This window comes from Carettochelys insculpta, chromosome 15 (genome assembly GCF_033958435.1).
Source record: "Carettochelys insculpta isolate YL-2023 chromosome 15, ASM3395843v1, whole genome shotgun sequence".
NCBI classification, from domain to species: Eukaryota; Metazoa; Chordata; order Testudines; family Carettochelyidae; genus Carettochelys; species Carettochelys insculpta.
In genome coordinates, this window is record NC_134151.1 from 20,246,430 (window position 1) to 20,390,608 (window position 144,179).

Here is a 144,179-nt window from a genome sequence, read left to right on the forward strand (position 1 = left end):
GTGGAGACTTCCCCCCAGCAAGAGCAAGAACCCAGAAACCTTTCCTGCCTTTGGAGCCCTCACTGCACGCAAGCCAGGACATGGGGCAGTCTGGCAGCATGGGCCACACTGCACAGTAGGCATGTCCTTTTATTGGGTCGAGGGCTAGCCATGTGGTGTGACTGAGCATGGGAAGGACCCTGACTGCATGGTGCCTGTGCTGGAGTTTGGTTGGGAAGATGGGAGGTGACAGCCCCTGTGCAAATGAAAACCCCAGAAAAGAAGTTTCTTGGTCTCTCATACAAGCACAACCTCACAGGCTAGTCACCATGGGCTTCCTGGTGCCAAATTGAAATTCACAGGCTTGCTGTTACTTAGTTCCTCCTCAGAGCACCAGAGAAGGAAGTGGCCAGAGCGAACAACTGTGGGGCATTGTGGGATACATACAGGACACCTCTGGAGGCCAGTAACATCAATTTAAAGACATGGCATTTCTGCACTAGCCTTAATTTGAATTTTTAAATTGAAACTTAATGCTACACTCAGTTGCTTTCAACAACATTATAATATCGACCTTAGCACTCCTTAAAATTGACCTAATGGTATTTACAGTGAAGACAATGACATTGTAAAATCGAGCTAACTGCCTTAAATTTGACTTGATCATGTAGTGTAGACATAGCCTTAGAGTTGGGCTGCTGCACCCCCTGTTGCCCTTTAGAGCTAGGACCTGGAGCTGGGTCACTGCTCCAGGAAAGGGGAGATGGGCTCCAACATGGGTAAGAGGGCTGCTAGGATCCTGGGTGCAGAGCCCTGAGCACAGGGCCGGTGCCCTTGGCCAGCATCAAGGCCTGGGGCCAAAAGTAGAATAGCCAGGTGTGGAGCTGACAGCTTGGACCCTGTAAAAAATCTGGCACTTCTAGTTCCTGCACTTATGGGTCTTGGACTTGGAAGATGAGAGTTCTGTTTCAGGCTCAGCCACTGGTTTACTGGATAACCTTCAGAAAATCATTTCACATCTGTACCCCCTTAGTAACATAGGGGTAATGCTACTGCTTTCCTTTGTGAAGCACTTTGAGATCCATTGATGAAGAGAACTACATAAGATTTAAATATATAGTTATTACAAGGAGGATCTTGTTCTTTTTTCAATAGTATTTTTATTGTTTGCAGAAGAAAACAGCTGCTAAGAAAATCACTGTGGATGTATTCTACAATCTCTTCATGCACAAAAGAAAGTCCCATCAACAGGCATGACTACTACTAAAACAAAACAACAAACAAAAATCTTACATCAACCACTCTACAGTACGTAAGTATTCCTAAGGTATTTTTGAGGGGCAATCATTGAGCAGGGAACACTGAAGAGTATTGCAGCATAGTTTTGTAAAGGTGGTCAAGAGAGCACAATGAGAGGGAGAAAGTGTAGCATCCCTAAAATGCAGCCTAGAAATTGCCAGGGGATAAAAGTAATTTAATATTCTGTCTCACATGAACCATTAAAGGGCTGAAATGCTCCTTTCATCATTTTACTGCACAGGTCTAATTTTTTTTCCACTGTGTTTCCCTAAGGAAGCAACATGTTGCTAGTTTCCTCTTCTTTAGCTTCCTGTTCTTCCAGTTACTCCCAACCTACAGTTCTGTGCAGTAATGAGGCAGAAAGAAGTCAGTATGTTGACCATGGTCACGTGTAGCGTTTAATACAGAAAGACTCAGCTGTAATTCCTGAGTAAGTGCAAGTCACTATATGAAAATGACAATGTGACAGCTAATAATTTTACATACTTGCAGGATTTGCAAATTGCTTAGTGCCATTCATTGTAAAGCATTACTTAAAGTTACGGCAGAAATACTTAGCCACAGGGAATTTGCTTTTTGCTTTGAAAAGAATGACATGCATTCAGTACCCATAGCAATGCTGTCTGTTTCCTTAGCTTAAATATCACCATTCAGCGTTCTTTCATTCAGCATAACTTTTTTATGTATGAGATGTTAAATTCCTACGCAAAATAATTACATGTAAATGGTGCTAGGTTATTACATTCAAGGGGACAATTTTGTAGCCATTTGTTGGCATCTGAAATGTCAAATTTATTTCATTCACTGTATAGTAATAAAGACTATATATACTTCAAAATAGGATATGAAAGGCTGTAATCAAGTCTGCAGAGGTAAATTGTGAAGATAGCTGGGCATCACAGTAGGAAATAAGCTTATATAAGTTAAGCCAAATGATTGTTTTATTTAAAATAGACTGTGGATGAGCTTTGATGCTGAGACATTGTCAGCCTCTTCAAGTCCTTGGAGGCAAGGTTATCATGCTTAGATATAGGAAAGTATCATAGAAGAGAAAAATGATTTTAGGAAGGGAAGGAATATTACAGACACAACATTTGCAATGAGACAGAATTTGAATGAATGATAAGCAGAGGGGATAACTGCTATGTAGTATTTCCTAATCTTGATACAGCCTATGTCTTGATTCCACAGCAGTTGGTGTTTGGCTTATTGAGGTGGATGGGAGGGGGATTTCATGAAGTGAAGGTGATAGAGCAGCTCTATTGAAGATCCAGAGCTACAGTAGCAACATGTGGAATGTCAGAGTGTTTTGAAGTGACTTTGGGACTGAGACAAGTCTGTCTTGAATCCACTTCTCTTCATCCTAGAAATGGAGTTCATTGATAGGAGACGCAAGCCCGTGGTGACCCAGAAAGAAATAATGTATGATGATTATCTAGCCCTTTTGGCAAAGGAGAGGTCTGGTAAATAAGACATCAGAGAGATACCTGGGTGAAAACCATGGTTTGAGGTAAGCACAAATAAAACAGAAGTTATGTGAGTACAGTGGGCTGAGAGCCTTGCCAGGTCCCTGAGTCAGGTGGGAGGGGAGCCCAGCTCCGTGCCCACTGAAGAGGCTGGGCCTAAAGAGGAAGGGGCAGGGCTGGGCGGTCAGCCCTCAGTGCAGCCTCAAAAGTGTGCTGGCAGCTATCTAAAGGGGCAGAGTTCCTGCTGTTGGTCGCAGTTGCAGTGGTGGTAGCCAGGAGTTCCAGGCTCTTTTGTATCACCAGGCTCTAGGGTAATTGCCCCCTATCCACACTACCTCCCCATTGGTGAACCTGTGTAAGAAAAGACAGTGGAAGAAGAGCTGTTGATTGAATTTTCGGCAGAGAAGCTGGAGTGAGAGAGAGAGAGTGTTCGTGTGCTTGGGAAGTACCCATTTTTTCACTGTCAGAAAAAGTTCTGGGAAATGTACGACAGGACCCCAGTGTGCAAGAGCAGCGGTGACAATGGAGGCAGGAGTAGGGTGGAACTGGCAATTAAATAACAAACTAAAAGGTGTTTGTTTTTGCTGGGCATGTTCTTTTGCTGTGTGCGTTTGTGGCCTTGCTTGTTCTATGGCTTTAAAACTGTGGGCCTTATGCAGTTGTGTGCAAATGCTTTTAATAGTTGGGGTGATGAAAATGAGACCCCTTACCCGTGTTTGGGACAGTTGTGGGGGCAGGAGTGGAGCACTGAAGCTGGCACCAAAACCTTGAGGCCGGCGGCAAGGACAGCAGTTGGGGACACGTGGCAGCTGGGACCCTGCACATAGAGCTAACAGCTGTGGGAAGAGGGAAGAGGAGCAGCCAGCATACTGTGTTTGGGGACTGAAGCCAGGACATAGGGGGAGAAGCAGCTGCATTGGGAAGCTGACTGACAGCTGGGACCCTGGATGCAGGGCTGGCAGCTGGCAGGACTAGCATATGGCTAGCACCCAGGAACCTAGGGAGGAGTGGCAGACAAACCCCAGCTAAAACACGGGGCTGATGCAGCTCCCCCATGCCTCTCGTTTCTGTGCCTATGTTATCACAACAATGGAATAAAAGAACAAACAGGTAGGAGAAGGCAGCCTTCTGAGGAAAATATTGGGCAAGGAGAGGCTAGAAAGCATCTGCCTAGGAAACCTGAGGGGAGAAGATAAACTGAAACGCTGGGATAGGGTAGAAAGTGCACATTTGAGGTGGGCTGGCCATAGGACAAGAACAGGAGAACAACAACTAGCAAAGAGAGCAAAGGAAGATGAGGACAGTAATAAAGGGTGTGGAAAGGAGATGATGGTGGCTCTTTGAAGCTTGAAGAGAAAAGGACTGGAACTCTGAGACCTGTGCCATAGACTGGAAGGAATGTTGAAGAATGATGGGCACTTCTGATCTGAAGGAAGTGGAAAAAGGAGCTGAGAAATGAAGTGTATATGAGGGTACATATTTTCTCAATTAATAGGAGTAAGTGCTTCCATTTTTATAAGATCTCTTGCAACCAGCTAAATGCAGCCATCACATCAATTTCCTGACATCTCCTCCTTCCAGTTGAGCCAAAGATAGCAAAAGACCTTCTTTTTTTATGGTATTATAACAAATTGGGTTGTGTGCATATTTGTGTTTGCCGTCTAATGTGCTGTCTGCTGGGTGTATCTGTTTCACATTGCTGATAGAGGAGACATTCCTTTAGCACTTGGAGTAGGGGCTTTTTTATGTGGAACAGGAACACTGGAGTTCTGCACCCTTGTTTGCTGTGATGTTTTAGTGGTGTGTGGGACAATAACCATTAGGTTCGTGGGTATCCATACATTTGCAGTGTTTTGAAATTTCTGCTTCTTTTTGATTTAGTTAGGAAATACAAATATAAATCTCACTCAGTACTCCTAATCTTCATTTTCCCCAGTTAGACTCTCTCTCCCTCTCACAGCCCAGCAGTTCTAAACCATGTCAGTCAGCTTTCCTACCTTACTAGGGCTACGTCTACACTAGCCCCAAACTTCGAAATGGCCACGCAAATGGCCATTTCGAAGTTTACTAAAGAAGCACTGAAATGCATATTCAGCACTTCATTAGCATGCGGGCGGCCGCGGCACTTCGAAATTGACGCGGCTCGCCGCCCCGCGTCTCATCCCAATGGGGCTCCTTTTCGAAAGGACCCTGCCTACTTCGAAGTCCCCTTATTCCCATGAGCTGATGGGAATAAGGGGACTTCGAAGTAGGCGGGGTCCTTTCGAAAAGGAGCCCCGTCGGGAAAAGCCACGTGGCCATTTCGAAGTTTGGGGCTAGTGTAGACACGGCCTAGATGACCTTGGCTATATTAGCCAGTTAATGATCCCTTCTCCTTCTTCTACGTGCTCCAATCTACAGTCAATCTTGGGCTGAGGCTTAGAGTAGCCCCTTTGACTGCTAGAGCATCACAATGGAATGGTGAAGGACTGGGTCACAGCATAGAGGTTAATGAATAATGTCCCAGTTCTGCAACTTTTTTTTGTGAGTACTGAACTGATCTCTTGAACTAGAAATGCTCAGTGAGCTTGTCTAAACTAGCTCCCTACTTTGAAGGGAGCATGGTAAGTAGGGTGTTGGGAGTTTCTTAATGAAGTGCTGTGGTGCATATTCAGCACTTAATTAAGCAAATTCCCCACCCCTGCCTCTGTGACAACTTTGAAGTGTTAAGTTTTGAAGTGCCGTCTCGTGTCTAGCCATGGCTAACCTGGGGTACTTCGAAGTCCCTTTGCTCTTCAAAATTCCCATTAAATAAAGGCAAGAAGGATTCTTTCGAAGATGGGGTTTATTTTCGAAAAAGCAGTGTCTACACTGGTTTTCTTCTTTCGGAAGAAGCTACTTCGAAATAACAATATGTAAGTGAGGTGTTGGATGTGCAAATTTGTACCTTATTTGTATTTTCTTTCCCTCATTTGCATACCTCTTTCAAAAGAGGAATGCAAGTATAGACACAGCCCCTGGGTGTCAAGGGACTATGGTGGGAAAATTTTTGTTTCCAGCAGTCATTACTGCAGGCTATTGGGATTCAGTAGCTTCCACAGCTGCTACACTTCCCCACATGGAAGAAGTTTTGGTTTGTGGATCCAATTTGTTCTAGATCTGTTTGCCACACCTCTGCCCCATCATGGTGTTATGCAGATGCTGAAGATCCCTTGTGTCAGCTCTCCATATACTGACACCCTCTGTACAACATATCACACCATTTCAATAGTCCTTTAAGGTCCTTTCTCAGGCTACAGGATTTTCCCTTTGCAAATTAAGCCTAATGAGCTCTCTGCAGCATTTCAGTGGATGGTAACTTCTTTTAAAGTTTCTGTATATAAAAAGAGAGGCAATCAATATAAACTTCTGTCTCCTTTGTAAGATCACTAATGAGTTGCAATTGCTTCCCTACCCTACAGGAAACTAACTTCTTGAAGAGTTAAGGATTATCCTAGTGCATGTCCCTGGGAGGTTATTATTTTGGCAAATTAATTTAATTTACTCATTAAAAACAGAGAGCTGAAAAAATGGTAGCACAGAGGAAAACCAGTGTTTTCTGGAAAAAGCAAAGACTGAGAGTAAAAAGTTGTATTAGTAAAATTATTTTCCTTTGGGGGTGTGCAGTTGTTGGAGGAGGGGGTAATAAAATTTGGTGCTCAGCTTCTACGTATGCTTTAAAGGCAAGGGCTTTGATCATTTCTTTGAAGAAGAGGAGACTATATCATTAATACTTTGCCTTGTCATATTCAGCTGTGGATAGTGTAAAGCTGGAGGTGCCATATATTACTTGCCTTATCTGAAGAACAGTAAAAAACAGAACTATTCATGACAGTCACATGAACAGAATTGTGTTCGAGTACATCTAATACTTAGAGACTCAGTATGAGGCAACTAAACCTGAACATGGTGTTTCCTGAGATCTGCATCAGAAAGTTGGAAAGGAGGGGTAGGAGTGCTAATGTGGAGCACAGAAAGAGATGGGCAAGTGGAGTAACATTACAGATTATTAATAATACGTTAGTTTTATTACAATTATCTAGACTTTATGGTGATTTTAGCATCATGCAGTTTGAACCTCTCTAATCTGGAATTCTCTCATCTGGCAACATCTTTAATCCATCATGATTTTATTTAGCTGTGTGACCATTTATCATGGCTGTGGCCATGTTTCCTGTGGTCTCTTAATATTTGTTTCCAGCCACCAGTCCTGTCTTTCAGTGTTCTGTGCTGTTATTTAGCTGTAATTTACCCCTAAATGTCTTCTAAGAGAAAAGTAAGCAAAGGACGTGTTGGCAGTGCTGCTAGACAATACTGTCCTCCCATGCTCTGGGAAATCCTCTTGTCTGGCACTGGTCAGGTCCCACGGGTGCCAGTGTAGAGAAGTTCAACCTGTATATCTGAGTGCCATAAGACATGAAGTCAAGAATTGGTTCATTGTGACCCAGCTGACTGGATCACATTTTTAGATTCAGGAAAAAAAAATATTAGCTGTGAGGATCTCTAGGACAAAGGCCAGGAAAATTCCTTAGTGGCAAATGCAGGATGGATAGTGATGTGCTAGCAATATTTTTACAAAGAGCTTTGCCAGATATTTTCTTCTTTACTTCTCATGAGCTTCATATGTCATGGGACATGATGGGTTTGCAGAAAGAAGAGGATAGGAAGTCTGTTCATTTTACTTGCCTCCACTTGAGGAAAAAGGTTTTCTCATAACTAAGGTAGGCGTCTGCATCTGACCTGAGGCTATGCGATGTTTTGATTAGAAAATGATAACTGTATAATAGTCAGTGTGTGCCACATTTATATGTCTATACTAGCCCTCACCTTTTGCAAGGGGCATGCTAATGAGATACTTCATCAGATGCTAATAAGACCCTCCCATGAATAGGCAGTGCCTCATTAGCATAATACCTGTCACAGTGATTTAAAAGACTTTAGGAATAAGGGGCTTTCAAAGACTGGGGGTCCTTTCAAAAGGCCCCCATCTACATGGGTGGCATGTGATTCGAAAGCAGCACTTTCGAATTGCTGTGGCTGGTATTATGCTAATGAGGCGCTGCATATTAATAGCAGCCCCTCATTAGCATCTGCCAAAGCGTCTCATTAGCATCTCCTTTCCAAAAGGAGGGGGCTAATGTAGACATAGCCATTAAGTGGATTAAGAACACTCATAGTGGGTCAGACCAATGGTCAATCTAGCCTAATATCCTATCTTTCAACAGTGGCCAATGCCACCTGCTTCAAAAGGAATGAATGGAATAGGCAATCAGGTGATCCATTTTCTTTTGTCCACTTCAATTTTTTGGCAACCAGAGGCTAGGGAAAGTCTGTTGTTTCCCTGCCCATCCAGAATAATAGCCATTGTTGGAACTATTCGTCAAGAGCTTCTGTGGTTCTCTTTTTAACCCTTTTATAGTTTTGTCTTTCACAACATCCCCTGGCAAAGAGGTCCACAAGTTGGGTGATGTGTGAAGAAGTACTTCCTTTTGTTTATTATAAACCCTGATGCCTATTAATTTAGTTGGGTGACTTCTACTACTTTTGTTACGTGAAGGAGTAAATAATATTTTCTTGTTCACTTCATCCACACCAGACAAGATTTCATAGGCCACTATCATATAGTCATAGCCAATGGACTGTGGGGCATAGGCTGATTTGGATGGGACTGTGGAAGAAATAAGGGGCAGAGTCCAGAGATGGTGTGGAATAGGGTGTGACCATGGGTGTGGCCACAGGTAGGAGCAGAACAAACATGGAAATGCAGGTGGAAGGGTCACCAACTTGCTGTATCTTTATGGCCTCTGGAGACCTTCATCTGTCTCTGATTAGGACTCCCCATCTGAGGGTTAAGACTCTTAAGGGGATGTCTCTCTGCCCAACCCTAGAGTTAGGGTTTACATGGACAGTACACTTGGAAACAGGGTTAGAATTCCTATAGCTAGAACACTTGTAGTTAGGGTTCATGTTTCTATGGGAAGGGCTCCCCGCCCTCGAGGTGAGGGTCTTTTGGGTAGGGAACGCGAATTTACAGTTAGGATTCTTACGGGTTGGGGAATTTGGAATTAGTAGGTTCTGATGATTAGGGCTGTCTGCACTAGGGTTAGCATTATTATAAGTAGGGCTTACCATGTAGGTGGGTAGGGGAATTCTCAGTGTCCTTATCCCCATTCTCAGAAGAAGTGATGGGTGTGGGCACTAACCTTCAGCACCCTGATGCTAGCTCACCACAGAAGTGTGGGGTGACGGGGAAGGCCCTACACCTGGAGCCTGCTTCAGCTTTGGGACTGGAGGTGCTCATTCTCCTTGATGTGGACTTAGTTCCAGAGCAGTTCTTACTCTTCACAGCAGTGCTCGGACCATTGCAGGGGATATTGATGCTCCAGGCTTGGGGTTTTGGGAGTGGGTGGGACTGGGGAGGCAGAAAGAAGCAAACAGGCGGGGAAGGACAGCACTGCTGGAGAGGGAGCAGAATGGGGTGGGACTGTGGGTAAAATGGGGACAGGGCTGCAGGGGAAGATGCAGAATGGGGTGAAGCTGTATGTGGGGCCCCAGGCTAAAGGGCTAGGGAAGGATTCCAAATTTGCTGTAACCCAGGGTCCTGGAAATCTTAATCCACCGGTGTTCATGGGGAACGCTTATTTGATAATGGGTCCTTCAGTCTAGCAGAGGAATTTGTAACGATGGGATGGCTGGCACCTGAAGCTATACAAAGTTAGAGTGGAAACAGGCATACTTTTTAACCATAAAAGTCATTAATCGTTAGAAGAGTTTACCAAAAATTGCAGTGGATTCTCCATTACTGACAATGTTTAAGGGAAGATTTTCTTTTTTCAAAAATATATGTGCTAAGAATTATTTTGGAGAAGTTCCTGGATCTGTGTTAGATAGGAGGTCAGACTAAATGATCCCAGTGACCTTCTGGCATTTGAGCACAGGCCTCAGAACTGGGATGAGGGGGTGGGGATCTGGGGCCATGCCTATCCAATTTGCAATATAAGCATCGTGGCTTAGGGCAGGCCTAGGGCAGTGGTAAGGTGATCAGCTCTTCTGCTGCAATGTGCAGCCACTGCTAGTGGCTCCAGCCCTTGGTGGGATTAGCAGGGCTGAGGTGGGCCTTACCCCCCCTCCACACACACACACACACACACACACACACACATACCACAGGGCCCCTCTTCACCTTTACTCCCAACGCTCTGCCCCCTGACCAGGCTGGAAGTCAGAGCCAGACCCAAACCATTGTAAAAGCTGCTCGGTGAGCCTAGGCTGCTGTTGGGAGATCTGAAATCTCCACTTGAGCCCTGAGAAATCTGAGTTCAAATCCCTAACCTGCCTCAGGTTTCCTATGTGGTGTTAAGCAAGGTATTTAATGTCTCTCTCTTGACTTCTCCATCTTTAAAGGTGACAAGTATCAGAGGGGTAGCCAAGTTAGTCTGTATCTTCAAAAAACTACAAGAAGTCCTGTGACATCTTTTTGGCTAACAGGTATTTTGGAGCATAAGCTTTTGTGGGCACATCTTTGCCCACGAAAGCTTGTGCTCCAAAATATCTGTTAGTCAATAAGGTGCCACAGGACTTCTTGTGATCTTTACAGGTGGTGATTTTTTGAAAAAAGATAACCTTATTACAGTACCTCCGAGGAGTGCAGTGTGGAAAAATGAATTAAATATTGCAACCTATTCAGGTACTACAGTAATGAAAGCCATGGAATTATCTAAGATTTAATCTGTAGAGCAGAGAGAATAATTTTCAGATAACTTCAATTAAATATGCCTTTTGATATCCATTTCCAAGATTAAACATAACTACATTTTTGTGTATCCAAATGAGAATTAGACAATTAATTTGGTGTATATGACAGTTTTAATTTGTAGAACACTTTTGCTTTCACAAGCAGCTAGCACTATGTTATATTCTCAGTGTGATTAGCTAATAAGCCATCTCTGCACTAGGGAGACTTTCAAGCTGTTAACACTGGTTCAGCTCCACTGTTAATAGCTGAATGTATAAAGGTCTCTGGCATTTTGAATAAAGTGTGTATTTAGATGGTAAGATATTTTCAGAATCTTTGTCTCGTCTATACTATGGGTGTCTGTGCAAGTCACATAGGCAGAGCTGACCCAGTATTATCAATGATGGATTTTTTTTTTTCAAAATTCCATAGTGTAGCCAAGGTTATATGTAGATATATGAAAGAATAGGAGTGGGAAGGTGAAAATCTCTTATTGTATCACCCAGTCTCCCTTTTGACCGAGGTGAGATGATATGACATGGCTGCTGATGCCTTGTGGTAGATATTGTTCAGCCAGAAAGACTGACCAATAGATGAGAAGTGGGGAGAAAATCATTCATCTACACTACAATTCCTCTGAGGCACTCTTCTACCATAGGGAAAAGCGGTTTAATACTGAACTAATTTCAACAAAAGTTTCAATTTAAGAATATCATAGTATTTCATTTTTGAATGAACAAGGCTGAAATGAAACTTTTTGACATTTCCAAATCAAAGTTTTTGTAACTTATTAATTCCCTCTCTCCCCAAAAAATCAGTATTTCAGCTTTTCTTGTTTCATATTTAAGATAAAAGTAAATGTTGAAATGTTTCCTACTCTCAAATCTTTTATTTTCATTCTAGTGTTGTGTAAACATTGTGTCTCATTTTCCCAATCTGTAAAATGGGAATAGTACTCAGTGCTTTCCTTAATGTACTAAATGAAGAGTGTTTGTACTCCTGACTCAGCACGGCATTCAGCCACTTAACTTTTAGCACATGTAGGGTGGACTTAAATACATACTTAAAGTTAAGCTCAAGTTTTGTGCTTAATTGCTTTGCTGAACCAGGATCTGTAAGGTCGTGTACTCCTGTTGGCCAGATTAATAGTAGCATTGATAAGGCATTAAGACAACTCCATCCAGAGCCTGTTTGAGTAAAATGTCAATGGCTTTGTTAGGGGATGTGTGCATACGGTAATGAAAAATGACAACTGCGTGAGAGTGTATGCAATTTCATGTAAAAGGGACTGCATTGCTCAGATTACTGGTAGTAAGCTTGTTTACCAGACAGCACTATTCAGGCCTCATGGACATGAATAGCAGTGTGCACCAAAAGGCTGTACTGTAACTTCTCCATGTGGTTACTGTGGACACAAGCTAACAAGTTTCTAATTTGCGTTAAGATAGTTTCCTCCCCCTCCTCCCAAACAGGACTACTGTAATGAAAACTAGGAAGTTTTTAGTTTGTATCTGCAGGGGAGAGTTACAGCCCTGCACTTAGGTGCACGCTGCTATTCAGACCCTTACTCGTATTTGTACTGTAGGGCAGTATAAACATAACACGATGCCAATTAAAATCCGTCCTGACCAGAAATAATCAGATATTATTTGCAGTTGGTAGCTCTTTGGAGACTCGTAAAATAACTACAGTTCACTGTGTAATTGTCTGCCACAGAAAACAGACCATCCTACAGTAATTGACATCAATTGGCATGTTTATTGGCATGCTTAGCAAAGAAGTCAAAAAGCAAATGGGTCATGGTTGATAACTCTTAGCAATCACTAACAGTGGGCCCAGCAATCCAAGGCTGAGGTCTACTAGATGGCGCCGTTGTGGGCCATACTGTACTGCTCTTCTTGCTGTCTTAGCTAGTTTCTGTGAAAAGAGCCTGGTTCTCCAGAGTGCTCTTGCCAGTAGCTTTTGTGGGTCCAACGTTCAGATAAATTAATATAAAAGGGATGAAAGAGGGTATACCAACTTCCAATTTGGCAAGAAGTGTGAGTTGATGGTGTTACAAGTGGTTAAGCTGACTTAGCAGGCCTTTATGTGAAAAGCTTTTTTTCTCTTTTGTGGCAGGTGTTTTCCCATGAAGTTGACGCAACCATCTTCTACAAAAGTGTGTTTCACAGCTGTCCCAGTCTCCTGGTATCTGTCATAGCAATCTTGTTTGCCTCTTCTTAAAATGGAATGAGTAGTACATTAAGGTAATTAATTAAACCAATAAAAAGCTTGAAAATGGGAAGTCTAGTCAGAAAGACAATGCATTCAGAAGCTACAGGAGGAAATTGTTAATAGCTGTGAAGTTTTTTGTTTTTTCATTTATTTCTCTGAACAGAGCATGTTTTAAATCAACACATTATCAAATTGTTTTCTGGGTAGAACTTCCTCTGTAGTTTCAAAGGTAATATCTGCAGAATGTTCCACCTGGAACTATGTAAGTGTAGGTCTGGGGTGACTGATGCCTGTCAGGGAAGAGGATGGAGGGAGGGCGACTCAGAGGGCTGGGGGAGGAGGTAGGTGGGGACCTCACATTTAGCAATTAAAAGTTTGGTGGGCCCATAGAGAGATGGTGCACCTCACAAGTATTTTTGGGTAGCACCTATGCATGTAACTTTGGCAGCTCTGTGCAGATGTGTGGGGGTAGAAAAGGTGAAAGAAGAAGTCACAACACTGATTTCGCTTGCTGAATGTCATGAGGGGCATGTCTGGATATGCAGGGGGGACAATGCCTCTTTCCCTCTCATAACCTGAGCACTATGTAGTATCAGCTGGCAATGGCTCTGGAGAACACAGACTGGATTTTGGAAGCCATGTGTCTGTGTGGCATTTTTCCCCCAGATGTTAAACTTTGCAAAATCATCATGTTTCCCTTCATAGCACTCAATGGCGGAAGGCCCTCTCTTCCTCCCACATCTCTTGCTTTGCCCCAGGGGGAAATATCACACTTGTTTAACAGCACTTCCTGGAGACTGCAAAGCTTTCTCAAAAGAGGTAACAAGCTGCTTAGGATCCCAATATGGTTGGTAAGTATATAGTTTATGTAGACTTAAAAATTAGCAGCCTGTGACACTAGCAGTCCTTCTCATCTGCATTTGCCTGCCAAGACACAATTTCATCCTTAAATAATGTAACTGATAAAGGAGTTTGGCTTACTTTTATTTTAATAGTGAAATGTAGCAAGTGAATATCATTCCGTTTAAAATAAGACAGTAGTGCTAGGACTATGTCAGGTATTATATATATAATTGGAGATACACATCTCCAAGAGCTGGAAGGGACCTCAGGAGGTCATCTAGTCCAGTCCCCTGCCCTCTTGGCAGGACCAAGCACCATTCCAGGCATCTATATGCCCCAATCCCTCAATGATTGAGCTCACAACGCTGGGTGTAGCAGGCCAATGCTCAAACCACTGAGCTACCCCTCCCACCAGCTTGAGTTGCTGTCCTCTGTTATTGGGAGTTGACAAGAGATGGCACCATGGTTTATGTTCAGTGAGAAAAGTCAGAACCTAAGAAAGGAAATTGCTGAGGACAGAGATACTACAAGATTGCTTTTATTTGGTACCTAATGACCCATTACATCGGTCCAGTGTAAAGCTTCCATTCTATTCCTGTTACTATGCCTATTGCCGTGATATATGAGTTCTGACCAGTTGTACATTGAGTTGTATGAGAAGCATCTGTTTTAAAACTTGATTATTTTTAACACTGTTTCCAACCCAACTTCAAACACCTTTGGTTGCAAAGGGCTGTTTCAGATTTAAAGTTGGGCTCCACCTGGGATCAGCACTTAATCCTTTACTATTCTTAATTGTGATGGCATTCATGAGTTCACAAATCCAAATGGTAAGTGTATGAAGTTGATCTATGTGGATGTGTGATGGAGTTCACTCGTCACAGTGGTGCCTCCTACAGGTCATCTCAGGGATTAGCGCTCCCAACCAATGCACTCCTTCCGGTGGTACCTTTCTCATCCTTGTCTCCATTTTCAGAACTGTAGCATCTTTTGCACGATCAGCCCTATAATCATGCCACTATTCATGTTTTCCTCTTCTAAGGGGAGACATTAGGAGAAGTATCTCCTAGTTCTGTAGTCCAGCCACTTCTTCTGTGGCCTTTGGGGGGAAAACTCAGGTCTGCCCACTACTCTGGGTCTTGACCCCGGGGGCCCTGCTATATCTCTTTAACAACAATCTCTGTTGGGATACTTTCCCTACCATTTCAGCAGCTTCTTTGCCCTCTTTTCAGGACCTTAAACCAGCTAGTGCAGTAGCCAGCTAGGATTTCCATCTTGCTCCCTGGATCCCAGCTAGCTCCTGCTCTGTCCAAGGGACTTTCTATTCTGTTGACCTCTGAGAGACACTGTCCTCACTCACTGAGTGCCCAGCTGCCACTTATCTCACTCTGTTTATGTGAGCCAGCTGGGTTCTGATTGGCTGTTCCATGCAGCCTACCTCCTATTGGCTGCTTTAACTCCTTATACAACAGTATGTAGCAGATGCCTCACTGAAAGAAAGATCTGTCACTCATCAAAAGAGATATTGCACTAATGGTCATTGGTCAGGAAATTTTGGTCCAGGTTATGGATGCCTGCAACAGGAGCTAACAAAGTATGTCCTTAAAATGAATAACTGAAATGCTGTGATCCCAAGATCCCTGAACTTTGTCCAAGATTAGTACTAGATCCAATCTTTAACTTGTCCTTATTTGTGTAAAGACTCAAATGAAAACTGAGAATCCAAGCAGCCCCAAACCTTCTGGAAATTTGATATAATTGAAGTTCAAAGTGTGGAGCAGAAAACACTTGTCTTTAATAATTCAGAGCCAAAATATGTCCATTTTTCAGTAGCAGATTATATTCTAGATATATCCTGATCCAGAACTTATTGGACTCATTGGACTGGGATTTGGATCAAGTCTAGAGAGAAGAAGGTTGTGTCTACACTTGCATTCCTCTTTTGAAAGACGTATGCAAATGAGGGAAACTGAAAATGCAAATGAAGTGCAGATTTACCAATCCGGTGGCTCATTTGCATATTCTTTTTAAAGAAGGTGGCTCCTTCAAAAGTAAACCCCATCTTCGAAAGAACCCTTCTTCCCTTTTTTTATGGGAAGAAGGATTCTTTTGAAGATGGGGTTTACTTTTGAAAGAGTCGCATCTACACTGCTTTTCTTCTTTCAAAAGATGCTTTTTTGACATAAGAATATACAAATGAAGTGCCAGATATGCAAATTTGCACCTCATTTGCATTTTCAATTTCCCTAATTTGCATTCCCCTTTCAAAAGAGGAATGCAAGTATAGAGACAGCCTAAGAGTTGACATGTTGTTGCTCTTGAAAGAGGGGACCTAGGGAGACCAACAGAATTGCCAGGCCCCTGGACAAGAGTGCGTGGGGACAACCTGGCTCTGCACACTCAGAAGGCTGACAGCCACTGTGGGCCCTGGAGCAAGGTGTGTGGCCCTAGGAAGGGGCAGGGCCTTGGGCAGAAGGGGCAGAGCCAAAGTCAGTTAGCCCTTAGAGTTGCCCAGACTACAGCATGCTCCCCTCTCCTCCACTCAGCCTTCACAGCCCTAGGGAGTAATGCTCTGGCAGCAATTGAGAGAGGCCTGGGACTCCAGCCACTGCCACAGTAGTAGCGATGGTGCTCAGGAGCTCTGGGCCCCTTTTGAACCTTCAGATCCCAGTGCAATTGACAGTGGGCCTTTCTGACATGATTTAAAGGGTCTGGGGCTCTGGGCAGCCCTTCTGCCACAGCAGCTGGAGTCCTGGGCCCATTTGAATGGCTGGGCCCTGTGGCAGTGGACCTGAGCTGATATATTGGTGTCTGTGGTACAAGTACACAGTGCTGCTGTTCCAATCGGCAGGATATGCTGGATAATCACAGGATATCAATTAACCATTTAAAGCACCTAATGTCTGTCATCTTAAAAACTGGAATATTTGCTGTGTTATTATCAAATAAGCAGCTCTTCCTAGAAGGTTTAATTCTGCACCATTTAAACAAGTGGGAAATTTTGCTATTGATTTCTGTTTGGCAGGATCAAGCCAGTTTTCCTTACAGCCTCTGTAGCTGTTTCCAGCTGCTTAAGTTAATTAAAAACTTTGAAAAAACAAAACTTGGTTTACTATTACTTTTCAGTGTAGGCGATTGCCCTTTGGCTTTCTGTGGAGACTTCCAGCAAAGGCAGCAGTTACTGCCAGACACTTGCCCTCTAAGAGCTGTCCGGAAAGAATGCTAACTCATTTCACACAGGATGACAAACAGCCACAGGAGAACAACTTTCACTCACTTAACAGCCTGAGCAAGCAGCCTAGAGGTGAAGGGTTCCATTGCTGCTCGCTTGAGCCACAGAGTTTAAAGAGCTCTTTTTCAGTGCACAAAAAATGCTTGTGTTAGGCAGCTCTCCGATGTCTGGTCATCGTCTTTGCAGGCATGTAATTTTTTATTCACCAGAGCTATGCCAGATAACATTATCTGTAGAAAGGGGATGTCAGGAACATGAAACAGAAAATCGCTTCAGAAAGGGGCAGCGGGGGGCAAGGGCAGAATTCCAGATGAGGGGATCATTTTTCATATCTATCTCCCTAGTGCTTTTGTTGTTGTCATGGTACAGAGCTCAGCACTGATCAGAGCTGCTTCCGCATTACTTCTAGTTGCTAGCTGTGCTGTCATTCTGCCTCTATTTCCATTCCTCTTGCTGTTGCCACGGGATAAGATAGAAACGCGATGTCTGAAGATCAAAGTGGAAGTAATGGAGCTTTTTTGCAATAAAAGGGCATGTACAATAAGGACTACAAAAAGCAAAGAATTGAGTATTTGGGACCACCAGACATGCCAGAAGGAAAGCAGGGGAGTTTGGGGATAGACACAGCCCAGCATTTCAGTGTCAAATGACTGAGTGAGAAGCCCACATTTCAAAAAAATGAGGCTTGTAAGGGGTCACTTGATGGAATTAATAATATTTCAGATGGAAGATGATAAAAGCAAATGCTTCTTTATGCAGCCTGTACGGTTCCACAGTTCATTGCAGGGGATTTTGGAGTCAAACTTAGCAGTTGGATGTGGGCTAGTTAATTTTTATGCGTGTTTCTCAGGTGTGTTGCATACTAGGTGAGGAGTGGTGACCCGTTTTGGTTTATGCTATAAATTGATTACCCATCAAATGAGTCAGGGAGAATTCCCCCACCCCTGGCCAGATCCTGTGAGGTGAGACATGCCCTCAGCAGAAGCCAGTGGGAGATGAGTGTACCTAGAATTTTGCAGAAGGCAACTAGCACCTTTGTAGGATGAAGCTGATAAATCAGGTCTATTATTTATCTCACAACAAATAAACCTTCCTCTAAAGTATCAAGTGTCAATGGTTGCTGAAGTCCAGATAGCTTGATGGACTAATGATTACTAGAGGTGATTGATCTGATCTTAGGTCAGTCCTGTTGTTTTTTTCCCTTCTTTTAAGGCTTAAAAAGTGTTTTCTTTTTGCCTTACTTGGTTATTCGTAAGTAGTCTCAGTGAAGTCAACATAGCGTGTGTGCAGGTAAGAGTGGAATTTGGACAGGTATTACTATGAAAATATTGCACTTACGGACCCTGAAGCAACAGAAGGAACCTGGTGGTTGTGGTAGACAGCTTAGTGAAAAACCTTTGCCCAACGTGTTTAAAAAAAGAAAAAACAGACAATATTCAGGTTGTACAGGAAATGGGTTGGTGAATAATGAGACTATTCTAACATCTTTATATTAATCAACTGGTGGCCCCATCTAGAATATTAGTCTGCAGTGCGGGTATTCCCATGTTAAATAGAACATTGCACAAGTAGAGGGGCTCAGAAAGAGGCAATGGGAGGTTAAAGTGACTGCCTGCCCTGGAAAGAAGACAACAAGCTGGGGTGGGGGGTGGGATTGTGGGGGCATGATAAAGGTCTACAAAATAACGAATGGTCCAGAGAAGGTAGATTGGGAATGTCTGTTCTCCCTATGTCAGAACACATGAACAAGAGAATACTCCAGGGAATGAAAAGGTAGGAAATGTGAAACCAGTAGAAGGAAATACTTTTTCACACATCAGGCGATTAAATGATGGGACTCGCTGCCATAGGAAAGTGTTTAGACTGTCATGGGGCACTGAGCTGCTAGGGGTGGACTAATCATTGAGCCCAGGAGGCCATGCTCCACTTCCCATCGCTGTGCATGCTACAGGTGGAAAACCAGATCAAAGGAGACAGTCCAGCCCAGCTGGGGCAGGCAACAGAGGAGGAAGGAAGAACATGGCTCGTTTCTGCAGGGGAACCTGCAATGCGTCCGACAGAAGAGCCTAAAGAGACATCCTATGTGCCAGGTGACTCTCTGGTTGTGGAGACCACCAGTGGAGCCAACCCATGACTTGCTGAGGAGGCTGCTGCCAGCTCTGTGCTCTGACCCAGAGGGAAGTAAGGCCACTAGACTGTTTGCTTTCCTGGCCCTCTCCTAGGGTTTGAAGCCTGTTTGCAGCTTTGCCCTGCCCAGGGGCTAATTCCCCAAGTACCTCTGCCACCCCAGCCATAAGGCTGAAGTGCTCCAGACTGTTTTGCCTCTAATGCCTGCAGACTATTTGAGCAACCGTGTCAGGGGCTGGGACCCACTTGATAAAATCACCCACTTAACAGGGAACCCAGAAAACTGGTGGCAGGGTGCACCAACCCCATAATGGGCTGACAGGGTGTGCCCGCATGCACACACAGCCCCTTTCACAGAGACAAAGAATTGCACAAAATTTGAAGATATTGACTCATTAGGTGGAAATCAAGAATATCCACAGGTGTTAAAAATGATAAATGTTTTTGGAAGGCATATTAAATTTCATGTTTCAGGTCTTAAGGAGTGTGTGTGTGGGGGGGAGGGGGGACAGATTATCCCATAACTAAAGGGTTCTTACATCTGCCCCTGAAGCATTTATCCTGAGCCTTGTCAGGACGGGACACTGGACGAGTTGGATCTTGAATCTCATCCATTCCAGTAGTTCCTGTTTCTAAGTCTAGATAGAATATGGCCTTTTTTGAGCCCCTGGAACAGGGGTGGCCAACCTGTGGTTCTGGAGCCACATGTGTCTCTTCAGAAGTTAATATGTGGTTCCTTGCATAGGTGCCAACTCTGGGGCTGGAGTTATAGGTATCACCTTCCCAATGTGATAGGGGTGCTTGCTGCTCAACCCCCCAGCTCTGCCCCAGTGCCTACCTCCACTGTACCCCTTATGATCTAGATCCATGGTGTCCAACACATTAACCACTAGACACATGTGGCTGTTTGGCTGGTTGACTATAGGTAGTTGGCTTGGACAATAAATATATTTTTAGAATAATGTACCTAGTCCTCTATAGCAGTAGCCACTGTAGTGGCTACCATTTCAGAACTAGTTGGACACCCCAGGTCTAGGTGGAGGTTGGTCTTGTAATGAGTTCAGGGGACTGGACTTGATGACATCTCAAGGTTCCTTTCAGTTCCATGATTCTGTAATTCCCAAAGTCCTGCCCCTTCCTGCCCCCATCTCTGCGCCTGCCACATCCTCTCTCCTCCTGCTGTCTCTTGAACCTCCTGCAAGCTGTGAAACAGTGGATCACAGTGAGGAGAAGGCACGGGGAGGGAGAGAGAAGCGCTGATTGGCAGGAGGTGGGAGGTGCTGACATATTACTTTGACTTTTTGGCAATGTACACTGTTAAATTCTGTCTCCTTCTCATTCTCAGATTTGCCACCCCTACCCTAAAAAGTGAAGAAAATTAACCTTCTCTTTTTACAACAGTGTGGACAGGAATTTGTGTCAGTGAAAACTGCAGATGGCTACTGTATGTGGGCTGTCCAAATCCCATACTTGAACTTTAATTGTTGCCAAATAAATAACATGTTTGGGGTTGCTTCCGTTCCTGCTGTTGGAGTTAGACACCACACTTAGATTGTGTTTATCTTGGTGAGTAGGAAGATATGCCCTTGAATGGATTTTCATGCTTAAGGCTTTTGAATGTAAACATTGTGCAGCTCCGCGTTTGTTTTGCAAATCCTTATCATATTGCAGTTATTGCTTGTGAAGCGGAGCAAAAAATAAAACCCAAGGAGGACTTGGATGAACCCTTTCTTCACTGTTTTTTTAGCCATTCTACTCCTTTGCAAGGACAAACACAAACGTAATTGAAAGCTACCAAAATGCACATCTAACTATGATAAGTACTCAGCATGGGATTGTGGATTTCTAGGAATTATGTACATTGAATTTCTTCTTAGATGTGGGTCTGCAAGCAACTGTTTATTATCTGGGTTCTCCTTAATTTACTTCATGCCTCTTTCTTTATTTCATTTTTAGTACCTGTTGTGTGCTTTAACTTATTCTATTTTAGCCAGAATGTATAGAGAAAGACCAGCCTTCAACATTTTAGATTGTCGTAAAAATCTAATTGTTGATGCTGAAACAGAAAAAAATGGGTAGTTAAATGCGTGAATTGAATGTGCCCTGTCTAAGGTTTGATGTAGGTGGCCAGTTGCCATAGGCTGAATTTTTCAAATTTAAGCTCAGAAGTAAGCCCTTAAATATGTATTTAGGACCCCAAATAAAAATCAGGGTAAAGTTGAGAGATGCTGAGCCCTCTCAGCCTTGAGGAAGGTAACGAGAATTGGAGATGTCCAGCCGCATCCCCTCCTTTTTTTTTAAAGCCTCATTTTTATACAGACACCTGAATATGGATAAGGGCTGTGTGTTTGGAAATTTTGGCCAGAACTCAAATGGGGAAAAAAAACCCCTATTGAATTATCCAGGAAACTAAAAAACCCTCTGGGTTTGGAATTGTGCTAGTGTCTATTTCAGGGGTGGGCAACATAAAGCCTGTGGGCTGGATCCAACCTAGTAGATATTGTTCTGTCCCACCATAACCCTCTGGACTACTAATGTCCTGCAGGGCACTCAGGCAGGCTGTCCCCCTTTCACCAAGAGGCTCACAGAGACAGACAAAAGAATCCCAAGCATTGTTATAGTCTGGGGACTGACTGGCTAAGCAGCAGTACAGTAGAAAGGGACCTAAGAATTATGGTGGATGAAGGGCTGGATATGAGTAAACAATGTACTATTGTAGCCAAGAAGGCTAATGGCATATTAGGGTGCATTAGGAGGAGCAGGGAGCAGTTCTAGAGAAGTGGTTGTTTCCCTCTATTTGGCCCTGGTGAGGCCACATCTGGAATATTGTGTCCAGTTTTTGGGCCCCCTGGTATAAAAAGGATATGGATGTGCTGGAGCGGGTTCAGCGGAGAGCAACAAAAATGATTAAGGGGCTGGAGCACATGACCTATGGGGATAGGCTGAGGGATGTGGACTTATTAGTTGACAGAAAAGAAGACTGAGGGGTGATTTAAGAGCAGCCCTCAACTTCCTGAAGGGGGGCTGTAAAGAGGATGGAGAGAAACTGTTCTCAGTGGTGAGAGATGGCAGAAAAAGGAGCAATGGTCTGAAGTTACAGAAGGAGTGGAGTAGTATAGATATTAGGAAAAGCTACTTCACCAGGAGTGTGGTGAAGCACTGGAATGGAGGGCTTTTAAGTCCTGGCTTGACAAGGTCCTGGCTGGGATGACTTAGTGGGGGTTGAGCCTGCTTGAAGCAGGGGGCTAGACTAGATGACCTCCTGAGGTTCCTTACAGCCCTACGATTCTATGACCTCTTCCCCAAGGAATTTATGATCTATGAGATAGTAACAACAGCCTGTTAGAGTTTGCTTGAAATACCAGACCATATTTCCAGATTTTGAGCCTGCTGGAAAAGAAATTAATGTTGTTTTGCTGATTTATTGCCCTGCTTGGGTGCAAAGAAAAAGAAGATCTATGATTTTGGGCTGAGCAAACTTGAGGCCGGAAGATGGCTTGAGCTGATCTTCGATACCTTATTGTTTTTAAGTCCCAGCAAGGGGGAGAGTCTGGATTTGTTTTACTATTTGGGAAGGTCTCCTGCTCAGATGTTCAGTCCTGCAAACGCTTACTTTATGCATGTAAGAAACTTGATTCACTCAAGTAGTCTCACTGATTTCAGACATAACAGTTGACACATTAGAATCTAGTTCAAAGTCCAAACTTTCAGCAACGCAGCTTTCTTCTATGCAATGTTCTGAACTTGGTGGCTGATTATTGAAAGCTTTTGAGGAAGCTGAGTGTTTTAAAAAGGGATATGAACGAAGGGGATGTAAATATTTAATAAACAAAGAAAGGCATCTGAAGAGGACATGTCGGGCATGGCAGACAATGGAAGTCTTCATTCAGAGTGGTGGTTTGAAAAGGCTAGAGGGTATGTATGATTGTATGAGATCTGGAGAAAGATGAACCCTCTCAAGCAACCACAGAAATATTTTAAACATGAACGGAGAATCATTCTTTCTCTGATTGTCACCCCTTGGTAGTAAGTGGTTCTGTTCTTTTCTATTCTGGTTATCTTGTTTCATCATTGATATTAGGGGGTCAGGCAACAGGCATGTTTGGAAGACAAGAAAGATAAATTGGAAGCTGGAGCCTGAGAGATCCTTATTTATGGCTTTTATAGTTTTTGACATGTCTTTTAAAAATACACAGATAAATAGCACTGATATAGGAGAGTGTAGTTCTTCTTTGAGAAACTTGATACAAGCAGTAAATATGGAAATATGTGCTGGTAAGAACAAAAAATAAAAATGCAAATGCTTTATTTTAATAGTTAAGTCTGAAAACTAGTAAAGGCAGCTTGCTATACACTCTTGATCTGTGTTCATACTTGAAGCTGTGCATTTTGCAGATGTAAATTGCACTTATTTAGATGAACTTAAATCATATGTGGACACAAGGTGTGGGAGGGAGGAGAGAGGGAACAAAATCAAAACTTTTCAGCACAAAGTGAAATATTTTTTTTAAAAGCCCAAGTTAAAATGTACATCTCTCAAGTACGCGATGTTTTTTGGTTCTGAGTTGCCAATTGTCACTTACATTTGTTTATTGAGCTGAGATTTACCTTTATGTCAGATTTTGATGGTTGTTTCCGGATATGAATAAATTTGCAATAGCATCTTTATTGAAGCAGCAGTTAGATGGCTAACCACTGAGGTTAGCAAGGTTTTGCAGTTCATCCTTCAATATTCTAACTTTGCTGTCCCACCCCCATGTTTGACCATTTGCTTCACTGCCCTGCAGTCACATTGTACAAAGTTCTGCATTATGGCAGTAACTTTGGCTCTTCAGCCTAGTCCAGAATCTGTGTCCCAGGTTGCAAACAAATTCGTGTCAATTAGGGCTCCTGATGTGTGTCAGTGTGCCTGTTTCTCGTCCCAGAGTTGTTGCCTTTTTGCAGGGACATAGCTGTTGTTCCTGATACACTTGTGCTCAGCAGTAACTGGCACTGGACTGGCAGAACTGGACACAAATTCATGACTGACCACCACAAAACATGTTGCTAAATCAGTCATGACAAATCCACAGGAACTGAAAGTGTGTCTTTCTAAATATCAACTTGTGTCACACACAAAAGGCAAAACTTGTACCCTAAAACTGTTTTTAAATTGAGGGATTATGAGGGTCAGTAAATGTCAGTGAACTAATAAATATGCTTGTGTTAGGGAAAAAACATACAGTACTAACCTAACTTAAGGATTCAGACTATTCTGTGTGCTAGTCATTGTCATTAGAGAAGTAGTGCTCCCTGCTACTGACTGCAGCCTGGGCTATGCTAGACATTGAAATTGACTGTAAATATGCAATTCTGGCAATGGAAATTGCATTGCTAGAATCAATTTATCTACAATCAATTTACCTGGCTGTCCTCACAAAAGGAGGTTGGCAGGAGAGTTTCTCTGCTATAGAGGAGTACAGAGGTTGACTGTCTACCCCAAATAGTTTGATCTTGTGTGTCCCTACTAGGCACATGAATCAAGCCCCTGAAGATTGAGCATGACTGGGTTGATCTTCCACATGGTGAAGACATACTTTGAGTCTCGTTTGTTAGGCTAATCCTGCTGCTGTTTGAAGTTAAAGGCAAAACTCACTCTGACTTCAGTGGCGCAATATCAGACCCTTTGACAGGGCTGACAATAACTTGTTTACAGCGGATGGCATTGCTGTGGTCCAAGAAGTCAAGAGAGGTCAAGCCCTGCAATTTAGAACCCTGCATGCATATTCCATCTTCATACTGGGATGATGTATCAGCTTTTTAAATCTCCATCTGCATATTAAAAGTTTCTGAATGAATGAGGCTGATTTCTTTTTGGGACACAGTGTTAATCTGTCAGTGTTGTTTACATTCCTATATGATGTGACACGGCTTTCAGTCAAGTATGACTCCTTTCATTAAAACCGACGATTTCCTCCAGAGAACTCTCTTTTTTCTCCCTCTCATTTTATTCATGGCTTTGACATTTCTGGTTGATGTGCTTCAAGCTGCAGTTGGGCTTTGAGGAAGCAAAGCTTTTGTGCCTCTATATAATACTTGCATCATATTTAGCATGCAGAATACATGCCCTGAATTACAGCTAGAGAGTAAAGGTAACATCACAATAGGTTTGCTTATTGCATTGCCAGTCTGGCAGGCAGTTTGCTCCTTCTGTGTGTATCCCTGGTCTTTAAAAGCATCATTTCAGGAAAGCTTTCTTTTGGAATCTGTGATTTATCCACTTGCAAATTCAAAACTATATAATTAGGCCTCAACACGGATCTTAACTAGTTAATACTCGACAGAGGCAACTTCCCTTTGATGGACATTCACATCTCCCCATCAGCTACATTGAATGGCCCCAGCCACCCTGACTGATCAGCCTAATTTACAATGGATAGTCATTTCCAGTCCAGTCCATCTGATGAAATGGGTTCTACCTATGAAAGTTGTGACCTAATAAATGCATTAGTGTCTACAGTCCTGCAGGGCTCCTCATACTTTTTACAATTACGGATTAGTATTATTGTCCCTATGAGACTTAACTATTAGGTCTGCTAGGAATTCTTTGAACCCTGGAGATGCTAGGAGTCAAGTGATTCCCTGATCTGTTTATCTTCCCTGTCCTGTGTATCTCTATTTCACCCTCTCCTTGTGTCTTTGTCTGTCTCCTTCATGACACATGGCTGGATCCCGCAAAAAGGTCTGAGCATCCCTGTGAGATGCTGAGTGCCCTCAGTACCTAGCAAATTCTCTCTGTATTCAATATTCACTACCCCTGAATAGGAACATGTTTAACATCCTGTGACTTCCGTACAGAGGACGCATCTAAGTGAAATCACAATCCACAATTGTACTTGACTGAGTCTTTGTCTACACCAGCAAATTTTGTAGAGGAAAAGGGGCCTCTCCTTGATAAAACTGACAGAGTGTTCACACTGCAAGGTGAATTTTGTAGTGAAAAACTGCCATTATCATTGACAAAAATCTTCCAGCTCCACAAGGGTTTTTTCTTCTTTTTCCCTTCCTGTGGTGTCAACAAACTTGTAGGGTAGACAGTTAGGCTGTGCCTACACGAGCCAAAAACTTTGAAATGGCCATGCAAATGGCCATTTCGAAGTTTACTAATGAAGCGCTGAAATGCATATTCAGTGCTTCATTAGCATGCAGGCGGCCGCGGCACTTCGAAATTGAGGCGGCTCGCCACCGCGTGGCTCATCCAGACAGGGCTCCTTTTCGAAAGGACCCTGCCTTCTTCGAAGCCCCCTTATTCCCATCTGCTCATAGGAATAAGGGGACTTCGAAGTAGGCAGGGTCCTTTTGAAAAGGAGCCCGGTCTGGACGAGCCATGTGGCGGTGAGCTGCATCAATTTCAAATGATGTGTCCGCCTGCATGCTAATGAGGCGCTGAATATGTATTTCAGCGATTCATTAGTAAACTTTGAAATGGCCATTTGCATGGCAATTTCGAAGTTTTTGGCTAGTGTAGACGTAGCCTTAAGGTGTTTTTTTGCCTGAATCTGTACTCCAGAAAGTGGTCCACATATCCCAATCAGCCTCTCTGGTCAGCAGGTTGAACTCCACTGCCCTGCATTGAGTTGACCTACTACCTTTCCCACTTCCTTTGCAAGTTCCACAAAATTTAGAAGCCAGAGAGAGGCCATCAGAAGTTTTGGAGAAGGATTTTTGTGCATTTGCTGTCAGTGATTCCACTGCAGTGCTGCTTTGTCTCCTCCTCCATACCCACAGTGCATTGCTACCACTGTCAACGGGAGAGCTAAAGATGTAGACACAATCTATTGACAGAAAGAGCACATGTAAATACACAATCATGATTTTTTGACAACTTTTGCTTGTTGACATTCGTTTTCTTGACAAAATTTGGTAGTGCAGGTATACACTTAAAGACTAGATTCTTCAGAACATTCTAGCCGTGTCTACACGTGCATGCTACTTCGAAGTAGCAGCACTAACTTCGAAATAGCGCCCGTCACGGCTACACGTGTTGGGCGCTATTTCGATGTTAACATCGACGTTAGGCGGCAAGACATCGAAGCCGCTAACCCCATGAGGGGATGGGAATAGCGCCCTACTTCGAAGTTGAATGTCGAAGTAGGGCACGTATAGACGATCCGCGTCCCGCAACATTGAAATAGCGGGGTCCGCCATGGTGGCCATCAGCTGAGGGGTTGAGAGACGCTCTCTCTCCAGCCCCTGCGGGGCTCTATGGTCACCGTGTGCAGCAGCCCTTAGCCCAGGGCTTCTGGCTGCTGCTGCTGCAGCTGGGGATCCATGCTGCATGCACAGGGTCTGCAACCAGTTGTCGGCTCTGTGGATCTTGTGTTGTTTAGTGCAACTGTGTCTGGGAGGGGCCCTTTAAGGGAGCGGCTTGCTGTTGAGTCCGCCCTGTGACCCTGTCTGCAGCTGTTCCTGGCACCCGTATTTTGATGTGTGCTACTTTGGCATGTAGACGTTCCCTCGCAGCGCCTATTTTGATGTGGTGCTGCGCAACGTCGATGTTGAACGTCGACGTTGCCAGCCCTGGAGGACGTGTAGACGTTATATTTTGATGTCGCTACATCGAAATAAGCTACTTCGATGTAGGCTTCACGTGTTGACGTAGCTTCTGTGTGCAAATCAGCAGCCATTTACACACCTAATTTAAGAACATATGTGCAGATATTGTGCATGCAGTCAGTCATCCAACTGGCTATTTGTATGCACAAATGGTTGTGCATGGTTATGCTCCGTGAGTAGCCTGATGAAAGTTGAGATATTAGTGGCTCAGTAACAGGAAAACAGGAAATATGAAAAACAGTGGAGGAAATATACAAACATCAATTTACAATGACACTAATAGGTTAAAATGATATATTTTACAAACAAATTAATTTACCTGTGTTAATAACATTCTAGATTGGCAAAACAAAAATAAAATTAGATGGCTAATGCTCACCATTAAAGATATTGATTACATTTGTTTTATGTTTTTGAGTCAGAAATATCAAACACCATAAAGCAGAATTTTAAAATGCTGTGTTTTAAATATTGATTTTGAAGTTTACTTGTTAGTTTACAACCAATCTTGGAATTCTATACACACACAGTATCTGTTGCCTTTCTATGAAAATGTCAAAATTATTTTCACTTGTGATTTAAAACAAGGTTCATGTGAAACTAGAGGAATGACAGCAAAGTGAACCCATGGACACACATATATTGGCCACCTACTCAGATCCAGGACAACTGTCAGATATTTTAATCTTGGTACCCCTTTCAATTCTTACACCAACAACTAGGGTATTTTGAAGAATGTAGATTTCCCACTGAGCTAGTGAGAACATGGATTGGCTGCCACTGTGCAAAGGTAGTGTAAAGTGAGAATATGCCACAGTACATTATTTAATCAGATGTTGCTATAATTTTAATGAGCACATTCTGGAGAATGCTATTAATTAAGTGACAATGTGGTATAATTTGAGAGCCCTGGGAAGATGCTAACATGATATGAAAACTCCATCTGCATGACTTTCAGAAGCATAACCCAATCATCACTGTACACTGGAGGATGGTGCTGGCAGCATTTTTGTGCCAAAAAGGTACCTTTGGAGGAGAGAAATAAATTGGAAGCATGGGGATTTATTGTGATATCTTTGCTACAGGTAGATGGCATGAGGACGAGAAGCAGTCCAGTGTATTGCACAGGTTTGTGGATGAGTGGGTGGAAAAAATCCCCAGCATCTGTTAAACTATTCACCATTTGAATAACAGTTCCTAATTTGCTTGACACATCTCTAATAATCATAGCAGTGTCTCCTGCACTAATTAACATCTTCATTTTCTTGCTCTCTGCAGATGTAATGTGTATTCTTGCTTAAAGGAATTCAGTTTCTTAATCCCAGCTGTGGGAAGTGAAGACTATATGGGAAGACTACTCTAAAAACATGAATAGAACAGTCCAACCCTCTGGGTTAATGAAACTGAAGTACCAGGTTAGCTCATTTCACTCAGTTCTTAGCTTCAGAGGCTCCTCTGTGTAGATCAGTTTGATGTGAAACCTGCAATATGGATGTTGGGGAGGAGTAGGTGGTTAGTGATAGATGGGTATGTTATATAATGGTAATTAATAGAAAAAATAATGGTTTGCTTAGGAAATTTGGTGTGATATGTTCAGACCATCAAATGACAATGTTCAGGGGATCTCTGTCATTGAATCCGTCATGCTTGTCTTAAAAAATTCCAGTGATGGAGTTTCTACAATCTTCTTAGACAGTTTATTCCAGTGCTTAACCATCCTGACAGTTATGAAGTTTTTCCTAATGTCCCACCTAAACCTCTCTTGCTGCAATTTAAACCCATTGCTTCTTGTCCTGTCATTAGACGTTAAGATTATTTTTCCTCCCTCCTCGTTGAAACAACCTTTTATGTGCCTGAAAACTTTTAATATGTCCCCTCTCAATCTTCTCTTTTCCAGACTAAACAAACTCAGTTTTTAAAATCTTACTTTTTAGGTTGGAAGTTCTAGACCTTTAACCATTTTTGGTTGGTTGGTTGGTGTTTTTTGTCTTCTCTGGACCTCTTTTTCCTTTGTCCACATGTTTCTGGAAATGTGGTGTATAGAACTGGATACAGTACTCCAGATGAGGTCTAATCAGCATGAAGTAGAGAGGAACAATTATTTGTTGTGTTCTGCTTAGAACACTTCTGCTAATACATCCCAGGAAGATGCTTGCTTTTTTTGTAACGGTGTCACACTGACTCATAGTTAACTTTTGGTTCACTGTGATCACCAGATCCCTTTCTGCAGTACTTCTTCCAAGACAGGTATTTCCCTTCTTGACCCTGTCTTCCTCTTGTTTCCAATGTATTTTGTAGAATGTTTTCCTGTTACACTTTGTCTTTAGTTAATTTAATCTTGTTTTGTGCCTTGGGTTGATTTTGTCCCTATACACTTTTGTTGTTTGTCTACATTGATCCTTTATAATTTGACCTGGTTTTCACATTTCATAGAACTCTTTTTATTTTTTATGTTTTTATTTGTACATCATGGAAGATCTCCTGGTTAAGTCACAGTAGTCTCTTGTTATCTTTCCTGTGCAAGGGGATAATTTTGCTCTTGTGACCTTAATACTGTTCCTTTGAATGCCAACTATCTTCGGTTATTTTTCCTCTTACACTTGCTTCCCACCGGATCTTACCTGCCAACTCCTCAAGTCTGCTAACATCTGCCTTCTAGAAATCCTTTGGCTTTTTGTCTACATTCTCCTACCATGACTTAGAATCCTGAAGTCTACCATTTCATGATCACTTTCACCCAAGCTGCTTTCCACTTGCAAATTCTCAACAGATCCATCTTCTCTGTGAAAATTAAATCTAGAACAATCTATTCCATAGTAACTTTCTCCACCTTCTGAAATTAAAAACAAAAAAAGTCTCCAATATGTTCCAAGAGCTTGATGGCAAATCTGTGACCTGCTGTGTTATTTTCACTACAAATGTCTGGGTAGTTGAAGTTCCTCATAACCACTAAGTCCTGTGCTTTGTATACTTTTATTAGATTATTTTTAAAGTCTCATCCATCTCTTCTTCATGGTTAGGTCATCTGTAGTAGATCCCTACTCTGACTTTTACCATTTTTATCCTTATTGAGAGACTCTCGATAAGTCTGTCTCCATTTTAATACACAAGGCAACGCTTCCTCCCTTTTTCCCCTACCTGTCATACACATTATCCCACCAAGTCTCTGGAATATCGCTATAAAATCATAGGGTTGGAAGAGGCCCCAGAAGGTCACCAAGTTCAAAGCTGTGCTGAAAGCACATCCAGTCCCAACTAAATCTTCCCAACCAGGGCTTTGTCAAGCGAGGACTTAGACCTCTTGGGAATGAAATTCTACCACCACGCTAGGTAACCCATTCCAGAGCTTCACTGAAAATTCTCTTAGTGAACTGTGTCATAGTTGTGTTTATTTACTAGCATTTCAAATTCTTGCTGCTTGTGTCCCATATTTCTCACATTCAGTATACAGAAATCTGTTACTGATTATATTCCTCAGAACCTCTCAGATCTGTCTTGTCTCCCCTTTATGCCTTATGTAACAGTCCACGTTCCCCACATATTATGACCCTTCTTTCAGGTCTCCATGTTTTTGACTTACCAGTGGGCTTTGGTCACCTGTCCACTTTGAATCAAGTTTAAAGCCCTTATGGATAAGTTAGCCAGTCTGTATCCAAATATGCCCTTTATTGCTTGATTTAGGAAGGTTAATATTAATTTGGATAGTTGGGGTTGTAGGCTTGTCTACCCAAGTAATCCGAAGATAATAAGGTCCCAGAATCAGACAGCACAGAATATACAAAGGACCCCTGGAGGTATGACAGGATGTTCACACTGAGATAAAATAGTTTAAAACTTTATTAAAATATAGGGAATAGGAATTAGATGCAGGGTGGCCATCTGTCCCATATTAGGTGGGACAGTCCTGTATTTGGGATGCCAAAAAAGGCGTCTCTATATATTTTTTAAAAGGGCCTAATCTTCCCATATTTGGGCTGCCCTCCTGCTGACCTTTTCTGCCAGCAGCTGTGTTGGTGCAGCTACTGGCAGGAGTCACTTCCCCAAGCTTCAGGGAAGAAGGGGCAGCATGGGCAGTTGTTGTGTCCCTGCCACTTCCCCAGGGCTCTAGGGGAGGGCTGGTGGCTGCCACTTCCCTGGGGCTCCCAGGGAGAACTGGCAGCTGCTGCTTTCCTGGGGCTCCTGGTGAGCGTCAGTGGCTGCCACTTCCCTGGGACTCCTGGGGAGGGTCAGAAGCTGCTGCTTTCCACCTCCTTCCAGGCTCTCTGGGGCTTGGTGGTGCCAGTCCTCCTCCCATATCTCCCTGTCCCATACTTGGGACAGGGAGATATGGTCGCCCTAATCACAAAGGCCATTTCTACACAGGCTACTTCCTTCGGAAGTGGCATGCTAATACAGAGAGCGACAGATGCTAATGAGGCGTGGATGCAAATTCCCCACACCTCATTAGCATAACATCATGTGATTTGGAGTCCGGAAGACCGTTCTTCCGGACTCCAAAAGGCCATGTAGAAGCACGGCCCCATGGGGGCTTCTGGAAGGAAGTCCTCCTTCCAGAGGCCCTTTCTTCCCAAAAATTTTTGGGAAGAAGCAACCTCTGGAAGAAGGATTTCCTTCCAGAAGCCCACCCCCTGCCCCCCACCCCCCCCCCGGCGGCCACGATTCTACGCTGCATTTTGGAGTCTGGAAGAATGGTCTTCTGGACTCCAAATCATGTGATGTTATGCTAATGAGGCACGAGGAATTTGCATCCACGCCTCATTAGCATCTTTTGCTCCCTGTATTAGCATGCCACTTCCAAAGGAAGTGGCCTGTGCAGAAACGGCCAAATGCAGTATTATTAGTCTAAGAACACATATAGTATTTCTATAATACTGTGTTTAATATACTCACATCTCTTTTTGATAACCTGGTGATAAGAGATGAAGGAACAGCCTTGCCTTTGGTATATCAAGACAATTCAGGTCTAGGTTTCTCAGCTCTTGAGAGGGAGGTGCAGAAGCTAATGTCAAGCACTGTTAAAGCTAATGTAGTTTACTTAACTGACTGACTTAAACCTATATTAAACTAAGAGACTAATAGAAAGACAAAGTTTAAAAACAAAGTTAAGAGACTAATCTTAAGTCCTCCTGCTTCTTCTTCTTCCTCACATTTTCTTTTCCTTCTCTAACAAACAAGCTGTGGGTACCCTGTTTCATATGCTGAGGTGCTTGGGCTCTCCTCCTATGCACAAAATTAGCTTCCTCATGCACAAACTATTAGGATTCACTTACTCCATTGGCTAGATGCATTTGGCACATTCATACATATACACATATATTAATGGTATTAGATAATTTCCACCTATGTTATTTCTGTTCTTCTTGTGGTGCACTTGCTAAGTTTGAGGGTATTCTTGGAAGCCCCCTATGGCATTAAAGTCACTTTATATTATTGCCATCTGCCTGGGGAAAGATCCTGAATATACACAATTTGTGTTTGCTCTCTTGATGGAAGGTCCCAGACAAAATGTTGACTTTGCCTCAGCTCAGCATACAGGATCTGTCCTATAAGTCCCCTTTGTTACAGTCAAATTACTATGAAATAAATCTACTGTAGCTTGTTAGAATAATCATATAATCAAACCATAAGGAAATAATTAATCTATAAGAATTACATATGTTCAAGCAAGCAGGTTAGTCTGATAGGCCAAATCTTCCCCTTCCTCCCTAGGTGGATCCCATCTCTGCTTAGCATTCCTTCTTCCTAGAGCAACATCCCATGGTCAAGGAAGGTGAAGCCTTCTTGGTGATACCATCCTCACAGCCAGAGATTTACCTCCAGGATGCATCTGTCTCTGCCTGTGCCTCCTACCCTACCCCTTCGCCCTTATGCTTAAAGCCCTGTCATCACTTCAGGTCATGCCTTGTGGTATCATTGGTAGCATGGGGAAGCAGAGGGCTGGATGATTCTCGATGGAGTCATGGACACTTCACCTGTCCTGGGAACATGCCTGGGGCATGCTCTCAGCACCCCACATGCATTGTGAGCAGGTGGATGGTCCACCCTGGCTCTCCATAGCTGCCCTCCCAGCTCTTAGAGTGGCTGGGCTGTGGTGCTGGAATCTGTGGGAAGCCATGGTGGCTCTTCCACCTGCCCTGGGCATAAAGCCTGAGTAGTCCCTGTTTCCTGTCCCTGCATCCCAGACCCCTGCCCAGGGCAAGTGGAGGCTCCACCCCATGGTTCCTCACAGCTGCCCATCTTCTCTTACTATCAGAGCTTTGTGTTGTATCTGCATCCCTGTGGCTATCTGCAGAAATGGTCCATGGCTATAAAGTGGATACCCAAAAATTAGCAGCGCTCTAGTCATAAAGAGAATCAGGACCCCTGAATCTAACTGCCCCCTTTTTTGTATTGCTGTGCTGCATCAAAAAAAGGCCCATGCATTATTCCCAGAAAGAGGACAAAAGCTATTTTTACCCCCAACCTTTCTTCTGTCTATCTAGCCTGGTTACTGATTCATTGTACATACACAAAACCACAGGAGTCAAAAACAGACCTTTTAGTTAAATAACACAAGCTGATTACTGTTTTAAGCTGCTTATCATGCAGAAGAATTTCAAGCACAGATGCACAATACATATATAACAGCGAGGTAAGTATAAAGGCTCCTTTCTGGCCCTACTGTTTGACAGTGCCTGAGTCATTTCAGATGTCTCTAGTGCACCTGTTCTAGTCTCCCTGCACTCAGGCCAACACAATTCAGACATGAAGCAGCAAATTAGCTCCTGTTTGTGGGAGGGCTGTGCTGCGCATGCTCATGTGCACACATATGGCCAGGGTTGTTTTGCATAATAGGTGCAGAGTGACCATTTCAGGTACATTAATTAAATGGTTCTTGAAGTTAATGTGCTGCTTTGGGAAAGAAAAAAAAACAAAAATGGTGCCTTGAGTTTTCTTCTTTCCTCTGTAAGGAAGTGCAGCCTTTCCCCCCAAGCTTTTCCAGGTGAGATTTAGAAAATGCTGAGGCTGCTAATCCTTAACTTCAAAGATTTAGGATGTGCAGCTTTTAAATTTGTAAAACATGTTGTACCTAGCTCCTGATGGGTGCAAAGCAGCTGGGTTGGTCCCCAAAAGCCAAAGAGACTTGCCTACTTTTCTGTTGAGAAACGTAGTATTGATCTGGGCTATTTTTATTGCCACCTGTGAGAGGCCAAGCCATGCTGTTCTAAGGAGTGAGGTGAAGTAGCTCAGAGAAGAATTAGTTTTCATAATAAAGAGACAAACTTTTTATAGATCCTGCATAGGTGCTTGATCTTTCCCTTCCACTGTTAGCCACAACTCCCATTCCATCCCTTCCTCCAATCCCCCACCTTGCCTCACCTCTTTCTGGACCCCTCCTCGAAGTGCATCCTGTCCCCACTCTTCTCCATCCTGGAGTCTCCTGAATTCTGCACAACAGCTGCTTGCAGTGATTGGGAGGCACTGGCAGTGTGGTGAAGAAGTCGATACGTGGGGCAGCTGGTGGATGAGAGGTGCTGGGGGAAGAAGGGGAGAAGAGAGAGGTTGGATACTGGTGGGTGCTGAGCATCTGTTAATTTTTCTCTGTGGGTGATCCAGGACTGGTACATGCAGAGCTGGCACCTGTAAGATCCTGATTCTGAGAACTGCTTAAGCACATGCTGATCTGGTTAACAGAGCAATGGAGCATAAGCCCATGCTTGACATGAAGCATGTATTTTAAGCGTTTGCTGAATAAAGATGGAATTCTAGGGACACTCTCTTGCTTGGGTGACACAAAAGCCCAGGAACATTGACAAAATTCCAATGAGGATTTGAATCTGAACTTTATGACTGACTAGCCCTTCTCTGTATGACGGATAAAACAAGAAGCTGGATCTGACTTTGAATTGTGCAATGGACACCCATCTCAACTCCCTCTAGACCAACTAACTACAGTGTTTGACTGGCATGTGTGCTCTCAGTATGATGGATGCAGTGTGAGAGGCAGGAAAGAAGTTAAGGTGAGTCCATCATAACATTCTATGTAAAATAGCTTAGCAACTCTGCTAGGCGTAACTCTGTCAGGAACAATATAGTTACCCTCTGATCATTTCACCCAAAGTGAATCAATCACTGTCATGCACAGATGCAAATGTGCATATGTGAAACATTTATGTTTTCCTGTAGATCTTGTTCTAACTCATCTGTGGCTTTTACTGCAACACCTTGCAAAGGGGAGTTGCGGGAAAGCAGGTGGTAAAGCAACAGAAGCATGAATTATCTATTCAGCATATTCCTCTTGAGAGAAAGATGCTGTGTTACTGCTTCCTGATGCTGCCTGGAAGATGGATCCAGTGGCAGCTTGGTTGCTAAACAGATGCCGTAAAAAAGACAGAGTGTACTCCATGATTGAAATGACAGGAAACCCAATGACAGACATGAAACAGCTTGAACAGAACCTGAAGACAAAAAAATGTCCTTTGTTAGTCACTTTCCCTATAGAAGCATAACGTCCTTACGTCCCTCCAGCACCACAGCAGTTATTTACTATTGAATTTCTGTTCTCTGTTTTGCAAACTGCATTCTTCTTCTTCTGCTCCATCCTACAAGTGTGCCTGTTTTTTAAATATTGCAGTCACTTGACTGGAATACAAAGACTGTCACAATCTGACTTCTTTGGGATCAGCTGGATGAAAGGATGGGAGGGATAAAGTCTGTATTTAAAAAGAAAGGGTGAAATTCATTCTTTATAATCCCTCTGATTCCAGATGTACAGCTAGAGTAGAGTATGCTATAATGAATTTGGTCCAGAAGTATGATGACATGTGAATGAACATCCAGCCTTCTGCATGATTTTCTTGTGCCTCAGTCAGACCATCTGGACAACTGGCTTTATAAAAACAAGAGAGTCAAACTGTACTGAGTGGTGCTTCCTGGTGCGAATAAACGACACACACAAGGATATTCACATAGCTGCTCATGATTATTTTCAGAATGTGGAGATTCTCTTCTGGAGGAAGGAGAGTTATACCATTTTGTTTGCAAAGCCTCTGATTGTCCTAGCAGATCCAGAAGAAAACCATACCCTTTTCTTGTAAATATCCTATGTCATGACTTTGTGTTTCATTCTGTTTTTCAGGCAGCTCACCTGCATGGGGCACAGCTTGGGATGCTGGCATTTGATATTTGCTTTAGCTTTGGGACAAGTGTATCAGTCCTCTTTGGTCTATTTCAACAGTGACACGAATTCATAATGCTCCGATACAGGCACATGCAAACATTTAAAAATAGCCATGCACCCACCCACCTGCTCTTACTCCTGGCCCTTAAGAACATCTGGATGGCTGGATTAATCTGAGAATTCCTGACACTGATTTTGCTAACCAACAGCAGGTAGGTTCATAATGCATTTTGTAGCTCTTAATTTGGTTTTGAAAATTCTGTCAAGAGACTCAAAACAAAAGAGGGGGCAAAAGACCCAACCACACAATATCTAATTTTGTATGGTAATCAGATTTAGATAAATTGCTCCTGTGGGTTCCTAAGAAAAAGCAAATGTTGCTTTATGTCAAAATTAGTCTATGATTCTGATAAGAGGAGCAGCTATGTTTAGTTTTGCCTTAACCCAATTCAGTCTTACGTTATGTTAAAATGAGAAGATACAAATAGGATTCGTGCTGGTTATTCATTTGCTTCAAAACATGCCAGAAACATACCACCAACTTTGCCTAGTAGGTGGGATAAATTGATAGCTGAAAGTCAAGTTATTTGTCACATTTCAAGTACCAATTAACACATGGCATACTAGTTAACTGGTGTGGTAGTATTAATTAAAGGAGATGGCTCAAAATAAATAGCTAGCATGGCGGTAGTGCAACAAGTACATGGAGCCAGGACTTGGCAGAGAAATGAGATTAGTGAATACGTTCCACAGCTGATATTGGCTAGTTTGCTGTTTATTGTACAATCCTATTATCAGCAGTTCACAGATATTCAGGCAGCCTCATGGCATTTAAGAAAATGTTTGTCAGACTAGAATTTCTAGCCTGGTGTGTTATTACCAGAAGTGAGTGGGCTATTGGCTATCCTTTAGCATCTGTTTTTAAATTTTCAGATACCTATACAGTGAGAAGAAATAACCTTTCATACCAGAAGAGACCGGTTACTTGCCACCAACAGTTAATAATCAAAGTACACTAGTTTCAGCCAACCATTGACCCTAATTAGCTTCAACTTGTTGGCCTGCCAAGTCTGCTGCAAAAGCCATGTATTTGAAAACATTTTAGGGCTATGTTAAAAGCTTGTTAGAGGCAATGATCATCCATCAGCAACTCCAGTGGACTGTCACATTGTGCAGATGCCAGACCATCGTCTCCCAAAACAGGTCCTATTCTCTCAGCTGAAAGAAGGGTACCATAATATAGGAGGACAATGGAAGCATTGTAAGGACTTCATCATCATCATCAACAACTGTGGGCTCAGCACCCGTTGGTGTCTGATGCCTCTCTCACTATTCCTTGCCATCTTTCCCTATCCAGTGCAGAGTGGCTTAGTTCCGTAGGTTAGCTCCGCACCAATCTACTATATCATCTACCCATTCTCCGTGGGGTCTGCCCCTCCTGTTCGAACTGTCCATTATGCTGAATACCAGGGTGTTGATTTTTCATTCATTGTTCATTCTGCAAATATGGCCAAACAGTTGTACCTTCCGTTTTATAACCTGCTGCAGCAGGTTCTCTTTCGGCTGTATCTTTCTATATAATTCCTCATTGGTGACCTTCTGCATCCATCCTATTCTCAGAATCTTTCTATAACAACTCCTTTCAAATGCCAATATTCTTCTTTTTGAATCTTTCGTTATCACCCATGTCTCACAGCCATACGATATGCTGCTAAATACACACGTTTTCAAGACACTCAGCTTCGTTCCTAAGCTAATCACTTTGCTTTTCCAGATCTCATCCATTGCCTTCAAACTCGCTCTTGCTTTTGCTATTCTTGTTGCTATTTCCTTCTTACAGTCTAGATTGTAGGTTATGTTGCTTCCCAGATATGTGACCTTCTCTACATTTTCTAGTTCAATACCATCTACACAGATCTTCCTTCCTATTTTCTTATCTCCAAATACCATTTGTTTTGTTTTATCGATGTTCATAATCAGTCCATACTGTTTCCCTTCTTTGTTTAGCACCTGCACCGTTTTCGCTAGCTTCTCCTCATCTTCCTCAATGATAATGATATCATCTGCAAACCTCAAGTTGTTAATTCTTTTGTCATGCACAGATACCCCTTCTACCTCTTCCTTGATCTTGGCCATTGCTCTCTCCAGTTGCATGATGAAGATATTTGGTGATACTGGATTTCCTTGTCTTGTGCCTCTACTTGTTTTAAACAAACTTCCCAACTCCCCACATGTTCTCACCCCTGCCTCCGCATTGTCATTGATATTCTTCAACAACCGTATCAGTCTGCTATTTGCTCCATATGACTCCAACACCACCCAAGTCACTTTCTGATCTATACTGTCAAATGCTTTTTGAAAATCGACAAAGCAAATGTATGTGTTCTTGTTCTTTCATCGAGTTTTCTCCGTTATCAGTCTTAGTGCCAATATCTGCTGCATGATATTTCTATCTTTTCTGAATCCCACTTGCTAGTCTACTGTATGTTCTTCTATCTGCAATCTTAGTCTCTCTGTCAGTATCATTGTCAGCACCTGGCTTAGATGACTCATTAGGGCTATCGTTCTGGAGTTCTTGCACTCCAATGTACTTCCTTTCCTGGGTATTGTCACTAGCACAGATCTTGTCCATTCCTTAGGTGCCTTCCCTTCTTTCCATGCTATATTACAGAATCAGTGTATTTCCTGAATCATACTTTCTGTGCCGTATTTGATCATCTCTCCCGTGATCTTATTATTTCCTGGGCTGCTGTTGTTCTTTAGTCGTTTCATTGCTTTTTCTATTTTCTCCTTTAAAATATTGGTCTTGCTCTTGATGCTTGATGGAGATATCTCTTTCAGTTCTTCAGTCAGTCTCTCTGAGACATTCGGGTCCAACTGTGCTTTGTAGAGATCCGTGCAATATCTCATCCATCACTGCACAATCTTCTCCCTGTTCATGAGCACGTCTTCATTCTCATCTTTGATCGCCATCTTCTTTGGTTGCCATTTCCTGTTCATATTCCTAATAGTTTTATACACCTTCCTGGTCTTACATTCACCGTAATACCTCTCTATATCTTCACATTGCACCCCTAACCATTTCCCCTTTTCCTTTCTGGCTGCTTTCCTTACCTCATTGCATTTCACCCTATATTGCTGCTCTGCCATCTTGGCATATCTCTTCTGATCTTCAATGCTCTCTTCTCTTGAACCAACTTCTGTGTCTCCTGAGTAATCCGCTTCTTATTGATTGTCTCTTCTTCTGGAACACATCCCAAGCATTATTATCTGTTCTAATATTCGCATTCTGATCTCCTTCAATGATCAACACGTCTTTCTTCGGTATCTACTTCACTGTCTTTGTCAAGTCTTTATAGAATAACCCAATCTCTGTCTCCGTACTGTCTGATGTGGGTGCATACACCCGAATGACTGAGATGTTGAATGGTTTTGCTTCAGATCTCTCTGCCGTCATTCTGGCACTCACCGGTTTGAATCCTAATAATGCTCTTCTAGCTGTTTTGCTAAGAAGGAATCCGAATCCTGCTTCATGCTTTGTTTTGTTTCCTGACTAAGTGACTTCGCAACCTCACATCTCTCCCAGTGCATCTCTGCCAGTCCAAGTATATCGCATCGGTATCTCTCCTTCCTAAGCAGCTCTAATTTCCAGTTGCCCACAGTGTTTGGACGTTCCATGTTCCAATTGATAGCATATGTGTTAGTTGTAATTTTCTTTCAGTAGCCAACTTATCGACCCAACTCCGATCACTCGATTGGTGTTGTGGACCTTGTTCATCCTGGTGACGTCCGAGCCGGCATCTTTTTTCATTTAGTCATACTGGCATCAGGTTTCATTCATATTTTTGTTTCATGGTCAGCACACCAACACTTACCTGACCAACCCTCCTCCTTCATCCAGGCTTGGGACTGGCGTAGAGCTAGTAGAGGCTTCATTGCGGAGTTATTGTAAGGACTTGCTGAAGGAAAATTCAAAGGAGTCCAATATTAACACTTGATAGACACTTGCCCACGATCACTCAAAATGGAGAGCAGTCCTACACAATGGTCTCCTGCATTTTGAACTTATCCACTGACAAGCTGAGCAGGACAAGAGGTATAGGAGAGAGACTGGTTTCCAGTCATGGTCAACAGTTTCTTGCCATAACTGGAAACATTTATTCTCACTGTACTAGAGCTTGTGGTTCAAGGACTGGCTTTATTGGTCATCTGAAGATTCACAGCTCCCATGGAAGATGATCATACTCTGGAACAAGTGATTGCCATCAAAGACTTATTCCCAGGAGCTGATTCATGATTTTGGGTTTTTTTTCCTTGACTTACTGGGTAGCCTGTTGACTCACTAGACTTACTGAGTCTATTTAGTATTGTTTAATACCAGTGGCTGCCTTAGTTAATGTTATCTCATTCACAGAATTTATAGCCAAAAATGAACATTAATAATTGTACAACATGGACAATAGACTTTCATCCAGTTGCCCCTTGTCTGAGTGTTTAATGCTTACCTGCTCACTTTACCAGTTATATGACCTCTTTGCATTAGAGAGGTGCTGTTGCATGTTCTGGCCCAGGATCTGGCTATGAATGCCTGTGAGTGTATGTGTGCCTATGCACGTTCATCATTATGGAGGAGAGAGAAACAAACACTTTATTAAAATGAATTTCAGTGTCAGCACTCGACTGTTTCATCCAGTGTTGCCTGCCAAGGGGAAACGTTTCCATTTTTTATTGGTATCTCTCATCCGTTAAGTCGTTTTTCTTCCTCTTGTTTTGAAATACAAATTATGTTCTCTTGCTGGAGGAATGCACATTTTGCCTTTGACCCTTTTGATAAACCTCCAGCTATGCTGAGAAGGGAAGAAAATAAAGCTCAGCTTTCTAACTTTTTAAGGAAACATTTCACTGACAAAAACAAAAAAAAAAACCCAATTGGTTACTTGCAAGACTTATCTATCAAAATAGACATTACTTTGCTTTCCCTTAAGGCACAACCTGCTGAGTATTGTGACAGACCTTAGCCAGAAGGCTGCTGTAGTCTGATAGAAGGCAAACATACTGGCAAGTGGATGAACTTGCCAGAATCAATCAGAGCAGTCAGGCCAATTAAGACACCCAGAGTTCATTAGGAGGTTTTCCAGAATCAAGTAAGACAGGTTAATCAGGACACCTGGGGCCATTGAAGAACCAGTTGAGATGGGTTTAAAAGGGCTCCTCTTCTGTTAACTTACTGTGTGAGGAGCTGGAAATAAGGTGCTGAGCTGAGGAAGAGCTGGGGATGGTCAGGTGCCAGGAGCAAGGCGCTGAGTGGAGGAAGGTGCTGAGATGGGCCGTTTAGGGATGTGGCCCAGGACAGGGCTAAGGCTTGAGTAGTGGAGGAAGAACTACCGGTTGCCTCTACTATTAAGAGCACTGAGCTGGAACACCGCAGTGGGTGGGCCTGGGTTCCCCTCAAACTTCCCTGTGCTGTCACAGAGACACAGACTAGGACTAATGAGGGTTCTGACACCAAACCCCGGGACTGGTGTATTAGTAGGCTGTGACCCTTGTCTTGGGGGACTGGGCTCAATGACCTCCCAAAGTCCCTTCCAGTTCTATGAGATGTGTTATATGTGTATCTCCTGAAAGGGAGAGGGGCTATGCTGAGGGTAACAGCGAGTCTCTGAGGCACCCCCTAACCATCTAGCAGTGCAGCGTCCCTGAGGCAAAGCTGGAGCTCTGCCACAGTATATAGAGAGTGAGAGCTTTGCAGAAATGTACATCACAGGTCCCCTCTTACACTGGGACAAACTCACTGGCTTCAAAAGAGCTGCACTAATTTGACAGAGGAGAATGTGAGTTATCCAGTTAAATCCTATCTCATGCTGTGCCAGGATGTGGGTACTAGAAGGGTGGGCTCAAGAAGAGCCTTTAAGACCTAGACCATGCTAGTGTACCTATCAGCCCCAGGAAACAGGATGGTCATGCCTCTAAGGGGTTGTGTGTTGCCTGCCCTTTCCCTCTAGAATACATCCTGGTATCTGTCAGCAAATACTGCTGAGAGTTCGTGCTGCTCCCTTCAGGAACAACCTTGGGGGATGTTGCTGTGGGCTCTGCTCAGGATGCACTGTGGTTTTCAACTAGTGGTCCCTGCAAGCTGAGTGCTGGAGGGAACAGGGGACTGCCCAGGAGAGATTAAGGCTTCATCTACACTACTAGATAAAATTGAATTTAAAGGAGTTAGCTTTATATTAAAACATCACTGTCTTCACTGTAAAAAGGGTGCTAGGTTCACCTCTTCAGAAACTGCTTCTATTAGTCTAAGTGTATCCAACATGCAGACACCACAGCAAAATGAGCAGCCTCCCTGCCTTATTAAGAATGTATTTTAGCATCGATAGTACAAGCATTATACTGCTAAATAACTTTTTTATTACTTGACAGACAAGGTAGATGAGGTAATATTTTTATTGATCAACTGCTTTTCGTGAGTGAGATAAGGCTCTGTTCCTGCTTTGGGCAGGCGGCCAGACTCGATGACCTCCTGAGGCCCTTCCAGCCATAGGACTCTATGATTCTATATTTCTAAGCTTTTAAACTTATACAGAACTCATCTTCATTTCACTTGTAATGCATTGTTTTGTCCCATTAGTACTGGAGTATTTGAAAGCTCAGCTATCTCAGCCAGGAACGTGTACTGATGAGCCTGCACAGAGTTGCATATTACCTCCTATCCAGAATGAGGTGGTTTGTCCCATGGTAGACAAAAGGCATGGTAGTCAGCTCAAAGTCGACCTGCTAATTAGATAAATTATTTTGTGGTAATACGGTTGTTTAGCAGAATGTGAATGTACAGGACCAAGTGTGTTGCCATTGTGTAGTGGGATGAATCTTGCCGTTGACTTGAAAGAAGATAGTTTGATTCAGGGGACTCTGATGCATCTGGAATGTATAGGTGTCACATCAGTGGAGTGAAGTTTGTGAACAAGAGCAAACTTTGTTTAAAATATCTAAAGGGAGATTTTTAAAGGCAACTGCCCCATGCTTATTGTTAATTGGGTAGGAATGGACAAAATGCTTTTGATGAAAAAATTTTAAAAATTCTTTGGCCAGAATTCTGACCAACCAAAAGCAAAACTTTCTCTGTTTATTTTCTTTTTTGTCCAGAAGCAGTTTGGGTCAGAAAAGTGCCTTTAAAAATAACTTATTTGATCTCATCACAGTGGATCTTCTGGGTTCTGTCACCTTGTTTCAGTAGTGTTATTCCTTAGCATTTGCTGTCTCTCTTTTATATTTTCAAATGTGTCATGTTTCCATGCCAGCATTCCCTTCAATGATCACACCTGGAGACTGGAAACCTTTGGAGAGAAGACAAACATTTCAATTTTAAATCAGCTGTTACAACTAGTTCTCTTCCAGAGTAATATAGTCCCTTGAAACATAGCGCTTTAACCTTCAAAATGCTCCTAAGATTTTGCTGAATTGCTAGGAAGTCTGAATGTAACAATTCTTTTTCTTATAAGGCAGCATTTCTTGTGATGGGCATTGGGTATGTTTCAGAAAACTTGTAATTCATCTATTTAAGTTCTGGACTGTCCCAGAAGAGCAATGACTTATCAGAATCTGATGTGCATGAAAATAGTATATCTGGAATTTTATTTTATCCTCTCAACTCTTAAGGAATTGTTCTCATATGAAGCTTCACTTTCTCCAAAAGCAATTTAAATAAAGGGAACTCTCTCTCTCTCTCCCATATACGACCAACCAATTGGTCTTTCTATAGGGGAATAAGATTTGTATTGCTCCTTGAGTTTTTTTATACCAGTTTAATTTAGTTTCAGTGATTCCTTTTCTTGGTTTTGAATATAAAGAGTTGATATGTTATTAAAAGATAGCTTTTACATTTTTAAATAAGGTTATCAAAACAATTAGTATGCATAATTAGATCTATACTTATATGAATATTTTCTTTTCATAGGAAAAGTTTGATTCTTTCTTATAAGCTTTGTGTTGTAGGCTTAAGTTTAACTAATGATAGTTTTAACGTATTTGGACTATGTTATTTGGTCTGGATTTAATGTATTGGTGAGCAAATAAAAATAGTTGTAATTTTTGTCATTGGATTTCAGTGGCTAGGTATCAATTATATTAATGATGTTGAAATTTTAGAAGTCTTGTTGGTGGAAGTGCCAAGTTTTGTCTACAGACTGTTGACAAAATGCGTTTTATGCGTAGACACTTCAAGAGTTTTGTTGACAAAACTCTGTAGTGTAGATATAGCTCTTGTGTTTGTATAGTGTGGCAATCAGTTGGACTAATAGATTGGAGAGACCATGTTATGAGTTGAGCATCAGGTACTCATTAAACTTGGAAAGAATTGGAGATCCAGAAGTGTGGCCTGGAACCCATTAAAGTCCAAAATGCACATGAGGCAGAGACTTTTATAATGCCTTTAATAACATGAAGATTGTGATTGCTTTGAAAGGCTCAGACAGAGTCTTGTAGTTCTGTGTATCACAGAGTAAAGCCATATAATCTTTGCAGCAAGGAAGTTTTGAATTAAATTATCAAGAGAGCAATGTCTTTATGTGCATATTTCAGGACAAATGATCCAAGATTTTTGTTTACATTTCAGATTTGTTTCAAGCTCTGATTTTTCCACTGGTAAGCCATTAATTTAATAGCATTTATTGTGAATCCACAGAAACTTTTCCTTTAATGAGAGTCTACTTCAAAGTCATTTAATCTTTCTAGCAGAACATGTATTGCGAAGTCTTATGTAGCCAGGGGTAATTTCTTTGTAAATGTACAGAAGATATGCTATATAATCTAACAAATATAAATGCTTTTCTACAAACAACATTCCCTTTTAAAGATTAAATATTTAAACTCTGTGTTGCGTGCCTATCTGCATGATTGATTTCTGTGATGGTTATTACTCAGCATGTTAGAGCAACTCATGCTGTAAAACTATTTCCCAACCTAGTTATAATATAGATAATTTCCCTGGTGGTTCATAAAGGTGAAACAGGGCCTTGATTAGGGTGACCAGAAAGCAAGTGTTTTAAAAAAAGCAGGAGAGTGTGTGTGTGTGTGTGTGTGTGTGTGTGTGTGTGTTTTACAGGTGCCTATATAAGATAAAACCCAAATATCAGGGCTGACCCTATAAAATCAGGAAATCTGATCATCCTAACCTGGATCCCTGAATTTTTGTGGTTCTCTGGATAAACAGTGCTTCTGAGATTTCTGTAAGTGGAATGAGGTTCTTGAAACTGAATATCCTTAGCTCAGGCTGGATGGTCTGGTTCACCTTATAAATATGTTGCTCCATATGAATCTCTCTGATTATGGAAAGTAGACCAAAAATGGTCCCACTGTACGATCCAAACCTGCAAGTTTTATCTCTTGTGAACAGCCTTTATTCATGTGAGTAACTATTCTGTTTGTGATAGCAAGCTATAGTTATCTGTATTAAGTGTGTCACTGTAGTAGCTAGGAGCCCTTGTTGTGACCAGGACGCCACTGTGGTAGGTGCTGTACAAACACAGAACAAAATGATGGTCTTTGTCTCAAATATAAGACAAGAGACCACAGATAGATACAGACAGGGTGATAGGGGAGTGCAAGTAACCAGTGACACAATAGTGGTCAGTATGATCAGCAGTTGTCTCAACACAACAGGTGCCTAGCTGTTAATTTTACTAGTAGGCATCACAGCAAAGAAGAATTTGGAGGAGATGGTTTTGAAGTTCAATAGTGCATTAGTTCAGCAGATGTTTATGAGGATCTCCTTCCAAGAGTGAGAAGTCCTCTGGGAAAAAACAAAAGCACTTTTAAAAAATATAACGAGTGCGTAAAAGGTCAGCATTCTGGGCTGTTTGGAGGTGGGTGACAATATCTCCGATGGGGTGATTATAGACCATAAGGGGCCTGAAAGTAAAACACAGTAATTTATGTTGAATGTGATAAAGAAGGATGTTCCAAGAGAGTGTTGCAAAGAGAATGGTGATACAGTAAACTCTTTGATATCTGGCATCCTTGGGATCTGGAGGTTGCTGGATAATCAAATATTCAGGATAATAGAGAGAAATACCTAGCAATGCATAACACTAAAGAAAAACAAGATTAGATATTCAGAAATGAACAAAAATGCATGCAGAATATTGTTCCAAGTCTTTTTTCCCATGAGCATCCACATACATTAGAAGACTGTTACCCCCAGCCAGCAAGACACAACCTCAGCTGAGTACAACTCTGGTCAACGTGGGTAGCTCATGCTGCGTAGGAGAGCAGAAGAGCCTGTTGTCTGCATTCAGACAATATCTGTGTCCCAAAAGGGGGAGATTTGATAGTTTAGAACAGTGACTGCCTGATGACTACTTGGCAGGTCCTCTGTCTAGATCTTTTTCAAGAAATATATGCATTTTAATTGACATTAATTATCTCTTAATGGGCAGTCTCCTTAGAACCTTAGTTCTCCATCCCATGTGGTGTCTGAGTGTAGCTTGCAGGCTCTTCTGCTCTCTCCGTGCTCCTGCCAGAGCTGCTCAGCTGTAAGTTATGCTGCTTATTTGAGTGTGCTGGTTGATCAAGTAGCAATTAAACAAGAGTTTACTGTATGTAGAAGTAGGCGGATAATGGGTCTTTTTTGTTTGTCACAATTCAGAAAAAATGAAAAAAAATAAATGAAATTTTACATTTTGTTCAAGTCAAAGTGAAATGTTTGTTTAGATTTTGATCATTTTCTGTCCATCCTTTATAAATTTAGAAGTAAAGTTTGAAATGGAAAAATAAATTTCACTTTGAAAATATGAAAACTTTTTATTTTGTGGGGATTTGTTTAAAGCTTCCCCCCCCCCATGACCTCTGAAACAATTTGGTGAAATTGACATGAATTTGTTAAAAGTTTTGGTGCAATTGAATCTGCACATTTTGCTCGAAAAAAAGGTTGATTTTTTCCAGCTGTATTGAAGTTGTCAAAGCAGTAGGGCAGGAATATGACCTCTGTGATAGTTGCATACAATCAAGGTAAGGGAGGTTTATGTTGGACATTAGAAAAAATTGTCAGGGTGGTTAAGTACTGGAATAAATTGCCTATGGTGGTTGTAGGATCTCCATCATTGGAAATATTTAAGAATAGGTTGGATAAATATCCAACAGGGATGAAGTAGATGGTGCTTGGTCCTGCTGAGAGGGCAGAGGACTGGATATGATGACCTCTCAAGGTCCCTTCCAGTTCTAGTTTTCTGTGAAGGCAAGTTCCCATTTCTCCAGGCCAGAGAGCAGGATTTTGCAGTAATCAAGGTGAGAGATGATGAGAAACTGGTGGAGAGTTTTGATTGTGTGGAGGTCTAGGAAAGGCTATATCTCAGAGATAATATGTAAAAATCTGCAAGATGTAAACATACTGCTCACCATAATGAGAATATTTCTTTGGAGATGTGGCTTAGATGAAATGAACTGTTCACTAACGGATTGTGACAATTCAGGACATATTTACTTTCTCATCACTAGCATATTAAACCTAAATGGTAATTCACATTCTGCTGCTGGAAGAGTGAAATTTTTGGGAATGCATCTCTATATCTTTACTGCAGCCTTTCCCATAAAGTTAGATTAGACAATTTTCAGTGGAACCACAAAAGTAGTTCCAATTAAAACTAAAAAAATATCGTGTGCTAATTTATTAATTATTGTCATTATCAGTAATTTTGATAGTTGCTTTCATTTAGTGTTACTATTTGTGTGTGCTTATGCATGAATTTATATGTAAATACGCATGTAACTGGAGGCTATATATAGAAGTAGTGTAATGGGGTTGTCCTTGCCTCTTGTGAGCGCCCCGTGGCTAAATACATGTGCTGCACTCTCTCTTTGTTTAGAGAGGCTCTTCAGTCACTCAGCCATCCAGCTAAGTCACCCATAAGTCCATGTGCAAAATGAAACAAACCCCTTCATGGGCACAAGTCTAACAGGGTGTCCCTCAGTTTTGTTGCCATTCTAGAACGGGCCCAATATTCAACATGTGGCCTCACCAGTGCCGAAGAGAGGGGAATAACTACTTCTCTAGATCTGCTCAAAATGCCCCTCCTAATGCACCCCAGTATGCCGTTAGCCTTCTTGGCTACAAGGGCACACTGTTTACTCATATCCAGATTTTCATCCACCATAACCCCTAGGTCCCTTTCCATTGTACTGCTTATGAGCCAGTTGTTCCCCAGCCTATAACAATTCTTGGGATTCTTCCACCCCAGGTGCAGGACTCTACACTTCTCTTTGTTGAACCGCATCAGATTTCTTTTGGCCCAATCCTCCAATTTATCCAGGTCCCTCTGGATTCTTTCTCTACACTCCAACGTATCTACCTCTCCCCCTAGTTTTGCGTAATCCACAAACTTGCTGAGGGTGCAATCCAGTCCCTCATCCAGGTCATTAATAAAGATATTGAATAACACCAACCCCAGAACCGAGCCTTGAGGTACTCCGCTTGAAACCGACTGCCATGCAGATATTGAGCCATTGACCACTACCCATTGGGCCCGACCATCAAGCCAGCTTTCTATCCATCTTATAGTCCAAGGATCCAATCCATATTTCCTTAACTTATGGACAAGAATGTTGTGGGAGACCGTATCAAAAGCTTTGCTGAAGTCAAGGTATATCACATCCACTGAGTTCCCCATGTCCCCAGAGCTTGTTACCTCATCATAGAAGCCAATCAGATTAGTTAGCAGGACTTGCCCCTGGTGAATCCATGTTGGCTACTTTTGATCACTTTCTCCTCTTCCAAGTGCTCCAAAATGGATTCCCTGAGGATTCCCTCCATTATTTTCCCAGAAATTGAGGTAAGGTTGACTGATCTATAGTTCCCCGAATTGTCCTCCTTTCCTTTTTTAAAGAGGGGCCCTACGTTTGCCTTTTTCCAGTCATCCAGTATCTCCCCTGATCTCCAAGAGAGTCTTCAGAGGTAATGGCCAAAGGTTCAACAATGTCTTTTGCCAATTCTCTCGGTACCCTTGGGTGCATTAAATCCAGACCCATGGATTTGTGTACATCGTTTTTCTAGAAAGCTAAGGACTTGTTCCTTCCCCACAGATGGCTGCCCCCCACCTTCCCATACTGCATTGTCTAGGACTGTCTTGTGGAAATTGACTTTGTGAAGACTGAGGCAAAAAAAGCACTGAGTACTTCAGCTTTTCCTACATCTTCTGTCGCTAGGTTGCCTCCCTCATCCAGTAACGGCCCCACACCTTCTCTGATAACCCGTTTATTGTTAACATGCCTGTAGAAACCCTTCTTGTTACTCTTCACATCCCTTGCCAGCTGCAGTTCCAATTGTGCCTTCTCTTTCCTGATTACTGCCCAACATTCTCCAGCCATGTGTTTATACTCCTCCTTAGTCAACTGTCCACGTTTCCATTTCTTGTGTGCATCCTTTTTGAGTTTAAGCTGACTAAGGATTTCCCAGTTAAGCTAAGCTGGTTGCCTACCATGTTTGCATTTCTTACTATGCAGCAGGATGGTTTATTCCTGTGCCTTCAGTAAAACTTCTTTAAAATACTACCCGTTCTCTTGAACTCTTTTCCCCTTCATCTTCATTTCCCAAGGGATCCTGCTCATCAGTTCTCTCAGGGAGTTGAAGTCTGCTCTTCTGAAATCAAGGGTCTGTACGTTACTACTCACCTTTCTTCCTTTTGTCCGAATCCTGAAATCTGTGATCTCATGGTCACTGCAGCCCAGGTTTCCTCCCACTTCTATTTCTCCTACTAGTTCTTCCTTGTTTGTGAGCAGCAGGTCAAGTTGCACATGGTCCCTGGTCAGTTCCTTTAGTACTTGTATCAAGAAATTATCCCCAACATTCTCCAAAAACTTCCTGGATTGTCTGTGTGCTGACGTATTGTTCTCCCAACAAATGTCTGGATGATTAAAGTCTCCCATGAGAACCTGGGCCTGTGATTTGGAAGCTTCACTTAGCTGCCTGAGGAAAGCCTCGTCTATCTCATCTCCCTGATCTGGTGGTCAACAGCAGATACCAGCTACATCATCACCTCTGTTACTTCTGCCTCTAAGCTTAACCCAAAGACACTCATCTGGATTTTCTCCTTTCTCATACTGGAACTCTGAGCAATCATATGTTCCCTCACATAGAGCGCAACTCCTCCTTTTCTCCCCGTCTGTCCTTCCTAAACAGTTTATAACCTTCCATGACCAAGCTCCAATTACATGAATCGTCCCACCAAGTCTCTGTTATTCCAACCACCTCATACTTGTTTGACTGTGCCAGGGCCTCTAATTCTTCCTGTTTGTTTCCTAGGCCTCTGGCATTAGTGTACAAGCATCTTAGAGAAGGGGCCAATTGGCCCACTTTCTCATCTTCACCCAGGAAACCCACTTGATTGTTCCCTCCTCCTTCCCCACTTACCTCAGGGCTTGTGTCACCTTCCCCCGATGAACCTAGTTTAAAGCCCTCCTCACTAGGTTTGCAAGCCTGCCTGCAAAGATGCTCTTTCCTCTCTTTGTGAGGTGGCTCCCATTTCTTCCCAGCAATTCCTGTTCATGAAAGAGAATCCCATGGTCAAAGAAACCAAATCCTTCCCTGCTACACCACCTATGCTACCATGCATTTACCTCTGTGATTCGACGATCCCTACGCGGACCCCTGCCTTCCACAGGGAAGATAAACGAGAAAACCACTTGTGCACTGTATTCCTTGATCTTCCTTCCTAGGGTTACATAATCTGCAATGATCTCTTCAAAGTTGCTCTTAGTTGTATCATTGGTTTCTACATGGAGAAGTAGGAAAGGGGAAAAGTCTACAGGTTTAACAATTTTTGGCAGGGACTCTGTAATATCCCAGATTCTAGCTCCAAGCAAGCAGTAAACTTGCTGGGATTCTAGGTCCAGATGGCAGATGGATGATTCCATCCCTCTTAGGAGGGATTCCCCGTCCACCACCACCTGTCATTTTCTCTTAGGGGTGGTGGTCATAGAACTCCCATCTCTTGGACTGCGCATCCCATGCCTTAGCAACCATGGGGACTCCTTCAGATCCAATCCCTGTGAGGTATCAGCCCCCATTATCTCCGCTCTATCACCTGTGGAGACAGGCTGAAAGCAGTTACTTAACTCCACTGGAATTGAAGAGACCTGAAGTGGTTTTCTCCTCTTGGAGGTAACATGCTTCCAGTTCTCCTCCTAGTTTTGGGCAGCCTGCTGTTCCTGCAGTATTATCTGTTGCGTTCTATCCAGAAAGTCTTCACCCTCTCTGATGGACCTGCACCTCAAGTCCTTTAACCTTCTTTTCTACACTACAGAGATGTTTTGAAAGAAGCCTGTCCAGAAGATCTTTTCTGAAAAAGCTTCTTTCAAAAGAGTACATCCACATGCAAAAAAGTGGATTAAAAGAGTGATCTGCTTTTTTGAAAGAGAGCGTCCACACAGCCCCCGCTCTTTCAAAAGGATGGACTAGGGATTGAAAAATCAGACCCCAGGAGGACTGCACTTTTGAAAAAGAGCCTACACACACCGAGTGTCTACACACGTTTTATTTTGAAAAAAACCTTTCAATGACACTGATGAAGTGGGTCTTTGCCCATGAAAGCTTATGCTTCAAAATATGTTAGTCTGTAAGGGGTCACAGGACTTCTTGTTGTTTTTGAAGATACAGACTAACTCAGCTACCTCTCTGATACTTCTCTTGATAGAGTGAGTGCTTCTGTCTGTCTGTGTGCTACATTAGTTCAAGACCTGCTCTTAAACCATAAGAGCTACAACCACAAAATTTGGTGTGCAGTTTCCTCTTACCCTAACTTGAATCAAAGTTTGGTTGTTCCTGGAAAATGGGAAGTGCTGTGAAAAGGGTTGTTTTCCAGAACGTGGAAAGGGAAGGGGGCAGAGTAAGGTGAAAGAGAGGGACATAGACAGGAGGGATGTGATACCGGGGACGGATGCAGCCCAAAGAGAGAGGCCACAACAGAGCTGGGGCTTTGCTATCTTGCCTGCCACAAGTAGCTCTCTTGCCCCAAACCAAGCACCTTCGTCTACCCCCGGTGGAGAGCCTACAGGGTGCAGAGGAGGCTGCTGGAAGGGGTGCAGCCCCCCGACAAACTGCAGGCCATAGGGGGCTCCTGAAGGGGTGAACAGCTGGAGGGAGGCGGGTAAACAGCTAGAGGGAGGCAGGCTCCAGAGTCTGGATCCCCCAAACAGCTGGCAGATCATGGGGCGGGGGGCATCTGGAAGGGAGGGAGTCAACAACCCACAGGCCATAGGGAGGGAGCACCCTGGAGTTTGCCCCTCCTCCAGACAGCATGCCCCCCACTCCCCCTCCTTGGTTTCTCAGTTGACTGAAATATTGCACACCCAGTACTGGATTTGGACAGGTGTCACAACTCTTATCCATCATAGGTCCCAAACAAGTCAACTTCAGCTTCAATTCTGCCATTTCAGATTAGGTCCTAGCTGGAGTTTGATTCTTCCGGATTATCACTTGTATATTGCTGAGTCAGTGTCCAAACTCCTGATGACATGCATACTCTCTATTCACAGGATTCTCCTGATAGTTGTTCTGCTGTCCCCTTCTGCATACATGTATTTTCCTGAAGACGTTGCCCAGAGAATTAGAATTCTTCTCCTTAGATAAACTCTGAGGTTCTCCAGATTAATTTCATAATGGCCATCAACATTCAAAAGACAGGGAGAGCATGAACAAGTGACTTTTCAAATTCCAGCGTAGACTGTTTTCATTTGCATTCTCCTTACAAGTATTGGGTACTATCAGACAATCTGAAATTGATATAGCCTCAAAGCATGCGCCAGCCATCATCATCAAGTTAGTAGTAATCTAATACCTTAAGAAGTAAAACTAAATTAGTCCCTGTGTCCATTTGCTAATTCTAAACCTCTTTAACATAACTGCCAACTCTACTTCACTCTTATTCCTCATTAAATCTCTATAACCTGCAAACTGTGCAGCTTAATTCTATCTGTTTTAGGGATGTGTGTTGGCGCCCATTAAGGCGAGCTGAAGGCAAGTGAGATTAATGAAGCATTTGCTCTGTGTTCCTAGCAGAACTCCTCTAATGTTACACCAGCTCTTTCAAAATAGCTTTTTCTACACGCTAGTCCCTGAGCCCCAACCGCCTGCTGTGAATTTATAGCTGCTGCTAAGACTTGTTTGGTAAGCACAGACTAAAGGAGTACATCTTAATGAATATAAACATGTCATTAGTTGGGAGAATTAATGGTTCAAGGGGGTTAATGATGGGTTACAGATCTGTTTATCTTCAGGCCACTAGAGAAACTGGTCTGGATCAGTACTCACCAAAATCGTTACCATCTGACAGCTGTTCTGCAGTCTTTCTGAAATGAGTCTGTAGCCTCAGTGAAGTTCATAGTGGGCAGGTATCTATATAACACCATCTAGCATCACAAGTGATCCTGCTCAGTACCCTTACAGACAATCTTATTAATATCTCAGCTTTCACCGATGCAATGAAACTGAAAGTAACTCTGCTGATGCCAGTGGGATTGTGTCAGTATCAAATCAGGCCAGAAGTCTTCCAGTCTTCTGCTTTACAAACTATCCACATGAGTGAGTTTCTGCTAGTATAGAGAATGAAGACATAGGCTACATCTAGGCCGTGCCTACACTAGCCCCAAACTTCGAGATGGCCACTCAAATGGCCATTTCGAAGTTTACTAATGAAGCGCTGAAATGCATATTCAGCGCTTCATTAGCATGCGGGCAGCCGTGGCACTTCGAAATTGACGCGCCTCACCACTGCGCGGCTCGTCCTGACGGGGCTCCTTTTCGAAAGGACCCCGCCTACTTCGAAGTCCTCTTATTCCCATCAGCTGAAAGAAACATGGAAAACAGAAATCATCAAAGACATTTTGCTTAGATTGCTAATTAAAAATTACGTTCCAGTTTTCAGTAGATGTAGTAATAGCACAATAGAACAATGTGACTATGGACTACAAAACAGAGATTCAATGTCAGGGAGAAGGGAGGAGATAAGTTTCTCATTCTGTTGGCCTTGTGACACCGCATCTGGAAGATGTATTTACCTCAGTTTCAGACTTGCTAAATTGCTATGCACTTAGTGTAACAATTTATGCTGGCACAAAGTGTTATAAAATCTGTATCCACCACTTATTTGCACCAGAAATAGTGTTTTGCACCTATGCTGCATAGATGTGAGGATTTGCACAAAGTGCAAGGTAAAAGAGAAGCAGCAACTCCACTCCACCCTTTTCCCAAACTGTTCAATTGAGATGATACCATCTTTGTGTATTGCACAACTTTGATTTTCGAATTAAGCGTGTTTAGTAAATTACTTTATTATTGTCTGTGGAAATTAGGTGTTTAAGACATACAGTATGGCATCTTAAAGATGAACAATACAAGATTTTATGAAAAGTAAGTTTACTTAGTAAGATACTAGCTTCAGAGACTGCACTTCTTGGTGTACCGCCAACAGACACATACTTTAATTGCATTATTAATTATTTGGTGTCTATGCTACTAGTTAAAATCCAGTTCATATTGTCTGACTGGCAGTTGATTTACTCATTTACACCTCTCATAACCAATGGTCAGTGATTTATATGGCTGGTCGCCATTGATTTCTTTGTGAGCAGCTGTCCATTTCAATATTTTTACCAACAAGCATCTTTGCTGGCAGTATCATCAGAGAGCCCAAGGACTGAATGGATACAGTGAAGTTGATCCGATGTCCACTGAAGTCAATGGAAGTCTTACCCAACCAAGTCCAGTATGAACAATCACCTTACTCTTAGAGATTATCACTTCAGGACAGGCTCTAGCCACGTTAGACACTATAGGGAAGTAGGCATGATTGTATTCTTCTTACTGGTAAATAGATGAATTAATCATTAGAGGAGCTAAGACAACAACTTTAGTAAACTAAATAAGCTTAAGTTAAAAATGGGAAAATAATAAACCAGTGCTTCCATGACAATGACAATTTTTCTTTTCAAGAATGAAACCATTGTTTCATTATTCTTCCATTTAAATATATTCGGCCATAGCTTTCTGCTCTTGGTTTGCATGCAATTTTCCTGAACTGCCTTTATGATTTCTGGACAGAGGCAATGAATCCTTACTTAGAGTCAAAGTCTTTCTTGACACAGTGTCTCTGACAGCTTCTTTATTGGCAAAGAGGCTATTTAAATGAGAAACTTGTGAATGGGATGAACTAATTGCTCCATGAGATGGCAATTGGAAACTGATGAATTTTACATGGGCAAACAGGCGACCTTCTTGCTTTCCACTCAAATTACTTTTCTGTCAGATGTTTACTTAGAGTGACAGGGACCCACATCCCCAAAGATCTCTCTTTTGTCTTAGAAGATTAAAGGGTGGCAACAACTTTCAACATAATTATCATCATCATCTCTGGGAGATTTTGAAACTTCAGAAGTCAAAGTCGTAATAGTTCAGCACATTGCAATTATTTGCAAATTGCATTAATGTATTTTCCAAAAGCACTTTTTGCACTTGGTAATTTGTTTTTTTGCTAAAACCATTAACACACTAAAATAACTTTCCCATGAACCAACAGGAAGCCGTTTACAACACAGTAGCTTACCATGGATCTTTTTATTCCTCCCTTATGCCCAATACCATGCACATTTTATGTTAAAGTACTTTTTTCCCTTTGATTTTGTATTTGCTGACCTGAAAAATAAGTATCTGTCATATTACAGCTTGAATTAACTCTATTTTCTGTGAATGGGACTTGGTATTTAAATAAAAAAAACTAACTTGGCCTCTGTTAAAATCCTTTTTGTGTTTGCATTCTGTCAGTGATGTAGGAAATGGCCTTACTGATTGAGGAATCACGACAATTTAAACAGTTTATGATGAATATTCAAACAAAAAAAGCATGAAACTTCTGAACATGAATATTCTCACTAGAAGCATGAATCTGAGAGTCTAAAAGAATCTACTCAAGAAGGAAAGCAATATTACCAGGTATTAAAGTAAGTTAATATTCCTTAGAATAATGTGGAAGCAGTTCATTAGGCTGTCTTGTAGAAAGGCAATAATGCAGTGGTTCCCAATCTTTTCACTAGTGAGGACCGCCAATCACCGCTCCCCAACCTGTGTCCAGACCCCCATCAAAGCTAATTCTAGCCACTCTGTACAACTCATTAAATGAAAAAGGAAACCACAGCGTAGAGTTTTTGGACAGCAATTAATAACATTATTGGAAGATATTTAATTTAACTAACAATCGATTGTAACTTGGCAATTTATTTAGAACTCACTTTCTAGGATCATTTTTATTTATTTATTTATTTATTTTTCCACAGGCGCCCTGCAATATCCTCGTGGACCCCTAGGCGTCTGCGGACCCTAGGCTGGTGTCTGCGGACACCTCTGCAATAGTGTGTGTGTATGTAGGCAAACTAATAAACACCCCCGCCCCATGCTTCACATTTGTATGTAGCTAGAAAATACAAATATGTGGAACCCAATGGAGTCTTTACTGCTCTTTCCTACTCTTAGGAGAAGAGTAGTATTGTACTGTTGTAAAGTAGAGACACAGTATGATCTGTATTCAATCAAAAGTAACCAACACAGTTTTTGAAATACTCTCAACCAAGGATAATGAACTGACCATGAATTATTTGCAAATTTTGAATAACAAATAAAATGAAGTAAATGGGAAATTGCTCACAATTCTTGAAGAGAAAACAGAGGCACAATTCACTGAATACGTTATTAGCCATAGATTATTGACTCTAATGTACAGAATGCTCCAAATAGTTTGTGCAAACTTAAAAGCTGGCCCATAGCTTTCATTTGAAAAGCCACTGCTGTCACAGGGTAGGAGAGAAATGAGGTCACAAAGGTTATGTGCACGACAATAGCACTGGGTAAGACTTATCTAGATTTTACAAGTAGCAATGCCCAATATGGAGTGAAATATGGACATTTTATTATTCCCATTTTACAAATGGAGAAACTGAACTAGATTTTGGCCCATTTCGCGGGACTGCAAGGTATTATTTCCCTTAGCTGCTACCCGCATCACAGAAAGCAACACTGGAGTTGGTAGGAGAAAGAAGCAGCCTCAGAGTGGATAATTTTTTTCCTATACTCAGGGCTGCCAACAGATTTGCTGGGCCACTGAGCAAGGTAGGGGATGGCTCTGGGCATTCCCCCCCACCCCCGGAAGGAGTGGGCTTAGGGGCTAGCCTCTACTAGCCAGCCTTTCAATGCTGTCCAGTCCACACAACTGAGGACTCCAGTGGCAATTTAAAACTCCCTGGGCTCTGGGTACTGCCGCAGCAGCAGCAGTGGTGATGGCAGCCAGGAGCCCTGCCCCCTTTTAAATTGTCAGGCCCTGGGACAGCTGCCTCCCTCCTCCACACCATCTCTGTTGGCAGCCCTGCCTATATTGGCGTGTAGGAATTTGAAACAGAGGCTTTGCCTCCAATAGCTGTGTGCCAGGGATGAACAGTGCAGCACAGAGAGAACTGGAGGGAGGCATCTCATTCCAATCCTGCTCCCTATGGCTGGGGCAAATCTAAACTTTCTGAGTCACTGTTAGTTTCCTGGTCTACTCCTAGGGCCGTGCAACTAGATCCCACCCCATCTTGTGACAACATCTTATTTTAGCCTACAGAGCGGTGAAGAGCTTTTTCTCTATGACTACAGATTGCCCTCAGCCACTGAGTGGACCATAAGGTTTCGAGATTCCAGGAACATACTTACAACGTGAGACTACTTCTCTGCTTTGTAGAATCTCCCTTATCGCCATGCATTTTTCATGCTGAGATGAAAATGAAAACAACCCAAATCTAATTTTACGTCTTGCTAAACAAAACGCAGAACGGCAGATGAAACAAGAAAATCAACCCACAAGCCCATTTGACAAGGTCACGCCTAGTAAAATAAGAGTTATTTTTCAAGAGCCAGATTAATTGCCCGTATTCACTGTCTATCAGTGTCATAGAGCATGCCTGTGATGCCATAACATTGTTATGCAAGAGCTGACCTTGCCTCACAGGGTCCTATCATTACCAGAAGAAATGGACATTGTTGTCCAACTGAGCCACTCATTTTATAAATAGATAGCTCTAGCTTCTTAATAATAAAAAAGGAGTGACTCATTAATGGCAGGGCAAGTAAACATGAAGTACATTTCTGTAGCTGATAGAAATCTGCAGAGGTTAAAATAATTTTGTAGATCTTACAGATAAAAAGCTCATAAAATGTCAGTTTGGTATGATTTGTCTGTGAAGCTCAGGCCATAAAATTGTGCTTCGTTACTGAACAAGGGTCTGGATTACTTTATCTCTTTAATTAGCAGCAGATTCTTTGGTATGACCTGGCCAGGTGCCTCAGCAGGGTGTCCTTGAGTATAGTAGAGTCTTGTAATAGTGGAACAACTTAGACGAAGCTATGTGTTGTTATTGAAGCTTTAACTAGTATCATTTGGCAACTGTTTTTCCTACTGTACCAGTGCTCTTTATGATTTTTTTAGACCGTGTGCTACATCCCCTCACTGTTATTTATAGCCTGAAACATTTACACTGAGTCTGGCTATGTGCACAGCTATAGTAAACAAATCTATAAGTCACTTCCCAGCTAAAGGAAGAGCCAGCCATAGTGCTATAAGTAGAGTTGTAGGTGGGTGGATACCATTGCTGGTATACTGCATTGAACAAGTGACACCCTCTGTTCTGTTGGTTTAAAAAGAGGATTTTTTCCTTTGTGGTTTGATAAAGTTTAACAAAGTCAAAAATGCAAATGTGAATGTTAATCATAGTGTGGGACTTGAGGTCAAATACAAAGGGAGAAGCAGCCATGCTTGCAAATTACAGGGAGTCATTTTTCACTGTTACTTTAACCAACCAGGCTACTTTGGTCTCCAGAACAACTCCTCCCAGCACTGAGTGTATGATGTCAGATTACAGGTGTAATGACCAAAGTCAGTCACTCAGGGGCACTCTAACAGAAACTGCAAAGCTTGTGTATATTTTCATACTTACCTCGGTAAAAGGACAATTTGCCCATCCCAGATTACCTGATTTATTGAGAAGTACCCTGTGCTGTGGTATGATTTTTGGCAAAACATGGAGGCCTGAGAGGGTGGGAACAGTGTTTCGTAGTCAAGTATTTTTGACAGGTTTGGGTTTGGTTCAGTTTGATTTGATTCACTATCTTCAATGCTGCTTAATTATTTTTGGGGGCTGTTTGAAACCCTGAATTAGATTCAGACTTTTGACATTCCCAATAAATGACACCAGCAAAAAGAAATTAGAATAAGTATCTTTTCCAGACATGCTTGAAGGTATACAATGATTGATTTTATTTCTAAATAAATCTAAAAAGATCAGAGTCTTTGTGTCTGTGTTCAGGAAGGTTAAATCACAAGCAGCGTTGGCAGCACCATGTTGTACCCTGAGTTTTATAGGCATTGTGTCACTTCTTTATATTATTATACAATGCAATTCACTTTAAATTACATTTTCTTATTTTAATTTATTTGCATGAAAAAGTTGGTGCAGCATAAATCATCTTGTGTAGGTTGTCGAGTTATTTGCATTGCAAACATTGTTGGAAAGAAGAAATTTGCAGACTAGGGGCTTTGGAAGGTATTTATTTTTAGTGACCGGAGAATCTCAAAAGGTGATGAATGAGGTTCAGTTCAGCTGAGAAAAAGATCCCAAAGTTTGGGAGCTTAGCAAAAGCTCATCCAAAGACTTCACAGGAAACTTTATATAGCTACATCTGTTAGTAGCCTGTTCAACACCAATCTCTTTCCTTTTGCACCAGATAGCATTGATATGTGCCCCTGCCCAATTTATTTTTTTTGAAACATCTTTTGGGAGTAAGTGGCTGTCACTCTTGCATCTCATCCCCTGTTTTCTTGGGCTGTCCTAGTGGCTTCTCCATTAGCCATGGTGAAGGCCAGGAGGAATGACTAGTGTTTCTGTATCCATCCAGCTATCCCAAAGATGACCTGATCCTTTCCCTGCTCTCATGCAGCTGGGACACTGCAAAGACACATTGTGGCTCCTGATCAAATGCCTTCAGATTTCACCCTGGGCTCATAAATACCAGAATGATATGAGAATTCCTCTTTCCCATCTCATGAGAACTCCTAGCCACATGGAGAACAGATTGGAGGAAGACGGTTCTCAGGTGCTTTGAGATTTTCTTGCCCAGACTGCATTATGGGGTATAGGTTATGCCAAAGCACCAAGGTGTCTTTACTATGTTGAGTTCTCAGATAAGCAGGACCAGTGGGATACACTAGAATCAACTGTTGCAGGATATCAATGAGAGTGCAGAAGCAGCAGTGAGACTGTGTTGAGAGTTGGGAAGTTGATTTAGAATGAGTAGAGGTACAAGACAAGGAGATCCGATATTGATGAGTATCTTCATCACACACCTAGGGAGAGCAATGGACAAGATCAAGGAAGAGGTAGAAGGGATGTCGGTGCATGGGAAGAGAATTAACAACTTGAGGTTCGCAGATGATATACTTGTAATTGAGGAAGATGAAGAGAAGCTAGTGGGAATGGTGCAGGGGCTAAATGAGGAAGGGAAGCAGTATGGATTGATTATAAACACCCATAAAACAAAAACAATGGTATTTGGAGATAAGGAAAAAGGAAGGAAGATCAGCGTGGAGGGGATTGAACTAGAGAAGTTCACATTTCTGGGGACTAATGTAACATATAATCTAGTCTGTAAGAAGGAAATAGTGATTAGAATAGCAAAAGCAAGGGCGAGTTTGAAGGTGCTGCATAAGATCTGAGAGAACAACTAGAAGTCCTGTGGCACCTTATAGACTAGCAAATATTTTGGAGCATAAGGTTTCATGGGCAAAAAGACCCACTAAGATCTGACAAAACAAAGCAGTTAGCTTAGGAATGAAGCTGAGCGTCCTGAAAATGTGTATTCAGCAGCATGTTGTATGGATGTGAGACGTGGGTGATAATGAATGATTTGAAGAGATAGATATTGGCGTTTGAGAGGAGTTTTTACGGAAAGATCCTGAGAGAAGGATGGATGCAGAAGGTCACCAATGAGGAAGCATATAGCAAGATACAGCTGAAAGAGAACCTTCTGCAGAAGTTTATACAATGAAATTTACAACTTCACAGGCATATCTGCAGCATGAACAACGAACAAAAAATCAAGATCCTGGTATTCGGCATAATGGACAGTTGAATAGGAGAGGCAGACCCAACAGGGAATGGGTAGATGATATAGTAGCTTGGTGTGGAGCTAGTCTACAGAAACTAAGCCACTCCATCCTGGCCAGGGAAAGATGGAAGAAAATAGTGAGGGAAGTATCTGACACCAACAGGCGCTTAGCCCATGGTGGTGGTTGTTGATGATATGATGATGAATGGACATCTGGGCTGCTCTTAGAGAGATCCAGCACAATGGGGACACCAGGTTGCCTCATCTCTCCATCTGGGATTGTGTTGATATCATAGAAAAGTTGGGCTGGTAGGGACTTTGAGACGTCACCAAGAACAGACCCCTGCATTGAAAATGTTATGGTGGCTTTTTCAAAAGTTTACACCTGAATATTGGTTTGACACAGCTTCAAACCTTTACTATGTTGAAGAAAAATGCTGCTTTTTCTTTATTTTTTAGTAGTTTATATTTAACCAAGTACTGTACAGTACTTATTTTCCCCTGCTTCTTCTGCTGCCTTATTGTATAGTTCGGGTTCCAAATGAGGTGTGCAGTTGACTGTTCAGGTCATAACTCTGGCGTTTGTAACTCGAAGATAATACTATATATTAAAGCATGTTACTGGGAAAACTGTAGCATTTATAGGTCAGTATTTTGAAACCGTCAAAGTTTGGTGGAAACATAAGTTTGTTGCTATCTCAGGGCCCATCTTAGTAAAATGGTGGATTTCAGTCCACTTCTAAGTGAAAACTTATTTACAATGCATTTAAAAAATATGGCAAAAACAAAATGAACCCATTGTAATTTGTCTTTTTGGTAACTGTGTGAGCTGAGAGGACAGACTGAATGAGCTGATGTGTGGACTACCCTTTCAGACCTGGAGGTTGACATTGAAGATTCTGGCCTCTAGCTGTGCAAGACTATCTTAAAGCCATCTTAACTGACTTGGCATGGGGGGAACATCTGAGTGGGCTTAGGTCTAAGGGCCATTGAATGAACTTGGCATAGTTACAACTTTTCTAAGTTGCCAACTCCAGGGAGTAAAAGATATCAGTAGAGTGCTTGACTTTAAGTCACATGCACACTCCACCCAAGCAGAGCTCTGATGAATCAAAGGTTGTAGCCATTTGGTAAGGTGACGGTGGAAGCCTGGCACAGTATCTGTTCAGGGGGAGGACTTTTAGGATGTGTTTACCCAACAATTAAACATTCACAGCCAAATCATGTGAGCTGACTTGGGTGTTGTCTGCAAGGTTGTACAATTACTGTGTAGACATTCAGGATGGGGTCTGGGACCATGTGACAGGGAGGGTGTTGGAGTCCAGATTCCACCCAAGCCTGAACATCTACATGCAATTTTACAGCACCATGGCCTGAGCCCTGCGAGTACAAGTAGCTGACCAGGGCCAGCCCTGGGTGTGTTTGTTGTGTAGACCTATCCTTAGTCTCCAAGCCTGTTGGTTTTGACACTTTTCAGAAACACTCATTTTGCTTAAAAACAGGGTTATTTGAGGCAAAGTTTCAGTGCCAAGACTATAATTTTGAAGTTGGTTAAAAATCAGTTATCATAAAAAGCTTTTATCTTTTCTGCTGAGTAGGAGCTACTGTGAGATTGAGGCTTTAGGAAGCTACTAATGATTTTTTTAGAGTTTTTTAAAATTATTGTTATTTATTATTATTATTATTATTATTATTATACCTATTGACTAAAACAACAATGGAAACTTACTGTTAGACTTGAACCAAAGCTAAGAGGTAACATTCTGCTCTGTTATGCTGGTATAACGCCAACAAAGTCCTCTTGTGTTTACAGCGGCATTACAGAGAATGGATTCTGTCTCCGAGTGTTTTAAGGGCAGCTGCTGAGCAGTTCAAAGAATGGAGTGGGCTGGATCACTGTTAAATGGAGGGAAAAAAGCTGCTCTTGTAGCAAGAAGGGGAGAGTTGAAAAATGGACACACCCCTAATCAGACACAAGGCAGGATATTTTCAACAATTGTTCCTACCTGCATTGCTGTTTGGTTCTCATTAGAATGTTTGTTTAGTAGCATCTGAAGCAAAACTTTAACAAGCTGTGGAGATGACTGTTTCCCAGCTGAAAATGTGATGGTATGTTGTGTCATAAATCCAACGCAGCATGTGCACAGTGAACAACACAGCAGAATAAAATGTGTTTTATTAATGATGAACCAAGGCTGTGCATGAAAGAACATTTCAAATATCTGAAATGGTAAAATGTATTATTTCCCTTCAAGAAAGGAAGCATTCAAAGGGACAGGGCTGAGGCGCTGAGCTAATTGAATTGACAGTGGTGAAAATGATATTGATGAGAGACCTGCAATATACTAGAAACACACTGAAGTAATGAACATAAAACCCTGTTTGGGGGATGGGGGCGGGGGCAGAGCAATGCTTTATGCACAGATGCTCATCATCTAAAGTGGAGCACAGCTCAGGAGTCAGAAGCACCATGAAAAAAAACAAAAACAAAACCTCTTAATGTGGGGTGCAAACTCAAGACCACTCGAGCCACAGCCGCTGCTAGAGTAAGCAGGAGTATCTGCATCTACGGATGAAACTGACCCTTTGGCAGGGCTCACCCAGTTGCCTGCTGATGTGGAAGATAATGGTTTTGAAAGCAAAGTGATGTTGCTCATTCTGATGTCATGCTATTAGTGGTGTCATATCACAAGTCAGGCCTCACTGTACTTCAGCTTGTTTACAGGTACACTGGATCTTCTATCCAATATATCCCAGGGTGAGGCTTCTAAAGTACTTTAGGATGCAGGGCTGAAAATGACCACATGGCAGCTGTATTTCGAAATTAGATCTTTTGGAACAGCTATTTTGAAATAACACAACCACACACAAGGGCTACATCTACATTAGCCAGTTCATTTGACAGAGCCCATGAAGCAGCTACACACAGAACGTGTTCTTTCAAAAGTAAGTCAAACGAATGTGATGCTCCTTTCCAAAGCTTCTCTCAAAAGAAAATATATAAATGCTCCGCAGGGCCCTGCTTTCGAAATAAGTCTTCATTTTCAATCCATGGCCCATTCTTTCAAAAGAGTGTGCGCTGTGTGGACACTCTCTTTAGAAAGAGTAGATCACTCTTTTGATCTGCTTTTGTGTGTGTGTGGGCGCACGCTTTCGAAAGAAGCTCTGTCTGAAGAGATCTTAGGGAACAGCTTCTTTTGAAAGAGCTCTGTAGTGTAGATGTAGCCAAAATGCATTTCAAAATAGCACCCAGCTATTTCAAAATAGCATTTCTGGGTCCATAGTTTTCACTGGGTTTTGACATAGTGCCATTGGAGCCTATTATGGCTTATTTCAAAATAACACTGTTCTGTGTCTTAATAGCAACTTCAAAAAAGGCATTATTTCTTGTGGAACAAGGTACACTGGAATCGAACTAATACAACTGCTATTTTGATTTTATTTCTAAATAACATGTGCTTTGTTTAGATGCTGCAAAAGTTACTCCAAAATCACTGCTGCTATTTCAAAATCACTTTGCCATGTAGACACTGCCTAAGTGTGCAATATTATATGTCCTTGCAGTATTGCTGTAGTCACGCTGGTCATAATATTAGAGCAGCAAGTTGATGAGATGATAATATATTTATTGGACCAGCTTCTGTTGGTAAAAGAAACCAGCTTTCAAGCTTACACAGAGATCCTGAAGAAGAGTTTGTTTCATCAATAGAACTTGGTTCTAAGGTGATCCACTTAGGTTTGCTACAGCTTCTGGCTATGTCTACAGTAGCCCCAGGAACTTCGAAAGGGGCAAGATAATGAACCTAACCTATGAATAAGCAGCAATTCATTAGCATAATGGTGGCTGCGGCACTTTGAAAGTGCCGCTTTCGATCATGCGTGGCTCGTCTACCTGCGGTCTTTTTCGAAAGGACACTGCACATATAGGAATAAGGGGATTTTGATGTGTGTGGGGGTCCTTTCAAAGAGGACCCTGTGTAGACAAGCTGCGCATGATTGAAAGAGGCACTTTCAAAGTGCCACGGCTGCCATTATGATAATGAGGTGCTGCATATTCATGGCAGTGCCTCATTAGCATCTTTCAATTAGGTTAATTATCATTCCCGTTTCAAAGTTCTGGGGCTAGTGTAGACATAGCTTCTATGTGCTAAACCATGCCAAATTGTTTTTCCTTTGAACTGAGCACTTCCATGCTTGGTTTCTACCTGAAAAATTTCTCCAAGGTTTGGAATTCCAGCAAGTTGCATTAATATCAGGGACTGGAATGTGTTGCGCCTGGCTGCACTAACTATGGCTGTTGCTGTCCACCTTCAGAACGCCGGAGGGAGTGGACAGCTTGACTTTTCCACTAGGGAAGCAAGCCCATATGTTTCACCACACTTTAATGAAGGCTTTTTATAACCCTGCCCTTCTGTGAAGTAGAACTGTACCATTTCCATGGCATTTCAGAATGTTGGAAGGCAGGAGGCACGGAGGGAGGATTTAGGACTTGAAATGTGTGATTTTTTAGGAAATAGATTAGAAATGAAGTAGTTTTCCAGTATTTGGAAAATTAAGACCTCTTGAAATGAGACCTGGTACATCTGAGTCTTCCCTTGGCTTGGGAATGAATCATTTACAGCACAGGAAACTGGCTTTCCATGTTCAGTCATCCCTATCTGCTCTGCTAGTGACACCGTTAGCTAGGTCGGTATAAATCTTTTCCCCAGCTTTGTGCTTACTACTTGGAAGTTGTAATCATGACTGTACCCCAGATTTTAGAACTTCTCTGCATATGTACCAAGACCTAAAGATGAACCCTACAGGCACTGAGAAAGCAAGCAATTGTATTCTTCTTCTTTAGTGCTGGCTGGTCTCCCAAACACTGAGAACTGAGGACAAATTGAGATATCTAATTTGCGCTTTTTTTTTTTTTTTTTTGTAAAATGACTTCTTAAGTTTGTTAAGATTTGTTCACTTCCCATCTGTTATTAAATTCCTTAAAGTTAAAAGGGGCTTTGGTAAATGAGGGGGAAAGAACTAAATGAAACATTATTTACATTTGAAAGAATCCAGAAGTACCAAAGCATACTAAATAGGTTAGCTGCCTTATCAAGAATTCAGTTTTATTATGAAATGGCTTTAGAAACCACACACAAACAGAGCTCCTCTAAAATGGCTGTTTAAATGATGTTTTGCCAATATCAATATTGCAAGTAAAAATATGGATAGGCAATTTTCCACAGGGACAAGATGGGTGAGGTAGTATCTTTTAGTGGTTCCACTTCTCTTAGTGCTAGCAACAGTGTTTTGAGATCAAAAGCTTGTCTCTCTCTCCAGCAGAATTTTGTCCAATGAAAGATATTACTGTACCAACCCTGTCTCTACTGCCCCGGGACCACCACCACCATAACACTGCAGACAGTTTTCTACAGACATTTTAAGCATGGAACTTGTCAGGTCACAGAGTGTTCCTTAGTTTCTACAACTCTCAACATAAGATCCTACACCTGATTGAGACTACAAGAACAGAAATACTTAGAGGTCAGGTGTTAACCATTTATTCTCACTGATGAAGAATTGGATCACTGGGTTCAGAGGCTTCATCTTGTGCATCATGGGTTAATAATCTATCTTTAAATAACAACCTCACAGGTCCCATATCCTCCTTTTATTGATGATTTTATAGTGTACAATTAGCTGCCACTGCTTATCAAGCTGACCAGTATTCTCATTGTTTCTTTGTATTTTCCCATGTGCCTGTATCCAGTTATCTCTTGTCTTATGCTTAGACTGTAAGTCCTGTGGATCAGGGACTGTCTTTTTGTTCTATGTTTGTGCAGCACCTCCCACTGGGGCTCCTTGGTTGTACGGTAAGTCGCAGGGCTTCATCTACACCATATAAATAAAATATTACTATGCCCTCCATATGTAGGAAAACATACCATTAAGTCAAGATCATTTTTAAAAAAAAATTACTATAAGAGTAATGGAAAGAAAAGAAAGGAATATAAAACCTCCAAAGATGAATCTCTATCTTATTCTGAGAACTGCCACTCTGAAGCCTCTATTTCATGCTGGGAGACTGGACAATTTGACTAACTGAAGTCAGTGGCAAAACTCCATTTGAAGGTTCAGTGCACAAAGAGCAGAATCATAGCTAGAGAACTACTCAAGCACCTTAGACATAAATTCAGTACTCCTAATTATTTTGTTTGTTCAGTAATAAGCACAAACTATATGCTAAGTGTTACTGAAAAGTAGGGCGACCATATCTCCCTGTCCCAAATATGGGACAGGGAGATATGGGGTGGGAGGGGCAGTGCCTGCCAACTCCACCAAGCCCCAGGGAGCCAGGAAGGAGGCAGCAGCCACCGGCCCTCCCCTGTCAGAGCCTTGGGAAAGCGACAGCTGCCAGTGCTCCCCCAGAGTCCCACGGAAGCAACTGCTGCTGGCACTTACCCCTGCGCCCCCAACCCCAGGGAAGCAGCAGCTACCCGCCCTCCCCCATTCCCGGAGCCTCAGGGAAACTGCACAGATGTGGCAGCTGAGTCCTCTCCAGCCAGCAGCTGCTGGTGGAAAGGGTCAGCAAGTGTGGGAGGGGGGCAAATTTAGGACAATTAGGTCCTTTGGAAAAATAAGTAGGAATGCCTTTTTGGTGTCCCAAATATGGGACCATCCCACCTTAGGTCACCCTACTGAGAAGACAACTGGAAACTACAGACTTAATTTGCCACATAGATTCTATAAGCCTGAGAACCCAATGAGAGATTAGTTATTTGGGGTCACCCATAGGAGCTGTCCACCTTTGTGGTGGTGCTTTTTCCTTTTAAGATGGCTGTTCTAAAGCTCAGTAAAGCCTCCAGTCAGGAGGTTACTTCTAGGCTTTTATTGCATAGCTAGTGTGATTATGCCTCCTGTCCTCAAGCAATGTATTTCAGTGTGGTAATTAATTAGGAATATAGCTGCTAGAAACTTCGGCTGTCTGTGAACGATGCAGCAGCAGCTAGCTTTGTCTGAAGATCTGTTCCGATTAGCTGCAGAGGTTTAATGTTTTTTTGGTCACTCATTAGTCTCCTGCCCAGATCATATGATTGTTGCATTGCTTTAGAAAAAGTATTTTTTTTTCTGCAAGAGAATCTGGTGTTTTCTTTTCTGCTCTTATTTCCCCCTCTAGATGCTTCTATGGAGAGACCTGCAGAGAAGTTATTGAAAGAAGCTGCGTTAGGCTTAGTTCTCACGATGATGATCTCTTTAGAAAAAGAGGCATGCAGATAGATCTCTTACTCTGTGCACGCAAAAGTCTATGAGATGCCTTCACCAGAATTGGAGTGATTTGGTGCTGGGAATATTTTGGTAGCCTTCAGGAACTTACTGAATCCAGTATATCTATATCTGTAGAGACATTTAGGTATATATCACAATTCAATGTTATAATCATAAATCACCATCCACACTTGTCCTCCATCTCCCTGAAGTTATGTCTACCCTAGCTCCCTACTTGGAAAGGAGTATGGTAAATAAGGTGTTGGGAGATTATTAATTCAGTGCTGTGCTGCATATGTAGCACTTCATTAAACTAATTCTCCCCCGCGGCATCTCTGAAATGTTAAACTTTGAAGTGCTGGCTCACATGTAGCCACAGTTAACCCACCGGTACTTTGAAGTGCCTGGGCAAAATTTTGAGGAGTAAAGGGACTTCGAAGTTGCCCTGGGACTTCAAAGTACCGGCAGATTAGCGGCAGCTACAGACAAATGGGCACTTTGAAGTTGAACACTTTGGAGTTGCCGCGGGGGAGATTTAGCTTACTGAAGTGCTGCATATGCACCGCAGCACTTCATTAATAATCTCCTGACACCTTACTTACTATGCTCCCTTCAAAGTAGGGAGCTAATGTAGACAAGCTGTGGGAGTTCCAAAAGCCATTAGTTAAAATTGGGATTGTAAGAGCTTTAGAGTGGCTGCTAGGGTTGGCTGCACATCTAGTTGTGGAGCAGGTGGGCCTATGCTAATATAGCAGCAAGAACTGTAATATGAAGTAAATCTGTCCATCCTCATGAATGTAGAAAATGCTTCTCACTATAAATTTCTCCTATAAATTTGTCCATGCTGCTTTCGGCACAGGCATGTTGTCTGGGTGCAGTATTAGTGTATGTGTGAAGATGAGAATGTGTTTTTGTTATTTCCCCAGTTGTGTATTATTTATTTATTCTCTTTAATCATGTGGACAGCAGTGTCTCTGGGCCAACCAGGAACAGGGCTCTGTTGTGTTAACCATTGCACAAACACAGATAATTAGATGTTCCCTTCCCAAGGAGCTTACATTCTAAAGAGACTGGCAGTGGGAGACAAGGTAGAACACCTTAGCAGAGAGTGACTGGAGGGCAGAAAACATTGTGGTGGTTTGTATTGTATTTTGGCAGAATGACTATTCTCTGAATTGCTGTGTATGCATTTTTGTACTTTGTGTACTGAAGTGATTCCACTTTTAATCTTGGATTTTGTTAAATTTTGCAAGCTAAGCTGGTTGGAAACTGGCCAGTGCTTGGATGAGAGACCTTTGTAGGAAACTCTTGGTACTGAGAGAAATTGTTTGTGCTTGGAGATGGCACTCTTTCTTTGAGTCAACACAAACTGATACCCCAGCATGGTGTTAGGTTTACTGCAATTCTGTGTGTGCCCTCTTTCAGAGGAGAGGTAAAATTACAGTTCCATTACATTTTTCTCTAAAGTGTTAGCCTGCATACCCTGGCCAAAATCTGTCTTGTATAATTGCCATCTTGAAATTATTCTGTAAATATTTCTCTTCACTTCCTATCCTAATCCCCCGTCAAGTTTTTTCTATGCACAAATGCAGCATTCTCTGGATGTATTCAGTGAAATATTCCTGCAAAAAAGCCACAAATATCAGCTACATACATGCAGTTGCATGCATGCCTACCATGGCATATGATAATTTATTTGTCTTATTAGCTTATTTTGAAATAGCGCATCTACACACAGGCCACGTCTATACTACAGCGATCTCTTGAAAGAAGATTTTGCGGAAGATCTCTTCTAGGAAATATTTCAAACAATTACATCCACACATAATAAGCAGATTGAAAGAACAATCTGCATATTCAAAAGACAGCGGCCACACAGACCCACCTGGGTGCTGGATATGCTGGATCCAGTCACTAAAGGGGTGGCTGAGAGGGTGTAGGTGTCAGCAGCTTGTGTCCTCACTGCCACCACACTCTCAGCTTCCTGCCATGGGGTCTGTGGGGCTCCCTGAACATTTAAAGCAGCCCAATGCAGGGAGCATAGATGTCCATTAGCATTGGCCAGGGCATCTCCATGTTCCAGATGGCGAAGGACATGGAGGACTCCTCTTTCAAATGAAGAGCCCATGCTTCCCCCCCACCCCAAAAGAGTATTTGTATGTGCTCTTCCTCATGTGGGAATGGAAGAGGTCCTCTGGAAGAAGATCTGCATTCTTTGGATTTCAGAGAACGTGTAGATGCTGCATAGGTTCTTTCGAAAAAGGCCCAGATTTTTCAAAAGAACGTGCTAGTGTAGATGCAGCCAAAATGTGAATTGAAATAGCACATGGCTATTTCAGAATAAAGGGTCCATACACAACAGAGCCTGTATTAGATTAGAGCCTTTGGCCACGTTATAGCTTATTTCAAAATAGCCCTTATTGCCTGTCTACGTTGCCCCTATTCCAAAATATCTATTTAGGAATAGGCGCTATTCCTAGAATGAGGTTTGCTGTATAGACACTCTTAGATTCCTAAACGGTTGTTGTTGGTGTGCAAATTACTGATTGCAGTTGATATTTCTGTGCATGTTGAGTACATACAAATGTGCAAACGCAAATGTCAGAACCTATTGCCCCAACTCTGCACTAAGCTCCCTACAGTGGTGGACCCCTCTGGGCATGTGACTTCGTTACTCTGAATCAGTACTGATGTATGGAAGAGTACCTATTTAAAGGATTGACCATCAAACTGGAATGTACGATGTGTCTCACAGGATGCTGTGCAGAATAGGCTGCTTCCAGCTAGGCTAGAGCTAACTTTGAACAGTAGATGTAGATTTCCTTGGTTTAATATTAAGTTTATGTGTGTGGTGCAAACTTTGGAAATCTAGCTGTAATTTTTAAAGCGTCTATGCATTTTTAGCCACACACAGTGAATGCAATCTGATATTCAGGACCATGCTAACCCTCTCACTCATATTGAGAAGTACTGTGAGTAATATAGATCAGTTGGATTGATTGCTTTCCCAGATAATTGCACCAACAACTGTTGGCCACGTGTGCTATGTTTACAAGCGAGAGAACTATAAGTACACGCCAATCGGGGTTGACTATATTTATTAGGATAAGGTTCCAGTGAAACCACGCTAGCTCATGACCGGTTTCATTCTTATTGGAACTCATCAGACTTGCATAAACTGCTGTCTATAGCATGATTCGAACCCAGGACGCCTTCATCATAGTCAAGGACGATACTGGTACTAACGTGGTTTCATCGGAACCTTATCCTAACTGGGAGTAATCCTATGGACTCGGACAATATTCTACATTTTCTGCATAGTTATAATTTAGTCACTCAGCAAAGAACTTTTTGTTGGTTGGAATACAAATGCTGCAGGTATTAACTTTCTAGTTTTTTAAATGACACATTCTGAGAATTTTCAATTGCTTAAACAAGTCAAGGAGAAGTCAACTTTCAAACGTAAAGAACCCCACTCCAATGACAAAAAGTTACATTTATTTTTATTTGCTGTTCATTTGAAAAAGAACATAATTTTGACTAGGAGACAGAAAGTTTTCTATGACTTTTTGCAGTAAAATATGTTTTTCTCATATGGAAAGAGGCAGTGTATTTTTAATTCAGTCTCGCAAAACTCTCATGAAAGTTTGTTAACACCAGAAAACATTCTGTTCACTAGTGGGATGAGGCTGCTACTGGGGAAAAAATATTTTACTTTCCCATCAAATAATGTCACAAGCTTATGGGGAGAGAATTTTGCAGTTATTTTAGTAGATATTTATCTTTATAAGCCTTCTCTTGTAGGAATTGACACAGATGGCGGAACTTTTTATTTTTTATTTTAACTATCAAATAAATCTTCTTGAACCTCCTTCCTCATTCCAGCCAACTTTACAAAATGTAGTATTTTGCCATACCTCTCATACCCCTTTCCTGTGTTAGTTCTTATTACCATATATCCCAGTGCAAAGCAACAGAACTTACTGACTTTTTCATGCAGGCTTCATCTACATGGTGGGTGCTATATTGGGATATAAAGATATCCCAAAATAGCAATGCTGTGGCTTTCACAGTGCCTGAAATAGTGCTGCTATTTGGGACACACTATTGTGGTTCCTGTACTCCTCATCATATGAGGAGCAATGGAACATTCAGAATAGCCCCTTATTCTGAAATTTGGTGCCGTTTGGATGGAACCAAGTTAGTAGTAAGGTATTTTGAAATAATTTATGCAATTTGCATAGTGCAAATTGCATGAATTATTTAAAAAAATCTCATCAAGTAGACATTGCCTCAGTGACTTTACAGTCCATTGCTTGTGACTCCATTAACTGTGTGGTCTCTGGTGGATCCATGTAGGTACCTATTTGAAAGGTGTAGCATCTCCTCAAACACACAGGGGGTGCATCTACATTAGCCAGCTACTTCGAAGTAGCTGGCGCAATGTCGAAATAGTATGTGTCACGTCAACACACACCGTGCACTATTTCGAACTTGAAATTGATGTTAGGTGGCGAGATGTCGAAATCACTATTCCTATCTGAAGATGGGAATAGCGCCCTACTTCGACATTCACCATCGAAGGAGGGCATGTGTAAACGATCTGCGTCCCACTACGTTGAAATAGTGGGGTCCTCCATGGCACCTATCAGCTGAGGGGTTGAGAGACGCTCTGTCCAGCCCCTGCGGGGCTCTGTGGTTGCCGCATGCAGCAGCTCTTAGCCCAGGGGTTCTGGTGGCTGCTGCTGCTGCTGCAGCTGGGGGTCTATGCTGCGTGCATGGGGTCTGCAACCGGTTGTTGGCTCTGTGGATCTCATGCTGTACAGGCTGAGTGTGTCTGGGAGGGGCCTTTAAAGGAGCAGCTTGGGGCTTTGCTGGCCCCTTATTTCGACGGGGAGCGCTTGTGTGTGTGGACGTTCCACATTTCATTTCGGGGCGGCTCCTTTCGATGTTCTCCATTGCTACTTTGACGTTGAATGTTGATGGCACCAGCCCTGGAGGACATGTGGACAATATGCATCGATGTAGCCTACTTCGATGTTCTTATGTCGAAATAGGCTACTTTGACATAGTGTGCTAGAGTAGACGTAGCCAGGCTGTGTCTACACTAGCTCAAAACTTTGAAATGGCCATTTTGAAGGTTACTAATGAAGCGCTGAAGTACATATTCAGCACCTCATTAGAATGCCAGCAGCCATGGCACTTCAAAATTGACATGGCTCGTCGCTGCACGGCCCATCCAGACAAGGCTCCTTTTCAAAAGGACCCCAGCAACTTTGAAATCCTCTTATTCCTAACAGCAGATAGGAATAAGGGGATTTCAAAGTTGCTGGGGTCCTTTCGAAAAGAAGCCCCATCTGGACGAGCCGTGTCAATTTTGAAGTGCTGTGGCTGCTGGCATTCTAATGAGGTGCTGCATATGTATTGCATTGCTTCATTAGTAAATTTCAAAATGGCTATTTGCATGGCCATTTCGAAGTTTTGGGCTAGTGTAGACACAGCCAGAGTCACAAAAATCATCCTGATAGGAAAGAAAGAGTAGGAAAAGGGCATTAAAATTTTAGTCCTAAACATCTGAATCTAAAATCAATTGAAATAAATGGAATTCCTTCAATTGACTTCAAGGTATTTTTGCATTGGGCCCTGAGGGATTTGTAAATTGATATTGTGGACTTCCTATACGTAATCTCACTGATTTTTGGAAATCTCCCCTGCCCACAACTGCCCACCCTGCAAACTCAATTGGAATCACGACTCAAGCTGGATTATTTCTGAAGTAGGCATCATCAGACTGCCTTGCCACCTTTTCCAACTGATGTGTGCCTTTTGCTATTCCATTACTATAACACCCCACCCTAAGGTGCCCCATGTATGAAGTATTGTCTGGTTTTACAGCTTTGAGTTTTACAATGGCATAACTCTATTGAAGAGCCTGTGAAGCATGCAGAGAACACGGACAGCCCTTCACTCTTCTGTCCGTTTTCATCACTTGTTACTTTGTGTTTAATTTACCAGTTTTTATAAACTCCAAAAACAACAATATTCTGAAGTTGAAACTTGGTTAACGATTTTACTGAAGATGGAAAATGCACAATAGATCCAATTTGCTCTTCAGATGTTTATTCAGGGCCACTAGTATTAAAAAGAAAAACACATTTTAGTCAAAAAGTAGCAGATAAAACGCTGGCTACTCAGTCATTCAGCAAATAGGAGTTATTTGTGCACAGGTATTTTTGAGAGTAGAACAGCAAGTTTAAATTCAATAGCAAGGCTTTTAATCAAAAATGTTGTTTTTTCAGTGCTTCTTTGGAAGTGGTTAGTGATAGCAGAGTCCTGGCCAAATTCCAGTTTGGGGTAATTATATTCCACCTCTCTAAACTTCCCTGGCAGTTTCAGCTGGATCAAACATCCTCTTTCATTTCTTCTCCTCAGCAGTTGCACAGTATTGCTGTGTGGTGTTGAACTGCTGCTGTGCTGCATTCCAGGGGAAAGTGAAATGAGTCTTGGATATAGAAAGTTTGTACTTTAGTGCTTCAGAATGTCGAAACATCCAACATTAAGATTACTGTACTCCATGACAATCTGGGAAGGGCCAAATTCATCTTACCTGGTTTTAAACTCAGTGGAATATCATGGGTTTGAATCATCCCTGAGAGAAGGAGTAACAGTAGTAAGCCCCATCCCCTCCTACATCTTGGATCATAGGCCATTCACCATTGTCCCCGGTTCTGGATGATTATTTCTAGTTCTGACCGGGTGTATCCCATCATTAGTGTCTGCTTTCAAGTCTCTAAGCCAGGTGTTCCTCGGATGTGCTCCTTCTCTTTTCCCTTGTGGGTTCCAATTTAAGGCTTGCCTTGTGATTTCCAAACCATCACCATCCTCTGTTCTTGATTTCCACCTCAACAGGAAGTTGATCAGTCAGTTGCCACAGGTCTGTCTTGTTGTTGATGTATGGCCAGTGGATCTGGAGGATTTTACAGAGGCAATTGTTGATAAACGTCTGGATTTTTTGACTGTCCTCTTGGTTGCTCTTCGAGTTTCTGCTCCATACAGTAGGACTGATTTGACATTGGAGTTGAATAACCTGATCTTAGTTTGAGTTCTGAACTGCTTAGAATTCCAGATGTTGTTATGAGAAGAAAAGCTGAGAATAGGGGAGATGAAATAAAAGGAACATAAAGTAGCATTCTCAGGTCTATTGGAACTGTTTTGTGCTGTTCTTCCCTGGTATGTCTATACTGCAATAAAATATTCTCATCTTAGGGTGACTGTATTTTCCCAAATGGAAAACAGGACACCACACAGAACCAGATGGAGTGTGCCCATCTCGCTGTGCTGGGTGTGAGCTGGCCCAGTCCCTGTCTCCTGTCCAAGGCTCTCTTTTCTCCCCTGAATTGTCAATAACAAGCCCAATCCCATCTCCACCTGCTGCCAGCGTGGGCCCAGACTGAGACCCTCCTCAGAATCAATATCCTCCTTCTGCCTACCAATGGAGCTAGCCCAAGGCCACTGCCCTCCCTGCCTGACAAGCATAGCCAACTTTCTGACAAAACCAAATCAAACACCCTTGCCCTGGCCCTTCTTTGAGGCCCCTCCCCACTCCTCCCTCCTTCCATTACTCACTCTTCCCTACCCTGACTCACTTGCCCATTTTCACTGAGCTGAGGAGGGTCCCTTTTTCATTGGATGTTTGGTTGAAACCCAGACACCTGGCCAGCCTACATTGGAACATTCCAGGCCAGTTGAAGGCCCCTCTCTTTTGAGTGAGGCCAACATGAACTTGCTGTATGTTCACTCTACCTCAGCTGGTCTGTGTTGGCCAACTTGGGATGCTGGGCTATAAAATTGCAGTGTAGACATCCAGGATCAGGAATCCTGCCAGCCATGAATGTTTTTCTGAGTATAGATCTACCTCCAGTCACCTAGCCAGCTGTGTATAGAGATTCTCAACTAGAATATGGGAGCCACTGTCTGTGTCCTTTGTCACGCCATTTCCCAGCTTTTGGCATAATGGGAATATCTGGAAGAAGTTGGGGACAGACAGGGCTTCCTTATGCATGACCCTTAGAATGGTTGCCAACTTGGATGGACCAGATGCCATTGCAGCAAATGAGACTTCTCCATCTGGTCCAGGAGAGTTAGCAACCCTAGTCCTCAGCTATGACTATTAAAAGCCACACCACCCTAGCAGCAGTTAGCAGTAACACAATTTAGAACACACTTGAGGCAGCTCCAGTCTACCTTGGGAAAAAGAGCGGACACACAGCTGATGTCAGGCTTGAGAAGGAGCCAAGAGCTCCTCTTGCAATCTGTCTGTCTGTCTGTCTGTCTGTCTCTCTCTCACACACACACACACATATGTGCACTCACCAGCTCCAGTAGTAAAACATTGAAATATGGAGTAGTCAGCAGGCAAAATAAATGACAAACATTGCGAGAGAAAGCAGCAGAAAGCAGAACAGAGAAATAATCTAGTGAAAATACTCTCTTACAAAAATGCAGAGGGCATCCATTTTTGAGGAGGCCATTTTTTTAACATTGAGGGGATGGTGGAGGGGATGGAACGAGTGCCCTGCTCTTTTGTTTGCTTGCTTCCCTCCTCCCCCAGTACATACCTGGTCTTCCAAAGTGTGTCTGTGCTGCAGTAAACCATCTTCAGTTGGGCTATGTCATTTGACACACATTAGCTACGTCTACACATGAAGCCTACATCGAAGTAGTTTATTTCGATGTAGCGACATTGAAATAGGCTATTTCAATGAATAACATCTACATGTCCTGCAGGGCTGGCAACGTTGACATTCAACATCGACGTTGCACAGCACCACATCGAAATAGGCGCTACAAGGGAACGTCTACGCACCCAAGTAGCACACATCGAAATAAGGGTGCCAGGCACAGCTGCAGACAGGGTCACAGGGCGGACTCAACAGCAAGCCGCTCCCTTAAAGGGCCCCTCCCAGACACAGTTGCACTAAACAACACAAGATCCACAGAGCTGACAACTGGTTGCAGACCCTGTGCATGCAGCATGGATCCCCAGCTGCAGCAGCAGCAGCCAGAAGCCCTGGGTTAAGGGCTGCTGCACACGGTGACCATAGAGCCCCGCAGGGGCTGGAGAGAGAGCGTCACTCAACCCCTCAGCTGATGGCCACCATGGCGGACCCCGCTATTTCGATATTGCGGGACGCGGATCGTCTACACGTGCTCTCCTTCGACGTTCAACTTCGAAGTAGGGTGCTATTCCCATCCCCTCGTGGGGTTAGCGGCTTCGACGTCTCGCCGCCTAACGTCGATGTTAACATCGAAATAGTGCCCAACACGTGTAGCCGTGACGGGCGCTATTTCGAAGTTAGTGCTGCTGCTTCGAAGTGGCGTGCATGTGTAGACACGGCTATTCTGGCTTTAAAATTACAGGCTACATCTACACAGAGCCATGCTGCCAGCAGCATGATGCAAAGGAGGGCTCTCGAAAAAGCAAATGATGGGCTCATTTGCATAGTCACATGGCTAATTTGCATATTCCCCTGGATTCGCTCTGCTGGCAGAGGCTGCTGTTGTCAGAAAACATGACATGTAGGTATGGTTCTGTTGGCAAAAACCCCCTTTGTCAGCAGCCCCTCATCCCTGCCTTTTAGAATTTTAAAAAAGTTTGAGAAGAATGTGTTGGATTAAATTGTATGGAAATCCCCAGTCCCAGTTAGACAGCATCCCTTTGCTGTAGTCAACCTCTGATCCATGGCAGAGAATCCCCACATTCTAGATATGGATGATGTAAAAAAGAAAATCTCTATAGTAAAGCAGGAAGGAAGAGACCGAGGACTTAACAGGTTGATGGCAACTTCCTGTGTCTAAATCTTTGTAAATCAGCACATCTGTTTTCTTTCCACGGATGTATTTGCTAGCAGTAAATCATCAAACGTAATCTATAAGGGAAGGATATATAGTTTAGGGCGTTCATAATGTTCACTTATCACGGAGAATAATGGGAAGGGTAAGTAAGATAATTTCAGTCCTATTAAGGGCTAAGAGATGACCATGAACATGCCAATAATGGAACACAGGCATATGTTGTCAGTATAACTTAACACACTTTAAAGTATAATTAGACTGAATCCCACATGTGACATATATAAGTGAAATTCACAGATTTATGTTTTGCAGAAACACCTTTTGAAATTTTTTTCTTCTCTCTACAGTGTTTGAAAGAGGTTGGGTGCCTGGGATGGCTCGGGACAGAGATTGTTGTTTACTGTCCCACCTAAGTTACTTCAAATTCCAGTGAGTTCATTCTCTCTGGATATCTTAATACTCTCCTATATCACAAGGATGTTGTGTGGGTTCATTAATTCATGGTTGCTGAACACTTTGAGGTTGTCTTATGAAAGATTCTTTGTAGATGTCAAGTTATTGTTTTGATTTAATGAAACTACATTTCTCTCCATGACACACCATTCATCTCTCTCCTTTAACTGTCAAAACACCCAGTTTTACATTTGTATTGAACTACTCCAGGGAGAAATGAGCCACAGATACACTGTGTTGAGGTTTTTATTGAACAGGTCTCTTGTGGGCTTATTCCGGGAGCTTTAACTTAAGATCCTAGTTTTATGGGAACTGTGCATCTACTGGAATATTTTGGCTTTGATAATTCATGGACTAGGGTGAGTTTCTTGGAGCTGGGATCTCAGAAGACAGATAAAATATGAGAGAAAAGACAACTTCTAAAACAAACTCAGAGTATCTTTTAAGGGTTTGCTACAGCATTTTATGAAAACCCTAATTTGCTGCATAAAAGGGAATATTTGAGTTATTTTTTATTTGCTGGCTGTCCTGGATCACTTTAAAGTCAACCTAAGTAGTCACAGTAATAGTAGAATGAGGGCTTCAATGAATCATACATAATTGATGAATAGCTCACCACAGTATCTCTGAACTTTAATTTAAACAGCCCCCAGCACCGATAGCAAAACAGGATCACTTCACTGTTCTACAGAAAGATGAGGAGTTATGAAAAAAGCTGTCCCTTTTTCAGCTTTCTTTTCAGGCTCGGACAACTGATTTCAGTGGCATTAGGATGACCATCTCACTCACTTCCATGTGCTGAATCAGAGGCTTGCCTCCAAAAACATGCACAAGTGAAACTGGGAGGGGTATTGCAGCTGAGAAAGCTGAATGTGAAGTATCTGTTTGCACTTGTAACCCCTGGTGAGTGTATTATAAATCTTTCTGTGTGATCCATGAAGGACATGTTGCTGTAGCAACTTCTGCTTTTAATGCAGAAGGTTCTCTATTTGGTCTCCATTGTATTAGCCATGACGGTGACTGACACATGCATTTCCACTCCATTTATCTGAGGAAGTGGACATGAAAGTTCATGACCTAACAAATTTGTTAGTCTCTAAGGGTATGTCTACGCAGCAAAGTTATTTTGAAATAACTATGCAAGCATCTATACAACACAGCCACTATTTTGAAATAGTATCAGAGGGGTAGCCGTATTAGTCTGGATCTGTAGCAGCACCAAAGGGTCCTGTGGCACCTTATAGACTAACAGAAAAGTTTAGAGCATGAGCTTTCGTGAGTTAACTCACTTCTTCAGATCTGGTCCTGGAAATCTGCAAGGCCAGGTATAAATAGGCCAGAGCAAGGCTGGGGATAACGAGGTTAGCTCAGTCAGGCAGGCTGAGTTGTATTGTCATCAGTAGATCTGGAGGTGTGAACTACAAGAGAGGGGAAGCTGCTTTTGTATTTAGCCAGCCATTCACAGTCTTTGTTTAATCCTGAGCTGAGGGTATTGAATTTCTCCAAAGAGAAATTGCTGAGCTACAATTCATCTGCAAATTCAATACCCTCAGCTCAGGATTAAACAAAGACTGTGAATGGCTGGCTAAATACAAAAGCAGCTTCCCCTCTCTTGGAGTTCACACCTCCAGATCTACTGATGACAATACAACTCAGCCTGCCTGACTGAGCTAACCTCGTTATCCCCAGCCTTGCTCTGGCCTATTTATACCTGGCCTTGCAGATTTCCAGGACCAGCATCTGAAGAAGTGAGTTAACTCATGAAAGCTCATGCGCTAAACTTTTCTGTTAGTCTATAAGGTGCCACAGGACCCTTCGGTGCTGCTATTTTGAAATAAGTTCCAATTAGCAGATGCCTGATTTTAAAATTGGTAAACCTCATTGTACAAGGAATAGTGCCTATATTAAGAAGGGTATTTTGACACAGGGGCTGTGTAGACGGGCAACAGAGACTATTTCAAAATAAGCCATAGTGTATCCAAGGGCTCTATTTCGAAATAGGTTCTGTTGTTTGTAGATGTTCTATTTCAAGATAGCCGCGCACTGTTTAGAAATGCATTTTGTGTGTAGCTGCACTATTTTGGAATAAGCTATTAAGGACTAATGCTGCTGTGTAGACATAGCCTAAGGTGTCACTGGACTGTTTGCTATTTGTGACACATGCTGGTTATGGTGTTAGCCAAAATTATTCAATCTTCTTTCTCAGAGCGCTAAAATAAGTCAATGTTTTCCAAATCACAGAATATCGCCCCCACCTTCTGCCTGCTCAGAACCCCTCAAACAAACCTAAAAAATCTCCAAAAAAAATCTTCCCTCATAATGAGATTGTATTTCATCTCTTACTATTAGAAAATCCCTCCTCTGTTTCAAATGCATAATAATCTAAAACAAACCGTACCAAGTTTGTGCTCATTATGGCTATGTCTATACTTGCCCCCTTCTTTGAAGGGAGCATGGTAATGCAGGGTGATGGGAGATTACTCATTAGGCAGATTCTCCCCTGCAGCAACTTCAAAGTGTCAAACTTCAAAGTGCCAGCTTGCTGTGTAGTCATGGGCGCTTCGAAGTGCCCGTGCTACTTTGAAGTGCCTTTGCTCCTCTAAATTTTGGGGAACGGCTACATGCATGCCAACACTTCAAAGTTTGACACTTTGAAGTTGTCGTGGGGGAGAATTTGCCTAATGAAGTGCTGCAAATGCAATGCAGCACTTCATTAGTAATCTCCCATCACCCTGATGACCATGCCCCCTTCCAAGGAGGGGGCAAGTGTAGATGTAGCTTAAGACTAAACAAATTACTTTAAAATTACTTTAAAAGGCAGATGTATTTCTAATTGCTCAATTACTTAAATGCTGTGTTTGCTAATGCTAACTTAAAATGTAAGCAAATGCCTTTTGAAGAATTAATTTGGTAACTAATTTTGACATGTAATTGTTTTAAAATTAGTGGGTGCTGGAAATACTTGAGAGCTAGTAATAAAGTAAGGCGTAAGTAATTGTATGACTAAGCAAGAACACATAGCAGGTAGTAGAATTTAATGTATATATTTAGATGAGCCTATAAGGCCATCTGATTTTAGCCTTGTGAGAAATATGCTACCTAGAGAGTTTGCCTTACTGTCAGGGATCCTGTGAAGGATCCCAAGGAAATTTGGGGTGTTCATGGAAATGGTGCTGATGAAGTCCATGGGATTTCCTACTTGAGTAGGACAAGGAGAATTTATCAGTAGGACAGAAGAACTCTTTATCAAATCATATTTCATAGAACTGGAAGGGACCTCAAGAGGTCATTGAGTCCAGTCCCCTGCACTCACAACAGAACCTATCACCATCATTGACAGATTTTTTAAAAATGTAACCTGCTCTAGAACTTTGAAGGGCCTCCCCTCAAGTACTTTGCTCACAACCCTCAGTTTACAAGACCAATGCGCTAACCACTGGACTATCCTCCTCCTTATTTGGTAATTAATGATTTGAGGTCCCAGCTGAGAGCGTCATCCTGTTACTTTAGATGCTGTACCAACATATTCTTGCCTTGAAGAACTTATAAATTACAGAGACAAAATAGACATTGATAGTATTGTAAACAGAGGTGCAGAGAGATGAAGTGACTTACCCGAGGTCTTGCAGAAGTTAGTGTTAGAGCTTTGTTTGAAAGTCAGGAGAACTGAGTTTTCATGTCCTAGCCACTGTTCTGAAGAGAGCATCTCTTTAAAATAAGTTGGAAACTTAATCTTGGGAAAAGACCAAGCTGAGTAAAGGCTTGTAATTTTATAATGTCAAAGTGTATCTCTATTGGGTTGAATTTGAAGCAGAACATTTGGAACTAGGCTTTTAAAGTTATTTTGCGGTTGTATTTCTGATGTGGAAGAGATTTGTGAGGCAAAAGTATTGACAACATTTTAAAAAAGTCCTGATGAAAGCTAAATTTCATCTTCCATATCTGTAGGTACAAACAAAAAATGATTATGAATTGCTTCCAGTTGATGTAAGGAATTTATTTATCCATTCTTTTACTAGAGTGTCTGCTGAAATTGAAGTTCTTGATTAATGATCTATGGGAGGGAACACTTGTGAAACCTGCTGTTGCAGCCATAAAAAAATTATGAAGGGACTTAATGGATTATATAATAGATGAGTCCTATAACTGAGTGCAGGAAGATAAACTACTTATGTGACTGGACAAAATATTATGTAATGGGAACGCTCATCCGCAGCTCCGAAAAGTACCCTTCTTCCCAGCTATTTATGTGGAAATATGCCCAATAAAGTTGCTCAATAACTGAGTCATCAGAAATAACTTTAAATAGTGCGGCTAGATGTAAAAACAACTCTAGGTTACAGAATAACTTTGTCAACCTTAATGGAGGAGATAACATTTAAGCACTAGGCGCTTCCCTCCCTAAATTAAATTGAGGTTGGGGACGGTCCTGAGTTTTATTTTCAATGAGGAGAATGAGAGGAAGAGGAGCTGAATATTAACTAATCTTTTTGAACAAGATATGCTACAAACCTGTGGCTCATGCTACTAAGTTTGAAAGGCATGTTGTGTGTGTGCGGCATCAAGGGAGCGATTCTGTAACTTATGGATGGCCCAGGAAGAACCAACATACTAGATCATGCCAGGCACTGACACTTTTATCTTTTCAGTCTGAAATCCTTTTTAGCTCAGATCTTCACAGGTATTAAGGCACCTAACTCCAGTGCTTACCAATGGGAGTTCAGTGCCTAAATACCTTGAAGGATTTGGGCCTCCATTCCTAGGCAAAACTCTGACTGAAGTGAAGGCTGGCAAAATTTAAAAAAAATATTGTTTAATTTGAGGAGAAACTTAGTTAAAATGCACGGAAAAACATCTTCTTACTCTTTATTATTGGTACAAACCACATGAAATTGAGGCTTATTTGCATAGATGTTTGCATACAGAGGCTTTTTGTGTGAGCTAAGGAATCCTCATTTCCACAGTTTCACAGCTCATTGACTTCATAGATCCTTCATTCTGCAGATCAGCATGTCAGAGAGATTCTTGTAATGCCCCAGCACTCTACTATTTGACTTTCAAAATATTCTATAGTCTATGGGGAAGGGCTCTACCAACTGATAACTGTATGTAAACCAAACATTGAGAAGCAGCTCTATTGCACTTTATTGAAGTCCATAATTTATTTTAATTAGTTGTACTCAATAGCCTCTTTCTTCACTGGTGGAGAAAAATAAGTATATATTTTCAGTATGCTTCCTGCAGATTCAAAATATCTAACTACCTGCCTGAATTCTTGCATGTGCAATAGGTCTCTGAACATGAAAACTGGTTGTTAAGCATACAGCTACCTATCCATGCGTATATCTGTATGCCCAGACAAGTGGGTGTTTGCCTAGGTAAGTGCAAGAAGAATAAGGAAGCTTCAGACTCTCATTCCTGAGCTACCGTATGTGGATTTCCAGAAGGAAAGAGTCAACTTCAGTCTTCTTCCTTAAGGCATTCTCCAACTTTCATATCAACCAACCTATTCATCTTCTTGTTCTCTTCTTAAATCGCACTCCTCTGTAAACAGCATGAGACTTCACTCATCAGAGGTTTGAAGAGCTTTGGGTTTTTGGACAGGAATAAAGCATTTGCTTTTACAGGTGAAAATATAGCCCACTACATTTCTGTTGCATAGCAAATTTAGCATCTGAAAATTCTCACACATGGTAGAATACTGTGTAAAAACGGCACAACATTTCATTCCTGAAGTTATTTAATCTTGTCAAAGAGGGTCATTTTGTTTATATTTATCTTTGTGATCACTGGGGATGGAGAGGTAGTAACCTTAAAACTCTGAGACCGCATGATGAAGGTATAAAGCAATTTGGCACTTTCCAATTTAGTGACTATAAGCCATATCCAGTAACTGAAGTCTGACTGTAATGAGAACAAGATTAGGTTCAGTCTGATGCACCTAGAAATATGAACATATTTCTGACCCCTGAGCCTGTGGTAATAATTATGTAATCTAAGCATAGGACTGGAGTACAGATTAGAGCTGATTGAAAAATGAGGTTTTCTGCAGACAACTTTCATTTTAAGGTGGCATTTTGAATATGAAATATTTTGATTTGAAACCGTTATCATAGTGCTTTATGAGTGCTTTGGTTTGAGAGCCTCAAGCACTCATTCCCTTTATAGGCTGGACTCCTTCATTGGAATACAATTCCCATGCTGCAACCTAACTTTTAGTCTCATCAATGAAAAGAAATTTGTAGTTTGACAAGATTAATTATCTACAAATCTATGTTGATTTGCATCAACTGTATTACTGTCTTTTAATTCTTTATTGAGTCACATATTTGCTCTTCCATTGTCTTGCTTAGGATCAATGTCATACTGACAGGTCTATCATTAACCACGTTGTCCCATTTACCCTATTAAAAACATTGGCACAACATTAGCTTTCTCCTGGAACTTCCTCAATGTTCCAAGAATAATTGAAAATAAGTAACAATGGCTCAGCAGGCTCCTCACCCAATTAATTTACAACTCTTGGATGCTGGTTATCTGGACCTGCTGATTTTACAACATCTGATTTAAAGAGCAAACATTTACCATTCCTTTGAATTTACCTTTGCAATGGGAAGTTTCATTATCACATATGTCTACACTCTCCCTATTATTTTTACCCAAACATGGAACAAATATTCATTGCATACATCTGCCATTTCTACATTATTATTGAAAGGTTTTTCTTCATCTAATGTTCTAATTTCAACAAACCAAATCAACCAAACCAAACAAAACAAAACAAAAAACTGAAAACCTTTCTTGCTGCTAACTCTGTTTGCCATGGATTTTTTCTTGTGTCCTTTTGCTTCTTTTATCCATTTTCTACAATTCTACTTTCTGATTTATATTCATTGCCATCATTCCCTTTTCTTCCACTTGTTACGTTGTCTCTTAGGCCAAGTCAAATTAGGATATGCAACTCCAGCTATGTCAATTATATAGCTGGAGTCAACATAGCTTAATTCATGCTTGTGCACCATCTCCACTGTGGGAGGTTGAGTAGTACTGCATGAGAACCTATAAAACAGGTGCAGACAGGGGTGCCCAGTGAGTTTGATTTTGCGCATCCCTACCAGATGTGCTAAATTGAGATCCAGAAGATGGACTGCAGCAGTATTGATCTTCGTGTATTGAAGATGTGTCCTTTATTTTTATTCTTGACAGCTTCCTCCCCTTCTAAGGCAGTTTAGGTTTTTAGTTAGTATGGCTTTCTTTCCCAGTTACAACTTTTGTAGCATCTAGCAATGTATTCTTAAACCAGTCCCACAAATCATTCATATATTTCCATTTCTCAGCTGATTTGACTCATAATTAATTTTTTTCCCCAGCTTGAAATAAGTTAGCACTAGTTTGTGCTTTGTGCATAAATGTGCTTGTCATGATCTCTAGTACCTAAGCTACCACTAACTTTTAGTTCTTTGATCAAATCCTTTTTATCTGTCAATCCAAAGTCTAGTGTAGAGTTCCCCACATTCGATATAACACTTCTTGAGTTAGAAAAGTGTTATCTATAATATTTAGAAATTCCAATGATATTTTAGTACTGGCATCATGAGAACTTCACCATAATTTTTTTGCTTATTCAAATTGTTTTCAATTAGATAACGTTTTCCACTCCAATCTCAACCTGTGCAGTATTGCTGAGAGATGTTCAGCAGCTGCTACATTTTACACCAATGCTGGCCATGATTCCACCATATTCTATAATGCTGGGGTGAGCAAACTTTTTACATCAGGCCCCACTTTTTGCCCCTGCAATTAGCAGCACCCTCCCTCATCACCCCACCACCGGATAGCCCTGGAAGTGAGCATTGGTTTCCCAGAAGTGATGTGCTGCAGTCCTTCAGCAACAGTGGTGGCAAAGTCCCTGGGGGCTGGGCGGATAAGTCAGCTTTCTGTTTCTTTTTCTTTTGTAAATCTTGGGTTTTATTTTTCATTCATACAAGGATAAAAGACCAGCAAAGATTTTCATAAATCTCCTTTTTTACTGATGGGACCCACAGGATCATTTCTCTGACCCTGACAGTAAACAGAAAGAGGTTGATGGTAATTGTGCTAGTTTTGTTACTTACCCTGTTTCTTACTGTAAGGGATACTTATCAGGAATGAAACTTTAAACAAAATATGTTCCTCTCTCTTTATATCAGACTCTCAGAAGCATTGAAGCAAGCCCAGACCAGGGCACCTCAAGGAATTAAGTCTAAACACGACTTATAAAGCCTTTTGTAATGTGTGGTGCAGGCTGTATGCAAGAGTTCAGCCACTGCTGCTCACTTCCCCACAGGACGCAGATTAATCAAGCTGCTCTCCTGCAAGGCAACACCCTCCTTCCAGGAAAGACACACAGAACAAGCTGCTGCCTTGTGAGGGTTAATGGGGGGGAACACCAAGAGACAGCTTACAGCAGAGCTCAGCGTAATAGGGGCAGAGTGGCTGTGGGGAAGGTAACAGAGGCTGCAGAGGAGGGATGGGGTGGGGGGCAGCCCAATCGCACTTCATCCCCATGCAAAATTTCATGTCCCCCAAGAGCATGCACCCCTACTATAATGCATAGGATAGCCTATCTGTTTATCCCCTGAAGTTGCAGCCATACTGGATGAGCAAGTCCTGCTTGGGATATCAAGGGCAATGGTATGCGAGGAACTGCCATAGAGTTAGAGAAAACTTATTCTGTTGAAGATGTCCTGGACCAAGACAAACACCAAAATTAATATGTGCATAAAATAATGAGAAACACTCGGGTGGATGCTGGATTGCTGTTTGAAGATGTCCCCTTTGCACAAACTGATTAAACACACTTTTTGGCTACTGTACCAGCATAGGGTAAGCCAATGTACATTATATTGGTGCCATGTTATTTCTGGGACATGGCTGAGGAAAGGAGCTGTGTTGTAGCACTCCTGCACTCAGACAATTCCCATTGGCAGAACTGCTGCTAGTACACTGTGGCAGCTGGACCTAAGCTGCTCTCTATTTTTCTGGTAGACAATGTCATTCTCAGCCAGCCCAGACTAAAGCCTGGTCTTAGATTATTCAGGTGCTATCATATGAAACTATTTCAGTTAACACAATGGAAGTACAGGTTAGCCTCTCTTGTTCGGCACTGTGGGGACCAGACTGGAGTCAGGTGAGAGAATTTCCTGGACAACAGGTTGTCAATATTTTCTAGCACATTACCAACAGTTCCACTGCTTACTAGGCTCTTAGAAGACATTTAGGGATAAATTACAGCTAAATAACAGCACAGAACACTGAAAGCCAGGACTGGTGACTGTAAACAAACTTTATGGGACCGTGGTAAACTTGGCCACACCCATGGTAATTGGTTATCTGGCTAACTAAACTCATGCTGGATTAGGGAGTTTGTTGGACAAGAGTGTTCCGGCTTACTGAGGTTCAGCCTGTAGTGCTCTAAATGGGGCTATCAGAACTCTTTTGATCCATAGGCACTGGACATCTAAGTTATCCTTCATTCCAGGTCTCAACATCCAGAAACATTCCTATTTGGTTTTAGGAATAAGGGGCTTTCAAAGACTGGGGTGTCCTTTTGAAAAGCCCCTGTCTACACAGGTGGTGTGAGATTCGAAAGCGGCACTTTCAAATTGCTGTGGCTGCCATAATGCATATTCATGGCAGCGCCTCATCAGCATCTTCTGACCTCACTCATTATTATGCCCCTTCCAAAAGGAAGGGGCTAATGTAGACGTGGCTTAGGAGTGAATCAGGTGGTTTGTAACACTTGAGGATGACTAAGGACTTTTGCCATGTGACAATATCAAGTTTCAAACCTCAGCCATTTCAACATGAAACCTACAGGGCTAAAAGAGAGAGGAAGCGGCAAGAATGCTTCCAAAATAGCAAAGATTGTAAATAAACCAGCCCCAAGTTGCTGAACTGCTAGAGAATTTTCAAAAAGTCATTTTGGGGAAGACAACAAGCCTCTGAAAATTGGGATTTTTTCACATACAGCCATCGCTGCTCCTCTTATATAAATCTCTCTTGTTCTAGTTAAACATATACATGCACATATATTTTAGATTAAAGCTGAGTGTTAAGAAGCAGCAGGTTGTCATCCTATGGTGGTGGGTGTATTTACATATCTCCACTGCACTGATATCACTTATATGTGAAATCATTTTGCAGAAATTATAACTATGCAAGCTGCATAACGAGGAAAGGTTGAGTTTATCTGATGTGTATGAGCTGTGCATACTTCCAAAGAATGAACAACTGCAAGGAGAATGTTCATAATAAGAGGTTATGAAAAACTGTGATGATTTTTGACTGAACAAGTATAATTAATTTAATCTTAAACCAATTCAAAATATAAATAATGCAGCACCCGTTAATGGGGCCTTTGGTTGGTCAAGTGTCAAGCCAGATTGCACAAGACACTCATCATAAAATATTAGGAGGAACAACTTTCTTAGTTATGTAAGTCTGTTGTAGAATATAAATAAAAGATTCTCTCTTACTGGCAACTGTTTTTTTTCCTTATTATAAGCTTTCTGATGTTGAACTTCCTTGTAATTTTAACATACACCAGCATCTTAGAAGCAGCCTCAATCTCAAACAAAAAGTGCCTAATTTATGCTTTCTGTTCAACTTTCAAGTTTTTAAAAAAACCTTGTGAATTCTGAGGAAGAAGCATAATTTAAGAATGAAACCTTTACTTTCAACCCATGATGCAGATTCTCAATAGACACCTACTTATAGTAACAATTCATTAACTTGCATTTCAAAAATGCTGAGAACCACACAGAGCTTCTTGGAATGCTCTTGACAACCTCTTCCCCTACATTATTTGCTTTTTCAACCAAAATAGCATGTTATGTCACCAAATCATTTTCCTGCATTTAGGTTCTGGAATGATACCATTACTGATGCAGTTGTGAGCTCTTGCAGATGCCTCAGTGCACTGAATGATATATTTCCTAATTTTCTGAAACTGTGCAGACTTTTGTCCCCTCTGTGTCTATTAAAGTCAACAGCATCAACATCACTAAAATACACGCACAATACTCTGAACTCATAATTTGCTCATATGAGCCTTTATGCTAAATATCTATAGCCAAATAAGATGAGTATAACCAATAATTCTGATCTCTTTATGCGAGAGACAAGGCATGTGAGATAATCTTATCTTGGATCACCTTCTGTTGGTGAGAGAGAGACAAGCTTCCAAGCATATAGAGAGATGTTCTTCTGATTTCTCTAATATCCTGGGACCAACAACATGGATATCTCTTTATTTAAGAAGCTAATCTCTTCTCCGCTAACTTCTTATACTACCTGGATTTCTATATCAAACACAACCCCATCCATAGCTTAGTGAGACTCACCAGTAAATGCAAATCTGACAAAATAAGGGATTGAAATCAGTAGCAAGCCAAAGGTTTGGTGAACCCAAACCTGACTGCAAGCTGCACTGGCATGGGAGCAGGGTGTGTGCCTTGCAGTATTATCAGTTATGATGTGTTATGAGGCAGTGTCTTGCTAAGAAGTGGCTGGAACATCAGTCTCCTGATTTTGATGTTCAAAATAATTTTGCAGATGGAGTAAAGTTTAAATGTTTGTGTCTCTTCCTATGTGCAGTGGGTGCCCAGTGGAAGATCTCCATGAGCTTTGGTCTTCAGGTGAGCTGCGAATGCTGATAAAGCCACAATTCCTCTGGAAATGGAAACCTACACAACCTCTAATCTCATCCCACAGGATACTCCCCTGCAGCCAGATTTTTAAAGACTGAAGTAAGATAAATAATGAATCCTTGTAACGTATGGGTCTTGCATCAACTACAAACAGATGGTAGAAAGATAGCTAGGTTCTTATACAAATTTCATTAGAATCCTATCTGCAGCTTTAGGTGCCTGAATGCCTCTAAAAAATCTGTCTCAAATTTTGCTGCTGATTGAATGGAGTCATATTTTAACATAGAACTGTACACTTCCTTGTATGATATTTACAAACTTCTTAGCATCTGCAAACCCTCAAGAACAACTGAAACTGTCAGTTTTGTCAACAGAACCCATTGGTTTAGGTTTATCAAACTTGATATCAAAACCTGTTGTCCTAATGCTTCCTCCAAACATGAGATCCATGTATCACGCAGCCCCGTTACCCATCTTTCTCTATGAGAATTGTACCAATAGGTGCTAAGATATTTTGCTGTCTTAATACAAGAGGAATGGAGTAAAAACTTTGTTATATTTAGGCTTCATTAACAATTCATATAAATTGAACCTGTTCATTACTATTAATGATATCTGTAATTAATAGTTCATCTGCAGTGATGCCTTTATTAAATAACTTAAGGATACCAGGACTTCTGAGCAAGAATTTAGTGGCCATTATTTCATTTACATCAGGATCTCCTGGGATGGAGTTTGCCATATCTGTGATCATGTGCTCGACCATTAGAAGTTTTCATGGCTGTATTTGGTTTTCAGTCCAGAATCAGGGTAGCTTAGTTTGTGCTGGCAATATACTATATCCAGGCTGAGATTTTCAGAGTTGCCTAAAAGGTTTGGATAACCCATGCCCCTTTGAAAAAACCATGCAGTAAGCTCTTGGTGTAACATCTTGGACCTATGAAAGCCTATGGAAGTTTTGCCCCTGAATTCAATGGGACCAGGATTCTTTTCCTTACTAGCAAGTTAATAAAACCCTGAAAATTCAGGACAATTTTTTGTTCTTACTACAAGAGTATCCTCTTCATGTTCTTCCATGCCTTACCCCTGTGGAAAGCAGCTGCTTTTCTTCAGTTTCTTATTCACACCAGAGAATGCCTGTTATGTGAGGCAGTGAGTGTTTGGAATCATTAAAATTTTGATCCAGTGTATTTGGGCAAAATCCTGTTTGTTTAAAAAAAAAAAGGCTTCAACCTATAGCAAAACTGATTAATAGTGAACAGAGGGTAAACCTATCTGTGGGTGTCCATGAACAAGCCAATTAAATAGAAATCAATAGTTATGAAATACTACAGATGTTATGTTCCATGAAGCCTTTTATAATGTTTTTCATTCCCTAACATCCTTCAGTTGCCATATATAGTCCAATCCTTGTCTATGTAAGATAATGATTACAGTTAAGGCAGTGTTTTGATGCCAAGATGGACTGAGCTAGTAAGTGATTTGGTCACTCCTCCTGCAATTTGTATTCTTCTATGGCTAGGAAGGCATCAGACCTAGCAATAAGCTATCCTGACCCCAGCAGTGCTCATCTCTTTATCTTCCGCTAGATAAATTAGTCATGAAGAGAATAAATAATGGCGACAGTGTAGAAGGTAGAGTGGTGAAACATTTTTCTTTATCTCCTGATTGTTGCATTAGCAGAACAGTCAACTATGTGAGTGCAATGCACAGCGTTGTAGCTGTTGTCAGCAAAAATGCAGCAAGGTGAGGGATGGAATAAAATTAGAGCTCCTTGCTTAGCAATCATCCTCTTCCCTATCACGTGTTTTTGTAACCAAACTTTTTATCATCTTCTGAAAGGCTTTTGCAGAAATAGATGCATTTACGTAAGTTTTGGCCCAGCTGATGGACTGGGATGCAGTATATATGCAGTGTTATGTTGGCCATGGTGGTGCTAGGATATTACACAAGCAAAGTAGGTGAGGTGATATCTTTTATTGGACCAACTTCTGTTGCTGAGACACAATCTTTTGAGTTTCCCAAGACTCTTCTACTTCTGGTCTGCAAAGAGCTCTGGGTAGTGCAAAAGCTCATGTCTCAGCAGCAGAAGTTAGTCCAATAAAAGATATTACCGCACCCACTTTGCCTTTAAAATTACAATGTGGCAAGTGGGGTTTGCAAGTGTTTACTGAAATTGTTAGGAAATTCATGAGGTTTACTTTCATGAGACTTTCAATCCAATTTTGCGGGCCAAGAGCAACTACTTTTCAGGATGCATATTTGAACCAAACTCTATGTTTTTAGGCCCAGAACTCAGGACTAGACATGTAAAGCTGCCTCCTCAATGTTCATGGTTTCTTAATACTATCTGTGTCATGCTGATGAACTAGGCTAATCTCAGAGAATCATTCCCCATGCACTTTATATCAGTAAAATATAGCCTTCTTGTATCTTGACCTCAGTGTATTTTGTTGTCAATCAGGGTAGATCAAAAAGACCCCATGGCAGACTTCTGGTTGGGATCCTTAAACTCTGAAACTTTTCTTGACCCAGACTGAGGCTACGACTACACTAGAGAGTTTTGTCCACACACAAACTGTGTTTTGTCAGAAGTATATCAACAAAAGTTGGCACTTTCACCAACAACCTTCTGCCTCTCCCAGATGAGGAAAAGAGTGCCTTTGTCAACAGAGTCTGTTGTCGGAGAAGCTGCATGGATGGTGTGTGTGCGCGTGCGTGCGTGTGTGTGTGTGTGTGTTTCTGTTGACATACAGGGCTTCCAGGACACTGGGCTGCCCTGTCTGCTGTGTTTCCGGTTGGGTGTTTTGTCGAGAGAGCAGCCGGGCAATCTGGCCACTCTGTCAACAGAGCAGATTGTTCTTTCAGTCTGCTTTCATATATGGCTGCACTCTATCAACAGATGTTTTGTCAGAAAATCTCTTCTGAGAGAAACATCTGTTGACAGATGCTGCTAGTGTAGCTGTAGCCTGAGAGTCCTGTCACGAAGGAAGAAAAGTGTAAAATATTCCCCTTTGACCTCTGAACAGAGCCATGTTTGGAATTGTTTCTAAGATATTCTATGTAAGACATGTTGACTGTGCCTCTCCTTTCTTTTCTATTACTGAATAGTGGGTAAAATGACACATGATACTCATTTAAAATTAATATTCATCTGACCATTGAGCAAAGAGGTATATCATGTGAAATGCAACACAGACAAAATTGAAAGATGCCAAACTTTCAAAATTTATTCTTTTCAGAAGCACTATTTAATAAATTGGAATGATCAGGTGGAAGAGAAATATATCTACTGCTCTAATCGAGTGTAATTTATCAGGATGACAGAGAGATACTATAATTAATTCTTTTGTCTAAATAAAGTTGAAAAGGAGAGAGGAGTTGCCTCTGGGAATCATTAATGGGAAAACAGCATTCTGAGTCTGTACTATCAGATTCAATCTGCTTGGAGTTGCTGAGGATCTTTTCAATCAGTTGTATATGCTGAGGCATTGGTCTCAGTCTTGTTCTTAGCATTCACATCATCATATAAATGACATTAAGTTGCCATTATGGATGGTAGTTGCAGAATGGCAGAGAACTGGAGATTAAACTGCTTTCTCACCTCTAGATGTGGTCTTTCATTTTCGAGGCAGTTTAACTTGTTAATTATATTTGTTTTGCGCTAGCAATGTGCTCAATGAGAGCACAGATGAGAATTTTTGCCATAAAGAATGTAGATGGGACTTTTCCATTTACAGTAGTCTCCTGAGTTATATAAGGGTTGCGTTCCTACGTACCCTCACATAACTCTAATTTCACATAAGTCGGAGTGGGGGGCGGGGAGCTGGGAACCAGGCAGCAGCCTGGCTCCTCTGGGCTTGTGGGAGCCAGGAGTGGCTTCTCCCCGGCCCCCCCCCAGCTGGGGAAAGCTGGAGAGAAGCTGCACCACCCCAGCTGTCTGCCCACTCAGGGGCCTGCTTCCACCCTCCTTCCCCCAACTGGGGGAGCCGGGGGCTGGAGTGATTCCAATTTTCACTTAACTCACGTTAATGCAAGTTAAGCACAAATTGAAATTGTGCATACTGGAGAATTACTGTGCTTGTGGGGTTCTTGCAAGAAATGAATTTAAATATTGAAGGACTATTAGTGATGGTGGTGGCTTGATGAGAATTGGACAGCTTGTGGGCGAGGGAGCACATGGGAAGTTTACAGCTGAAGCCTCAGTTTGGGAAAATATTGAGTCTTTTCTGGTGTGGCTATGTTCTGAAGAAGTGGGTCTGTCCCATGAAAGCTCATCACCTACTAAAATTATTTTGTTAGTCTTTAAAGTGCTACTGGACTGCTGTCTTTTTTTGGGAGAACATGTAATTCATCCCTATTCAGCCAAACACTGAAAGTTGGGATTTGTGAGAAATAGTGTGAAAAATGCTGTGCTGAATATCTTTTGGAAGACACGTGTGGTTTTTTCAATATTCCTGGCAAACTTGATGGATAACGTCCATGAAAAAGTCTTAGTTACATTAATTGGAAAAAATATTGCAGAATACGTCAAAAACTTTATTGGACAGGTATATAACCAGCTCTGTCCATGTTATACCTATTTTTCAAGGATCTTTCTCATTCAACATCTTTATTCATAGATTCCAAGGACAGAAGAGTCTACTGGGATCATGTAGTCTGACCTCTTTGGTAATCCAGATCAGAGAACATCACCCCAGAAATTCTTGGAGAGCATCTTTTAGAAAAAAAAAACAACAACTCTATTTAAGAATTGTCAGTGTAGCAGAACTCAAGGTCATCCCTTATAAACTGTTCCAGTGGTTAATTACTTCCCTGTTAAAAAGTTATCTTATTTCTATTCAGTTTCTGTTGACAAAAACACTGTGTTGACACTCCACTGTGCCCTTTTATTAACAGCGTGAGTCAAAAGATGATCTGCTTTTATATGTAGATGCAATCTTTCAACAAAGTTTTGTTGGAACATCTCTTCTGACAATAACTTCTGTAGACAGATGCTTCTAGAGTAGATGTAGCCTAATTCTTCAGCCGTTCTTGTGGCCTTTCTCTGAACCTCCTCCAATTTTTCAACATCCTCCTTGCACAGCAGGAGCCAGAATGATGGCAGAGCTGGACACAATATTCCAGCAGCAGTTACACCAGTGCCAATGCACAAGTACCAACTGCAGAGTTAAAACAGCCTTTGCTTGAGATTCCCCCTAAATAAATAAATAAAAAGAATAAATAGACAAATAAAAGGAATACCTTAATGTCATGGGAATTCAATAATCTCTATTTTTGCAGTAGAGAATTCTTGGGAATTTTTCTTTTCAATCCAAAGGGCAAAGATAATCTATTGGAAACAGTTACATTTAATCTTAATATTTGATCTACATTCTTCTAAAATACAGGTACTGTTTCTTTGTTTCATTGCCACAGCAAGTTTCAGTGGTGACAACAGTTACAAGTGAGAGAAACAGGGTTGTCCTCTTATGTATTTTCTATTTTCTTCTTTTTTTTTTTGGCATGATGTATTGGAAAAATCTGCTATTTTCAGTTCCCAAAAAGGCATAATTGCACTTATCTCCTATAGTAAAGGGCATCAAACCTTTTTTTATTTTCTGATTAAAATATTTTCAAAGGGTTTTTCATGAATTCCCTCCACCCCCCACACATACATTCTAGATATTTTTCAAAATAAAAATGTTCTTTATTTTGGGCAGCCATACTACTGAGTATCCTATACCCGTAACTTCTTTGGGTGCTTAGCATCTCTTCTCAGGTGCTCTGTATCTCATGGGATTAAGTACTCAGGTCTTGGGCTGTGTATTGTTGCATGTCCCCAAAGGCACTACACCAGGATTCAAGGCCTAGTTCAGCTTTGCTGGAAATAAAGTTTCCCCTCTGCTTTTTTTTTTTTTTTAAACCAGTGCAGCTTCTTAAATTGAGTAAAAGCCAAATTCAGAGACATGCAGACCTAAATCACCCATCTTCCTAGCAGTCCCTTAATAATTAATTTGTTTTAGCAGCAGTCTTGCTGTTTAATAAGAACCCTACATGAAGAAGAAATATGATCCCTGTTGAATATTGTACATACAAAAAATAGTAACAGTAAGGAAAATAGTAAGGGCGGTAAGCTGTTTTAGAAGTACCATTAGGATGAAAATATAATTTCCCACCCTTCCTTTCTTGCCTCTTGCAAATTGAGGATTGGCACAAAGAATTTAAGTGGAGATATTGTAAGAATATGGAGATTACCCTGTATTTTTAGACAGTCAGGATAATATTTTTAGGAAGATTTGGGATCTACTATATATGCACATGGTTGTGGCTTGTTTCCCATTTGCATTTATACTAAATTGAAATGCTTCCACTGTGTATTAGTGGTAGTGACTGACAATATTTTATGTACTCAGTGTCAAGTAAGGGTTAACTATTCTAAAGTGTATAATTATAGTGAATCTAATTCTGATCTTATGTATACTGCTGTGGAGCAGGAGCAACTCTTTCAAAAACAATGGAATTAGGCTCGTATAATTGGTATGAGATCGGAATCCAGCCCAGTACTTCATGAAAGCACAGTACATTACTCCCAGTGCTAATTTACCATTAGAAATCCATGTTGTGTATACAGCTCCATAAATGTGCATGATATTTTATAACCAATCAAGACAATGGTCCTGCCTGCCACAAATCATTCTTTTATACTATGAGAGCTGAAGAGCATGTGATGCAACTCAGATTGTGTCTACATTACAGGATAAATCCGATTGTTAATAAATTTGATTTTTAACCTCATTCTTATGATTTTGCATTTGTGTCCACAAACCTTCTTGAAATTTGATTCACCATTTTTCCATGTCGAGTTTCCACATCCCCATTTCCCTCTGCAAGTTCAACAGAATGAGCAGTGCATTGTGGGTACCTATTCCACAGTGCCTTAGCCCCATTTGTTTGTGGGTGTTTCATGTTAAAATCCCAGAATGCAAAGAACTGTCCCAGAATTCAGAGCACCCAGAAATAGAATTCAGCCCACCCCCAAACCCGCTCAGGTTCCCTGTGCTGCGTGTCCTCTGCAGATGTTGGCATAGTGGCGGACAGCTGTGTTATCAACCACATGTCTAGACCTTTATATTTGCAGGCCTGGGCACTGCAGAAATCAAAGTCTAATTAAATCAAAAATTTGTGGGCTTCTTATGACCTTTTCCCTGCACACCTGCGTGGAAAGCAGAGGAGAAGGAAGTGGCCATCCATGGAGGGTCACCAAGTAGCTTTATGGGATACATATGGAACACTTCTGGAGGCCAATACATTCGAATTAAGGACGTGGCTCTTCTTCACTATACCCATCTGGTAATAGCAACATTTTGCTATCAGTGTTAAGGCTCATTAATTTGAGCTAATGGTATTTACAGTGAAGACAGTGACATTTTAATGTTGAACTAACTCTTTTAAATTCAATTTTATCTCGTAGTGTAGATGCAACCTCAGTGATCTGCTCTTAAAAAAGAAGATATATTTGTGAAATAATGTCCAATGAAGAGCTCAGTCAGAATGCAAGGAGTGTCACAGGCAGAAAAATGTAAAGCTGGTACTGCAACAGTGGTGTTAAGACTAATATCACCACCACCATAAATGACTTTTCCAGCTACCACTCCAAATTGTAACACTATCAACTGCTCAGCATGTGTTTTCTCTCTCCTGGTTTCTGAGATATCTAGTGGGAGGATGTCTCTATTCAGTCTTTTACTGAAACACAGAAGCTTATTTAAATAGGCTCTATGGTGATTGATCAAGGGTTTACACGGGAGGTCTGCAGCAGTTTAAACTGTAGCTTTGCAGCCCTGACACGAAATCTATGGAAATAAATCACTTCAGAAAACCCATTATTTCTTAATTACAGGGCACATTACTGTCTAGCTTTAAAACATCCCCAATGGGTTAAAGGAATATTTGGTTAGAGGGGAGTTTTCACTTAACCTTCCAGCTGTGTCAAACAGTAGTGGGACATCATTAGAAGTTAGAAAAAAGAGAAATATGAAGACTAAAGAGTGACAGGGAAGTTTCAGAACATTCCTCAGGATGACTGAGTGGGGGAAGGACCACGGGAGTTAGAATGGGAAATTTAAAGACCTTTCTGTCCAGGAGAAATGGTAAAAAGAAGGAAGGGAAGAAATAAATAAGGGGGGGAAAGGTAGCTAGTGGTTTTCCTGAGGTTCTGACCATGTTAACTCCAGCTTCTAGTCCAAGCCACCCATACATTCCCATTCTGTGGGTCTAATCATATTTCTTTGTGGAATTTCCCACTAATGATGATGCAATTTTTGTTGCTCAAGGGCTGCAGCATCACCACTATTGATACTTTTACTGTCCCCAAGATAAAATCTTTTCCCCACTGTCATTTGGGAATTCTGTGCTCCTTCCTCTCACTTACTCCTTTCTTGTGTTATCTTCTGCTTTTTGAAGAAAACATCGCTTATGTGGCAATAGGTTACATACTCATGGCTGGATACCATAGCATAGCATTGAAATACTTTGTAAATACAGGGAAGGAACAGGAGATTTAAAATAATTAGCTTGGAAAAAATCAAATCTACAAATTTTAATAATAATTTATGAAAATGTTTCCTAGGAGAAGGCTTAGTTGTGGTTTGTCCACGCAACCCAAGAGCAGTATTGCCTTGCACACCAACTGCACAAGTTTTCTGGAAATATTTCACTTTTTAACAATTGCGCCGAATAAATAATATACATAGAGCACTTCTTTCATCACCTTTCATTCACAAATATAAAATAGAATATAATAACTATTTCCAATTTTATTGTCATTTCTTTCCTGTGAGTATCTTGAAGTTCTGTTATGCTACTGGTATGTCCATTTTACAGATGCATATAATCTCCTCTCTCATTCTGTGTGTGTGTGTGTGTGTGTGTGTGTGTGCGCAAACTGTCTGTCTCATGATGTGCCTGTGAGTCCATTTGTTCAAGAACTCCCCTTAAACTGTAAAAACTAGGACCATGAAATTTGGTATGTTCTTATGCAGCTTGCACTTATCCCAACTTAAAGCATAGTGAGGGCTTGGTTGGTCCAGGAAAATGGGATGTGCCTGGAATCTAGTGGTTTTCCAGAAAATGGAAAGGCAGTGAACTGATTGGAGGGATGCTATACTACAGAATGACCACTGGGGGCAGCTGCACCACCAAGAGTGTGGCCGTCTTGCTGGCTCCTGGACTGGGACCTGGGCCAGTCTACACAGCCACCGACCCAAGCCTCCCTGGCCCAACCCCTAGGAGATAAGCCAGGGGCAAGGTGTGCAGACCCCACTGCCTGAGGGACAAGCCAGCAGGTAGAGTACATGGTCCCCACCACCATGGGCTGTCCTGGGAGAAAAAGCCAGCAGCCACCCCCACTGCTGTCATGAGGCCCCTCTCTTCCAGAGGTCTCCCTACTCACTATGCCTGACTTGATTCCTTCATCCCCTGCTCTGAACCCCTCCTCATTCCAGCTCTCACTCTTGAACCCCCTACTTTCCTTACCCCTTGCCCTGAGCCCATCCTCAACCCCCACCCTGACTCCTGCACCCCAAACCCTCAGCCTTCTGCCCTGAGATTCCCCACATCCCCAAGGCTCTGAGCCCCTTTCCCTGAAGCATCCGGGCAACACTGAGTCAATCTTCTAGCTGAAGTATAACTTCATCAGCTTATAGAAGGCCAGCACAAGGCAAGCACTCCACTTGAGTCCCGCTAAGCCTTTGAGGAATCAGCAGTAGCACAGTTGGCCCAAATGTGTATTCCCATTCACTTCAGGAGGACTATTCGCATGCGTGCGCGCACACACACACACACACACTGCTGAGTCAAGATATTTATGCGATTAATGCAGGATATTGAGAAGCTCTGACTGCTTTTCCCCTCCCTCTTTCTTTTTCCTTCTGTTGTGTTTCTGAGTTGTTGTTGCTTATATTTCTTTATTTTACTGAATGTGAGCAGGGCTGGATTAACACAGGGGCTTTACATGGTACACTGCAGGTCCTTGGGCTAAGAGGGGGTCCTGGGAAAAATGACTCCATAATTATATGCATCAGTTACCAACTTATTAGGCAATCAGCTAGACCAGCTCTGGCAAAGCCCCTGGGATGGATGGTATCCCTGCTGAAATTTTCAAAGCGGCAGGACCAGTGTCATTTAAAGCCTTTCACAACATCTTGATCAGCATCTGGGAAGAAGAAGACATGACCAAAGAATTTAAGGATGCCACAATCATCTTGCTCTTCAAGAACAAGGGCAACAAAGCTGACTGTGGAAATTACTGGGACATCTCACTTCTCTGCTGGGAAGATCTTGGCTTGAGTCATCCTCAACCGTCTGATCACCAGCATCTCAGAAGAAAACCTACCAGAGGCACAGTGTGGTTTTCACCCAGGCTGCAGCACCATTGACATGATCTTTGCTCTTTGTCAGGTCCAGGAAAAGTGCATAGAGCAGAACTTGGATCTGTACACTGTCTTTATAGACCTGACCAGGGTGTTTGACACCGTCAGCAGAGAAGCCCTGTGGATTATCCTGTCAAAACTTGGCTGCCCGAGAAGATTCGTTACCCTCATATGCCTGTTCCATGATGACATGACTGGCTTTGTTCTTTCAAATGGCGAGTCCTCAAATCTATTTGAGATATCCAATGGTGTGAAGCAAGGAGGTGTGCTGGCCCCGGTGTTATTCAACCTCTTTTTCACATGTGTCCTCAGCCACACGGTTAGGGAACTGGACCGTGGAGTCTACATAAAATACAGACTTGATGGGTCACTTTTTGACCTTCGTTGTCTGAATGCTAAAACGAAGATGCTTGAGAGGCTTATCCTTGTAGCCCTTTTTGTTGACAGCTGTGCACTTATGGTACACAAGGAATCTGATCTCCAGCTCATCGTCAACAAGTTTACTGATGCCACTCACCTCTTTGGTTTGACTGTCAGCCTAGGAAAGACCGAGGTACTGTTTCAACCTGCTCCAGCATCTGCTGCTCTCCCTGCTTCAATCTTTATTGAAGGAACAGGGTTAAAAACAGTAGAGGAGTTCAAGTACCTTGGCAATGCGTTAGCCAATGATGGCTCCCTTGACAAAGAAATCAATGCCAGAATTTGCCAGGCCAGCCAGGCACTAGGAAGTCTGAGAGAGCAAGTGTTGAATCAGTACAATATCCGATAGTCCACTAAACTGAAAATATACAAGGCTGTAGTCCTGACCAGTCTCCCATATGGCTGTGAAACCTGGACCTTGTACAGAAAACATTAAAACTGCTGGAGTGCTTCCACACACGCAGCCTGAGGTCAATACTGCACATTCGATGGCAGGAGAGAGTTATTAACCTGGAAGTCCTGGACAGATCAGGAACCACGAGCATCGAAGCCATGATTCTGAAAGCCCAGATTCACTGGACAGGGCACGTCATATGAATGGAGGAGTCAAGAATCCCTAAGCTACTTCTCTACGGTGAACTCTCCCAGGGCAAAAGGAATCAAGGAAGGCCTCGCAAGAGGTATAAAGACTGAGTGAAGGCCAACATTGCTCATGCTGGTTTAAAACCAGATGAACTAGAGCAGCATGCAAAAGACCGAACAGGCTGGCGTGCTCTTGTATGACACGCATATGACAACTTTGAACAGCAGTGACGTGTACGCCTCATTGATGCTCATGAGAGGAAGCAAACAACAGCAGCAACCTCACCAACAGAGCCAGGACAATTCCCTTGCCCCCACTGTGAATGCCCATGCTGTTCAAAGCTTGGACTCCTCAGCCACATGCAAGTCCACAACCGATGAGCCTGTGCAGGCTCAAGACGTCATTGTTGGGCATGACGGACTACCTACTTACGATTGTGATTCACTGGTTGAACCTGAAGCCTCTGCCAGACGATCACCATCTCTGGGCTGCTAAAAGTCCAGAGGCACAGGAGGGCTCAGGCACACGGCCTGCATGCCATGGCCCCATGCAACTTCAGGAAGTGACTGGTTGCCGGCATGTCTCCATAGCCCCTAGTGGTGGAGGTGGAAGGTGGCTCTGTGCATTGTCCCCAACTCTGTCCCTGAAGCTGCCATTGGCTGGGAACTGTCCCCATTCCCCTGGGGAATGCAGAAACATGCCAGCCGCTGGCCAGTGGCATGGGGCCTGAGTCAGCCTGAGTCCTGCTGTGACACTGGCTGGGAGCCACCTGTGATGATTGCCTCCCAACTGGCTTCTGCAGTTTGAACCATCTTCTGCATCTCAACCCACTGCCCCAGGTCAGAATCCCCTTCTCCACTAAACTCCCTCTCAGAAGGAAACTAATATAACACGTGTTCTAAGGTAAGAAGTTGGTTATTGTGAATTAATTATATTCTGTATAAACAATGAGGAGTCCTATGACATCTTAGAGACTAGCATATTTATTTGGGTATCAACTTCCATCGGTAAGAGCCAGTGTAATGCATCTGATAAAGTGGCTTTAATCAGGCAAGTTTATGCCTAAATAAATATGATAGTCTTTAAGATGCCACAGCAGCCCTCATTGTTAGTCTGTAGCTGCAGAAACCTGGCTACCCTCCCGAGACTTATATTCTACCTGTTCTAAGGCTGAAATGTAACCACAGGACAGATTTATGGCAATTAAAATACAAGATAAGTAGAACCTTAATAGTCTCAATGCTATAACTTTCATCATTTTGTTTTAAATTAGAAAAAAAGCTTGTATGCAGGGGCATCACAAAATCTAGCAGCCCTGGGCCTGTAGTAGAGTTAATTTGGCCATGACTGTGAGGTTCCTTTAGGGAAAGGCCAAAATGAACTTTGAGTTTGAGATCTGTTATATTGGCAACCATGGATAATATTATACAAGGATAAAAGGCCCACAAGACCGCTGTGACTGGCTCACAGCTCTTGAGATGCAATGTTAAAAATACCTGTGCAGATATTCAGGCCCAAATGTCTATGCAGCAAATATTCAGTCCCAGAATTTGATTTACACAAGCCTGAATAGGCTGACCCTGGCCAGCTACAGGATTTCTATCCCTGTGTAGCCACACCTGATAAATGCTTTCTTTTAAAGGTATGTCTATACTTACCAGGAAATTGACCCACTCAGGGTTGATCTTCTGGGATTCAATTTTGCATGCCTAGTGGGGACACACGAAATTGAAGTATCAGAGCTTAACCATCAACCTCTGTACTCCCCACTGTCATCAGAATTCTTGGGAGAGTTTCTCCCATCAACCTCTCTCTGTCACGATTGCCAGATAAGTCAATCCTAGATACGTTGATTCTACCTATTGAATTATCATAACTGGAATTGCATATCTAGGATTGACTTTTAGGTCTAGTATAAACCTGGTCAATTAGGGCTAAGTAGCATCGGCAACATATGGCAGAATTCCTACTGGCACTGCATGGAGTTACATCCATGGCTTGGTATGTCAGTGCATGGCCTTGAACACCTACCTAGTCTTGTGCTGTTTCAGTTGCACTGATTATAAGAATTTTACTTTTCATTTCCACATTCAGAGTATGGCACATTCTCTTCTCTATACTATGAATAATGGAGTACAATAGCAACATACCTGAAAATAGCAATAAAATCTGATAAAAGTGGGTACTTGTCCATTGACTTAAGCGGGCTTGCAGCTGCCATCAGCCAGTCTGAACTTGGCCTGCACTTTATACGTTACATTTAACTTAACTCGACCAAAGCTCTGTAAGTAATTTATCTGCTAGATGAATTCTTATGTTAGATGCTTATGAGAATTCCACTGATGGTGGATTTAAAATACCTTCTATACTTTAAGTTTGGTGAATGCTTTCTATAGCTTCTTTACAATTGGAATAGCAGGCTGGTTTACTTGACACAAGACAAATGAACAAAATAACACAAATATCCCTGTAACCTGTGGTCCACATGCAGATTACATTCCAACACTCTTTGTTCACCTGAAATTTTAATCTGAGCTCTCCTTTGCTTTGTCTTCAAGCATTTTCGTCAATTTAGCAGTATCCCACAATATACATTTGTCAGATAAATAGTCACTTGAGAGTCCAGCTCCTGAATTGTTTTGGTTTTGTGTCTGACTTTCAAAGCTTTTGCCATTTTTGATGCACTCTATAAAAAGAGTATGTGTTTAGAATTCTTCTTTGCTCTGAAGAATTTTCCACCAGACTTCTGCTTGTTGTGCTTAGCTGTTTGTGGCTTAAGAGGAAGGGAACAAAGGCAACAAACATTCACTGAGAAAACAGATGGTTTGTGGTATGCTTTTAAAAATACAATAAATCTTAATAGGGGAAACCTGAAGCATTGACAGGAAAAATGCTATTAACGTACATTTGTGGGTTAGGTACATCATCATTCCAAAACATTGAAGGATTAAAAGGCATATGTAGGCTCATTTTTGTGCAGGTGTGATGTATTATACTGGATGAAAAGTGTCAGATGTGGACCTATGTGGAGAGGCAGTGTGGTCTAAAATACTGAGCTAGGGGATGGGACAGTAACTTTAGTTTTAATTTTATGTCTGCCACAGGCTTGAGACCAAATTCAGAGAAGAGTCTATGGGAAACTAAGGCCATTATGCCTATGGCCACACAGCCAAGTTAGTTTGAGATAACAGCTGTTATTCTGAAATAACTTTGCTGTCTTCTGTACAACCAACACACTATTTTGAAATAAATTCGAAATAGCAGGTGCATTACTGTGAAATTGGTAAACCTCATTACAGGAGGAATAGCACCTATTTTGAAATAACTATTTCAAAATCAGTGCTGTTAATAAGTGGGATGCTGCTTATTTTGACATAGGTGCTATGGGTGCCAACCATGTATTTCAAAATAGCTAAGCGGTATTTTGAAATACATTTTTTGTAGTAGCAGCCCTATTTTGAAATAGCTATTCCAGAATAGCTTATTGTGAAATAGGGCTGTTGTGTAGATGTAGCCTATGAGAGCATAATGTACACCTTCTTCTGACTTCCTGCGTTGGTAATTTAGACTCTTGTACTCATTTGGTTTCATACCCATTTGTGTGATTTACACCTCTTTATACTGAATTTGTGTCTAAGGAACACAACTTTGGGAGCTGGTATAATTTACTTGCTGTAAAACTAGAAGGACATGTGACTGATGGAGGAGTGCTCCTCCTTCACATCCTCCTATTCTTGCTTCTACTGCTACAGTCCTCTCATCCAGCCCTCTGGCACAAGATACTCAATTTTACACTCCCTGAAATTCCTAATCCTAAACTCTTGGGCCTAATTCAAGAAATAGAAACTGCACATTGTTGAGGGTTTGACTCAAAGCGGGTCTGGTTTACAATCTGAAGGAGCCAGAAGAAGGTGGCAGTTCCAGCAGCTAAGTTCTCTTACAGTCCCTCCAGTACACATGTATTGGCTTCCTCCTCTGAGGCCTTCAGCAAGCCTCTGAGTCCCAGAACCACAAAGGGAGTTACATCCAGATTTAGAGGCCTAAATCCCAATGTTAGGCACCATTGCAACCCACAAAACCACATTTGGCTGCAACCTAGCTATGTAGATACCTTATACTCACTAGTCCCCTAAATTTTCACTGTGAAAGACCCTTAAGCTCCTAAGCTGCTTCCTCAGGCTACGTTTGCTGCCTGGATCTGTCTCTCCTGAGTCTGATCCTCAAACCAGGGGCAGATAGGCCTTCATCTGAAGGGCCTGATGTGATAGGTGTGTGCGCTGAGCATTCTTAATGCAATACAGAATGGACATGAGTAATGAGGAGGTTTCATACAACAGTTAGCTCAATGGTTAGGGTACTCATCCATGATGTGTGAGAACCTGGTTCAGTCCCCCACCTCTGCTTCCTGAAACACTAGTATTTGGACAGAGATTTCCCACTTCTCAGATGAGTGCTCTCTAACCCTGGATGACAGAATGATTCTCACACTGTCTAGCCCAATGAGCTTCTAATTTCTCATCCAATGTGGAACAGCTTCAACGCTTAGTTCAAACTTTGGTGTCATGTGGATGGCACCACGGTTGAAATACGTTAAGCAATTTGTGTTGTGTAAGTTATTTCTAGTCATGGCTATTGTGTAGCCTTAGCCTAGTCTTAGATGAATAACAGTCAAGTTATTTTTTACTTTCCCAAAAGACCTGGTGGATGTAGGCCAAGGAGATATTTGTCCCAATCCCCAACTGCTAGAGAAAGTCAATGCCATACTGAACAGATCATGTCCCATCTCATTACAAGATGAAATGAGGCTGGTAATATCCCAAGCCCTTGAGAATAGCTTTGTCTCATAAGCCGTGTCTACACGTGCACGCTACTTCGAAGTAGCGGCACTAACTTCGAAATAGCGCCCGTCACGGCTACACGCGCCGGGTGCTATTTCGAAGTTAACTTTGACGTTAGGCGGCGAGACGTCGAAGTCGCTAACCCCATGAGGGGATAGGAATAGCGCCCTACTTCGACGTTCAACGTCGAAGTAGGGACTGTGTAGTCGTTGCACGTCCCGCAACTTCGAAATAGCGGGGTCCGCCATGGCGACCATCAGCTGAGGGGTTGAGAGACGCTCTCTCTCCAGCCCCTGCGGGGCTCTATGGTCACCGTGGGCAGCAGCCCTTAGCCCAGGGCTTCTGGCTGCTGCTGCGGCAGCTGGGGATCCATGCTGTAGGCACAGGGTCTGCAACCAGTTGTCGGCTCTGTGTATTTTGTGTTGTTTAGTGCAACTGTGTCTGGGAGGGGCCCTTTAAGGGAGCGGCTTGCTGTTGAGTCCGCCCTGTGACCCTGTCTGCAGCTGTGCCTGGCACCCTTATTTCGATGTGTGCTACTTTGGCATGTAGACGTTCCCTCGCAGCGCCTATTTCGATGTGGTGCCATGCAACGTCGAAGTTGAACATCGACGTTGCCAGCCCTGGAGGACGTGTAGACGTTACTCATCGAAATAGCCTATTTCGATGTTGCTATATCGAAATAAGCTATTTCGATGTAGACTTCACGTGTAGACGTAGCCATACAGTGTCTTTCTTTCCCTGGGTGTCATTTATACAGAGACTTACCCACCACTTTACAGTGCCTGTCACTGGATCAAGTTAATAAAAAGATTGGCTATTAATTATACTGAAGGCTTAGCGTGGCTTGTATGAAAATGCAGTTTGGTCTTGGTTTTAGACCTCCCTTATTTTGTCAGTGATTAAGTCAAGGTGGAATGCTAAATACCCTCAATTCAAGAGGAGAAGATCAATGTGTCCCACTTGAGAAAGAAAAAAATGATCTGCACGGGCTTCCCACTGAGTAATTAGCATTAGGGTAACCTTAATGAAATTGGGAGACTTGACTTTCAATAATAAGGTTGTTGATATGCTCAAGAGGAGCTGAATGAAACAGAAATCAATGGGAAGTACTACCCATTTCATTCCTTTGTTAATCAAGCTTTAGAGGCTGATTCCGGTTTATATCAATACTGGGGATTTGTTTGTTCTCACTCTGTTCAGGGCAGCAGTTATGTAATAACTGATTCACACTCCACTACTTGAAAGCGCTATTTTATTTTTCTCTGCAAAATGAGATATGTAAAGGATCACACAAGCTTAGTTATTTAGGGGGTGTTTGACCTTGGACTTTGTTTGCTGTACCTCTCAGTATCTGTCTCAATAATGAACTGATTTCCACTTAAGTTGAAGGAGATGTGTAGGCCATTACTGATTTAAATGCTATTTGTGTTGAAGAGTAAAGAGGTTAACTATAATGCTTAGCAGACACTTTGAAATTACTAATGAATATTACTGGGCCACAGCCTGAACTAGGCAGAACTCAACCTCAACACAGGTGTGGAGAGTATGATGATAGTGACACTTAAAACTGTCTTTCTGTTTGTTCAACCATGGGTCAGGATAGCCTTTGTCTACATTTACAGAAGCCTAAGGGTCATCGTAAGTTACAGTGTTGTCAACAGTCCCGAAGGGATCACTAGGACAGCTGCAGAATGGTGACTGGTAGGAGGGCACAAAGAGTTATGTGAACTGGGTTGGTGCGTAGAAGGGCCAGGGCCAGAGTCTCTCCTCTTCTAGTCTTGCTGCCTGTGATGCTGGCCCTCTTGTAGGCAGTTGCTGCGTTGCACTAGGCAGCATCTATGAGTTGCTTGGAACTGGCTGGCGGGAAGAGCAGCTGAATGTGCTGGGGAGCAAAAAGCTCCTTCTGCTTCATCTTAAGCCATTCACTAGAGCTCCACACCCCAGCAAAATGTGGGATGGGAAATGCATGGAAGCCCTGGGATGGAGGTGCAGTTGGTGTAGGGAGGAGTCACATTGGGTGGGCGGTCACATGTGGAGGTCATGTCTCCCCTATGTATCCCTCCAGTGAGTCACCTTGGTATGTTCCATGTTGAGAGCAGAGCATACATTTTTCCTCTTCCCTCCATAGTAAGAAACTGTGGTGAAATGTTTCTTGTGTTTTTGTCAGTTTTCCTGTAATTTTTTTTTATTGTCATCAAAAGACTGAAACCCCAGAAATGGTGGGGATGGGGGCTGACTTTCAGCTGCTCCTCAGAAACCTTTTCAAGATTCTTATGTAAAGTTGGGGGAAGCTGGAAATTCCACAAAAATGGAAATTTAATTGGAAAAACTATTTTCTGTTAAAGGAAAAATATGTTGCTGTGGAAAATTTCAGCCAGCTCTTGTTGGGAAAAATCCTCAACTGTCCCCTTTAGATACACATCTTCCAATCATGCACAAACTTACTTTTGAGGCAGTTGTAATGAATGATAACTGTAACTAACTCAAGATAATTGAGAGTAGTTCATTGGAAAGGTTAGAATAGATTTAATCAAGTGTGTAGTGTTGTCTACTTTGGTATTTAACTGATTAGCTTATATTGGATATTTACTTATTCATGGATAGAATCCTAGAACACTAGAACTATAAGGGACCTCAAGAGGTCATCAAGTCCAGTCCTCTGCTCTCACACTTTAGCTGGAATTAATACAGAGAACCACTTCTACCTTTTCATAGAAAGTGTTTGGTAAGAATGATTTGTCTTGGATTCAGAACTTAACTATATGGAGTGCAAATAACTGCTCAAACAATAAAGTTCAAATATTTGATGAAGATGAGTGTAAAAAAAGACTGGAGGGATGGTAATTTTCCTGACATGGCAGGTGTGATAAACAAAAGGACTTTAACATTAAGTACCTGAGTTATCCAAGGCCATGCAATGTAATTTGGTAAAAAATATTCCTTTGTGAAAAACTGCATACCTTTTTGTTGTGCTAAGAAAGCACTTTATTTCATGTCTTTTCTTAGCATGAGACACTTCAGGATGTCTGACCTTATTTCAGGATGTACTAGAGAGCAGCTGATGTGCTGACAGTCTCTAGGCTTGACTACCTGGGCAGACTGTTTCCAGCGGTAGATCGTTGATAACAGATTTCTCCCATGTGTCCAATTGTGCTTGAGTCTATTCAGATTCATTTCATGCTCGTGTTCTTTCCCTTAATACAGATGGGTAGGAAAGGCAGGCTTTTTTATGTAACTGACAGAGGATGAGGGGGTTTGTGTCTGTTGTCAACACATAAACGGCTACAGATGTGACAATTGTCTTTTGATGCAGTCGGTTGTCAGTCTAAGATGTACAATGTTTTAACTGTGCTTTTATTGGTGTAAGTGCATAGAGTCGCCAACAAAACCAAAAAGCCTTGCCCCATCCTACCCTGTCCCTCCTCCAGGGCCCTGCCCATGCCCAACCACTTCTCCAAGGCCCCTCCCTTGCTCACTCTACCCCCCCCACCTCCCATTGTTTACTCCCCCCCCACTTCCTCTCTTGATTTTCACTGGGCTGGCTCAGGGAGCTGTGGTGCATGAGGAACTGAGGGCTTTGGATTGAAGGGAGCAGAAATCAGGAGTTCAGAGGGCAAGAGGGAGAGCAGGGCTGAGGCAGAGGGTTCGGGATCAAGGGTGCAGTTGTTGCGCCATACTTAACTCAAGCAATTCCTGGAAGCAGCAGCATGTCCCCTCTCCAGCTCTTAAGATGAGACACTGCCAGTCAGCTCTGTGTGCTGCCCTGTCTGTAGGTGCCACCCCCACAGTTTTCATTGTTTCCAGCCCATGGGGGCTGCGGGGATAGTGTTTGTGGTAGGATAGCGTGTGAAGCCTTCTGGCTGGCCCTACATATGGTCGTCTGAGTGGTACGTGACAGCTGTTTCCTGGAGGCTGTGCAGTGTGGGGGTTACAGGGAGCCTGCCAGCCAAATGCATGGCACTGCCAACCAGAAAGTCAAGGGCCCTGTCAGAGGTGCTGACTTTTTGGCTGGGTCTTCCAGTCAAAAACACGACACCAAGGGAATCCAGAGACTTGTTCTTTGAGATTTAAGCAGGATCTGCAGCAATACTAGAAGCTAGATTGAGTGGGAGAGAAACCCTGGATGTGTGTATGTAAATTCAATTTGCTCCTCATTGTTAAATGTGTTAGATATTCAGCAGATGGAGTGGTATTTTGCTCATTGTAATCAACATAGTTTATGATACAGCACTAGCTATGTCTGTATTAAATGCAGGAATAGCTAACATGAGTACCAGTGCTCATAATTTTGTGGCAATGTGAAAAAGTCTAACCGTGTTAAATTGTTCCAGATGAAAGGGCTCTCAGGTAGCAGAATCAATCTTGCAAACACAGGGAGCTCAACTTTTCGAGCTCCGGGAGAGGGAATGTTGTTCTGATTAGGAGGCTACAATGGCTTCACCTGCCTGGACAGGTTAGAGCTGTTCTGTCCCTCACAGACTGTTCAGAGAATGGAGCTACACAGCCATCATTAGGTGCTTCTTTTCCTGTGTTAATTGTGTTGGAGTTGTGTTACTTCTATCCTGCTGGCTAAGAGCTGAAATTGTGGGGAACCGAAATCATTTAAGACTGATGTGTAGAGATCACAGCCAGCAAGTGAATGCTAGCAGATGGTGATTGAGAGCTTGCAGGGTGGCAATAGAGAGTCAATGAGTGCCCAGCAGAGCAGGGACAGTGCTATAATTGGACAGCAGGGCGGTGGCAGAGAGGTGTAATGAGCAGACAGCAGAGTGGCGGTAGAGAGGTGAGACAAATGGCCATTATGTAAGTGTTCAGTCCCCTTCGACAGATACAAAACTACAACTAAATGAAGTCCAAACTCTTCCCAAAACAAAAGCTGCTTCTGCTTTCTCTTGAGCCATTCCCCAGCTTGTCTTTTGGGGTTGTGGCAGAGAGCAGTGATCAGGCAGATGGCGAGTGCCCAGGGAAGGAGGAAGATTTTTCTTTACCAGCCTCCCACTCAGGATGGGAAATAAATTGTGCATATGCATCTCTGAACTCTGGGTCTGCCCTGACCAAAGGCAGTGACTTTGAATGGGGAACAGAGAAGGGCTGGGCATGTAAAAGGAACATTCTGATTGCTGGACTTAAGAACCTGAGACAAAAAGGACATTACCCACCCTACTTGGGGTGGGACTTTTACTCATGTTTTTGTTTATGAACTCTGTGATGTTTCACCAAATTAATGTCAAATTAATTCCCTCTCAGTTATTAAAAGTCTCTTTTCTACATTCAGACTCTGTGCATTGCCTTTCAGAGGTGCCCAGGGTGGTGTGTGAATTTTCCAGGTTGCCATTGGATGATTGAAGAGGGACCCCTAGAAACTGAACCATGTGGCAGAAGGATTACAATAAACCTAAAACGGAAAGCAGCACACATTCAGGACAGGAAGTAACAGTGTAGTCTGTTCCCCCACATTGTTCCAACAATGTGCTTCAGTATTAACATGGGGAGACCACTTCATTTATTATATTGCAGAAGCTCCTTAAGGCTAATAATGAGATTGAATCTACACTGTGGCCTGTCACAGGCTGGAGCCAGTATTTCCCTAATCTGCAATGTGGTGGTAATTTGTGATCCCAGCTAGTTGCTTAATTTTAATGCTGACCCCAGCTATGGTGGACTACTTAACAGAGCTGCACTCTGTCAGAGGAAGACAACCCAGAAACGAGGAGACTTCCTCATATGTGAGAAGACAGGCTGAAAAAAACAAAAACAAACAAACAAACAAACACAAACCCAGAGCCTGGTGGACCTTGGGAAAGGGTGAAAGACCTAGAGATGCAGTCCCTTCTATGCTAGAATATTGACCTGCCAGGAGGAGGGAGAAGTCAAATCCCCAAGAAGCCACAGGAAAGCAGCACAAGGAGGCTGGAGGTAAGTGGAGGTTAGAAACCTGGCAGTGCATCTGAAGAAGCAGACTCAGAAGATTAATACAGGGTTCCTGGGCTGGGTCCCACAGGAAAGGTGAGGGTGGGGGGCTGTCCCTCAGGAAGGGGCATAAAAGCCCAGCATAAGGATTATTGAGCCCTAGGCAATGCTGCTGATTGACCCAAAAGACAAGCTGGGGAATGGCTCAAGAGAAAGCAGAAGAAGCTTTTGTTTTGGGAAGAGTTCGGACTTCATTTAGTTGTAGTTTTGTATCTGTAGAAGGGGACTGAACACTACATAATTTATTTGGATGGCAAGGTCACAGAAGATCCTGACAGTGACAGCCCAGTGAGAGCCCAAGAAACAGTTATTAGGGGTGTCACAATTAAGGTTCCTTGCAGTGCAGCACCCTAATGGCAGGGGCAGGGGATGCACTCTGGCAGAAGGAGAAAACATGTATATGGCCCAGTTATGTGAGGCACTTATACACCTTCACAGAAAGATTATCCCCACCACATAAAGTTTTACTGCTATGGTTTAGAAGGCATTTCAGTCTTCATGCCCATTCACTTTGTCTTCTGGGAACTGACCTGAGAATTGTTTTTCTGCATCAGTTTTATAGGCTATCTAATAGTAACAATATGTGGTCCCTAGGGAGGGGGAAGTGGTCCAATAGCAATATGCTGCTAATCCTTTTGACTTCCAATCCCCACCCATTGATTTTTTTTTAAACAGATGTGTTTTCCTCCATTCCTTTCAGGAACTAGACATTTGTGGCTTGACTTTTTGCTGTATTCAGATGCTGAAGTGGCCATTTCTAAACTGGTAACTGCATATTGTTTTTTTCTACTCATGCTCACTTTTATTCACATCAAATAAGGGTTATGTTGTTTAGATAATGCTTCCATAAACAGCCCTGGACAGAGTAGTGGATTATTTAACTGGATGCTTCTTTCTGTGTGTGTGACTTTAAAAATGGGACCATAGATTTTACCAAAAATTGTATAGTTTACTAACTTGATTTCAGCTTCTCTTGGAACAACACAGTATTACATTGGATGTGGGAACACCTGGTACAGTTACAAATATTTTTTCCTGTACATTTTCTTACTGTTGATTCAGGAATGGACCTGCTGAAATGTAGTTTGAAGGGGAAAGGCAGAGGGTCCCCAAAGACCATTGTTCGAAGACACTTTGTCACAGGGTTGATATGCTGTTTACTTGCAGGGAGGGGGCTAGGTGTTCTGTAATCCTGAAGCTGGGCCCAGTATTGTGGTACTCAATAATTTGGGTCTTTCCTCACAGTTCTGGCTACTAGGACAACATAGCTAGGAAGCTGAAGTCAATAACAAAGCACTTTTCTTGAATGCATGTGAGTAGGGGAGAAGAACACAGCCTAGCAGCCAGAGTCAGTAGCTATGCCCCTCTTTTTTTCCCCCAGCTGGTCCTTGAGTGGAGAGCACTCATCAGGATGGCCTTCTCCTGCTTTTGGCTAAGAAGTAGGTGGCAGCATTTCTCCTAGCTCATTCCCAGTGTGGTTAGGTGAGAGAGGAGTCTTCCCTTCTCTTGTCTGCGAGGTTCCTGGCCCTGGGCCTTTAGAGATACAGTAATATGATTTGTCTCAAACAGTGATGGGATTTATTTCCTTATTCCTGATGCTGCTTCCTATCACCGACCCTTTCCATCTTGTACATTGGACCTTTACCAAAAAAAAAAAAGCAGTCCTACAGCACCTTAAAGACTAACAATTTTATTTATCAGCTCATGTATGTTAGTCTTCAAGGTGCTACAGGACTGCTTATTTTGTTTTTGTGAAGCTACAGACTAACACGGTTACCCCTCTGAAACACTGGACCTTTGAAAAATCTTAAAAGTACATGCCATATGGGGATGGGGTGACCACTAGTCATCATTACCTTTAAGGACAGACAACTCTGTCAGGGGACTAAAACTGGAGCCTTTAAAGTGTGCTCATTGCACAAAGATGAATAGTAACCACTACCATCCTGCTGTGGTCTAAATACCTGTATGGGCAATAAAATGATTTTAAAAATCAAAGGTTCCTGCTTTTTGCGGTATATAAATTCCACTGAAAGTTGAAGTTAGGGGATGAGGATGATGCTCAAAAGTACATACTTAAGGAATTATGAGAGGAAGGGGGAGAGCCAGGAGTAGACAGAGTCCTGGAAGCCAAGGGAGGACAAAATTTGAAGAGGAGAAGCATGGTTGATGGCATCAAAAGTAGCTGACAAGTCAAGGAGGATGAGGATGGAGTATGAGCTCTATTTAAGTTTTGTTTAGGAAGAGAGCATTGGGGATATTTGTGAGAGACTTGAGTGGAGTACAAGAGTCAGAAGCTGGGTTGGAGAAGGTCTAATTGGAAACTGCTCAAAGAGAAAACAAAAAGGATAAAGGAAGTGAAGCAGTAGCTAGAAAGTGAAGAAGGGGTCAGGAATGAGGTTTTTGAGTAGAGAGATAGTGAAGCATGCTTGTGTCGTGAGCCGAAAGAGTTGTAGGAAAGTGACAAGGAGTAAGAGAAGGGATGAGCATGTGGTAGCCTCTCTTTCCAGTCTGTTTAGATGGTTAAGTGATCATGGTTCAGGAATATGAACAAAGTATCTGTTCCCCACTTAATCCATAAAGGTAGCTCCTTCTGCTGCCTTTAACTGAAATATGCCTTAATGTAGATTCCTATAAGACTTCCAGTGGAGAGGATGCCACTATTCATTAAAGATAGTAGAAAGATGAAACACTTCTCATCCCTTCTCCCCAACTCTATCATCATGGTGTGTAAAAGTATCAGACTGAAAGGTATTCCAGCAAAAGTAGTTGAAGCCAGTGTGGGTGAAGGCCTAGCTATGGTTTATCCCAACAGCTTTAAGTTCATCTCCATTTAGAATATCGTTCTTCCATTCAGCACTTTTTCATTGTGCTTAGTGGGCTTTACGTTCTCAATGGGCAGAATCACAAGCCATCTTGTGCATCTGTGTAAGGAAGTGCAGTGACATAAGGCAGCACAGGAATGGAAGGAAACTCCTTGGAACCACTACATTCCACCCCACCCACCTCACACGAGGGGGAGGTTAGGAGGAGATGGGGAAACTATTGTAGGCAGGAAATAGGCAGTGATCCATTTATGGGTTAGGCAAAGATCCATCTCCTTTCCCAACACTAGGGGAGTACTGGAAAGGAACTAGGAGGCAGATTGTAACACTGGGATTGTGTCACAATCTCAAATCCCAAATGGCTCCAGGGATGGTGCAACAACAGGCTACCACAGTCTCAGGACACACTGTGTAGTCATGATTTATATTATCTCGGTGTATAAAAGTAACATTGTATACAGGCTGAACCTGTCTAGTCTGGCACTCTGTGGTCTGGGAACATCATGCTCCAACATAATTTTAGTTAGTCAGATGTCCACTTATAATGGGTGTGGCCATGTTTCCCACATGCCATAAAGTTTGTTTACGGTCTCCAGTCCAAGCTTTCAGTATTCTGTGCTGTAGAGCCCAGTATGCAATTGAAGTATTGGTAATGCTGCTACACAATATTGACCTCTCATGGTTTGGCAAATTGTTTGATTCAGCACTGGTCAGATCTCTAGTTTGGCACCCTCAAGAGGTACAACCAGTATTTGGAGTAGTATGTAAAGGCTACAGCTAAGTTAAATTCTGTTGGGTCAGATGCTGTCAAATGATATAATCAAATCCATTTCCCACCTAAAGAATTTACAATCTAGTCACATATTATAGCTGACATATCAAGGTCTTAAAACATGAAGTACATACACATGTAAGCTACATCTACAAAACTCAGATCATCCACGCTGAATATGTGTTCTGTCGACAGTAAATCAACAGAGAGTGGCACTTTGTCAGCCAACTTCTGCATCTCCCTGCAGAGGCAGAATGTCTTTCTTGACAGAATTTGTCAACAAAAAGGGATGCTTTGTGGTGCTCTCTGTTGACAGACAGTTTCCTCGTTACTGAGCAGGCCTGTCCGGTGTGCTTCCAGTTGGTCGTTCTGTTGAGAGAGTGGCCAGGCAGTCTGGCTGCTCTCTGTTGATAGAGTGAATCAACACAGCGATCCACTTTTGTGTGTTCCTGAGATCTGTTGACACAAGTTTTGTTGGAAGATATCTTTCAACAGTAACTTCTGGCAACAGATTGCTCTAGTGTTGACATAGCTACAGAGACTATTTTTTCAAATTGTCTTAACTTAAACAGCAGCAAAACACTGACGACAACCTAAACTTTTTTCTGAACTTGGCTGTTTTTTCTTGAAGAAATTGACTTTTCCTGCCCTCAAGGTCATTTTGGTGGAACGTTTAGTGTGGGAGCCAATGCAGAATCTGTGAAATAATTAGTTTTCCCATGTAGGTTACTAGCATCTGATATCAAGCTGAGTCAGGAAAATCTGAAAAAGGTTTTATAGTGCAGCAGTATGTCAGGCTCTACTTGCTTAGGCCCTGCAGTTCAGAGCTTTAGCAGATTTCGTAAGCAACATGTTGTAACTGCAACTGTTTCATGGTAAATTATTTTTTTCCCAAGATTCTGTTCCTTCAAGCTGCTCAGCACAGAAACAATCATATCTAGAACAGGTTTTGTGCAACAGCTTACACAATAGCAACACATTTTCATGTGGCAACTCAGCAAGTAAGTCTGATTATGCCAAAGTCTTTGAAACCTCTAAACAGAATTGAAATATGTATGTCAGTGCTCATTTTCAGCTCTCAATGTACTAATCTACTAAGGGCCAAAACACCTCTTATTGGGGATGAGAGCAGTTAATCAGTTTACATCTTCAGTGCTGCAGAGGGTTCAGACACAGAATTTTGTTTTTCATTAGGATACTTGAATCATTATCACTCGAGTGACAGACAACAAAATAGTCAGTCTTTGGCAAATCATTGTAGTTCTCGAAGCAAATCAGAATTTCAATGTGCTGGAGAAAATGAAGATGACAAATTAAGACAAGCAGTGCACAGGGGTAAATCAATTCACAAGTCTCTGTTGCCTTGATCCCAGTAAACTAGATGACTTTAAAGGGTTGATCATTCTGCTTCTAATTTTAACTCCTGCTACTTGTCAGATTGTGACTGCAGTGCTGCAGCTTGATTGGTAGCTGCAGCTCATGCTGTCACCCTCAAGACAACCTCCTTTTCTTTGTAAATAAATGGTTTGATTTTGGCGGTGTTGAACTATGTTCTGAGATGAACCCTATGGTTATGATGCCTCTCCAACCTAGCAGTTAAAGATAGAAGTACTATGCTTCTTTTCTTTTAATATGCATACTATTTGATTACTACAGGTAAGGCAAGGCAAGGTGTACAGGTAGGCAACACTTCTACTTGAAGAGGAGACTCAGAAATGAGCTTGGAAGGATCAATTTGAATGTACCTATTTAGCATACACAGGAGTGGGCCTACTGCTTCAGCAATAAAGAAGAAGTAATCTCAGCCTTCCCTCACCCTACCCTGAATTTCAGTAGAATGTTTGTGGATTTGACAATATTCAGAAACTCCAAACACTTCCTCCCTGCCAATGCTTTCATATTCTGGCATTGTCTGGAGAGCAACTGAAGAGGGAATGAAGCAACGTATGGATTTGTAGGGTGAAAATTCCTCAGACAGGCCATGGTTTGTGCTTAAGATGCCCTATTTGATACTTAAAGTCTGGAGTAGGCCTATAAACCCAGCTAGCATGAGTAGAAAAATACCTCACTGGCCCCCTTCTCCCTTATCTCCCTCACAAGACCCAGAGAAGGGCAGGAAGGGCCTTGAAGTCTGAAGGGAGGAATAGCTGCCTCAGCAACTACATTCCAAGGAGAGGCCCTGCATGTGGAAACTAATTGTTAGTGCTGTTAATGATTTGTGCTTTAAATCTTCCAGGTAACCCCTCCGCCCCCCGGCTACACCAGTGTGGAGGCATCACCACATCCTCTAACCTATCTTGACATGAATCGGTCATTGTGTATCTGTTTTGTTTACCATGTAGAGGAAACCACCTGTACTAGAGATAAAATGTTCTATTCGCTATGGGCGGGGATACTCTGTAACCTTTTTTAGATAATTGGCTTACTGTGCTCATTTCACCTTGCTGCTAGAACCTATCCAGGCGTGGGTGATGCCCATGGTGTAGTTTCCCCCCACCCATCAGTAATCTATATAATCCATTGTAATCTATTGTCTGGCAGTGCTTCACTGAGTCCTGATGGGCTAAGTGGCACTCCATCAGCTGTGTGTGTAATAAACCCTCTTGCTTGCTTCATACATGGTGTCCAGACTTTGTTGAACAGATTCATGTGATTTTGAGCTTGGCTAGGAGCAGGTTATGCTGCAAATTGTAAGCCATAGCCTCTGAGGTGGGCAAACAGATTTCAAGGTGCTGACAACTCTGAGGGGCAGGACAATAAGGGGAGGAGGGTGAACCCATTGGCAAATCTTGTATCATTTTACAGTCTTTTTATCTTCTCTGTTGGCTTCTGAATACAGTCTCTGAGCTTCCACCTTGGGTGCTCTTGTTTTGCTGTTGTTGGCCCATGGAGTACTCTTTGGCCAAACTGAAGAAACGAATTCATCTTCATTCATGTTTTCCCAGGTCCCAGATCTCTTTCTGGAGTGTTGCCTTATTATGCATGCCCTGGGCTCCAGGGCTTCCCCAAACAAGCAGTTAGCTTGATTGCTTCCCCTATCTACTAGCCCTTCTGCAGTGTCTCTCCTCATTCTCTCTCACCAGGAGTTTTCAAAGGTCACAGACAACCCATGAAGTAATGGAAGGCAGAGAGCCTTTAACATTCTAGCGCTCACATACTAACTAACCTTCCATTGCTCTCTAAAGCTTTTTCACTGTGACTTTGTCTGGAAATGGGTCCTTTGGCTTTGACAGGATCTCAGCGCGCAGAGAAAAAACAATATTATGATGCTCAGCTTGCAGAACAAAGAGGGTCAGACTCCGATGAAAGCTGTTGTGCTGAAAAGTGACACTTGACACTTTCTTAATGGGAGGAGACTCATAACACTTACCAAGAGCCCTAGTCTGTGTCTGCAAATCTCAATGTACTCTATGGAGAAGCATCATCATCTCTGTTCTTAGAGATGGAAAAACTGAAGCAGAGAGGTAAACTGTAACCTGTCAAATTCATTGAAAGAACCAAGAAAAGAGCTTGGGTCTTCAGAAGCTCTCCTGCATATATGATCTGCTTGTATGATGCATCTAACAGCAGCAAGCGATAAATCTGCTGCTGGTAATACGGGGACTGCTCTGCTAACCCTCTGTTCTCTGAGGAGGGTGATAGGTTTCAGGAAGGTGAGAGTGGATTACAGAAGCAGGATGCCTGGTGCCATCGGAGGAACCTGTCCCTGAAAACAATTGTGAAGGGGCACAAGGCTCACAAGGCCATAGATCCAGTCACACACTGCTTATGGGATGGGCAGTGGAAAACTTCATTTTGCAACACAACATGAACAGTCATCGCTGTATGAAAACTGCAGTAAAAGTGACATTTTCCCATACTTCTTGCCACTGGAAAACTAATGTAAGGCTCAGCTTGGCAAAAAATATAAGAAACAGGTTCTTCACACTTGGCCTATTAATTGAGAGGCACCTGTCTGGTTCTGGACAGAATTCCATGGGTCCTGCAATTCCCAGCAGCCATTTGTGCTACTTATAAAACTCATCAAAAGTTTTTTTGTTTTTTTTTTTCCCCAAATCACTCTCTCTCTCTCTCTCAAGAATTGCAGCTAATAGGTCAGATTCTTAAATGACTGCTCAGAATCTGGCCAGTCAATTGGGAATTCTCTGTGTCTAGCAGAAATCTGCTGATGCAAGTTTGCCTTTTGCTTGGCTAGTTATTCCATTGCCACCCACCTGGAGAATGTGCCAAGAGATTAGAGTTGGTGAAATTCCATCTACATGTCCTTTTCCTCTGAAATCTTAAAAGCATGGGCATGTAAACCAGAACTCAAGAAATGTCTAGTTTATAAACCCCTCCAACTAGTTCAGCATAGCTGTAAGTTCATAAAACCCTTTTTCCAACCTCTCTATTCCAGTTTAATCATAGTATAACATCCTTTGCAAAACTATGTCTAATGACAATTCCACAGTTTGAAAGTGAAGGCCAGAATCCCCTTCTTTTTCACTTTTTATACTTGCCACTCCCAGGTTTTTCCTTCTTGAAGTTCTTCTTTCCTTGCTTACTCCTTCCTGCTGTTTTCCTTCTTGGATTCCCATTTAAGTAGTGAAACTTGAGTCCTGCTTAGCTATACATTGACCAGTTATTTTAGTATAATATTACTAACCAATTGTAACCTCCTGTAACAGTATTACCTAACCAGTCAGACCCTACCACCTTAATTTGATTTACACCTAGCAAAATGAATTCTACAGCAGACAGAACAATTATAAACCAGATACAGACCATACAGAAATAGAAGAAAAATGAAGACAATCATCACAGAATAAGGATTCCACAATCTCAGTTATTGATAAGTAGTTTCTTTCCAGACAAAATGCTGTTAACTAAGTTTTCTTTACTCACCTTGAGATCTGCTTTTTTTTAAGCTGCAGACAGTGGGTGGCATTAAGATGTGGTCTCCTTAACAGCCTGATGTGACACTATTGTAATAAAATTTAGACGGAATGTGAGTATGACTGCTAGGTCTACAGTTAGTGGTGGCTGCTGCACTTTATTAGGGCTGCAGAGGAGCTCTAGGCCTCTCAGTAAGGTTATGGGAAAAACATATTTGTAATACTGTTACAAAGTGGCCATGTTCATGAATTTGCAGACCAATCACTTGCACCATAGGGTGATAATGTAAATGAAGCGTCTTAATGAAAGTGAACATACATGAATAGTAACAGAGAGGGAGCCGTGCTAGTCTATACACTATCAAAACAAAAAGCAGTCAAGGAGCACTTTAAAGACTAGCTAAATAGTTTATTAGGTGAGCTTTTCTGGGACAGACCCACTTCTTCAGACCATGGACAGACCAGAACAGACTCAATGTTTAAGGCACAGAGAACCAAAAAGAGTAATCAAGGAGGACAAATCAGAAAAAAATGATCAGCAAATCAGAGAGTGGAGGGGTTGAGGGGGAAGGTCAAGAATTAGATTAAGCCAAGTATGCAGACGAGCCCCTATAGTGACTCAGAAAGTTCCCATCCTGGTTAAAACCACCTGTTAAAACCACCTGCCAAATTTGAATATAGAAGCCAGCTTGGCTGTTTCTCTTTGAAGAACAGTGTGAAATTTTTTTTTCAGTAACACACATACCTTTAGGTCTTTCATACATGGTGGTGTTTGAAATTTACTCTACAACTAGAACTGGTTCCAGATCTGATCATCTTACATTTGGATTGTTCAAATATAGGTCTTTAGTTTCATCCCATGTCTACTCCTTTTTCCTTAAATGGTGAAGAGCTGATTGCATTTTTAAAAGAAATATGGATAATCCAAGGCTCTTGCCCTATATTGTCTACAAACCTTGAGTTACAATTAGTGGGCCACCTCTACTATCTAAAAAGTTCTGCATTGCTGTAGGTCCTGACTAATATCCAGATGCCAAATCATGTAGCAGATCTTAGCATAGTTGTTTTTGATATTGCATCAAATGTTGAAGCAATAATTCCAGTCCAGCCTGAGCATCTAAGACTGACATTTGAAAAATGAAGGAGGTTTGCATTGGCCTCCAGTCCCTTTTACAAAATAGCAATCACTACACTATAGAAGCTTCATACCAGTAACTGTATAAATTGACTCCCCTTTTTGGAAGAAGGGCAAAGTAATTCTCAATTTGCCACAACAGCAAACTTGCTGTCCTTGCTTGTGTATGACATCTGGAAACATTTTTATTTCATTTGATATTATACTCAGCTGAAAATGGAAAGCTGCCACAGCAAAAATCAAGAGCACAAATTGTGATTAATATGAAATAACTAATTAGACCTACCCCCTGGAGAAAGCACAAAGGCTTGGAGATAAGAGAAGCACAAATCTTTTTGGTATGTTCTTGTTAAATGAAGGCCTACTACTGTTTAAATTTCTTATTAGTGTGCTACATTGACTGTAATGAGATTTTCTCCTTTCTTGTTGTTTGCAAAGGTTAAAAGGGGTGACCTTTCAAGTTATTTAATGAATATGCCAAATACCTAAATATCAATCAAATATTTTCTTTAATAAAACTTTAGTTTTAATTCATCTTGTTTTATGCAAAGAGATTATTGGTCCATTCAGTATTTGTGTACTGGCAGTAATTAGGACATTCTAAGATGGTAGTGTTTTCACCAGAACACAGAGCTGGATATGTAGCTGCAATCCTACAACAATTAGGTCGACCTATATTACTGTTCCCGCATGTCCCCTGCCCCCGCACGTGCATGTTTGTGCACACCTCATTTCAAATGACAAACATCACAAAACCTGTGTGTGTGAGAGAGCCACTTTCAAATTCATTACATTTCCAAAATGTCTGAAAGGTCCCAGAACAGTGTCTTAAGGGTACAGATCCTATCTCAATTTCTGTCTGCTGCTGTCTTTCCATCTGACCCTGAACAAGTTCGTTGAGCTGTCAGAGATTCAGTTCTTCAGCTGCAACATGAGAAGAATGTGTCTTTGTCCTTTGTAAGCTCTTTGAAACAGATACCATCTCTTAGTGTGTGTTCATGCCATACCCACTACAATAGGAATCTAATCTTGGTTGGGGATAGGGTGACCATCCGTCCTATATTAGGTGGGATGGTCCCATATTTGGGATGACAAAAAGGCATCCCTACTTATTTTTTAAGGGGGACTACTTGTCCTGTATTTGGACCCTCCCCCTGCTAACATTTGCTGCCAGCAGCTGAGCCTTGGGGAAATGTGGGTGGCTGCCACATCCCTGCCACTTCCCTGTAGCTCCAGGGGAGGGCCAGCAGCTGCTGCCTCCTCCCCAGGGCTTGGTGGAGCTGGGTGGAGACACCCACCTGCCACCATATCTCCTGTCCTGTATTTGGGACAGGGAGATATGGTCACCCTAGTTGGGGACTTCAGGCAGTCCTATAATACAACAAAAGAAGAATTTCAGCACAGCAACACTACTACTACACATATGTTCTTCTAGGTTTCTTCAATACTAAGGCGATTGTAAACTCTCTAAAACGATGCTAGGAAAGACGAGAGACCTATCTGGGGGAAGTATGCCTGGTCTAGCTAGAGGATTCATGTCCCTGCTGTAATAAAAATAAATAGTTTACTTAATGACCAAGCCCATGAAGTCTCAACCTTTCCCCTTGAAATGGGAAAAGCATATGTTTGCTTGTATTCTAGATGGGAGAGAAGTCAGTTTCCAACCCTTGGAAAATGTTTTAGTTTTTAAAGTGGGAAGAAAGATTTGCACAAACTCGTGGTTCACTGATTTAAAAAAAAAAGGCCTATGCCACTTGCAACTCGGACAATGGGTCAGATATCCAACTCTTGTGAATTCCAACATGGAGCTACACTAAAATTACACAGCTCTTACCTTGTGTGTGTAAGTAATATACAGTACTTGTATACCAAATCGATCTTGGCTGCTGTATTTACTTTTCAGATACAACTAAATTAATTAAGCTATATGTGTTTGTAATAGCCCAGATGGGGACTCAAAGCTGGCACCTTTAGATCTTAATGCAGGAGATTCTGCAGTTTGAGCTAAAAGCCAGCTGGCTCTCAGCTAAGGCTGTAGAAGAAACTTTTTCTTTTCTGTGTAAGTGGTCTAAGTGCCACTACAAAGGATATGGGTTACATGATTGCCATCTGTGGGGTGTGTGTGGGTTACATGTTCCTGAATCAACAGTTTTCTATGGTTGTGTCTACACTAGCAAGTTCTTCAAAAGATTTTTCGAAAGGGAGATTTTTTGAAAGATCCTGCAGAATGTCTACACAAAGCGTTCTTTCAAAAGTCAATCAAAAGAATGTGGCACGCCTTTTGAAAGTACTCTTCCACTCCCGTCTCAGGGGGAGTGCCTTCTTTTGAAAGCTTCTTTCGAAAGAAAATATATAGACGCTCCACAGGGCCCTTCTTTCGAAAGAGCAGTCCTCATGGCACTTGATTTTTTGATCCCTGGCCCATTCTTTTGAAAGAGCAAGGGCTGTGAACACTCTCTCTCGAAAGAGCAGATCACTCTTTTGATCCACTTTTTTGTGTGTGGACGAATTCTTTCAGAAGACACCTTCCAGAAGGGCTTCTTTCAAAAGGCATCTGTAGTGTAGATGTAGCTTATGTAGCACTGCTCCTTTCAGTGCTAGCTTTCCTGTGTCTTTAAAAAGAACAGGGCTCTGGCTAAAATGTCTAGAAATGCCCTAACTTTCACCAATGGCTCTATTTATTTTTCAATTTGCCACGGTGAAATGTTACAAGATTAGTTACTGCAACTTTAGTGAGCAAAAATGGAGTTAGATGAACACAGAGATGAAGCCTTACAGCCAAATGGAGAGCACCTTTGGCTACCTATCAGTGAACAAAATACTGGGAATAAAATATTACTTGCGGAAGTAAAACAGTAGGAAAGTCAATCCACATGTTCTATGCTTCAGCAATAGCTTAAGTGTAAATTTATCAAGCTCCATCTCCAGCCACTATTCCACAGTTTCCTCTTTCCCATTTTACTATATTCTACAATGTACAGAGGTGGTCTTCATCATGGAAATTCATCTATCTAATAGATGCCTCAGGTGCTAGAACAGTCTACTGCTTCTTTGATTGAACACTGCTAAAGCATAATTACCTGGAATGCCTCATTATTTTCCTGGCAACACTCACTGAGATTTCATCCAAGGAAACCTTTTATCAGGGCATTAGAGCCGCACACAACACACGCTAGACAAAGAAAATACTAACCTTTGGACAGAAAAATAGCATTATGACCTCCAACTTTCTTTCCTATATGAAAAACATCCACACTTAGGTTGCTCCTCCTAGCTCCAACAGTAGACTTTGGCTTCTTTATGTTTTAAATCTTTTTTTCCCCTCCTCACAAATAGTCTGATGAATTCTGCCATAGATTCTACGCTAAAAAAAGGATGGGGTTGTGGAGGTAATTTATATGAAATCTTCTGTTTCATGGGAAGGAGGCAGATTCCTCATAGTGTGAGGAGCAAGTCTAGCTTATTCTGTTTTAATCAGATGCATTTATAATCATTGGCTACAAGTGCACCCTTGTGTATCAATTTGGCATAACTGCTTTCAGATGTCACCAACTGTTAGTGTCCCCTGGGAGGGAGAAATAGGGGAGGGGCAGGTGTCTATTTGCAGAATCTGCTCCTTTCAGTGCTAGCTTTCCTTTTTTTGACTCTGCAATATGGTTATTTCAGCTAAACAACTTTTGATGTGACATTATCCCCTGGCAATCCATAGTTTAGGCTTTCTCCAAACATGGAACAGAAGGAGAACTGTCATGTTAACTTTTCAGCTGATTTCATCCTCCTTCCCCCCACTCCCCCACCCAGTGGTATGCTTGAAATATGCCTTCTTTCTGTTCTGTCAGAATGTGAACACATGCCTTTCTGTCAGCTGACACTGCTGCATGCATTCTTTGTAACACATGAAATCCACTGCTTTTGATTCACAGAATGGCAATATTTATAAAAATAGGACAATTTGGTTAATTGGTCTGATTACCATGTGAACTAAAAACAAAATAAAACAAACCCAACCTTTCCTCAACTGTGAGTGCTGATTCTGGTTTCACATTATGTAACTCAATCCAGGAACTTATTCTTCTGTGAAGTAGCTTAGTACTAGTGATGTTCCAACAGGCAAATTTCAACACTTTGTTTCTAGTCAAAGATAATATGAAGTAACTGAGTTTGACGTGTGATTGTATTTATTCCAAAGAACACTTCATTTGGCCAGCGAATGCAGAAATTGCTCTTGTAGGCAAATTCGCTACTTTTCAAAGTGTAGCAGGTTGAGTTATCCAGGACAGCATTTCACACCCTTTTTATTCAGGAAGTTGTAATGGACAAATCCTCTTATGTTTCACATAGCCAAGTGTCTTGGCCAGAGCTGTTCTGGAGGAGCATGTAGGGATGGAATACTGCTTAAGCCTTGCATTTATGCAATGATGCTACACAATAAGTTGTAACATGTTTGGCCTAATGTATCCATGTAGTTCTGGATCTAATCTTCACGTCCTGTCTTTCAGCTTTCCCTGCATGATATGAATTGACCTCACAGAGGGCAATCATCCCTTACCAATAGGGGGACAGACCAATCTGTGCTCTGTCTCCCTCTTTGTGGCAGCATGGGGGAGGGATAGCTCAATGGTTTGAGTGTTGGCCTGTTAAACCCAGGGCTGTGAGCTCAATCATCGAGGGGGCCATTTAGGGATCTGGAGCAAAGAGGTTTTTGAAATAAAACAGGAGGTGGTGCCTGCTTCTGCCAAGAGGACAGGGGACTGGACTTGACCTCCCAAGATCCCTTCCAGCTCTATGAGATGTGTATCTCCCTATAAACCATACAAGTCTCAGAAACACATTTTTAAAAGTGTTTAGGAGCCTAACTCTCCTTGACTGAAGTGGTAGGTGCCTACATACTTTTAAAATCCATGCAATTCCTTGTGCACATGGAAGGGGTTGGGGGAGAGAGAAGACAGTTATCAGGAGATATCCACATACTTTCAATACATATCCTGTCAATATGGAATAAGGAATAGGGATAGGAATAAGGGGATTTTTGAAGTCTGCGGGGTCCTTTTGAAAAGGGCCCCATGTAGATGAGCCACATGTGATCAAAATGGGGCACTTTGGAGAATACTAATGAGGTGCTGAAATGAATATTCAGCACCTCATTAGCAATTGGGCCATTAGCATGGCCATTTTGAAATTTTGGCCAAGCATGGTCACAGCCAATGTGTACTGGTAATTTATACCAAAGTAACTTTAACTTGAACTTCTTACCATGTGGCTCTCATACATTTTAATGAAGTGTGTGGAGGGTTTATGGTGTCCGAGGCCAAATAACTGAGGTAGATGTCAGAAAGGTTGATAAGTGGTCTCTTTTAAGATATCACCAGATGTAATTCCTGTTACAAAATCAAGTTACAGTGAAAGCTGTACCCATTCATTCTTAGAACTTATATAATGTATTTCCACCTGTGAGCTGGCATCTATCATTACAAAACTTTTCAGATAAAGTGGAACAAAAAGGGCATAATCGTGGCTGTATGCCCAGAGGAGATGCTTGGAAATCCTTGTGTCCTCATTGTTTTGTGACTACCACTTCAGAATGTAAGCAGAGCAACGCGCAACCACTCCAAAGCACATTCCTCTAAGGGTCCATCACAAGACTGAGGCAAATTATCAGCTGGTATAAACTGGCATCATTCTATTGATGTCAATGGAGCTACACTAATTCAATGAAGCAATTTCAGTTTACACCAGATGAGAATCTGGCCCTATCAGTCATGCTCAGTGCATGCACTGCCTCCAAAGGTTGAACAATGGGATATGCTTGGGTTGCTTAGATACAGGGGGTGGGTCGGGGAACCAGGCATCACAGTGTCAAGAGAGCTCCTCAAATAGCAAAGGTAGAGAAGTCCTGGCATTAATCAGAAACTCTGTGAGGTGAGAAGACTGAGCTCTCTGGAATAAATAAATTTGTTGCAAAAAGCTATTTAACCTGTAAAGATAAAAGGTTTTGCAGCTGCATCCCTTCACCACTGCTTTCATACATTTCTTACCTGCAGATGGCCTGGAAAGAGGTTGGGAGACAGGCAATAACCCTGCCCACAGAGCAATCCCATTTAGTGCTGGATAAATATCAGGAAGTCTAGTGACAAGTTTGAATTTGTCTTTGCAGGATGGCAATAAGTTTATGAATTATTTACAGAATGTGATTGTGAATTACTGATATTCTATTAATTTGATTATTACAATCTGGTATGCACATGTTCAAAAATGTTTAATAGCTTATCACAGTTCCTGTTTGTTCAGTTTATTAACTCTTTCTGTTTGATCAAAGAAGCAACCGAATGTGGACAATTTTAGCGATAAAAGTGTATTATGTAAGAAGGACACAATATCCTTCAGCTGCATCTGTTAAACATCCAACAATTACTGATACACACAAGCAATATACAATATAACTTACCTGATATTTTTTCCTGCCATGTAAATAAAGCTGAGCCAGCTGACAACTAAAAAAGCAGTGCTGACAAATATTATGCATTCCAAATACAGCTCAGGTTAACTGTGCTATGCTCTTTATTACTTACATTTGCAAATGCCTCTCCCAATGGGTCTTTGTTCACAGGAGTATTGGAGAAGTAGCTGCTCTTTATGCAAATAGTTGTATTTGAATGATTATACTTATGCACAAACAAGTCTGTTCACTATTTTGTTATTCTCCTGCAAGAAGCAAAAGCAATACTATGTGACTTAGCCTCAGAGAGATTCACCTCAAATAGTCAAAAATGATTTGCTGAAATTTTGTTTTCAGCGAACATTCTGGGAAATCAAGATTAGTTCATGACAAAAAATGGCAGGCAGAGTGCAGGTGTGCAGGATCAGGGGAAGAAATAAATAATACAGAACATTGCAGTACATACTCCAAACAGCTCTAAAAATCAGAGTGTGTGTCTATGTCCCTTTTTTGATAGTTTTTGCTGCAGTAAATTTGCTGATGGACCGACTGTTCCATGATGCTTCGCTCATGAGGTAGCTCAGAGTTGGAACCCATCAGTAGCCATACTCCAGATAACTAAAACTTATTGGTAGGATGCAGGATTCCAACCCCTCATGGGTTTATGGACACCAACAAACTCAAACCTTTGCCGACACAAGACCATATATTAGTAACAATCATACTAGAAGAAAATGTAGGGCTCCATTTTCAGAACCAACCATGCAAAAACACTTGGAATGATGTGCCAGATTTGCATATGAGTTTGCAGCAACTTCACAAGTATATTAAGTAAGGGCATAAATATAAATTTGTGTGCACCATTTTCCAATCTGCATACACAGACGTGGTAGTAGTGGTTATATATTAAGCATACAGTTACATTTGTAACACATGCACATTGAATACTGAAAATTTATCCTATGTAGTCTGTGTCTACACTTAGTAAAAACTGCAAAATGGCCATGCTAATGGGCAGATCGAAGAATACTAATAACGTGCTGAAATGAATATTCAGTGCCTCATTAGCATGCCACCAGCTGCGGTGTTTCAAAATTGCCGCGTTTCACTGCCGCGTGGCTAGTCTACACTGGGGTCCTTTTTGAAAGAACTCCACCAACTTCGAAATCCCCTTATTCCTATAAGCTCATATCAGGAAGTCTAGTGAGCTCATAGGAATAAGGGGATTTCGAAGTTGATGGGGTCCTTCTGAAAAGGACCCTGGTATAGATGAGCCATGCGGCAGTGAAACGTGGCAATTTCGAATTGCCATGGCTGGTGGCATGCTAATGAGGTGATGAATATTCATTTCAGTGCCTCATTAGTATTCTTCAATCTGGCCATTAGCATGGCCATTTTGAAGTTTTTACTAAATGTAGATGTAGCCATTGTGTGTGAGGTAGCAGGGATCCAATCTTGCTTGGCTTTTGCTATTAAACTGACAGCTTTTTAAAAATACATCTAGTACTTCCTGGAAAACAAGTTGCTGCGCTTTGCTGCAGACCTTCTCATTACCCTTTATACAAACTAGGTTTGTTCAGACTTGATTTTGCTTTCACATTTAGAAAGCATGCCTGTCAATTTCATTTTTCTGCAATGGTTTGATTAGGTTAATTCCATCAAGTTTCGTCATCCAAGTTCAAATTTTCTCCAGCTTTTTGGCACTCTCTTCCCTTTGAGCAGAGGAATTGTATTATACCCAGCACTTTATATTGTTGTATAAAGAGTTTATGAAGTGCAGTAGCACTTTTAGTGCTACTGGAAACTTTATTTACAGAAAATATACCAGCAGAACACAGCATGGTCAGAATGATTAAAACAGATTTTTTTTATATCTGTGACATCACAGCTGCTGATTAGAAAACTGTACCCTAATATTTGCATTAGGGTGTCTTATCAATACGTTGTAGCAGGCAATTAGCATTATTCACTGGAGCTATGGAATCTTTAAAAAATAAAACAGAAAATAACTCCTTAAAACCACAACCCAGCCCATATACTACAATGCTCCTCCATTAACAGATAGGAAGAGAAGCCCATTCTATTTTTATGAAGCTCTTGCTCCTGTTGTGTATATTGATCTACATCTGACCACTATTTCATGTAGCAGCTTCACTGTATTATTCCTCTCAAATTAGCATCAGTGTGGATAGTTTTGTTGTCTATTTTAACATTCTTTGAGACAACATATTGTAGTTGGATTATGTCCCCTCTCTCATTGAAGCTTCAAAACCATGCTTTGTCTTTTTGCTTTCTTAGCTTTGTGCTCATCTAAGCAACGTTCAGCAGCCCATGACTGCCCCTGGGTTTTGCGTAGCATCACATAGACTCCCTTTAAATCTTTTCTCACCCAGTTTTCCCCCTGGCTGGGCTTGATGTGATGAAGCAAGCAGTTGCTATTCTTTTTTGCAGACACCTTCTGTATCTAAACACTGAAAAGACAACAAGCCCTATGTTCTCTTTATAATCCTTAAGATAGTGGTGTGAGAGAGACTGAATAACAGCTTGAAAATAAAACTATTAGGAAAGAACAGAAACTAAGCAGGTGAACAAATGGCTGGTGTGACAACCAGGTTATCAAATATATGTAATAGGCAGACAGAAACAAACTATAAGCACTTGTTCAACAGCGTCTTTTAAATTGATTAAAACCTGCAAAGAATAGAAAAGTTTTTTCTGCTTTCTATTTGCTTTTCCTTTGCAAATAGATTGAAATCTGGATTTGAATTATGGACCCGGAACCAAACACCAGAATGTGAGGTGCAATAGGATCTGGGATTCATGATTGGTATGCATATATATATATAGATATAATATATAAAACATAGTTTATTAGCTCTCCTGCCCTTCATTTTTTATATCTTGTGACAGACCCAGACCAGTGACCTACCAAAGTCTAATCCTATTGGGACCAAGGGAGTGGGCAGGTGCAGCCAACCAAAGTCGAACAGAAGGTAGATTTACTGGCCACTGGTTGAATAGTTTTGTTACCTGAGAAACCAGGGCAAGGGCTGCTGCAACTCAATTAAGTCAGACAGGCACCTGGGGCCAGTTAAGAACTTGACAGAAGCAGCAGGCTAATCAGGACACCTGTAGCCCATTAAGGACTTGCTGGGGCGAGTTTAAAAAGCCTCCCTTCAGCTGGGGCTAGGTAGTTAAGGATGGGGAGTGGAGAGAGGGGCTGGAGGAAGAGCCTAGCTCAGTACCAGGAGACAGGTACTTGCTTGGATGAGTTAGTTAAGGAAATGATCCTAAGCAAAACTGCACTTGTGGTGGTGGAATAGTACTTGCTGTGGCTGTCATTATGGTCCCTGGGCTGAAGCACAGGACACATTTGGGCTCCTCCCAAGCCTCTAGGCACGAAAATGGAGGCTACGTGTGAAATGGGAGTTTGAGACTGAAGGTATTCACCCCAAACCTGTTTGGCCCATGATGAGGATGGCTCAGGAAGCAGTGGCCTTTATCTCTAGTAGCAGCTTCCCTGCCTCACTGGGGTGGAGAGAGTCAGGCTGCTACCCCTGAGAGGAGCAGTTTCCCCACTCCTGTCAAGAGTGCCAGACTGACTCTCAGCTGCTGCCACTGACAGGAGTGGGGAAACTGACCAACGCAGCAGCACCAGTAAGTTTCCCTTCTCCTGTGAGGAGCTGGCAGTCCAAAGCCATGCTCTGGGCTGCCAGTCACTCACAGGAAATTGATCAATGGTGCTGCACTGGTCAATTTCCTAGCTCCCCTGAGTTATGTGAAATCTGACTTATCTGGGGTTGTACACTTTTTTTTTTTGACACTCTTTCCTTCTCCACCTGCAATGACAGCACCTACATTCCAGCAGGATGTTCATATTTAACTGGTGAAGATTTTTAGAAAGAGACTTCACAAGGCATATGCTGAAAAAATGTATCATAATTATTTGATGTATAGGGGGGTGCCAGGGTGTTGCTTGGAGGCAGTCGCAGGTTTTATCAATGTTGCTATTGTTAGTGTTTAAGTGGGAGCAGAACTGTACTTAACCTGCCCTGATTGAGGGGGTTACCTTCAACTGAAATGAAGTAAGCCAAGGGCTTGGGTGCTGAGCACTTTGACTATAAGTTGGGGGTGGGGACAGGGGTCCCTGCCAGAAACTGTGGGTTCTATCTCAGAACATCAGGCATGATTTAACCTGCCCCTCCCCACGGCTTAAAGACAGAGCTAAATAGGGCCCATGAGGAACCTTTTGTTAAGTGCTCACTGAAATAACTTGTTGTGGGACAGCATTTCTGCCCAGCGTGTTTCAGCATTGAAATTCCCTGGGGAGGAAGTGACAATCCCTGAGAGCTAAAAGTCACAAACCTAAAGAGCCTGATCTGCAGAAGGCACAGTAGAGAAACAGATGATGACAGAAGGTGACAGTGTCTTACAGTGAGGTCTGTAAAGTGGCTGGTGGGGCAGCCGGGGAGCAGAGCAGCAGTGGAACAGTGACTGGCTGGACAATCAATGGAGAGGAAAGGTGTCTGGTGGGATGGCCAGTGAAGCAGAGTGACAGCCAGCCAGGGCAAATGCTCAGCAACAGAGCAAGCTAGGTCCCTTCTCCCCATCATCCCAGGTGAGAGGAAAACTCATAGAGACCCTTCTGAATCCTGGGTCCTTGTGAGTGGGGTCTGGTGGGGAGCAGAGAAGAGCACAATAAAGGAGCTTTTTGGTTGTAGAACTCAAGACGAAGAGGCAGACGATACCCACCCAGGGTGCATGGAGTGGTGTGTCCTGCTCACAAGTTTACAATCATGAAGCCTTCTTTTGGCATTTTCCCTCATTTGAGTTGGGCGACTTTGCTCCTTTTCTACACTCAGACTTTGTGTTTGCCAGTGGGTAAAGGTTGCCTTTCAGAAGTGTCCTGGGGTAAAGTATAAATGTCCTAGATTACAGAATGAGAATGTGAACTTCTTCTGTGTTGTATTGCTCAGAAGGAACCCCTAGAGATTGAACCCGGTTCTGGCTGCTGCAACTGGCAGAAGGTTTACATGTGAATTAGAGCAACCTGGGGTCGTTCACTCTGGCATGATTTAACAGCCCTGATGCCTGCATGTGCTACCTCCTCAGGTTCTGCTTCCCATTTTGCCTCTGGATGTCTGCCCCCACACAGAAACCCATCTGGCTTGGAGGTTGCTTAGAGGTGACTAGAAAAGGGTTTAACATCTGGGCTTGGATCATATGTGAAATAGCTGCAGGTTATGCAGAACCCTATGTATGTGGGTTAACATATCCACAGAATTCCTGAAAAGCCATGGGCCCTGTTCTTGGGCTTTGGCTTTGGCTTTGGCTTGTGCAATTCTTCACCAGGGTCAGTGGTAAAGGCAAGCTACCAACGATATGATGTGCTGCAAAAGCCATTGGCCTCCCAAAGCCCAGAAAGGACCCCAGTCAAGTGTCAGGCTATCATCCTATAGCATGACTGCCGGTGTGCGTCAGGGCATGAGAGCACTTGGTTCTAGAGCCCGTCACCCTGTTTTAGTGTTTGATTAGGGCTGAGAACAATGGGACCTTGATCCTGGGGATGACTCTAGTTTGGGAGGAGGGAGGTGCAATAAGCAGCCCTTGAGCTGGATTTTTTTTTAAGGTAAAGAAGAAAGACTTAATGGAAGGCTAATGTTGCCTTCCATGTCTAAGCTAAATATATCTGTCTTCATGAATGAGTTTTTAAAAAAAAACAAAAAACCTTCTGTCCAATTTTCATACTTCTCCCTTCTCATTCATTGGGGCAAAACTTAGGTTCCAGTTTCAGTATGAACTAATCATTCTAAATTTTGAACCGTGTCAATATTTTGAAGTACTTTTAGTTGTTTTTAAAAAGGTCTCTACAAAATTACTTTTGTTACTCTATAATTCTTCTCCCTAAAGCTCTCACTGCATTTGCTCAGAGCTTTCAAATCTATACATTTTCCCCAGCAGAAAACTTCCTAGGATTTGTACATAGCTTGGGAGGTGGGAGGAGCAAAAGGGGCAATTACCCCAGGGCCCAGTAATGTGAAAGAGCCTAGAGATCCTGGCAGTAGCCAGAGCCCTGGGCCCTTTAAATCACTGCTTGAGCACTCCACAGTGCACTCTGGGAAGCTCCTAAAGCTGCCTGGGTAGGCAGGACCCTCAGGCAGCAGGCTCTAGATGGTACTTAAGGCTGTTGGGAGGGAAACACAGTGTGGTCCAAGTGATGTTGAGAATTGGCTGCTGCAGACTCACCCCTTCTGCCTGAGGCTCACTTCTCTCAGTGGGATAAAGCAAGGCCCCTCCCTCTTTGCCTAGGCACAACTGTCGACCCTGCTGATGGTTCTCAACTAAAAGGGCAATGACAGTGCATGTGCTATAATTTTATACATAGATAAAGAGTGGGGTAACCGGAAGCTCAGCAACTGAAAATCTGTGAAGATGTGTAAAGAAATATTGCTATCCTACCCATGCTTAATTGATTTCCCATGGGGGCCTGCAGTTTTTCCCATCCCTCTGTTCTCTGAAAAAAAGATGCACTTTAGTGTCTTGCTGTAAGATTTTCCATGCAGCATTTCTTCGTGTGTGTTTTCATAGCACCCAGCACAAGCACCGATGACAGAAATATGATTGGTTTTTGCAGTTGTTCTCAAGGGAACCAAGAATTTGTCAGAAGAGCCTGTGAAGGAGTAAGAAAGCTGCTGAGTTACTTTTCCTCCATGTTTAATGCAATGAATGATGTGAAATTAATATTTGTCACACTCCCTGAAGTAATTCTATATAGGATCACTTAATGATCTCCTTAAGGGCACCACCCCCCTCCAGGTCTCAGGCTTTTAGCCATTCTGTTTCTTGGCACTGTGACAAGGTCAGGCTGGAGGGCCACGTTAGAAGGCGAGGGGGGCAACACCTGGCTAATGAACAGAGGGATACCTCAGGACAGCAGAAGAGAAAGCTGGAATGAAGTGAGGAGATGATGAGAACAGAGACAGGAGAGAGAGAGTTAAGAAAGAGAGAAGAATACCAGCATTGCCAGAGCCTTGGGTGGGGAGGTGAAGAGTTCCCACAGGCAGCCTAAGTCTGCACTGGTGAGTGTTTTTGAAAAAGCTGGGGTTCTTCTGAAAAATCCCATGCAGTGTCTGTAAACAAAATGCATTCTTTCAATATTAAATCAGAAGAGTGCCACTTCTTTTTCCCGCAGCCCTGTTCTGCTCCCAGATGAGGAAGAGGGCTTTTTCCAACAGATTCTTTCAGCAAAAAAGTGTGTAAATACCCTGCAGCCCGTTTTTGAAAGAACAGTCCTGCCTGCTGCTGGATTTTTCGATCTGTGGCATTTCCTGGCCCGTTCTTTTGAAAGAGGTGCCAGAGTGTGGGGAAAACTGGGGCTGTGGGGCTCAAGCTACCTGCAGGACTATGAGTAAAACAAGGGGCCAGGGCCCAAGATTGAACCTGACCCTGCCACAGCACATAGTCCCACAAATTGTTCTCTCTTGTCCTCGGTCTCAGAATGAAGAGTACTACAATCACCTCAGCAGTTCAGTTCAGCACTTGGCATTGGATTCTCTCAGACACAATAACGAGGTTAACTAGAGAACAGATTGGTCTCGTGTGGCAAAGTACTATTTATTCTGAACAAAAGCATTTTAGAGAAGACATAAATACAAAAAGCCGATATGCCCCTATATCTTACCACAGAGTTGCCAGTCTACCATATAAAGATTCCGACAAGATTAAATACCTCTGGCTCTTTCCAGAGGGCCTGCATCTTATGGTCATAATTTTATGATAGTTGTTGGATTGAGTGAGACTGACCCTTCTCCCACATGAGGGCTGTTTCTTTGCACAGTTGGGAGTTCTTTATTTGGCAGACCTCTCAAACTAGGTCAACTTAGTCTATGCTATTCCCTGAAGGAATTTAACTTCCGTAGATGGTCCTTACCTGCATTATGGATTTAAATTAATGATCCATATCTGCATTATGGATTCACATTAATTCTGCCAGGAGATAACTTTTACAGGAAACATTTTAGTTCACCCTCTGAGCCAAGAATCTGCATAATTTAGTTCACGCTCTGAGCCAAGAATTTAACCACTAATCACCCCATAAAGATACACGTAATATTTGTAAAGTTGCTACAATAGTCTTGGAATATTCCATGTGTCCTTAGCATCTTTTGCTTTTCTGTGTAACAGTCTTTGCATATTATATATCCAAATCATTAGCTATCTTACAAAATTCATGTTGAATAAACATCTCTGGGGGCCTTGGTACCACAATAAAACATACAAGAAAAGGCCACTTTTTTGGTTTTGTTTCATGTAAAATCTCCAAACTACAAAGGCAATCATGCATTCATTCTGTTTTATTTAACACCTTCCAAGAAGCACAATTGCCGCTATTCATCTGCATACTATTTTGCCTACATTCAGGGGTATTAATTATCATCAAATATTGCAATTAGGTGATGGAGCAATGAGCTGTGATATGGAACTCTAGTACAGTTAAGACGTAATAATGAAACCTGCTAAAATGAAAGCCATTTATAAAGTGATCAAAAACACTGGTTAGGCTATGCAAATGACTTGCTAGATACCAGAAGATAGTTAGTTACTCACCATATGGGGACTAATGGAGCGCAGTGAGTGTAATTTTGGAATGTGTGTATATAATCCATTTTTCGGAATGGGGAGTATACACCATCGTGCCTGTTGGGAATGTTTGTGCAGTGGAATGATGCTCTGGTCTTTGTTTTCATATGCTTGGTGTCTATTATTCATTCATTCATTCATTTATTATATTTTTCCCTTCCTGAATTAGCAATAGCATGCTTGGAAGCAAAGTGCTCTTCTGCAATAAATATTGCTGTTTTACTTAAGTAACCTCAAGTATTTCTGGGAAGTTAGACCCGTCAACAAAGGTGTATTTTTATGAGTTAGGCTGATGAGGTATCTTTCCCTCCTCTGCCCCCTTTCCCCTCCCTTGCTGTGCAAATAAGAAATGCACATAGATTAATTATAACCAAATGCTGTTTGTGAGGAATGAACATAAATCTGAATAGCTTTGCATATATTGTTTAAGCACTAATGGCTAATGAAAAACTAATTTTATAGCAATTAACGACTGTCTGGGTATGGGTCCTCAGACCAGCTGGTCATTAATTTTCAGAAAATTACTGTATAGAGGTTATTTACTCTATTATAAATCTTGCAGAACACCTTGTACACTGAATGGTGCCGCAGACAAGCTTTATGTGCACTCTCTACCTTGAATGACCATCCTGTAAACCAATCAGGGTAGCGATGGAAGGAACAAGACACTTTACTCTATTCAGGTTATGGTGATGTGCCCCTCACCCTGGTAACTAAGCAATTTCCTGTTGCGCAGTAAGCAATGTGTTTGGACTTGTCATTCTGGTTCTTTCCTCCTCTCTCTCATCCATTTACCTAGAAAGGAATTTACATGTGAATTTAACAATCATTTTGTTTGTGTGTTGTGCTCTGTTTTGACTGAAGACCAGATCAAAGAAGTGCATTAAGCATGTGCAGTGGACAGTGGGGAAATTTGTGATGGTTCTTGCAGCTGGCAGAGCCTAAGCCTGGTATTCTTTTCAGTTGTTTTACCTTTTTAAAAATTGATTCACAGAGCTGTGCTTATGTGGGCTGTTTAGTGAGAGGAATATTCCTGAGGGACTGAGGGCCGAAAATATCCAGCATCCTTATTTCCAATGCCAGTTTTTGGCTCCAACAGACCCATCTTCAATTGCCAAGTCCTCCTAATACCTGCTTTTCTTCTCATTTCATAGGACTTCCATCCCGTCATGAGGTCGTGTGTCTATACCTTTGGGTAAGGAATAGATGAGATTTGAATGAAAGAGCAGGCTTAGAAATAGAGACCTAGTGTAGATGCAATATACACAGAGGTGCATGCTCATGCAAACATGCAGGGGCTGTTTCTACACAGGAGGACCTTCCAGAGGCGCGCCCCCCGCCCCCCCGGCAGCTGCGCTTCTACATGGTGTTTTGGAGTCCAGAAGAACGGTCTTCCAGACTCCAAATCATGTGACATTATGCTAATGAGGTGTGGGGAATTTGCATCCATGCCTCATTAGCATATTTTGCTCCCTGTATTAGCATGCCACTTCTGAAGGAAGTGGCCTGTGTAGAAACGGACAGGGTGTGTCTACACTTGCATTCCTCTTTTGAAAGAGGTATGCAAATGAGGTAAAATTGAAAATGTGAACGATGTATAAATTTGCATATTTAGCGCCTCATTTGCATATTTGGCTTTCAAAAGATCTTCTTTCGAAAGAAGGAAGCCAGTATAGATGCTGCTCTTTCGAAAGTAAACTCATCTTCGAAAGAATCCTTCTTCCCTTTATTTAATGCCATCTGGCAGCTTGCCATTAATGAGGTGAAGGGTCATGATAATGAAGATGCAGAACAGTGATTGAGCAATGATACAGCCTTGTTTCACTCCTGTTCTAACTTCAAAGGTGTCACTTTGGGATCTGTTGTTGCTCGATACTGTGGCAGTCATGTCATGAAGCAGCCTCAAGATGCTAATTAATTTTTGGGGGCAACTAATCTTTGAGAGGATAGTCCACTGAGTGCTATCATTGATTGAGTTGCATGTTTTGGTCACGTCAATAAAACTCATGTATAAGGCTTGGTTTTGTTCACAACATTTTTCTTCCAGTTGCCAGGTGGTGAAGATCTTGTCCTCCATTCATCAGGATGGTCAGAAACCACACTGGGATTGTGGGAGAATTTCTTCTGAGAGTGGCAGGAGTCAGTTTGCAAGGATTTGAGTTAAGACTTTTCCCTGCTATTGGCAGGAGGGAGATGCCATGATAGTTTCCACCATCCGACTTGTTGCCTTAATTGAAGAAACTGATGATTAGTGTGTCTCTGAAATCTAATGATATCTGCTCCCTATCCCAGATCCTGAGAATCAGGTGGTGGAGTTGTTTGTGTCATTGAGGAAGATGAGGAGAAGCTAGCAAAAACAGTGCTTGTGCTAAATGAGGAAAAGAAGCAGTATGGACCGATTATGAACATTGATAAAACAGAAACAATGGTATTAGGAGATAGGAAAATAAGTAAGATCAGTGCAGATGGGATTGAACTAGAGAACGTAGAGAAGTTGACATATCTGGGGAGCAACATAACATGATCTAGACTGTAAGAAGGAAATAACTAGAATCGTGCAAACAACAGTGAGTTTGAAGGCAATGCATAAGATCTGGAAAAGCAAAGCAATTAGCTTAGAGATGAAGCTGAGCATCTTGAAAATGTGTGTCTTCAGCAGCATGTTGTATGGATGTGAGACATAGGTGATAATGAAAGATTTGAAGAAAATAATATTGGCATTTGAGAGGAGTTGTTACAGAAAGATCCTGAGAATAGGAGGGATGCAGAAGGTCACCAAAAAGGAATTATACAGGAAAATACAGTCAAAAGGGAACCTACTGCAGAAGGTTATACAATGGAAGTTACAGCTATTAGGGCATATTTGCAGAATGAACGATGAATGAAAAATCAGGACCCTGGTATCTGGCATATTGGACAATTTGAATAGGAGAGGCAGACTCCACAGAGAATGGGTAGATGATGTAGTAGGTTGGTGCAGAGCTAGTGTATAGAAACTAAGCCACTCCACACTGGACAGGGAAAGATGGAAGGCAATCATGAGAGAGGTATCAGACACCAAAGGGTGCTGAGCCCATGGTTGTGGATGATGATGAGTTGTTTGTGGCGCTCTGGCCTGCCTTCTTTGAAGGCTTTGGCAGGGATTCCATCTAGTCCAGTTGCCTTGTTGAACTTCATTGCTTTGATGGCAGCTTGGATCTCACTCAGGATAGGAAGTGTTGCAAGGTCATCCCTAGGCACTTGATGAGGGATTGGGTTTAGGGATTCTATGACCATGGTGGAGGGGCAGTTCAAGAGCTCCTTATAGTGCTCCCTCTAGTGAGAAACAATGGCTTCATTGGCTTTCAAGACTTGGGTACCATCCTTTGATCTTAGGAGATTGATTCCGTGGTTTCTCGGTCCATAGACCACTTTGGTAGCATTGAAGCTCTTGTACTATTGATAGCTGTGAGATGCTGGAGTTCGTGCGCCTTCGCAGTCCACCACTGGTTTTCCAAAGTCCTTGTTTTAAGTTGCACTTCTGCCTTGGTATGCGCTTCTCTCGTCATTGTGCAGTTGATGTCATTTTGCCAGACCCTACAGGCTCTCCTTTTTGCCTAAATCAGGCATTCAATTTCCGCATTGTTTTCATCAAACCAGTTCTGATGCTTCCTGGACTGGTAGCTAGTGTTTTCTTCACAAGCTCCAATGATGGTATTTTTCACTTAATGCCAGTGTTCTTCCACATCTTCGGAGTGTACTGTCAGCAGCTTCTTTTGGAATACTGTCTGGAAGTCACTTCATCTGATGGGGTCCTTCAAGCCTTGTATTTTTTTTTTTTTTTTGGTCAGATCTGTTTCCTCTGACTTCTCCGTTTGGTGACAGTCCTAACTGCCATTGTGGACTGAATAAGGCAGTGATTGGTTAATCAGTCACCGGCACGCGTGAGAAGAACATCACACCAGATGATGACATAGTCTATGAGGTGCCACTGCTTCAACTGAGGATGTTGCCATGAGGTCTTAAATTTATTTTTCTGGCAGAAGAGGGGGTTTGTGATGATGTGCTCGTGTTCTGTACATTTCATAAAAAAGAGCACTCCATTGAAATTGCTGTTGCAGACTCCTTATTTCCCAATGGTGATCTGCCAGATGTCTGTGTCTCTTCTGACTCTGGCATTGAAATTCCCCAAGAAAATAATCTTATTGTCTTTGGGAATGTCTTTCAGGAATGGGTCCAATTGGGTATAGAACTTTTCCTTCACATCTTCAGCATGTAGACTTGGTGCATAAGAACTGATGATCGTTGCCTTTTGGCAAGCTTCAAGTGGAGAGTCATGAGATGCTCATTGATGCCGACAGGGACTTCAGATAGGACCTTTGTCAGTTTGTTTTTGATAGCAAATCCTGTTCCATGAATTTGTTTTTCTTTCTTTGGGGGTTCCTTTTGAGAGAAATGTGTGTCCTCTGCCGCCTTCTCTTAGCTGTCCTTCTGGCCTACTCCTTTCTGCCAGGGCAGCTACATTGAGGTTGAATTGTTGCAGCTCATGGGTGATAATTGCTGTGTGATTTTTGGGTCACTCGCTGTCTGGGCTGTCCATTAGAGTTCAAATATTCCACGTTCCAAAGTTTATTTGTTGGGTTTTGACCACATAGAGGTGAACCCACTGGATGTGGTTATCCAGTCAGAGGGGTTGAGCTTTTCTAGCCCTCCCCTCATGTGAGGTGAGCAGAGCAGATCCTAAATAGGGCTGCTCAGTCATGGAAGTGGCAGCTGGACCGTTCTATCACCTCAGTCCTTGAAATGGAACAACTGATAGATACATCTGTAGTACCCAGAGGCACTGAGACCTCATCTGGGGTGAGTGAGGTCTCTGCTCTACAGCTTCAGCTGAGAGCCAGCTGGCCTTTAGCTCATGTGGTAGAGTGCAGGGCTTTAAACCCTATGCTCGCAGGTTCTGTCCCTGGGGACGGCAACCCAGGTCTGTCGGTGTTACACATCCACAGCCTATGTGCTGGTTCATGACTAAAAGCTTCCAGATTTCACAATCCTGTTCACATTGCCATTTGCCATAGGGTTTAAGTTTCAGAGGACTGTACGCAAAGGAACACACCTGTACATGACTTGTTTTAACATGGGGGGGAACTGTTGCACTGCAGCCACCGCATGATTCTAAATGGATAGAAGGCTCAAGTCCAAAGGCATGGGATCCACAATGACTAGGAGTCTCCAATGTGCTGAAACCTTCATTTGCCTTCACAGCCATTGTAGTGTTACCTTCGCTATCCTCTGCCTGTTCGGACATTGAGGACTTTTAGAATTGCTCTTTGTCTGGACCCTTCCCCGGGATCTTGACACCATGGGAGACCCTGCTGGGAGTATGAGAGTCTCTATGTCATCTCTCTCAGGTTCATTGGAACACAGCAAGGTGATGATCTGGAGAGTGAGATGGGATTTTGTGGGGAGAGGGAAATCAATCACTGTCACCAAAGAGTCAATAGACACCTGCCAAGAGATTCCTCAGGCAGCCTCTGACAATATCAGAGAAGACATGGTGGAGGATGAGGATGACAATTGTCAGCAGGCAAATGGAGCAGCCGATCTAAGTGACACCAGGAACTTTTTTTAACTTTGGATCTCGTTCCCTCCTCCTAGGAAGTTTTGCTGCCCGACCCTGATGGTGGGGAGGGCATGTCTGGTGAGTTCTCATTTATAATCGTGCTACAAGTGTAACCCAATTGGGTGTGATCTGTTGTGGTTGCTGTGCCTACACAGCCCAGGGCCCCGGAACAACTTTTCAATGTGTTTGGGGGTGGCTTGCTGACCCACCTTGCGCAGCTCCATAAATGTTTAAGACAGGTACTCATAGTCTTTCTTGTGAAGTTTTTGGGGAGGTCTGCCTTATTCCAACATCTATGATAAGACACTTATCCATGTCAAGCCAGCAGTAAGTAATCTGGTGTCATTGAACCACAGACCACTGCAGCATAACAACCAGCCTTCTGGACACCTTCACTCAGCATCTGTTCCTTATCGGTGTCTGCTATTCTAAGAAGACTGACATTTTGCATTGCAACCTAGAGGAAGCTGGGTAGGAGCATTAAGCTATGACAGCAGACGCTGCTCCACCATGCCTTCTCTTCCCTAGGTTCCTGGGGCAGGGGAAATGCTCACTGTTCCAGCAAAGCAGGAAGGGGAAGCACATGGTGACTATAA

The 144,179-nt window shown here is 42.1% G+C and overlaps 1 long non-coding RNA gene across 2 annotated transcripts; it reads left to right on the forward strand.

Moving 5' to 3' along the window:
- The first annotated feature begins 22,662 nt into the window (after nucleotides 1–22,662).
- LOC142021206 (uncharacterized) lies at nucleotides 22,663–119,415 on the forward strand. Of its 2 annotated transcripts, none has more exons than XR_012647620.1 (3): nucleotides 22,663–22,828; nucleotides 91,027–91,178; nucleotides 119,136–119,415. It is a non-coding gene; the product is annotated as an uncharacterized LOC142021206 (long non-coding RNA). The 2 variants fall into 2 exon arrangements; XR_012647621.1 differs by lacking the exon at nucleotides 119,136–119,415 and adding an exon at nucleotides 114,003–114,060.
- Nucleotides 119,416–144,179: the final 24,764 nt, after the last annotated feature.